The sequence below is a fragment of the Papio anubis genome, chromosome 4, assembly GCF_008728515.1.
Source record: "Papio anubis isolate 15944 chromosome 4, Panubis1.0, whole genome shotgun sequence".
NCBI classification, from domain to species: Eukaryota; Metazoa; Chordata; class Mammalia; order Primates; family Cercopithecidae; genus Papio; species Papio anubis.
In genome coordinates, this window is record NC_044979.1 from 35023613 (window position 1) to 35167791 (window position 144179).

The following is a 144179-nucleotide window of genomic DNA, read 5'->3' on the forward strand; positions in this document are numbered from 1 at the left end:
ACTGGGAATCCAAAAAATTTGTTTGACTCACTTTAGGGTGACACGCATTTTATTGAACTGATCTGGAACCAAACCTGCAATCTCTTTGAGGTATGCCTGCATGCACAGATAAATTTTACATACCATTTTAACAGCTGGCTCATTTATGGAGGCCAAGGGTTAAAGGCTCCAGGTTAATCATCCTGTTGTATTCACAGCTTATCACTCTAGGCTTCTCTTCTGGCACTTTTCCTACTCCCAAAGCACAAAACTCCAGGAATATTGAACTATCTTAAAAAACATACACCACTGTTTATACCACAGAGTCTAAACTCATTATGTAACTTTAACTCAATCTTGATGAAGTCTAATTTATCTATTTCTTTTTCTTTTGTTGCTTATGTCTTTAGTATTATGTCTAAGAAACCACAGCCTAGCCCAAGATCATAAAGATTTACTCTTCAGTAAATCTTTCTTAGAATTTTTATTCTAAGAGTTTTATTGTTTTAGCTCTTACATTTAGACTTGTGCTGCGTTTTGAGTTACATTTCTTATGGTGTGAGGTAGTGGGCCCAGCTTCATTTTTTGCGTGTGGCTATCCAGTTGTCCCAGCACTAACTGTTGAAAAGACTGCTTCCCACTGAATTATCTTCAGACTTTATTGAAAATCAATTGACCATAAATGTTGAGGTTTATTTTGAGACTCTAAATTTTATTGTATTAAGCTGAATGTCTATCACTATGCCACACTATGTTGATAAACGTAGCTTTGTGGTATGTTTTGAGATAGGGAAGTATGAGTCTTTCAACTTTGTTCTTTTTCAAGTTTGTTTTGGCAATTTTGGATCCTGCACATTTCCATATGAATTTTAAGACCAACTTATAAATTTCTGCAAAAAGGAAGCTGGGATTTTGATAGGAATTGTGATGAAATGCTACGTCAACTTGAATATTGCCATCTGAGCAATATTGACTTCAAATCAGTAAATAAGAAATGTCTATTTATTTAGATCTTTAATATTTCCAACAATATTTAATATCTTTCAGTGTACAAGTGTTACATTTATTTTGTTAGTTTATTTCTTTTTGATGCCATGGTAAATAGAATTGTTTTCTCTATTTTCAGATTATTCATTGCTATAATAGACTAAAACATATTTTTGTATATTGATTGCTATGGACTATGTCCTCCAAATTTCATATATTACAGCTCTAACTCTCAATAAAATGGTATTTGGAGATGGAATCTTTGGGAGATAATTAGTTTTAGATGAGGTCATGATGGTAACAGTGGCCTTATAAAAAGGGACACCAGAGATCTCGCACTCCACCCTGACCCAACCCCAAGCACACACTAAAAGAGGTAAATATGAGTATACCGTGAGAGGGTAACCAGCATAAGTCAAGAGAAAAGGCCTCAGAATGAAATCTGTCTTGCTGGCTTTGATCTTAAACTTATCAGCCTTCAGAACTGTGAGAAATAAATTTCTGTTGTTTAAGCCACCTCTTCCATAGTATTTTTGTTATGGCAGCCTGAGCTGACCCTGATGGATCATGTATAATGTAACCTTGTTGAAGTTGCTTTAATTGTATGTATGTGTGTATTCCTTGATAATCCTACATAAAAGATTATGCAACTGTGAATAGAGATAGTTTTACTTTTTCTTATCTATTCTGGATAACTTTTATTCACTTTATTTTCTTGCCTAATTCCCCTGGCTAACATTTCCAATATATTGTTGAACAGAAGTGCTGAGAGTGGAAAAATCTTTGTCTTGTGAATGATCTTAGAAGAAAAGAATTGTCTTTCACTCTTAAGTATGATGTTAGCTGTGGGGTTTTTCTAAGCATCTTTATCAGGTTGAATAATTTCTCTTCTTTTCCCAGCTTGTTTATCACAAAAGCATGTTGAAATTTGTCAAATGCTTTTTCTGCGTCTATTAAAATTATCATATAATTTTTGTCCTGTATTCAATGGTACATTAGATTAATTGATTTGGGGATGTTAAACCAACTTTGTATTCTTGAAATAAATATCATTTATTCATGGTGTATAATATTTTTTTCATACGCTACTGAATTTGGTTTGGTAGTACTTTTCTGAGTATTTTGTGTTTATTAACAAGGGATATTGGCCTGAAGTTTTCTTTTCTTTTTTCTTTTTTTTTTTTTTTTTGTGAGACAGAGTCTTGCTCTGTCACCCAGGCTGGAGTGCAATGGCCCAATCTCGGCTCACTGCCACTACTGCCTCCTGAGTTTGAGTGATTCTCCTGTCTCAGCCTCCCGAGTAGGTGGGAGTACAGGCATGCACCACCAGGCCTGGCTAATTTTTGTACTTTTAGTAGAGACAGGGTTTTGCCATGTTGACCTGGCTGGTCTCGATCCCTTGACCTCAGGTGATCCTTTCGCCTCAGCTTCCCAAAGTGCTGGGATTACAGGCATGAGCCACTGTGCCTGGCCGAAGTTTTCTTTTCTTGTTGATTTCTTTGGTTGGAATCAGAGTAATACTTGCCTTATAGAAATAGTTGTAAATTGTTTCCTCCTCTTCTATATTTTGGAATAGTTTCTGAAGGGTTATTCTTTAATTGTTCAGTGGAATTTACCAGTGAAGCCATCAGGACCTGTGCTTTTCCTTCTGGATAGGTTTTTTTTCTTGCTAATTCAATTTATTTAATTGTGTTAGATCTAGTCAGATTTTTTTTTTAATGTCTTCTTGAGTTGATTTAGTTCGTTTGTGTTTTTCTAGGAATCTGGCCATTTTATCTATCTTTTTTAGCATAGTTGTTCATAGTATTCCTTCTTATTCCTGTTTATTTCAGTAAGGCTGTTAGTGATGGTTCTTTTATTCTTGCTTGTATTGAATCTTCTCTCTTTTTTTTTCTTAGTTTCACTAAAGGTTTGCCAATTTTGTTGATCTTTTTAGAGAACCAAGTCCTGGTTTCATTGATTTTCTTTATTGATATTCTGTCTCTTTCTTTTCCAATCTTTATCATTTCCTCTCTTCGGTTTGCTTTTGTTTTAGCTTTCTTTTTTTCTAGTCTCATGCCTCTAATGAAAGGCCTCATCTCTTCCAACTCATTCTCTTCAATTGTTGCCAAAATTGTTTGTGTATCTGAAACACAAATTTGATGGTGTCACTTAGAAGCTTAAGTCTTCTCATTGTTCCCATTCCTTAAAAAATAAAATTCAAATTTTGTAGAATGGCAAACAACACCTTTCATGATCTTAACCAGTTTACCTTAACAATCAAACCCACCTTTCCAATCACATAAAATCACCTGGAATTTATAGATACATTGTTTAACCTCTTTCCCTTTGTACTTGTGTTTTCTTAATTTGTTCTTTTCACCTACTGACTTTTTAGAAAATACCTTCTTTAACTCCAGTCACCCACACTTTTTATTTATTTCCTTTTCCCTGGTACCATTACACTTTGCACCAACTTCTTTTAGTTACCAAATTATTTATTAATACACGCCTCCTTCATTATTCTTTGAATTCCAGGATGTACAATCCCATTTTAGAAATTATATCCCAGTAACTGACACATAGTGAGTGGTCAGTGTTTGTGGAGATAGGAAAAAGTGGTATGGTCTGATATCACTTCAACTGAAAAAAATGAGAAAAAGGATGATGTACTTCAGCCAGTGAAATCGAAAAGAGTGATGGAAAATGACCACACACTCCATATGGCTTTGGTTCGTAAGACACAGAATACTGATATCCTTGTGCGAAGAACTAACTTGCTGCTGAGAGGTCAATTCAGAGGATGCTCAAGCTCCGTTATCACCTTCATTTTACTAAACTGAGAGAGGAAAGTTGAGGAATGCATCAACAGTTAAGCAGAGTGCAGGTTCCTACAGCGACTGGAGTTTTTTGGTAGTTAGGAATGTTTCCCTCAATCTTGGGGCAAGCCGTCAGCAGTGGCAGGAACAGGAGCAGACACACCTGAGAAACCCTTTCTTTCCCCAATCGTATTCTGCCTTAGCTTTAGGCTTGCATGCCCATCACGCATGCGTCAATTTTTCGCTTTTAGGATGGGCGGGGCAGAGTCTTTGCTCCTTTGGAGATCCTGAGGGGGTGGAGCTAAGCTGTTTCCAGGGTGACAGAGTGGCGACCTCGGTGGTCGATTGAGCAGGTCTGAGAATTGTTCCCAAAGGGCTGTGCGTCATCGACTCGTCGGAGCTGTCATGGCGGGTGTGCTGAAGAAGGTGAGACGAATGGAGGTCACTGTTGGAATTTAGACTGTTGGGGTAGACTCAGTCCGATAGCCCTAATTCCCGCGGGTGTTGACCCTAACTGTCGTGGGTTCGGTGGTGCTTTTCGGGGACTCGTTCTGCATGCCCTACCTGGTAGGGCCGGTTAGTGGTTCCGCTCGGAGAGTCAGAAAAAAAGCTCCAAACAAGCGGGACTGAGAGACCAGTAGCTGGCTTTAGACCAGTTTTAGCCGGGGGATTCGTGGTTTTGTATTTCCTTAGCGTGCTGGACGTATGGAAACCGTAGTAAACAGCATGAATCGTGTTTTGTTTTTGAACAGACCACTGGCCTTGTGGGATTGGCTGTGTGCAGTACTCCACACGAGGTATGTACCTTTGTTCTTTCTTCATTCCTGAATTCCCAAAGAAGACTAAATTCCTGTCACTTTGCTTATTGCAGGGTTAACGGGATACTGATATTTCAAGCCCTTAATTACAACCCGCGTGAGCTCTTGAGTTACGGGCGCTGTCCACCTACTTCGTTGATCCGATGTCGCATTTTTATTTATTTATTTCTGCCATGACCCCTTTATTAAGCCAGTTTTCTTGTTGACTTTTTCCTTGACATTTTCGTGGCTTCACTTGTACGTGCTTCTGTCAGCGCCATCTCAAATTTATATCTCCATTTTCCATCTTTTCTCCCCGCCTCACCGTTTATGCTTAGGTGAGTTGGATTACATATATTTAAGCTTACTGAAGGTACTGCCCGCTTTTCCTTCTATAGGTCTTTTCCATTTGTATTCACGAATGTTTTCATCAGAAAAACCCACAAAATTTTTTTATCCTTCTCCCTTCTATAATCGCACCATTTCTCTGCTTCTCTTTACAGATAACTCAAAAGAGTTATCTCTATTTTCTCCAATTTCTTTTTTATTCACCTTGAATGCACTCAGTCACCCTTGGCGTTTTTCAGGTTCCCCAGTTATCTCCGTGCTGCCAAATCCAATGGTCAGCTCATCTTTCTCACCTTCATTGACCTAATAGCAGCGTTTTTTGACACATTTGACACTTTCTCCATCATGCGCTTTCTTTACTGGGCTTCAGGACTCCCCCAGTCTCCTGATGTTTCCCCCCCTACTCTTTGGCTTTCTCTTTTTCTGGTTATTTCTCTTATGCCCACTTTTAAAATTTGACTTACTCAGAATTTAGCTCTTGGACCTTTTCTTTTCCACCTGTACTCAGTCACTGAGAGAGCAAATCCAAATAGAGAACAGTTTTAAATACCACCTCTACACTGGTAACAGATTTCCATGTAAAGCACTGACTTCTTCCTTTATGAAAGTCTTGAATATTTAATTGCTTAGTGGGCATTTCCACTTGTATATGTCAGACAGGCAGCCCAAACTTAACGTGTCCGAAATGGGATTCCTGATATTCTGCCTAAAACCTGCTCTTCTCTCAGGCTTGCTCATCTCAATTAATGGCAGCTCAATTATTTTGACTCAGGTCAGAAACTTGAAATCATCTTTGATTCCTTCCCTTCTCTTACACTCCACATTTGTTATTTCAGTAAATCCTCTAGGTTCCACCTTCAAAATATATCTTGATTTTGACAACATCTCACTACCTCCTCTGCTGCTACCGTCTTCCTCAGTCACCATCATCACTGATGTGGATAATTGCATTCACTTCCTAACTGCCTCTCAATGCTTGTCACAGCCTCCATTTGGTCTTTTTTTCCAGCCAGGCTACTAGAGTTAGTCTGTTAAAATATAAGGTAAGGTCAGATCTCTCCTTTCCTTAAAAGTAGTGGCTTTCCATTTCACTCTAAATAAATAAAGACAAGGTTCTTATTGTGACCCTCTGGTTCACTATTCTACTGTTTTATTTTGTTATCTCTCTACTAGAATGTAGGTTTAAGGAAGGCAGGGATTTTTAATTGTTTCACTGCTAGAACTCTGTCACATAGTATGTGCTCAGTAAATAGTGTTAGTTGAATGAGTGTCTTGCACTTACTATGATTTCATAATAACTTTATTGTCATTGTAAAGAACTGAACTCATGGTTTTTCCCTTCTAAATATATTTGATTTCGTAATAACTTTATTGTCATTGTTGTAAAGAACTGAACTCATGGTTTTTCCCTTCTAAATATATTTCTTCCTCTGTGGGCTGTATTTTTCTTGATAGTTTCATATCTTTCTGCTCCCTAGGCTAGGAATTTGGACATCATAGTTGTTATTTCTTTTGTACTCTCGTATTCATTTCAATGATGATTTTTATTATTATTATTTTTTTTGCTGATCCTTTTCTATAACAGCTCTCCAGTCTGACTCCTGTTTACTATTTCTGTTGTTACTACCACAGTTCAGGTCCTTGTTCTTGTTTAGAGAATTGCAACAACCTCCTTACTGGCCTTTCTGCCTTGTTTCTCTTTCAGTCCTTTTAACTCAATACAACAAAGCTAATTTTCCTAATCTAATCATATGACTCTTCTAAATCTTTTAATTGTCCACAGAATAAAGCCCGAATGCTTTAACTTGCAATGCAGAACCGCTTATAATCTGACATTTTCTCCAACTTTATCTCCTATGTATTTACTTATGTGTCCTGTACAGCAATACATTCCAAAATCCCCAGTGGATGTCTGAAAACCACATATAGTACCAAACTCTATGTATGCTATGTTTTTTCATACCTACCCATAATAAAATTTAATTTATAAATTAGGCACAATAAGAGATAAGCAGGCTGGACATGCTGGCTCATGCCTGTAATCCCAACACTTTGGGAGGCTGAGCTGGGTGGATTGCTTGAGCCCAGGAGTTTAAGACTAGCCTGAGCAACATGGCAAAACCCCGTCTCTACAAAAAATGCGGAAATTAGTCAGGTGTGGTGGTGTGCACCTATAGTCCCAGCTACTCGGGAGGTAGAGGCAGGAGGATTGCTTGAGCCCCAGAGGTTGAGGCTAAGTGAGCTGTGATGATGCCACTGCACTCCAGCCTGGGTGATGGACTGAGACCCTGTCTAAAAAAAAAAAAAAAGATAGAGATAACAACTAATAAAATAGAACAATTACAACAATATACTGTAATAAAAGTTATGTGAATGTGGTCTGTTTCTCTTCAAAATATCTTATTGTAATGTACTACTCTCTTGTGCTGAAGAAAGGACAGAGTGGGATGGTGTGAGATTTCATCACACTACTTTAAATGGCACGTAGTTTAAAACTTATAAATTGTTTATTTCTGGAATTTTTCATTTAATATTTTCTGACTGAGATTAACTATTAGTAACTGAAACCTTGGAAAATGAAACCACAGATGGGTAAAGGGGAGCTACTGTATTCTAACCAAGTGCTGTCCAATAAAAATATAATGCGAGCCTTAAATGTAAGCCATGTTTGTATGTAATTTATAATTTTCTAGGACTAATTTTTTAATGAAGAAAAAGGTAAAATTTAATTATTTTATTTACCCTAACACATCTAAAATATTGCCATTTCAGTATATAATAAAAAAAATTAACAATATTTTATAGTGGTTTTTTTTCCATACTAAATTTTCAAAATTCGGTGTGTATTTATACTTATACCACATCTCAGTTTGGACTAGCCACATATCAAGTGCTCAATAGCCATATTTAGCTAGCATCTACTCTTTTGGACAGCACAGTTCAAGAAAAGAGAACTGTATACCACTTCCTTATGTTCGCTGTATTTTCTGCCATTCAGTTCTATGTATTCTCTATGTAATTGCCTTTTCCAATATCTTCAAGTTTCTATGATCTACCATCCGTCTGGGTCTATCTTAGATGCTACCTTTTCGAAATATGAACCCTTCTCTGGTCTCAGCTGAAGTGAATTCTTCTGCTATAGAAAAATAATGCTAATACTTAGTGAAACTTAATGTGTACCAGCTACTGTTCTAAGTTATATATACCCTATGAAGCAGTATTATTCCCATCTTACAGATGAGGAAAGGAGGCACAGAGATGGAAATAACTTGTTCAGTGCACCTAAGGAGTGGAGCCAGTGTAAACTCAAGCAGTTAGGTTCTGGTTAGCACACCCTTAACCATTGCTGAGTATTATAATATCTCTTTGATCTACGTATTTCCCCATCCCTGCCAAACACACACTTATTTTTTCTTTTTATCATTTTTATTATTATTCCTCTTCTATATCTTACCCTGTGATATGGTTTAGCTCTGTCCCCATCCAAATCTCATCTTGAATTGTAGCTCCCATAATCCCCATGTGTCGTGGGAGAGGGACCTGGTGGGAGGTAATTGAATCTTGGGGTGGGTTTTTCCCATGCTGTTCTTTTGATAGTGAAGAAGTCTCATGAGATCTGATGGTTTTATAAAGGGCAGTTCTCCTGCACAGGCTCTCTTGCTTCCTGCCATGTAAGACGTGCCTTTGACCCTCTTTCACCTTCTGCCATGATTGTGAGGCTTCTTCAGCCATGTGGAGCTGTGAGTTCATTAAACTTCTTTTCCTTTATAAATCACCCAGTCTTGGGAATGTCTCTATTAGCAGCATGAGAACAGATAAGTACACTCTATAGTACCTTAAACATATTGGAGTGTGATCCGTGTCCAGTCTATCTTCATACGCAAACAGTGTGGTATTGTACATGGGAGTACTGAGTATATTTTGCCATGGGTGGCGACTGTCTGGGGCTGGTGTTGCGTGGTGGTAAAAATAATTTACCAAGACATTTGAGGTAAAGAAAGGCAGATTTATTAGAGAAAGTATGAAAATACATTGCAAGAAAGCTATTGACAAGTCAGCAGAAGAGGAGCTGACCGCAAGTAGCAAAGGCTTGCTGGGGATCTTAAAGGATGGTGCTTGTGCTGTGTGCTGAAGAGAGCTTTGTGCAGTACTGATAACACCTAGGTTGCAGTGAGCTATCAGGGGAGGGTCTGGTGATAGCTGGGCACAGGAAGATTGTGAGTTATTTGTGCAGGAGGACTATGTGTCCTGGACCATGAAGAAAGGCAGACTTACAGCTTACCTGCTTTTTATTTTTGCTTTACCCTGTTGCCGCACACAATTTTTTTTTTTTTTTTTTTTAGTTATACTTTAAGTTCTGGGATACACGTGCAGAATGTGCAGGTTTGTTACATAGGTATACACATGCCATGGTGGTTTGCTGCACCCATCAACCCGTCATCTACATTAGGTATTTCTCCTAATGCTATCCCTCCCCTAGCCCCCCCCACCCACTGACAGGCACTGGTGTGTCATGTTCCCCTCCCTGTGTCCATTTGTTCTCATTGTTCAGCTCTCACTTATAAGTGAGAACATGTGGTGTTTGGTTTTCTGTTCTTGTGTTAGTTTGCTGAGAATGATGGTTTCCAGCTTCATCCATTTCCCTGCAAAGGACATGAACTCATCCTTTTTTATGGCTGCATAGTATTCCATGGTGTATATGTGCCATATTTTCTTTACCCAGTCTATCATTGGTCATTTGGGTTGGTTCCAAGTCTTTGCTATTGTCAATAGTGAGGACTGCACACATTTTTTTTTTTTTAAAGGTTGCTCTTGAGGAGAAGCGTTTATATACTTGTAATTATTGAGATTTGCTCCTGGAGTGATCATGTCTTGTTTGTTTCACCTAATCTGGTTTATACCTGTGGTTTGGCATAATGATTAATAGGTATCTTTTCACTGTCATAAGTGTCCAAGTTTGGATGATAAATTAAATTTCCATCCTATTCATAACATTTTTTTCTTTTCTTCTATATTAATCATCCCATTTTCATCTGCATTTCTCTAGAAACTGATATATTTTTGCCATGAAAGATGAAAATTTTAAACCTGCATTTTAGATCAGATTAAAACTTAATTAAAATGCTGTATTAAAAACTAATATATGCATTATATATTTAAATTGGAGAGGATCAACTTCTTACTAAGTGATTTCTATACTGAAGTTTAAGTTCAGTATGCTTCAATACATGCTATGCATTGACTCAGTTCTCTTGCTACTTTTTCTGTTGAGCCTTTTATGCAGACTTTATGTCATAACTCATTCGTAATCAGAAGTGAGAACACTGAAGTATTATGACTATATTTAGTTAAATTTGATCATACAGATGTAATGCTTATATGTGTTTATTTCTACAGAAATTCAAATAAGAAACATTGAAAAAAAAGAAAAAAGAATTTGCAGGGCTTAGGACTTCACTTTGAAAAATACTGATTCAGGCTAGGTGGGCTCATGCCTGTAATCCCCGCACTTTGGGAGGCCGAGGTGGGCACATCACCTGAGGTCAGGAGTTTGAGACCATCCTGGCCAACATGGCAAAACCCTGTCTCTCCTAAAAATACAAAAAGTAGTCAGGCGTCGTGGCGGGCACCTGTAATCCAGCTACTTGGGAGGCAGAGGCAGGAGAATCACTTGCCCCAGGAGGTGGAGGTTGTAGTGAGCCGAGATCACGCCATTGTACTCCAGCCTGGTCTATAAGAGCAAAACTCTGTCTCAGGGGAAAAAAAAAAAAAAAAGGAAAGAAAGAAAACTACTGATTTAGTAAATGACTTGATTTCCAAAAAGGTCATTAGCAATAAGTTAGTTTTGTTTCTGATTAGCCTGGTCAACATGGCAGAACCCCAACTCTACTAAAAATACAAAAATTAGCCAAGTGTGGTGGCGGCCACCTGTAATCCCAGCTACTTTGGAGGCAGAGGCAGGAGAATTGCTTGAACCCGGGAAATGGAGGTTGCAATGAGCCGACATCATGCCATTGTACAATGAGTGAAACTTCATCTCAAAAAAAAAAGAAAGAAAGGAAGGAAGAAAAATACAGATTTGGTAAATGATTTGATTTCCAAAAAGGTCATTAGTTAGTTTTGTTTCTACTTGTTATCATACCTTTCACTTATCTAGAACTTGTTATACATGGAAAATACAGAATGTTCCCACATTTATATACAGGTTTTTCCTAGGTTGTAAAGGGTGTAGATAGGGCACAGACATAAAGAAGTCACAGCAAAGAAGAACTAAAAAAAAAAAAAAACAGATGTGAGTTTTGTTTGTTTTGTCTATGAGACTTTTTAAAGTCTTATAAAGACTTTTTAAAGACTTACAAAAGTCTTTGGTAATATTTTAACCTATGGAAATTTGTATGGTTTGTCTTTTCAGAGGCTAAGTGTATTGTACACAAAGATTCTTGATGTTCTTGCGGAAATCCCTAAAAATGCAGCATATAGAAAGTATACAGAACAGATTACAAATGAGAAGCTGGCTATGGTTAAAGCGGTAAGTAGCTAAATCAGTTTTGTTTTCTTGGATTTGTGGTATCATTTAACCGAAAAGTTTAGTTCCTTATTTTTTATATATCCTACACATTTTTCTTCTATTCTCCTTCCTTCAGTGCTCTTTTCCCATTCCTCCCTTTTATTCGGCAAACTCTTGTTTATTGAGTGTTTTCTATATGCAGGGCTCTGTTATATACTGGAGTTTGAGAGTAGGATCAGATCCTTCCTTGAAGTAACATTGTAGCTGTTCCTTTTACCTCTCTTCCCTATTTAGTCCTTTATTGATCTTTTGTTTTTTGTCTATGGATATATCAGTCTTGATCTCCTTTTTCTAATCTTAGAGAACAATAAAAGAAAAACAAAAAAAGGGCATTTTTTTTTTTCCAAAGAAACCTATCAAAAAGACTAGACTGCTATTAGCAGTTAAAGTATACAAGAGGATGTGAACAGGTTATATGCAAATACTATGCCATTTTATATAAGGGACTTGAGCATCCTTGTATTTTGGCATCTATAGGAATCCTGGAACCAATCTTTCATGGATACTTATTAACTGCTATTAAATAGCAGTTAATAAAAGTCTAGACTGCTGATTCATACCAAACTGTATTGCACTATTGTTAAATTTTCACACTAGCAATCATTAAATGGACTCTATGTAATTATCTACAGTAGTGCTTAAAAACTCTGAAGGAAATTTATATACATGCATAAGTGATCCTAGGCACACATATTTCTTCTTATTAGATTACCAGACTATATAGTTCAAAGAGAATTCCTATCTTTTGTTAGGTATGCAACAAAACATGTGGTTTGTTTTATATTGTTTTTTGTATTGTATTATATGATGGGTCTCACTCTGTTACCCAGTCTAGAGTGCAGTGGCATGATCACAGCTCACTATAGCCTTGACCTGCCAGTCTCAAGCAATCCTCCTACCTCAGTCTCCCAAGGAGCTGGGACCACAGGCACTCACCGTCATGCCCAGCTAATTTTTAAAATTTTTTGTAGAGGTGGAGTTTCACTGTGTTGCCCTAGCTGATGTCAAACTCTTTGGAAGGTCAAGTGACCTTCCTGCCTTGACCTTCCAAAGTGCTGGGATCATAGGTATGAGCCACCTGCACCCGGTGCCTCTCCCATTTTATCATCATCTTTCAAATAGCCTCAAATATTTTTAGCTTGTTCCTATCTTAAAATAAAAAAAACCTATATGCTTATATTTTTCTTTACTTATTGCCCTATTTTTCTGTTTTCTCCCATAGCCAGTTTCAACCAAAGAAGGGTTTACTCTCATACTTCTTTACTTACTGGTTCTAAAATCCTTTTCTCTGCTATTTAAACCGCTTTATAACTAATTGATCTGTTTGTACTTCCATTATACTTCATTACATGCTCTACCATATAGCCAATAATAGAGTGATTTTTTTTTTCAATATGTAAATCTTGTGATGGTACAGTTGTCCCTTGGTATCCATGAAAGATTGGTTCCAGGGTTGCCATGGATGCCAAAATACAAGGATGCTCAAGTCCCTTATATAAAATGGGATAGTATTTGCATATAACCTGTTCACATCCTCTTGTATACTTTACATCATCTCTAGTTTACTTATAATACCTACTACAATGTAATGCTATGTAAATAGTTATACTGTATTTTAAAAATTGCTGTATTGTTATTTTTATTGTGTGTTTTTTTTTAATGTTTTCCATCTGTGGTTGGTTGAATCCATTCTCAGTTGAATCCACAGATATGGATCCTGAGGGCCAACTGTACTGTCTTGCTTAACATCTTACTGTGGTTTTCTGTTCAGTGTTTCTCAAAGGCTGAGTTTAAGGATATATGTTGAACTGGTTGTATGAAACTTACTTAGCTACCTTTATCTGCATGATTTTGATGTATGGCTATGTTTGGGAACCATTGGCCTAACAGGGTAAAGTCCTTAACATGGTATAGAAGACCTTCTAAGTTCTGGCTCTTGGTTATTTTCTCAATCATATGCTGTTGCTTCTTGTTTATACTCTATTCTTAAGCAATACCAAACTGCTGGCAGTTCTGTGGATTCCTTGCATTTTTATTTTTGTGTTCATTTATATTTTCTCATTTCCTGGAATGCCTTTACCTTGTCCGATAGTTCTTACTTTTTCTTTATAAATCATCACTTCTTCTGTGAAACCTTTTCTTACTTTCTTAAGTAGAGTTTGACAACTTCGTTACCTCCTTTCCGTTTTACTGGTCATAACTGTATTATGTCTCCACCAGCCATAAGCTACTTGTTAATGATATTGGATTCAACTTTGTATCCTTAGACTCTAGCATAGTACCTGAAACACAAGGTTCCTTAGAAATGTTTCTTTATCCAAAAGGCTAGATATAACCCCAAACACTTAACAGTTGTATCTCTGATTCCTGTTTTTGGTAAAATTGTCACAGATTTTTAATCCTGCATAGAGCCACACACAAAATCTTCAGTGAATATTGCCATGATTATACAATATCTATTTACTAAGCCTAAAGTAGAAATAAAAGTAACTTTTTTCTTTTTTCAGATTATTACTAGGGAGATAGTAATATTTTGGTGAAAAGCATTGGTTTGTGTCCCTGTCCAAGATTTTCATCTTAGTTCTAATACTTATTTGTGGAGTGACTTGGCATATTGCTAATGTTCTGTCTCAATTTCATCATTTATAACTTGGGTATAATAATACCCACCTTGAACACTTTTTGTTAGAACTGAATGAGGTAATGTATGTAAAAGCTTAACATAGTCCCAAGTATATAGTGAGCATTCAGTACATGGTACCTTATCAAGTTTAATGGTATTATGCCATTGGTGACTAAAAATCACATTATTCACTATCAGTAAGACAAATTTTGAATTGTTCACCTAACACTGGCTTTTTCTGAACTGAAAGTGTTGTTGAACATTCCTTGCCTTCTTTACCTTCACTCTCCCGAGTCTCTTAAAACAGTGACCAGCTTCCCTGTTTTGTTTTTGATTTTTGGTCTCATATATGAGTTAATTCCCTGTAAATAATCTGTCTCAAACATGCTCATTACTTTTTCCTCTTTTTCCCCCCTTTTCCACTGTTTTTTTTGTATTCACTTCTTTCACCAAGAAACATTTATTGAATGACTGCTACATGCCATGTGTGGTTCTAGCATGGAAACTTGTGCTTAGTTGGCACAAAACAGATTAAAAATCCTTGCCTTCTTGGAGATTATGTGTTAGTGATGGGAGACCAAAAGAAAAAAAAAAGTAAAAAGTGAGTAAAGAAGTACATAGTGTGTTAGAAAATAGTAAGTGCAGTGAAGGAAAATAAAACAAGGAAAATGTGTACCATTGTGGGGATGGGGGATGTTACACTGTGTATTACTTTACTATGGCTGCTGTAATATTCCCACAAACTTTGTGGCTTAAAACAATATAAGTTTATTTTATTAGATTTCTGGAGGCAAGAAGTTGGAAATCAACATCAGGGACCCAAATCAAGGTGGTGGTGTCAGGGCTGTGCTTGCTTTGGAGAATATGGGGTAGAATCTGTTCTTGCCTCTTTCAGCTTCTGGTGGCTTTTGGCATTCATTGGCTTGTGGTCTCATCACTGCAGTTTCTGCCTTTGTGGTTACATTACTTTTTCCTTTTCTGTGTGTAATATCCCTCCCTCTCTCTTATAAGGACACTTATAATTGCAGTTAGGGACTATATGGATAATTCAGGAAAATCTCCCTATGTCAGCATCCTTAACTTGATCATATATGTGAAGTCTTTGCTGTATAAAGTAACAGTCACAGTTTCTAGAAGTTAATACATGTATATCTTTTGTGGTGTTATTCAGCCTGTCACAATGTAAATTATCAGTAGTTATCAATAAGAAGATGTTATTTGAGCAAAGATTTGAAAGGTGGTGAAGGAACAAGTGATGCAGATACCCTGGGCCATCCAGCAGATACTCTGAGGCAGTAACACATCAAGTCTTGTGTTGAAAAACAAAATGTCCTATTTTGTCCCTCTTTATTCCATTTATTGGCCAGAAAAACACCCTGAAATGACAAAGCCTTATTTACGTATGTGGGTATATTTACAGATTTCTGACTCAAAAAGCTCAGTTTACTAGAAAATAACTAAATGTCGTTGAATGTTCTAGGTACTATATTAACATTTTGTTTTTAAAAACTTTTATTCAAGAATTATATACATTACAAATGTGTAGAAAAAAAGGACTTTTCCAGAACAACCAAACCCTTGCCTCTTCCCCTTCAGTTTACTACTTGTAAAGCTAATCTCTATTTGGACTTCTTTTTGCCCATTTTTGAATTTTATATAAGTGAAATCATTAGTATGTACTGTCTTGTACGTACTATACTCTGGCTTTTGCTTAATACTGTGGTTAAGAGAATCATCTATATTATTGCATACAGTTTATTCATTTTCATTGCTGTGAAGTATTATATCCAAATATTATAATTAATTGATCCATTCTATTACAGATGGTCATTTGGGTTATTTCTAGTTTGGGGCTGTAATTTGTGCTGCTGTGAATATTCTCAAACATGTTTTTTAAAAAATATATTATGCGGCCAGGCAGGGTGGCTCACGCCTGTAATCCCAGCACTTTGGGAGGCCGAGGTGGGTGGATCACGAGGTCAGGAGATCAAGACCATCCTGGCTAACACAGTGAAACCCCATCTCTACTAAAAATGGAAAAAAATTAGCTGAGCGTGGTGGCGGGCGCCTGTAGTCCCAGCTACTTGGGAGGCTGAGGCAGGAGAATGGCTTGAATCTGGGAGGCAGAGCTTGCAGTGAGCAGAGATTGTGCCACAGCACTCCAGCCTGGACAGAGCGAGACTCATCTCAAAAAAAAATAAATAAATAAATAAAAATAAAATAAAAAAATAAAAATAAAACATACACACACACACACATACACACATATGTGTATATGTATATGTGTGTATATATATATGCATATACAGACACATATGTGTGTGTATATATATATTACGCATTTCTGTTTGGCGTTATGCCTAGGAGTGTAATTTCTGGGTCATAGGGTAGCATTTATTTTTAATTCTAATGCTCTCAGAGGAAATACAGGAAATACTAAGAAAGCAAAGTCATATTTTAAAATCTGTTTTAGAAAGACAGAATTTGACATTGTATTTCTGTCCCTTGATCAGCTTGTCAGTAAACATTTAGCACTTTTCAATATTAAGACAGAAAAGCAATAAAATAGCAGAGGTGAAATGAATTTTCACCAAATATTTAGTAAAAAGAGTATGATGCATGAAAAGTTGTATTTTTAAGTGTTTTTATATAGGAATTTTAAAATACGGGATATTGAAACTTTCAGAGAGTATGCTTCTTTAATTTTTCTTTTTCTCCCTGAAATTATAGGAACCAGATGTTAAAAAATTAGAAGACCAACTTCAAGGTGGTCAATTAGAAGAGGTGATTCTTCAGGTAAAGAAAAAGTTGACTATTTAGGTGTTTGGTTTCATAGACACACACAACTGACATTCCAGAATGAAAGGAAAACTAAATTTCCTTATTTATATCAACTCATCAAATATGTAAGACTAATCACATATAGAAAATGTGGTGCTTCTCATGTATATGTTGATTATAGTATTTATTGTTGATTATAGCATGAATTTGTGAGACTTCTGTTAGAAGCCTGGAGTTTGACACTCTTAATTTAATCAGCATGTTCTCCTTGGCCTAACCTTAGTTTAAATTGGTAACGCAATATTACTGTTGTTTTAATAGTTGTATCTTATTTTAAGAGTGTGGCATATTTTTAGTAGGGAAAAATACAGACATTTTGAATTATAAAATTAAAATATACTTTTGTTTTTATTTTTGGTTCTTGAGCATTTGAGCAAGTTAAAAAACAATTGCATAGTATATTTGAGAGCTTAATTCTGCATCACTTCCCAAATACTAACCCTGACATATAATATTGAGTAGTAAAATGTAAGCATGATTAGGAAGAGATTGAGATTAGAAAAGTTATTAACATTATTAATTACATTTAGACTATTTTAAATCTTATTCTATTGGGAAATTTTCTTCTCCTCTCACTATACCTGCTACTTAGACAAGAGAACAAACACTACAGTTTAGTTTTGTTTAATCTGAATTTTAATTCTTTTCCTTTGGTCATAGGTAGGTTATAGAAATAGATAGGTTACTGATGTAAATAGGCTGGAAATATACTATTTTGAATATTCCATAGTTAGTTTTTTAAAGCATCTATGGGAAAAGAATGATGCCTCTTTTTTTTTTTTTTTTAAGTTTTGCGTCTTTTTTCTCCAATTGCTAGTAAGGTTAAGCTTTAAAAATATGTTCTTATATTTTATAAATTATATCATTAATATTTTTACTCTGTCATTTAGTCTTTGTGTCATTTATCCATATGAGTGTCTTTTTATAATAAAAGATATTAACCTTAAACTTTTGTGACATTGTCTGCACGTACTTTTTTTAGCCTGCTTATGCCTCTCAAATGGGTTTTTTTCCCTCACATGTATAGGTTTTCAATTTTTTTGTTTGTTTGTTTGAGACGGAGTTTTGCTCTTGTTGCCCAGTCTGAAGTGCAGTGGCACGATCTTGGCTCACCGCAACCTCCGCCTCCTGAGTTCAAGCAATTCTCCTGCCTCAGCCTCCTGAGTGGCTGGGATTACAGGCATGTGCCACCATGCCCAGCTAATTTTGTATTTTCAGTAGAGACGGGGTTTCTCCATGTTGGTCAGGCTGGTCTCGAACTCCCGACCTCAGGTGATCTGCCCGCCTTGGCCTCCCAAAGTGCTGGGATTATAGACGTGGCCACCTTTCCCAGCTCAGATTTTTTTTTATTTGGTGAAATTTTGTTGTTCCACACCCCTGCAACCCCCATATTATAGGTTTAGAATGTCTTTGTCTTACAAGCATCTGATAAATACTCAATTCTGTTTTATTTAATTGTTATTTTCTTGTATCTTTTTTCAAATGTAACCCTTTCTAATGTTTTCTTACTGTTGATTGAAGGACAGATAAAAGGAAATATTGGGTACTATTGGAGATTAGGGAGGTATATCACCAACAGACATGATATACCAAATCAAAAGAATTGTTAGATGGCCCTGGAAAAAGAGGAGTATAGCATTTAGACAGCTTTCTGTGAATGTAGACTTTCAGTTATTCAAAGGCCTATTTTCCTGGCCTTTATATTCATTTGTCAGGTAGGCTATGGTACTAGATACAGTGTTATAGGAACTTGCCGCAAACCTTATACTGTTGTCCTATACCTATTTCTCTTTTCTGTACCACCTGATTTCACTTTGATCATGACTTTATCTAGTTGAGATATTAATTTTTCATGGAATTGAGTTTAAGGCATATTAAGTATTTTTAAGTCAGCGGTGCAGTTCCCCATGTTTTCATGGTCAGTATTAAGGGTAAATTAGTTTTAGTAATTTTTTTTTTAACTCAGTATATGTAGTGTATTATTTAAACATATCATAAAAATATTGAGATATTTTACATTCTTTTTTATATGAAGTCATCAAACTCTGGTATGCATTTTACTCTCTGCAGCACATCTGAATTTGGCCTAGCTGCATTTCAAATCCCCAATAGCTATGTATGGGTAGTGGCTAACATATTAGACAGTCTCATTTCTAGATGGGTGGTATGACAGTGTGTCAGAAGCCAGAGAAGAAGGAGGAAATAGGCATCAGGGGCCAGGTGCAGCTGGATTCAGGTTCCTGAGATAGGGCTGATTCTCAAGGATGAATGAGGGCTGGGTGCCCTCCTCATGCCCTATATATAATGCCTGGGGGAGATTGAGAAAGCACTGGATGTTCAAGAGACCCAGGGCAACCTTAGGAAATATTTCATCAGTATTTAAATTATTTTCTCCTTTTGGCATTAGTAATACCTCTACCCCTGATTTCCATTCATCTGCTCTTTAACTCATTGTTTTTTACAGTTGCTTGTAAACATAGATTGACTTTTGGGACCGCTGGCACAAATGGGGTATTATCTTTTAACTGTATAATAATAATTACCTTTAATATAATCCAAGCACTTATTCTGTGTTTGAATTTCTTTTGTAACATCCTGACAGGTGTTTAATAATATTCATCTTACAGGTTGGCTGGAGTTGTCATAAATATTTTTTTGTTGTAGAAAAAATATGAAATTAAAAGCTACCTAAAATGCATTTGTTAAATATAAGTTGTGTTTGAAAGGAAAAATTAAATGAAACATAACTTAAGGAATTTATTCAGTTAGTAAATATTTTTTATACACTTATTGTGTTCTACATTCCACAGATCACTGTTTTATAAATTCTGGATCTCAAGTGACTATGGGTGATGGAATCAGTTAGATAGTGATTAGCATTAAAAAAACACAATAGAAAAAAGAACGTATCACTGCTAGTAAAGATAATGATTAAAAAATTTTAGTTATATGTTTATATTGTGGCACCTACAATAAAACATATTTTCTTACTGTGGGCCATGGTAAAATAAAGTTTGAAAGTCACTGACATAGATGTAAAGACATACTTCTGATTCTCAAAAAACTTGTGAAATATTATTAAGATAAAAAATCTCACCAACTAAACTTTTAAACATTGTAGCCAATTTCAATCAAATAGAAGACATCAAAAGATATTCTTTCTTCTGATTGTGTAGCTGTGAGAATTAAGGTAATTTAATTACTTAATATTCAACATTTGATGGTAGAATAGATTATGAGATATTAAATGAAAGTAGTATCCAGTAGTTAAATATCAGTTGTTAGTTCTCATAAATATCTGTTGAATAGTAAAATCCAATGATCTTTTAAAAAATTTGTATTCACAGGCTGAACATGAACTAATTCTGGCAAGAAAAATGAGGGACTGGAAACCATGGGAGCCATTAGTGGAAGAGCCTCCTGCCGATCAGTGGAAATGGCCAATATAATTATTAAGTGACTTTGATGTGTTGATGGGAAACTGATGTAATTAAATATACTGTTATATTAAGAGTGTTTTCATCTTACTGACATTTTATAATCAAGAAAAGTGATATAGAAAATATCTAGGAGACTGTTAAAATTGGTGATTATGGTAATACGGTCATGTGAATCCATTTTTGATTTATAAAGTATTCACACAAATTATTGCAAAGATGATATTTCTATGAACAGAGAGGTCATGGGAAGATTTGAAAATTATTAAAGAAAAATTCCTACAGATCTTCAATGCAGAGACTATAATTAAAAAGTAAAGTTTCTTCAGTAGTCTGTTCAATACGTCATTTAATTTTTTTAAGTTATCCTGAAGAAGAAAAGGTCCTTAATATAGTCTAAACAAATTTATAGATCACTGTTTGAAGTAAATAATACGAGTGAGTATTTTCAAATGTGATAAAATGGCACAAGTGACTGGTGATAAAATTTGAAATTATGGTTAACCTCCTTAGCTGTGATCTTATGTATGTAAAATAAAACTTAAATATATAATTATAATGTTGGATTACAAAATCCATAATGTCATTTTATTTTAGTCATTATTTTTTGAATTATATCATTTACTCTGTTTTCTTATAGTCTTTATTATATTTTGTTGTTACTATGTTATATTTGAAAACCATCAAATTCAAATACATTGTACAGTTGAAGAAATTGACTTAGTACTTAAAAGAAAGATTTCCCATTTCATAGAGGTTATTGGAGAAACTTTTCCTTTTGTTGCATTTGTGGAAGTTAGTTTTCTGGCCCATGGCCTTTAATTTTCTTAATCAACCTAATTACATCAGGATAGAGGTAGAGTTTCTGTAAAAGAAGAGACATTAAGAGTTCCTGAAATTTGTATCTGGCATACGGATAGGCTTATATTCAAAACATCTTAGTCATGTGACTAAATTCAAAGTGGAATCACTAAATAGTTTGCAGTACGTTTCTAATATAACTGTAGGTGGGTATCAAAACAAGACAAATGCTGTTCAGGGAAAGAAGTTGGCAAGCTTAAGGTTAAAAATAAAATTACATGTATTTTCGCCTTTTCTTCCTAGCTCCCTGTCATTTCTAAATACTTGGTTAAATTTAACTTGGTATCTCTTTCCTTCATAGATAATATTATACTCTTGTGGGGTTTTGTGTATACGTGTGTGTGTGCGCGCACATACGTGCACATTTGCTCAGAATGAGAAAAAAATGGTATTTTTCCTTCTTTCCAGTATATTTCTCCCCTCATAGAGCTGTAACATGAATACTAAATAAATATTAAATAAGATGGATTCTTAGAGGTTAGAGTGCAAGAAGTCTCCTTCTCGTGGGGAAGTGTTAGAGGGGGAGTTAGAAGGTTTCTCATTCTCATGATTCTAGTATTGTTAATGAGTACATTGAGGCAAGTTTGGCCTGTTCTTAGAATGGCCTATTTCTAATGCTGTAAAAGAAGTAGAATATGATTTATAACAACACTTTCAGTTCTAAACATTTCTTGAATATATAATATATTTATTAAAACATGATCCTAAAAATGTGTTTGCCTGGGTACTTTCAAGGTAATTTTCTAGCCAACCATTTTTTTTTTCAGGTCCTTTGGAACAAAGATGGCTTGTTGTGTTTTTGTCATACTTTCAGTCCTATTTCTGCCATGATTCTTGGGCATCTTTTATGTCACCAACAGTGTTACTGAACTTTTTTGCTAAAAGGGGACCTTCCTGGTGTTTGCATTAGAAATGCTAATTGTAGAATAATAGTCATTGTAAAAATAATATTATAACAATAATAGCTAATGTTTATTGAGACTTTAATATGAATGTCAGACACTATCATAAGTACCTGACTAATTTCACTCATTAACCTGCACTGCAACCCTAAGAGTGATACTGCAAATTATCTTCATTTTCCAGATAAGAAACCAGAACCCTACATGAGTAGTTTTCCCCTGCGATTATGCAACTTGGGGCCCTGGGGACACTGAAACCAAGAGATGATTAATAACAAATCCAAGGTCACATAGCTAGTAAGATGGGAAGCTAAAGTTTGAACCCAGGCAGTCTGGTTCTAGAACTGATGCTCCTGTTATATTATTATTTATGAATATGCTTGGGATGTTGTGACTCCTTCCTGTGCTGTATGGGCTGTACCAAGCGAACCTAGATCCTGCTGCTTGACTTTTTCTGTCAAAATATCTGTAAAGAACAAATATGAGCAGAAGTAGTAAACTGGATTTCATTTTCTGCAAAGAGCTGCATATTGGTTATAGGCAGATTATGTTAATGGGATAGGTATCTAAAAGGTATTGCAATTTGGTTCTTAATTCTTTCTCCTGTCTCAGTTGCTCACACAACTTTACACCTGATCATTTTTACTCCTTCAGTCTTTTCCCAGTTGCTTCCTATAAACATCCAGGTTAAGTCTCCTGCTCACTTTGCAAATGATTCTTTTATTCAAAGATCTTCAGTGTTTTGAGTGGCCAAACTAATTTGAATAATTTTCAGAATGGCCTATTTCAGTTCTCCTATGGGTTTCATTCTAGTTAATCACCATACTCCAGATACTTCAAAAGAAAGAGAAACTAATCAATCTGAGCTTTGCTAAGAAAGAAGAAATGGCAACAAAGTTGATGCCCTCTTTCTCCCACACTGGGACTTAGTGCAGACAATTCCAGTTTCTTGGCATGCTTTCCTTTGGGATGAAAATGGCTTATATTTAGGATAACTATAGGATAATCTTATTCCACCTGGAGTGATTTTGAGTGAAAATAACTACATAAGGATAACAGCTGTACACCATGACTGTCCTGGGCAAACAGTATATAGGGGGCACACTCTACTGGAGTAAGGCTCAGGTCTCAAGGTTGCCATCTTTCCCACACCAGTAGGATCAAGTAGTCTGTCATTGGAATAGAATGAATTGATGCCAGCAGTAGCAGTCATCATGTGCAATCAGGCCTCAGGTTTTATTGTGTCCTTTCACTCTCTCTCATTCTCCCCTCCCCATGCCTTTCCCTCAGACTTAGGGGATGGAAAAAAAGGGAGCTTATATTTTATTGTCAATTTTCCAATCCCAGTCAGAGGAGCGAAGCTAATTACGCCAGTAACAATGTTTATGAATGTATCTTTTTTAAAAGGAAGATAACAATATATAGGAAAATTCCCACATGTAGGCTAATAGCAGCTTTTTCTTTTTCCTCCCATCCTCTTATGATTGTGTAAACAAACAGAAGTTAACACCCTACGCAAGTGTGTTGTGGGGTATAGGATTAAGTACCAAATTGCTGAACATACCACGAGTATTTTGGATTTGCTGAGTGCTGCCTTCCCATTAAAACTAAGTGGTCAGCGGGGAAGCGAGGTGGCTCAAGCCTGTAATCCCAGCACTTTGGGAGGCCGAGGTGGGCGGATCACTTGAGGTCAAAAGTTCGAGACCAGCCTGGCCAATATGGCAAAACCCCGTCTCTACTAAAAACAAAAACAAAAAACCAAAAACTGTTCAGTGAGATTGCAGCCTATGCAACAACAATAGTAATGCCAATTATTTTAGAGAAAAGTAAAGGAAAGGCTACCAGTTGGGTTTAGAGGAGGTTGACGTTTTATTTTAGACAAAATTCACAGGAAATCACAGTGGGAATGTGATAAGGGGTTTGAATGATTGATGGGGACAGGAATAATTCATTTGAGAGACTAGAGTTGAGCCAGTATTCTAGATAGTGAAGTAAAATAGTAATGTAGTGATTTAGCATGGGTTATCCTTAAATCCCAGTGTCTTAACATAAGTGTATTTTTTATTCATACTGCATGTCTATGGAGGGTTCGCAAGGAATGCTCATAGACATACAAGGAATCCAGGCTCAGCGTGGCACCATCAACCCATATTTCCATGAACATAGTGTTGCTGGGGAATTGCAACATGGTAAATTACACATAGGAACAACAACAAAAAAAACAACCAAGGTTAATTTTTTTTTTGACTGCGCCACAAAATGTATGAATTGAACTTGCCATGCATCACTAATAATTTTCAAATTGACCTTTAGGTTTATATTAGCAGCTAATTTTTTGTGGTACACTTAAATGTAATTTATGATTGGCTTCTGTATATAATTAAATGAAAAGCATTACAAATATTTTTATTTTGGTATTTCTCATGATCCTCAAGGTTTTTTTTTTAGGTGAATCTATTAGCTTTTCTAAAGATAACTATTACTATTATTTATTTATTTATTTTTTACAAAATATTGGCATTTTAATCTCTCTATAACTGGAGGGTGAATTCTTTTTCAAAAGAGTAAAACAGATCCACAATCCCTTATCTAAATTCCTAGTTTCAAAAATTTCTGAAAACAAAGTTTTTTCATAACTCAATTTGGCAACAAACTCCACCTGAATTATATGAGGCTATTTGTGGTATTTATCCCACTTTAATGTGAATATGAATATATTTTGCCATAGATAATATATTTGATTATAAACTGCTTCCTCAGACCCTCTGAATGTTTTACATAATGTAAAGTATATGCCCATATTTCCTTTCAAAAATCTGAGAAATTCTGAATATCAAACACATCTGTCCCAAAAGGTTTCAGAAAAGGGACTATGGACCTATATTTCCATTCTCTTAAGTTCAGAAAGTGATATTATGATCCAAATTTAATATACATAATTTCCAAAACAAAAATTTTCAGGTCCTTAGTTTTCTAAATTATTTTAATATTTAAAATATTCATTATTCATTTTAACCTTGAGTAACAACGGGAAATACTTTGAAATGCTTGATTTTATCATACCACTAGGTGGCATCTTTGTAAAGTAAAAGCACATCAAAAGAAATGTTTATCACATAAATAAATGCTGAGATGAATAAACGTAGATGTGACATGAGAAATACAAAGTCATTTGGTGGAATAAATCCTGAGAACATGCATAGATTTATCATGAAAAGGGAAATGGAAAATGGTATTGTAAAATTACTCTTTCACTTTGGGAATTGAGAAGCTTTTTTCTATTGGTTGTTTTCATTCAGTTTGAATATACATTTATTATGTAACCAAACTACATTTGTGTGTATGTGTGTGTTTATGTGCGTAGACAGGATTTTGACATGCTAATAACCTTTCCGTGCTCCACAGACTACCCAAGGAAGCCTAACTATTAAGTTAGGTTCCTATTTAAGATTAAATTGTATAAAGTCATCCTCACAGCAAATTACAAAAAAATATGAATAGTGGATATCAAGTCACATTTAACACTGCGAGACCCTTAAGTTCTCTCCTACCAGCTTTTCTTCCCCCATCTTCTGACTCTATTCCTAAACCTACTGTTTGCATACTGTCTCTAACATTGAGAACAGTGAATGATAAATTTTAAAGAGGAGACCCAGAAAAGTGAATGTTTAAAGCCAGTGGAATTTTTATTAGTAGCAGAATGTAAGATGAATTATGATTTTGGAGATGGGAGTGTATGAGTGTTTGTAAAATCTTATCTGCACACCTCCACACCTGGTCTACCCATCCAAGAAAGCCTAATTCTAGTGGTTACCTCTATGCCCATTTTTCCCCTTTACTTTTCATGAATGTGTGGAAATGATTAAAATGCATTTCCTTTTACTGATCATTATTAAAGCCAATTTTATCTGAGAATATATATTTCACTATTCTAGTAAAAATATATTTTAAAATGAGATGACTAAAAAAATGGCATTGGACATTACAAAGTTATTGGGGAGATGAGAGTGCTATTTCAGCAGAACAGTATAAAGAAATAAATGAAGACAATGAACATTTATGAATAAGGGAATGAACCTGTACTAATTTTATTAATCCTTTTAAAATATCAAATCAAATTAAACTACCGTAATAGTGATTAAAAATCTGGGACCTGGAGTTAGATTGCTTGGGTTTAATCCTAGTTCCTTCATTAAACTTTGTGTGCCTTAGTTTTCTCATTTACAAAATGGATCTAATAGCAGTTTCTCCCTAATAAAATCGTAAGGATTAAATTAGAAATCTATGTACGATGCCTCATGACAATTAATACTTCATAAATGTTAGCTGCTATTACGAGATAGTAATAGTTTGTTACTAAATTTCTAAGAAGAACATACTTGACCTGACCTCCAATACCATCCTGTGCTTCTTTAAAAGTTTTCGTATTTATTGATAGGCCGGGCACCGTGGCTCACATTGCTTGAGGCTAGGAGTTCCACATCAGCCAGGCCAACATGGTGAAACCCCATCTCTACTAAAAATACCAAAATTAGCCAGGCTTGGTGGCGGGCGCCTGTAATCTCAGCTACTCAGGAGGATGAGGCAGGAGAATCGCGGGAACCCAGGAGGCGGAGGTTGCAGTGAGCCGAGATCGAACCACTGCACTTCAGCCTGGGCGACAGAGCAAGACTCTGTATACACTTAAAAAAAGGGGAAGAAAAAGAATTCATTGATAGACAAAATTTAGTTTATTAACTAATTTAGTGATTAACAAAAGTTCTGCTTCTCTTATAAGGAGAATTATTTGATAGCTACTGTCTCCCATTTCTCTTTGGCTGCCAGGAAGCTGAGAGGCAAGTTGTTAAGAAAACCAAGTAGGCATCTGACAGTTTCCCGCCTCTGACTTCAAACTGATGATTTCTCTGACTCTGATTTTTTATATCTGTAAGATTAAATTGCTGTGTTTGGTTCAGAGAGCTGTGCCCTTTCACAAGTGTAAAAGATCTTGGAGAGAGGTTACTGTCCTGATTCACTTTTGGATCTAGGTAACCACTTGGTAACAGCCTCCGCCTCTGGCTCCTCCCCTTCCCCCTGCCGTGTCCCTCCTTCCCTCCCCCTCGCCTCTGGCCCCGCCCCTTCTCCCTGCCGCTTCCCTCCTCCCCGCCCCCTCGCCTCTGGCTCCTCCCCCTTTTCCCTGTCGCGTACCTCCTGTGCAGCCCCCGACCCTCTCCTCTAGCTCCTCCTCTTCTTCCCTACCGCGATCCTCCTTCCGGACCCCAGACCCCAGCCCACCTCTGGCTCCTTCCCGTCTTTCCTGCCGCGCTCCACCTTCTCGACACCGCCCCTCCGCCTCTAGCTCCTCCCGTTCTCTCCTGCTGCACTTCTCCTTCACGACCCCGCCTTCCGGCCTCTGGCTCCTCCCCTTCTCTCCTGCGGCGCTCCTCCTTTCTGACCCCGCCCCCCGCCTTTGGCTCCTCCCCCAGTCCTGCCTCGCTCCTCCTTCCCGGCTCCGCCCCCTGCCCGCCTCTGGCTCCTACCCCGTCCCGCCTCTTGCTCCTCCCCTTCCCCCCTGTCCGGCCCTGGCAGGAAGAGGTGGTGCCAGGGTCGTTGCTAGGATACGACCAGTAACTGAGAATGCGGCGAGTATTGAAGCTGCTTCTTAGGAGCCTGGGAAAGCACTTCGACGAGAATAGTTGCGTTTCGTACACAGGTAGGAAGACAAGTTTTGACTGCGGCTTCCTGGCCCGACGCTTAGACCCAGCCTAGAACCGGTAACAGCCGCGCTGAACTCTGAGTTCTGTGTGCGGAGCAGTGATTCCCGCCTGAGCTCCTGGGGCTGCCTGGTCGGTAGGGAATGTTCCGCCTTTACTTAAAAAACCGTGCGAAGTATTCCATCTTTCTGGGCTCCTTTTCTGGCTCATTCTCTCTGGTTTGGGACTTGAATCAGCAGCATCAAGCTAGGAGGTACACCTCACCTCACACCCCGAGTGCTTTTCACGGTAATTGCATAGAAGAAGTGTGTATAACCCAAACTTGGCACTAGAAACTCAGCCTTCCGTGTCAACCAGTCTCTTATTAAGTCGAGGGATTTTAGACTTTCCTCAACTGGCACTCTCACTCCTTCCTCTCCACCCGTGGTCTTTGCCTCTTAACAAACTTAAAAATTCAACAGACCTATTTGGTAGAAAGCAATACTGGATCCTTGCCTTACTAATTATACTACATTCTAAATGTATTAAGCTTTAAATGATAGGGAATGAAATGTAGGTGAAAAGGGAGACTTTTTTTGTATGCAAACATGATAGAGGTTGCTCTTTTAAACAATAAGATTAAAACATTTACATTCGAATAGATAATACATAAAAAACAGTACGAATAGTAAAAAGAATGAAGAGTGAAAATCCACCATCTACCCATTTCTCCCCATCTCCAGGCCACCTTCCAGAGGTGCTTTAGACGTGTGCAAATAGGTAGGTACACCTGTAACATTGTGCATACTATTCTGTGATTGGCTTTTACACTTAAGACTGTATGTCCAGTTGTTTTCTATCAGTATTTACAGATCTGTCTCATGTATTTATGGATGAATTTATGTATTTATGTTTCATTGTGAGAAGGTGTTTCGAAGCATATCAGGAAATTTGGAAACTCTCATAAGCAAAAAGATTGATAAATGTCACTACCTAACAATCTAAAACATTTGTATAGTAAGAGAAAACAAACAACATCAAACATACAATGGGAAATATAAGTGCAACACACAACAAAGGGATATTTAATTATTAGGACTCATAAAACAATCAGGATGTAAGGAAACAGTCAAGGGGAACTTCTCGGGGCTGTAAAAGAAAACAGTGATGGAATTTAACAAAATTAAGATCTGTATGCCCTTTGACTTGTCCCTTCTAATTCTAGGAACTCATTTTCAGTATACTTACACATATATACAGAGATAGATGTATAAGATGTTTGTTGCAGCGCAATTTTTAATAGTAAAAAACTAGAGACAGCTTAAATGTGCATCAGTGAGCAACAGTTGACTACAATGTGACTTAGCCTTGCAAACAAATTACTGTGAAGTTGTTGAAAAGAATGTGGCAGAATCATATTTTACGTAAAAATAAATGTTAAGCACATATTATAAGTCGTAAAACAGTGTTAAAGTTTAAAAATAAACAGAAATATAGTTTATAAAAGACATAGATATGATCCTAAACAAATTTAAGTGTATATATATTATATAATTGTAGCTTTATAGACAATTCCTGGAAAGATAAACTGCCTAACAATGAGAAATAAAATTAGCATGTCTGGAATACTTTTACTTCTTATTTTATCCCCTTTTGTTCTGTTAGATTTTTTTTCTAGTAAGCACATATTACTCTCTTAAAAACAGCCAAATGAACAATAACAATAATGAAAAAACAATTTTGAAAAGTCTTTTCCAACTGTAGCTTTCCAAACTGGGTTGAAATTTCACATTTTACATTTCACACCTTAATATGTGTGTTTTGTTATTTACGTTTAATATTTGCTGCAGTGAGAGTTTACACATATTTATGTATGCAAGTAGAGCATATTAATATATACATATGAAGGGGTATTAGGAACCAATAAAATTAGCTCCTTGTTCTAGATGGGTGAAAAAAAATCTGCTGAATATTTTCTACTCTATTTTAAATAATAGTCATGTTTCTTACTTAAGAATAAAAGACATTCTCTGATAATGTATCTGATGACAAAATCGTTAGTTAAATTCTGGATCTGACCACCACTAACCTCCCATGAGGCATTCCTGGGCCTTAGCTTTTTCATCTGCAGGGAGATCAATTTCTAGACTTTTTCTTAATCACCAGGACCCCTTTTCTGTTCTCTCCCCAACTCCCCATGGACTCCTATACTGAGATACAGCACAGTTTAGTGGTTAAAGGCATGGGTTCTGGATCCAGACTGCCTGGATTTGGATCCCAGATATACAGCTTACTAGCTCTGTGTTCTTGAAAATATTACTTAACCTCTCTGTGCTAATTTCTTTATCTGTAAAATGGGCGTAATAATATCATCTGTGAGAAATAATTTAGTGTAAGTATTTGCTAATATGCTTTATTTTTAAAGTATTTTTTCTCCTACTTTATAAAATGAGTAATTATGTAATACCTAGGAGACATTATTAAGTTATAATTATCACTAGCCATTTGGAAATTTTAGAAATAGTTCATTACTAATTAGCCAACATTTATTATGTACTTATTGTGTGCCAGGCACTGTTTACTAAGTACTGTATATACACAATTTTATTTAATTCTTGGAAGAACCTTTGATGTTGAAACTACTAATATACCATTTCACAAGTGAGGAAAACAAGACTTAGGTTAAGACACATCTGTATCTCAAAGTCATATAGCTAGTAAGTATCAGGAACTCTGAGGGGTCTGGTGTTTTACCCTACATACAAACTAATAAGTTAGTCACTGTTTCTTGGATGCTGGGTCAAAGGGCACATAGCAAAAGAAGTAGCCAGTGCTTCAAGTTTGTGCCAATTTCCCAAGCCCCCCAAGTCCAACAGGGGAAACACAAGTGAGTCTACATGGATGCCTGCACATGGGGAATTTACTGCTTTTATAGTAAACCAAAGAAAGCCTGCTCTTTGTTTCAGGGGGAAGAGTTTATCTCAACCTTTGCAGTTTCTCAGTGCAAACACAACCCTGAGAAATGGTCTGGGTAAACAGTGGTCATGGCCTTGCATTTTTGTCACACCCCACAAGAACATGTAGGGACACTCAAGACCCATGGCCGATTGCTTCTTTCTGCAGGAAGCTGTTAAGTCTGGATTCAAACTCAGGTGGGCTGGCTCCACAGTCAGCCCTCCTGAAATTCCACTTTAGGAAATCAAAGCTGAGAATCACTGTACTGCATGGCAATGAAGTCATGACTTAGAAACCTTGACACTTCTTGTTTTTAGGTTGAGTAAATGCTTGTCACTGCTAACCATCATAAACACAGTTGCTAATCACCCTCTTTATCAACAACTAACATCTTGAAAACATGTAATTATTTGGGTCATTTATTCATATCATTAATTAAGGACCTTCTATGAACCTTAGGCACTACTATACATACAATCTACAGGTAACAGAACTATGATCTGTGTGTGTGTGTGTGTGTGTGTGTGTGTGTGTGTGTTTATTTAGACAGGGTCTTACTCCGTGTCTCTGGCTGGAGGGCAGTGGTGACATCTTGGCTCACTATAATCTCCACCTCCCTGGCTGAAGCGATCCTCCCACCTCAGCCTCCCAAATAATTAGAATTACACGTGCATGCCACAATACAATGCCCAGTTAATCTTTGTATTTTTTGTAGAGACAGGGTCTCACTATGTTGCCCAGGCTGGTATTGAATTTCTAGGCTCAAGGGATCTGACCACCTCGGCCTCCCAAAGTGCTGGGATTACAGGTGTGAGTTACTGTGCCCAGCCCTCATCTTGTTTATAAGGAGATAGATTGCTTCGAGGGGAACAATCTAGGACACCTAATGTACTAAAATTAGGGTGAAATGAATATAAGCATTAGGAACCATAGCAACTAGGAAATGGAGACAGACACATTGAGGAGGAAGGTGGAGGGGTATGAATTTATGCAGTACCTGTCAAAGGAACTTTATAGTATGTGGCTTCTGTTTCTGACTGCATTGATTGCACATGTCTCATGGCTTTAAATACCATAGACTTGTGACTTTCCAATTTCCAGGCCAGCATCTTCTCAGAACTTCAAACTGCTAACCCCATGTCCAATGGGCATCTCAAACTCATATGGCCCAAATCAGACTGATCTAACTTACATCCATACTCAGGTCTCCTTTATTTGAAGTTTTCCTTATTTCTGTAAATGTAGCTTTATCCTTCTGGTTACTTGGGCTAAAAATGTTAGCAGTATCCTTGATTCCTCTCTTTATCTCATAGCTCACATCTAATTCATCGCTAAATCCTTTCAGCTCTATTTTAACGCCTGTAATCTCAGCACTTTGGGAGGATCACAAGGTCAGGAGATCGAGACCATCCTGGCTAACACGTTGAAACCTCGTCTCTGCTAAAAAAATACAAAAAACTAGCCAGGTGAGGTGGTGGGCGCCTGTAGTCCCAGCTACTCGGGAGGCTGAGGCAGGAGAATGGCCTGAACTCGGGAGGCGGAGCTTGCAGTGAGCTGAGATCCGGCCACTGCACTCCAGCCTGGGAGACAGAGCGAGACTCCATCTCAAAAAAAAAAAAAAAAAAAATATATATATATATATATATATATCCAGAATCCAGTCAGCACTTCTCACCATCTCCTTTACTGTCACCCAGGTCCATTTCACCTCATGTCAAGGTTACTACAATAGATTCCAGTAGACTCCTAATGTCCTGCCAGCTTCCCACTCCCCTACGTTCCACGATCTAATGCCCTCTCCCCACAACCTCCTCTCTGGCTTTATTTTCTATTGCTCTTTTCTTAACTCACTGCTCTCTAGCCACATAAGTTGATTAGCTAGTTATTCCTCAGATATGTGATGCTTCTCACTTCTTCATTTGTCCTCATGGCTTGCTTATTTTCTCAGTTCAGCCTCCTGTTCAGATGTCATTTTAACCGGAGAGGCATTCCTTCCCCACCACATATACTTAGCAAAACTTGCCCCTCTACTCTGCCATACTCTCTCCTGATAGTCTCATACTTCCTAGCCACCTTCTTTGCTTAATATTTTGCTACCTCTTATCTTTATCTGATCCATGTCTATTTTACTAATTTAGTTATTACTTGTCCATTTTCCTCACTAGAATATCAGCTTTTTTTTTTTTTTTTTTTTTTTACTGCAGATCAAAATCTCTGCAGTAAAAACTGCAAACTACCAACCAGATCAAAATCCCTGCAGTAAAAAAAATGTATATTCTAGTGAGGAAAATGGGCAAGTAACAACTAAATTAGTAAAATATATACTGGGTCAGATAAAGATACGTACCAAATATCACACGTGTCCAATAAATATGTACAATAATTATGTATCAACAAAAATTTAAACATTTTTGAAAAGCCTTGTCCATGGCTGTGTGTAGAGACATAGAAGTGTCTCTACATACAGCTAAAAGGGGGACTGGTTATGAGTAGGTACCCAGTAAAAATTAGTTGAAAGCATGAATGAATTCAGCCATGGCCAATGCTTTTCAAAAATTAAAAAATTTTTGTTTATACATAATTATTGTACATATTTATTGGGCAACTATGATATTTGATACATGCATACAATTTGTAATAATCAAAGTAATTAGGATATCCATTACCTTATCATTTTTTTGTTCTGGGAATATTCTAAAACTTTTCTTCTAGCTGTTTTGAAATATAAAATATTGTTAACTATAGTCACTCTACAGTGCTATCACACACAGAACTTACTCCTTCTATGTAAATGTATTTTTAAACCCCTTAACCAACCTTACTTCATCCCTGCTCCCCCCTGCCCTTCTCAGCTTCTGGTAACCATCATTCTGCTCTCTACCTTTGTGAAATCAACTTTTTAAGCTCCTACTTATGAATGAGAACATGTGATATTTGTCTTTCTATGCCTTGCTTATTTTACTTAACATAATGTCCCCTAGTTTCACCCATGTTGTTGCAAATGACAGAATTTCATTGTTTTTTATGGCTTAATAGTATTTCATTTTGTGTATATATGCCACATTTTCTTTCTTCATTCGGTGGTAGACACTTAGGTTGATTGGCCATTGTGGATAGTACTGCAGTAAACATGGGAGTGCAGATATCTCTTCAATATGCTGATTTCCTTTCTTTTGGATATATATCCAGCAGTGGAATTGCTGGATTATGTGGTAGAACTATTTTTAGTTTTTTGAGGAACCTTCCTGCTGTTTTCTACAATGGCTGTAGTAATTTACATTTCCCACTAACAGTGTACTACCATTCCCCTTTCTTTGCATCCTTGCCAGCATCTGTTATTTTCTTTTTGACAATAGTCATTTTAACTGGGGTGAGATGATGTCTTATTGTGGTTTTGATTTGCATTTCTCTGATTATTACTGATGTTGAGTATTTTTTCATATACCTGTTGGCTATTTTTATGTCTTCTTTTGAGAAATGTACAGTGATTATATTGATGAAAAAAAAATTAGTGGGTAGTTGAGGTATGATTAGGGAGGCCTCCCTGGAAACTGAGACATGGAAGATGAGGAATTAGTCATAAAGATTTGTAGTAACAGGCCAGGTGCAGTGGCTCACGCCTGTAATCCCAGCACTTTGGGAGGCTGAGGTGGGCAGATCACGAGGTCAGGAGTTCGAGAGGTCAGGAGTATGAGACCAGCCTGGCCAACATAGTGAAACCGTATCTCTACTAAAAATACAAAAATTAGCCAAGCATGGTGGTGGGTGCCTGTAATCCCAGCTATTTGGGAGGCTGAGGCAGGAGAATTGCTTGAACTGGGAGGGGAAGGTTGCAGTGCGCTGAGATCGCATCACTGTACTGTAGCCTGGGTGACACAGCCAGACTCTATCTCAAAAAAAAAGTTTGTAGTAACACATTTTTGACAGAGGAAACTTAAAATGCAAAAGCCCCAAGAGGGAGATCAGCCCTAGATATGATAAAAGGTGGGGTTGGTTAGAAGATGAGGTCAGAGAGGCAGGGGCTAGATCATTTAGGACCTTGAAGGCCATGGTGAGTAGTTTGGATTTTATTCTGGAAAGCATTTTATTTTAGAGGTGTTTTAGTAAGTATGAGAGGGGCATGGTATGATTTTCTTTAAAAATATTTTTCTGGCTGCTGTGAAAATAATAGAATTTTTTGGCAGGGATTGGTGGGGTGGGAGTTTCAAGAATGAAATTAAGGTAACCAGCTGAGACTGTTGCAGTAGTACTTTCAAAATATTACAGGATGACAGACAAAAGTAGACTGACACTAAATTTTCAGGTCAGTATTGACAGTGCTTTTTGAGTGGCTGGATAATAGGTGAGCAAAAGAAAAAAAATAAAGGATTACTCTAAAAGTAGACCTTCCTTGGTTGTGTTATATTATTGTTTTATTGTACTTTTAGATATAATTTATTCCTGTTACAGTTATGAAATTTATTATCTTAGGCCTATTGGATCAACTTTCATATGGGCATTCAAGCTGGTTTAATCCTTTTCCACCTTATTAGATAGATATAGGCATGGCTTGCCCTTTAGGTGTTATACCTTGGGAGTACTTTTAAATGTTGTGTCTATTAAATGGGGCCTTATTCACACTGGGTAGTGTCAGATGGAACCTAACCAAGTTTCAGAGCATAGGTGAGCAAGCATTGTTCTTGCTGGCTGTAGGAAAGACAATATAATTGCTGTTGTGAAATGATCATTCTTACTAGACAGCTGTGAGAATAATCACTAGATGCTGACTCTCAGAGGCTTTTTTGATGTTGTCCATGGATGGTTCTTATTCCTCATGGAAGACGGTTCCCCATGGTTCTCTAGAATTTCTGCTTAAGAGACACTGACAGCTTTGTTTTGAATTTTCTTTTCAAGGATATTTGTATAGTGAACAGTCTTAAAAGATATAGGGTCTCTTTCTAAAGCAGAGGTCAGATTTATCTGTCTAGTATAATAACAATGGTATCTTCCTCCAAGGCAGAGGTTGGGCATATTTGCTTGCAGTGCATTATAAAGGATTGGAGTTTCTAAGCTTGGGGTTTCTTAGCTGTCATGCAAACCTTCTGTGTCTATAGCATCTAATTGGGCATTCCACATTGTTCCTCTGGGATTTGGGGGCACAGGGATCCTGTGGGAATATAAAGCTCATGCTATCTGCTGTGCCATGAGTAATAAAGTCCTTTGTTTCCAACCCAGGAGTCCTATTTATTCTGATAGCATTCATGAAACTATGGCAGGCTAAATTGTTAGGTTGTAGGTAGGATAAAATCTCAGACCTGTCACAATTCTTAGTTCCTATTCCTAAAGAGGCTTTAGCACACTTGATCACATACTCTCCCAGCCACCTTGTGTTTTCCCTACTTTACTAAACCTATGATGTCTTATCTAATATTTTAAACAGGTAATACATTTACATTGTTTAAAAATAAAAATATTAAAAGTAATACATTGAGAATTGTGGAGCCCACCCTTGTTCTGGCTACTTCCTACTCACCTTGCCCCCCATCAGATAACTAGTTTTCTTAGTTTCTTTCATACTTTTCTGAGTGTTTCTTTGTCCAGGTAGAAACAAACACAAATATATATTCTTATTTCACCTTCTTTCTTTTTCTCACTCGGTATATCTTGGAGTGTGACTTTTGTCAACATATAGAGTACTTCATCCTCTTCTTCCTCTTCTTTTTTATTTAGCTTCTTTATTAAGTATAGCACAAAATCAGAAAGCTATATAAAACACATATACAGATTAATGAATTATGATAAGGTAAATGCCATTTTTATCATTTTCACCCCCACAACAGATATGCCATATGATTGTTTTGTATTTCTATGTGTGTATGACTTTATGATATTATTATTATTTTTTTATTATACTTTAAGTTCTAGGGTACATGTGCACATCATGCAGGTTTGTTACATATGTATACATGTGCCATGTTGGTGTGCTGCACCCATTAACTCGTCATTTACATTAGGTATATCTCCTAATGCTATCCCTCCTGCCCCTGCTCCCCACAATGGGACCCAGTGTGTGATGATCCCCTTCCAGTGTCCAAGTGATCTCATAGTTCAATTCCCACCTATGAGTGAGAATATGCGGTGTTTGGTTTTCTGTTCTTGTGATAGTTTGCTCAGAATGATGGTTTCCAGCTGCATCCATGTCCCTACAAAGGACATGAACTCATCCTTTTTTATGGCTGCATAGTATTCCATGGTGTATATGTGCCACATTTTCTTAATCCAGTCTGTCACTGATGGACATTTGGGTTGATTCCAAGTCTTTGCTATTGTGAATAGTGCTGCAATAAACATATGTGTACATGTGTCTTTATAGCAGCATGGCTTATAATCCTTTGGGTATATCCCCAGTAATGAGATGGCTGGGTCAAATGGTATTTCTAGTTCTAGATCCTTGAGGAATCGCCACACTGTTTTCCACAATGGTTGAACTAGTTTACAGTCCCACCAACAGTGTAAAAGTGTTCCTATTTCTCCACATCCTCTCCAGCACCTGTTGTTTCCTGAATTTTTAATGATTGTCATTCTAACTGGTGTGAGATGGTATCTCATTGTGGTTTTGATTTGCATTTCTCTGATGGTGAGTGATGATGAGCATTTTTTCATGTGTCTGTTGGCTGTATGAATGTCTTCTTTTGAGAAGTATCTGTTCATATCCTTTGCCCACTTTTTGATGGGGTTGTTTGTTTTTTTTCTTGTAAATTTGATTGAGTTCTTCGTAGATTCTGGATATTAGCCCTTTGTCAGATGAGTAGATTGTAAAAATTTTCTCCCATTCTGTATGTTGCCTGTTCACTCTGATGGTAGTTTCTTTTGCTGTGCAGAAGCTCTTTAGTTTAATTAGATCCCATTTGTCGATTTTGACTTTTGTTGCCATTGCTTTTGGTATTTTAGACATGAAGTCCTTGCCGATGCCTATGTCGTGAATGGTATTACCTAGGTTTTCTTCTAGGGATTTTATGGTTTTAGGTCTAACATTTAAGTCTCTAATCCATCTTGAATTAATTTTCGTATAAGGAGTAAGGAAAGGATCCAGTTTCAGCTTTCTACTTATGGCTAGCGAATTTTCCCAGCACCATTTATTAAATAGGGAATCCTTTCCCCATCTCTTGTTTTTGTCAGGTTTGTCAAATATCAGATGGCTGTAGATGTGTGATATTATTTCTGACTGCTGTGTTCTGTTCCATTGGTCAATATCTCTGTTTTGGTACCAGTACCATGCTGTTTTGGCTACTGTAGCCTTGTATAGTTTGAAGTCAGGTAGCGTGATGCCTCCAGCTTTGTTCTTTTGACTTAGGATTGTCTTGGCAATGTGGGGTCTTTTTTGGTTCCATATGAACTTTAAAGCAGTTTTTTCCAATTCTTTGAAGAAACTCATTGGTAGCTTAATGGGGATGGCATTGAATCTATAAATTACCTTGGGCAGTATGGCCATTTTCACAATATTGATTCTTCCTATCCATGAGCATGGTATGTTCTTCCATTTGTTTGTGTCCTCTTTGATTTCACTGAGCAGTGGTTTGTAGTTCTCCTTGAAGAGGTCCTTTACATCCCTTGTAAGTTGGATTCCTAGGTATTTTATTCTCTTTGAAGCTATTGTGAATGGGAGTTCTTTCATGATTTGACTCTCTGTTTGTCTGTTACTGGTGTATAAGAATGCTTGTTGGCTAACACGGTGAAACCCCGTCTCTACTAAAAAATACAAAAAACTAGCCGGGCGAGGTGGCAGACGCCTGTAGTCCCAGCTACTCAGGAGGCTGAGGCAGGAGAATGGCGTGAACCTGGGAGGCGGAGCTTGCAGTGAGCTGAGATCCGGCCACTACACTCCAGCCTGAGACTCCGTCTCAAAAAAAAAAAAAAAGAAAAAAAAGAATGCTTGTGATTTTTGCACATTGATTTTGTATCCTGAGACTTTGCTGAAGTTGCTTATCGGCTTAAGGAGATTTTGGGTTGAGACAGTGGGGTTTTCTAAATATACAATCTTGTCATCTGCAAACAGGGACAATTTGACTTCTTCTTTTCCTAACTGAATACCCTTTATCTCTTTCTCTTGCCTGATTACCCTAGCCAGAACTTCCACCACTATGTTGAATAGGAGTGGTGAGAGAGGGCATCCCTGTCTTTTGCCGGAATGCTTCCAGTTTTTGCCCATTCAGTATGATATTGTCTGTGGGTTTGTTATAAATAGCTCTTATTTTTTTGAGATATGTTCCATCAATACCAAATTTATTGTGAGATTTTAGCATGAAGGGCTGTTGAATTTTGTCAAAGGAATTTTCTGCATCTATTGAGATAATCATGTGGTTTTTGTCTTTGGTTCTGTTTATATGCTGGATTACGTTTATTGATTTGCATATGTTGAACAAGCCTTGCATCCCAGGGATGACGCCCACTTGATCATGGTGGATAAGCTTTTTGATGTGCTACTGGAATTGGTTTGCCAGTATTTTATTGAGGATTTTTGCATCGATGTTCATCAGGGATATTGGTCTAAAATTCTCTTTTTTTGTTGTGTCTCTGCCAGGCTTTGGTATCAGGATGATGTTGGCCATGTAGAATGAGTTAGGGAGGATTCCCTCTTTTTCTATTGATTGGAATAGTTTCAGAAGGAATGGTACCAACTCCTCCTTGTACCTCTGGTAGAATTCGGCTGTGAATCCGTCCGGTCCTGGACTTTTTTTGGTTGGTAGGCTATTAATTATTGCCTCAATTTCAGAGCCTGCTATTGGTCTATTCAGCGATTCAGCTTCTTCCTGGTTTAATCTTGGGAGAGTGTAAGTGTCCAGGAAATTATCCATTTCTTCTAGGTTTTCTAGTTTATTTGCATAGAGGTGTTTATAGTATTCTCTGATGGTAGTTTGTATTTCTGTGGGGTCGATGGTGATATCCCCTTTATCACTTTTTATTGCATCTATTTGATTCTTCTCTCTTTTCTTCTTTATTAGTCTTGCTAGTGGTCTATCAATTTTGTTGATCTTTTCAAAAAACCAACTCCTGGATTCACTGATTTTTTTGAGGGTTTTTTGCGTCTCTATCTCCTTCAGTTCTGCTCTGATCTTAGTTATTTCTTACCTTCTGGTAGCTTTTAAATGTGTTTTCTCTTGCTTTTCTAGTTCTTTTAATTGTGATGTTAGGGTGTCGATTTTAGATCTTTCCTACTTTCCCTTGTGGGCATTTAGTGCTATAAATTTCCCTCTACACACTGCTTTAAATGTGTCCCAGAGATAGTGGTATGTTGTATCTTTGTTCTCATTGGTTTCAAAGAACATCTTTATTTCTGCCTTCATATCGTTATGTACCCAGTAGTCATTCAGGAGCAGGTTGTTCAATTTCCATGTAGTTGAACGGTTTTGATTGAGTTTCTTAGTCCTGAGTTCTAGTTTGATTGCACTATAGTCTGAGAGACAGTTTGTTATAATTTCTGTTCTTTCACATTTGCTGAGGAATGCTTTACTTGCAACTATGTAGTCAGTTTTGGAATAAGTGCGATGTGGTGCTGAGAAGAATGTATATTCTGTTGCTTTGGGGTAGGGAGTTCTGCAGATGTCTATTAGGTCCGCTTGGTGCAGAGTTGAGTTCAAGTCCTGGATATCCTTGTTAGCTTTCTGTCTCGTTAATGTGTCTAATGTTGACAGTGGGGTGTTAAAGTCTCCCATTATTATTGTATGGGAGTCTAAGTCTCTTTATAAGTCTCTAAGGACTGATTTATGAATCTGGATGCTCCTGTATAGTGTGCATATATATTTAGGATAGTTAGCTCTTCCTGATGAATTGATCCCTTTACCATTATGTAATGGCTTTCTTTGTCTCATTTGATCTTTGATGGTTTAAAGTCTGTTTTATCAGAGACTAGGATTGCAACCGCTGCTTTTTTTTGTTTTCCATTTGCTTCGTAGATCTTCATCCATCCCTTTATTTTGAGCCTGTATGTGTCTCTGCATGTGAGATGGGTCTCCTGAATACAACAAACTAATGGGTCTTGACTCTTTATCCAGTTTGCCAGTTTGTGTCTTTTAGTTGGACCATTTAGTTCATTTACATTTAAGGTTAATATTGTTATGTGTGAACTTGATCCTGTCATTATGATATTAGCTGGTTATTTTACTCACTAATTGATGCAGTTTCTTCCTTGCATCGATGGACTTTACATTTTGGCATGTTTTTGCAATGGCTGGTACCTGTTGTTCCTTTACAACTTTAGTACTTGTTTCAGGATCTCTTGTAGGGCAGGCCTGGTGGTGACAAAATCTCTAAGCATTTGCTTGTCTGTAAAGGATTTTATTTCTCCTTCACTGATGAAACTTAGTTTGGCTGGATATGAAATTCTGGGTTGAAAATTCTTTTCTTTAAGAATGTTGAATATTGGCCTCCACTCTCTTCTGGCTTGGAGAGTTTCTGCCGAGAGATCTGCTGTTAGTCTGGTGGCCTTTTCTTTGTGTGTAACCCGACCTTTCTCTCTGGCTGCCCTTAACATTTTTTCCTTCATTTCAACTTTGGTGAATCTGACAATTATGTGTCTTAGAGTTGCTCTTCTCGAGGAGCATCTTTGTGGCATTCTCTGTATTTCCTGAATTTGAATGTTGGCCTGCCTTCCTAGGTTGGGAAAGTTCTCCTGGATGATATCCTGCGGAGTGTTTTCCAACTTGGGTCCATTTTCCCCATCACTTTCAGACACACCAATCAGACGTAGATTTGGTCTTTTCACATAATCCCATATTTCTTGGAGTCTTTGTTCATTTCTTTTTACTCTTTTTTCTCTACACTTCTCTTCTTGCTTCATTTCATTCATTTGATCTTCAGTCGCTGATACTCTTTTTTTCCAGTTGATCGAGTTGGTTACTGAAGCTTGTGCATTTGTCACGTAGTTCTCATGTTGTGGTTTTCATGTCTATCATTTCTTTTAAGGTCTTCTCTACATTGGCTATTCTAGTTATCCATTCATCCATTCTTTTTTCAAGGTTTTTAGTTTCTTTGTGCTGGTTACGTAGTTCCTCCTTTAGCTCTGAGAAGTTTGATCGATTGAAGCCTTCTTCTCTCAACTGGTCAAAGTCATTATCCGTCCAGCTTTGTTCTGTTGCTGGCGATGAGTTGCGTTGCTTTGGAGGGGGAGATGCGCTTTGATTTTTTGAATTTCCAGCTTTTCTGCCCTGCTTTTTCCCTGTCTTTGTGGTTTTATCTGCCTTTGGTCTTTGATGATGGTGACGTACTGATGGGGTTTTGGTGTGGGTGTCCTTTCTTTTTGTTAATTTTCCAACAGTCAGGACCCTCAGCTGCAGGTCTGTTGGAGTTTGCTTGAGGTCCACTCCAGACACTGTTTGCCTGGGTATCAACAGAGGAGGCTGCAGAAGATAGAATATTGCTGAACAACGAGTGTTGCTGTCTGATTCTTGCTCTGGAAGCTTCGTCTCAGGGGTGTACCGGCCATGTGAGGTGTGAGGTGTCGGTCTGCACCTAGTGTGGGATGTCTCCCAGTTAGGCTACTCAGTGGTCAGGGACCCCCTTGAGCAGGCAATCTGTCTGTTCTCAGATCTCAACCTCCTTGCTGGGAGATCCACTGCTCTCTTCAAAGCTGTCAGACGGGGGCATTTACCTCTGCCGAGGTTTCTGCTGCTTTTGTTTAGCTATGCCCTGTCCCCAGAGGAGGAGTCTATAGAGGCAGGCAGGCCTCCTTGAGCTGTGGTGGGCTCCACCCAATTCGAGCTTCCCAGTGACTTTGTTTACCTACTTAAGCCTCAGCAATGGCGGGCGCCCCTCCCACAGCCTTGCTGCTGCCTTGCAGTTAGATCTCAGACTGCTGTGCTATCAATGACGGAAGCTCCGTGAGCGTGGGACCCTCCGGGCCAGGTGTGGGATATAATCTTCTGGTGTGCCATTTGCCAAGACCCTTGGTAAAGTGCAGTATTAGGGTGGGAGTTACCCGATTTTCCAGGTGTTGTGTGTCTCACTTTCCTTTGACTAGGAAAAGGAATTCCCTTCCCCCTTGCACTTCACAGGTGAGGTGATGCCTAGCCCTGCTTCCACTCTCACTGGTCAGGCTGCACCCGGGGACCAGCGCCAAGTGTCCCTGTCCGACACGCCCCAGTGAGATGAACCCAGTACCTCAGTTGAAAGTGCAGAAATCACCTGTCTTCTGTGTCGCTCATGCTGGGAGCTGGAGGCTGGAGCTGTTCCTATTTGGCCATCTTGGGCGCGCCCCAACTTATTTTTATACAGCCAAAGTGCATTTATATTTACCCATATGTTTTCACTTTCTTTGCTGTTTATCATTTCCTGTACCACTGACCTTACATCTGGAATCAGTTGTTTTTCCCTGCCATGTCGATTTTCAAAAATTCTTATTGTTATTGAAATTCCTTTTGTCTTAGTCTTAATAGCACACTTTTTTTTTTCTTCCTCCTGAAAGGAGCATTCGTTGCTTTTACTTTTTGTTATATCTTTCTAGTAAGGGATAATCTAGACACAATAAAATTTACCCTCTTTAGTCTGGAGTGCTATACGTTTTAATAAACACATATAGTTTGCATAACCACTACCACAATTGAGATTTTGAGTGTTTCCATCACATAAAAAATCCCCACATCCTTCTGTAATCAACTCTTACCTTTACCCTTAGGCTTTGGTATATTTTCTAACTCTAGGATTTGTCATATAAATTGAGTCAATACTACACAGCCTTAGTAGAGCTGGCTTCTTCACTGAGCATAATTTGTTTGAGTTTCATCCATGTTGTTGTGTGTACCAGTTGTCTTTATATGCACTCACTAGCACTTGCTATTAGAGAGCTTTAAAAATATTATTTTAATTATTCTAATAGGTACGTAGTGCTATCTCATTGTGATTTGAAGTTCCATTTTTACAATGAGTAATGATATTGAGCTTTATTTTATGTGTTTGTTCTCAGGGTTGAGACTGGGATGACCCAAATGATGCACCTAGGCCCAACATTTTAGGAGTCATTCATTTTCAGACACGAGTACAAGTGTAGAGTAGTGCAGGTGCTTCACTTGCCTCAACCTAGGCCTGCCCCTGCTTAATTGCCTTCTATATGTATTCTGTGGTGAAGTGTCTGTTGAAATCTTTTACCCTTTTTAAATATTATTTTTTCATATTATTCTCTATATAGTCTGGATATAAGTCATTTATCAGATATGCATTTTGTGAAAATTATCTTCCAGTCTATGATTTGTCTTTTTTTTCTCCCAGTTGTGTTTTCTGAAGAGCAGAAGTTCTTGATTTTGTTGCTATTGCTGTTTTTAGAAGATACCATCTTGGCCGGTTTGGATTTTGTTGCTATTGCTGTTTTTAGAAGATACCATCTTGGCCAGTCTGGCCAGGATGACCCCTCAGATAGAAGCAAAAGCATTACCTCAGATTCTTCAAAGAGGGCAGATGAATATGTTGCTAGGAGTTAGGGCTTTGTTATGATATCCTCTTTCTAATTGGGCCATTAAGCTGTGTTACAGGAGAAAATAATCAAAATGGTGTTTTTTGTGTGTGTGTGTGTGTTTATTTTTTGTTTTTTTGTGGGTGAGAGACTGAAAAGGTTTCTTGACCTTTTTTAAAATTGAGCTTTGTTCAGGTTTTTCTCATTCCACTTCTTTCCCTCTTGATTGTTTTGAAATTTAAAAACTAATTTTCTGTTTTTTATTGCTTGTAGTGAGATTTAACTATGCATATTTAAGTAACGAAGTCTAGGGTTAAGAATATGTCCCCCTTGGAATGGGAGGCATAATTTTAAGTGAAATAACTCAGAAACAGAAAGTGGAATACTGCATATTCTCACTTGTAAGTGGGAGTGAAATAACATCTACACATGAACACAGAGAGTGGAATAATAGACATTGGAGATTTGAAAGAAAGGGAGCATGGGAAGGGTGTGAGGGATGAGAACTTACTCAGTGGGTACTATGTATACTATTTGGGTGATGGTCACAATAAAAGCCCAGACTTCAAACTGTGCTGTACTTGTACTCCCTAAATCTATACAAATAAAAAAAATTATAAATAGTATAAGGATTTGAGAGTTTGGTCTGGTTTTTCCCTTCCCAATTTTGTATTATTGTCTAATATTTCAATTTACTATTATTTTGTATTAACAGTATTTATTTGGATTTATCCATATGTTTATGATTTTTCACATTTACCTTTCCGAGTTGCACTTCAGACATCCCTTGAAATCATTTTCCTCCTTTGAGTATATTCCTTAGAAGTTCCTTTAGAGCAAATATCTTGGTTGTAACTTAGTAACTAACTTGTAAATACTTCTGTTTTCTTTCTTGCGAGGTAATTTTGCTGGGTGCACAATTCTAGGTTGATAGTTATCTTCTGTCAGTTAGCCTATTGTTGCATTGGCTACTATTTTTCTGATAAGTCTGCAGTGATTTTCCTTTTCTTTGTATTAATGTCAGCAAATTAATATGATTCAAAACAGTAGCTGTTATGTTCTTTATCATTGTACTTTCAGGACCTTCTGTTTGTCTTTGATATTCTGTAATTTCATTACAATGTATATGGCTATTCATTATTTTTATTTAACCTGTTTGTTATATATTTATGTTATGCTTCCTGGATCTGAGGATCCATATTCTTTTATCAGTTTTGAAAAGTTCTCGGCTATTACCTTTTGAAATATTTTTCCTGGCCAGGCATCATGGCTCATACCTGTAATCGCAGAGCTTTGGGAGGCTGAGGCAGATTTATCACTTGAGGCCAGGAGTTTTAGACCAGCCTGGCCAACATGGCAAAACCCCGTCTACTAAAAATACAAAAATAAGCTAGGTGTAGTAGCACATGCCTGTAGTTCCAGTTACTCAGGAGGCTAAGGCAGGAGAATCACTTGAAACTGGGAGGCGGAGGTTGCAGTGAGCTGGAATTGGACCACTGTACTCTAGCCTGGGTGACAGAGAAAGATTTTATCTCAAAAAGAATAAATAACACATAAAAATATTTTTTCTCTTCTATCTTTCTATTTTTCCTTCTGGGACTCCATTTTGACATATGTTAGTTCAGAAGCTGGCAAACATTTTATGAAAAGGACTTCACAGGTCTTTTTTAGACTGCAGGGACTATATGTAGTCTCCAATGCATCTTCTTTGTTGTTTTTTGGTTTCACAGTACAAAATCATTCTTAGCTCACAACAAAATATATGCTTAGCAAAAACATGCTAGACTTTCTTTTCCATCGCTTTTAGTCTCATATTTTTTGTATCTTATCTTTTTGCATCATTCTATATAAAATCATTTTATCTTCCAGTTTACTAATTCTCTCTTCAACTGTCTCTAATCTTGTATAGCTTATTCACTGAGATCAACAATTATATATTTTTATTGCAGATGTTTCCATTTTTTAAAATTTATAATCGAGTATCCAGAGAATTCCACTGGCTGTGGGTGAATTTATTTTCTCCATAAAGATTTGTACTCAAAGCAGAAGCCCCAGAGAGAGCTTTTCCACCTCACTACTGTTCCAAGGTTTCATATTACCCTTGTCTTTGCCATAGAAATCTGGTCTGGGGCTACGTTCCCTGTTTTCCCTTCCTGACTTCCATAGGTGAGCTCCCTGCTATATTGGACATTCGTTTCTCCAGTTTAGCTCCTGCATCTGCAGCCCGGCTCTGGGATGCCCTGGACTATCCCGGTCCAATCTTTCAAATGCTGTCGTCTTGTCTTCCAAACCCAAGCTCTTGGCTGCTATAGCTGTGGGTCTAGATAGCATCAAGCTCAACCAATATTTGTTGTTAATAGGTTTATTTGGGGGAGCAGAGGTCATTGCAGACCTCTGCTACAATTTGTAAGAGCAGAGCTACTACAAAAAGTATATTCTGTTCAGGGTACACTTGCTATAGAGATGGCTGGTTCCTTGGAGCTTCTAATCATTTGTAATGCTAGAGGCATCCATATATCAGTTTTGTATTCAGAAAAAAGAAATTCAGAAAGTCTTTTCATGAGGCATTCTTCATTAAATAAGGAAGTCTCAAAAATATGAGACTAAAATAAGGAACAAATAAGGAAGAAATGACAAGATATTTAAAAATATTTTTCCATATATTCTTTGCAGAGTATTGCCAAATTTATTGTTTTGAGGTTCTTTTTTTTTTTAACTTGATGCCATTAGTAAGATAAACATTTTTTTAAATGAGCAACACTTTAGTTGAATATTATGAATGTTACTCTGTACTAGCAATGAATTTGATTTTTGGTGTAGAAACTTTGTGTAGTAAATGTGTTTATTTTTCTTAATTCAGGAAAATGTCTAATCAGCCCAAGAAGTATGAAGCTCAGAATATAGCCAATTCAACAGAAGAAAGTGATGCTTTTGACATTGTTACTATTCCAGTTCCCTCAGAAGAGCCTCAAGAGTCAGATCAAACTGAAGAGCATGAATCTGGGATAGAGCAATTCAGTGAGAGCCATGCAATACATGTTGAGGAGCAGAGTGACCGAAGCTTTTCAAGCCTGGAACCAGACAATGAACAACTCATGAAAGAGGTTATATCACCAAGACAAGTTTCATATACTCCACAACATCATGAAAAGCAATATGCAATGCAGAGTCCAAATGATGATAGTTTGGCATTTCTGGATAAAATAAAGGCTATAAAGGAGTCTTTGCAAGAATCAATGGAAGATTCTCTAGCAACAGGTGCTACCTAAGGAAGATAGGCTATTTCATTTTCTCATTTTGAAGAATGATTGTGTTTTCTTGTTGGCTTATTTTCACTTAAAGATTTGTTTTATATTTGATATTCCTTTCCCTTTCCCTCATCCACCAAACTTCCAGAGTTACTTTGCTTGAATCTCTTAACTATTTGTGAAAGCTTCTGTATTCTGCATTATCTATTTTTCATCAATGAATGATCTTCATTAAATTAAAAAATTGATATTTATATATTTTTTCAAAGAAAGTAGGTTTTAAAAATGTTTATGACCTTTAAAAATGATGGAGAAATTGTTGACTAAAATGGGAATTATTTTACATGCCAATTTGGAATTAATTGTTGTATCTAAATAGCAAGAGGTGGATAGGTGGATGGGAACTTGACAATAGATTTTCTAGTTTCATATCCAGTGCTTGCTTATTCTACATATTATGTTGCTTTTCCGTATTTCTGTAGTCTGCTTAGTGTTAGCTTATATTTTCCTTCAGAAAAATCATTGTTTTTCATTGTAGGTTAATTTTAAAGACATAAAATAATGCTGATATCATATAATAGTTATTATTACATTCTTAATAACAGCAGAGTGGCAGCAGCAATAAGGTGGTTACACAGAGAACCATTCTACTTGCATGGTTAACTGACTGCTCCTTTTCCATCTTGTGAATGAGTTGTGAGAGAGTTTCTGCCTACAGAGTGGAGAACATGAACCATGATTTAACAACAATAATAACAGCAGCTTAGTTTGGCTGGTAAAATGTAGCTTTTGAATCTAGTGGGGTAGTTTACCCTTGTGTGATGTGTCCATATAAGTAAAGAATGAAAAGAAGGAGAGAAAACTACTGAAGCCTGATTATACCTGACTGAAGCAGGTGTCTCTCAATTTTAGTATTTAATGTAAATTTGGGTTTCATTTTTGGGTATTTCTGTCATTCCCTGATATAACTTACAGCAAACACATGGTGATTTTTTAAAAAAAAAGTTGTCTTGGTCCTGTACCTCGTGAGCTTCACAAATCCCTTGACACATTTCCCCTTCCCAAAGCTTAAGAAGTCACTATTGTGAAAGCTTTAAAATTGATTATAGTTTTTTGCACTGAGAAGACAATTAAAATAACCTTCTCATGGTTTGCCATCTGAGAAAGTATTCTCTTTGTTGATAGAGAATTGTGAAAACAAGTTTTAACAAGCTTAAAGAACCTTAGCATTACCAGTGCCTACTTAAATTTTGTCACGTTATTGATAAATGTCTTATTTTTAGCTTTATGAAAACTGTAATTTCAGGAAAGGAATGTACAAAACTTTTTTGACCCACAGTCTTTATTCTATACTCCATCTTTTTACATCTTCTCTATTAAAATTTGAAGTCTGTAGATGTAAAACAGTTTACCCATATTAATTACTTTTTACATACCGTATTTCCCTCCTGTATTTGTGAACAGATAATCATTTTATAATAATATTTAAAAAATTTTTAATATGTAAGAATCTTGATTCTCTTTTTTCTAGAGGGGATTGAGCCATATAATGTCCCTCTTTGTGAAAAGTAGTTATAGTGCATTTCTAACTTCTGGGACATTGTCTGTCTCAGGTCTCTCCTAAATTCACTATGCCAAAATGCCTAATTTCCTGGGATGTTTCCTATGCTTATATCTGAACAATACATACCAGGTATTGAACATTAGAGCTAATTTTTGAGATTATGGATTGATTTTCAAAGCAACTAAATGTTGGCCACTTCTCCTTATAGAAAATTAAAAGTAACTGTTATCATTGGGGCGCAGCAGGGAAACACTAGCAAGAACAACTTGCATTTTATATAATTAAAAATTAACACATAATTCTGTATCTGTTTGTGGACTGTAGTTTGCTGACCTTTGCTGTATTTAACTATAATTCTTTCTTTTCTCTTTTAATTTACAGTAAAAGTTGTACTTATTCCAGTGGGCCAGGAAATTGTAATATCTTTTAAGGTTGATACCGTTCTTAAATATCTCAAGGACTATTTTTCACACTTATTAGGTATCCCACTTTCTGTACTGCAGATAAGATACTCAGGTAAGTTTGGAGGCTAATAAAACATATCAGGACTTTTCTAGTTTTAAGATGTAAACAATCAAGATCTTTGATTTTAAAAAGTAAATACCTTGATACTAATTGAACATTGTGGGTTATGCATTCACTCTTTCAACACATATTTAGTAAGGACATACTTTGTTCTAGATACTTTGCTAAGAAATGAAGATACAGAGAAATGCGAAATAAGATTCCTGTTCTAAAATTGTTTACAGACTAGTAAGGAAGAAGATGCATGCAGTAGCTACCATGTAATGTGTAAACGCTTTCATGGAAATATGCACAAAAAGCTGTGGGAACAGGGGAAGGAACTTGGTCGATTCTAGAAAGTTTCATTTAATAAAAGTGATAATAATTGTGCCAAGTAACAAGGAGGTGAGAAAATGTGGAAGTTTCGGGAAGTGTTAAGAAGTGTTCAGTGGCTGGAAGTAGATTATATATGGGTAGCGGGAGGAGATGAGATTGAAAAAATGGATGATAAAAGAGAATGTGTAGAACAGGAAGAGGACTGAAAATGATTTACGAGTGTTCTGTACATTAAGGTCAATTCACATTTCCATGATGATAGGTATATTTATATTTTGTGGATGATATTGAACAGCCCACTGAAGTTATATAATCTTGTGTCATGAGAGGACATAGTGTTTATTAACTGTTACAGTTTATCAGACTAACCTACCTAAATATATGTTTTTATAGAATATGTCTGAACAGATCCTAATATTTTAAATAGTTTTGATATTGACTTATAATGATGCCATAAAAAGGTTCCAGAGAAAAACTATTTAATTTCCAAATTATTTAAAAAAATGTATTATAGTAAATGTACTCCAAAAGTAAGATGTTCATGTGTTCAGATAAGTGATTGTTAAAACTTGATTTGGTATACGAAAGCTAAAATTTAAATAATTATTAGTAATAATGATTATGACCATATTGTTGGTGTTGGTGACTAATTTATTGACCATATGCTGTGTGCTAGCGCTTCCAAAAAATGTTTTGCCTACCTTATAATTTAGTCAACACAGTAGCCTTTTGATGTAGGAATTACTAGTAACTCTTTTTTCAGGAGAAGGAAACTGAAACTCAGGAAACTTATGCAAAGTCATAAAACTTGTAAGTGGCAGAGTCTGAACTTAAATGTAGGTATGACTTCAGAGGGAATTTGAAACTACTGTGCATTAATTATAAGGTGAAGTTCAAAATTGGATGAGAGAGCACTTTGAGATTGTAGTAACCAGCTAGTGGTACTTAAGGATTTCTCTGTTCTTTGTACTTCATGACCTTTCTTCTTTAAGTACCAGGCATCACCACTGGGTAACAGGCTTATGCCAGCAGCAATTACAAAAGAGCTTGATTCTATGCCAGCCATCCTCTAAAGTGCTTTCTGCTAGTACTAGAACTTGAGCTCCAGTTTGGTGGGATTAAACCCATTACAGAAATAAGTAGAGAAATAAAGGGGGCTCTGGGGACCCTGTATTAGTTTCCTATGGCTGTTCTAACAGTCACAAATTTAGTGGCTTAAAGCAGCACATATATTTGGCTTATAGTTCTGGAGGCAGAAAATCCAAAATTAATTTCATTGAGATTAAGTCAAGGTGTCTACAAGGCTGCTGTCCCTCTGGAGGCTCCAGAAGAGAATCTAATTCCTTGCCCTTCCAGCTTCTAGAGTTGCATTCCTTGTATTTCTTGGCTTATTAGCCCCTTCCTCCTTTTTAAAAGCCAGAACTGTAGCATCTTCAAATCTCTCTCTGCTTCTGTCATATGGCCTTCTCCTCTGTCATCAAATCTTCCTCTTCCTCTAATAAGGGGACTCGTGATTACATTTATAGCCCAACCAGATAATCCAGGAAAATCTTTCCAACTCAAAATTCTCAATAAAATCTGCAAAGCCACTTTTGCCGTATAAGGTAATATTCATAGGTCTGGGAGATTAGAATGTAGACATACTTGGGGCAGTTATTCAACCTATCATAAAGTCCATATGACATTCATGTTAATTTTATTTTTTTTTGAGATGGAGTCTCACTCTGTTGTCCAGGCTGGAGTCAGTGGCATGATCTTGCTCACTGCAACCTCCACCTCCTGGGTTCAAGTGATTCTCCTGCCTCAGCCTCCCAAGTAGCTGGGACCACAGGCACACGTCACCATACCAGCTAATTTTTACATTTTTAGTAGAGACGAGTTTCACCATATTGGCCACGCTGGTCTTGAACTCCTGACCTCGTGATCCACCCGCCTCGCAAATTGCTAGGATTACAGGTGTGAGCCACCACACCCAGCCCTCATATTAATTTTTTAACTGAAGAATTTAGGGTGTGAAGAAGAAACTCAAAGGTCTTAGAATGTGCTTTCTTGAACATAGCCAAAATAGACTACAGATGCTCATCAACTTATGATTGGGTTATGCCCCAGTAAACTTATCATAAATTGAAAACATCATGTGTCAAAAATGCATTTAGTAAGCCTACCCTACCAAATCTCAGCTTAGCCTAGCCTTCCTTAAATGTGCTCAGAATAGTTACATTAGCCTACAGGTGGGCAAAATCATTTAATACAAGGACTCTTTTATAAGTGTTGAATATCTCATGTAATTTATTGCATACTGCACTGAAAGTGAAAAACAGTGATTGTGTGGGTAGTCGAAGTATGGTTTCTACTAAATGTGTATGGCTTTTGCATCATCATAAAGTCAGAAAATTGTAAGTTGAACCATTATCATTGTAAGTTGGATTATGTAGTGGTGGTGTCTGATGGATTTCTAAGCATAAGTAAACCTTTTGCAGTGTTCACATTTCTAACTGCAATTTAGAAGGACCATAAATTTTGAAGATTAATATAGACTCCATCAATGAAGTTTCCATGACACAAAACAGCAGCCAGTCACATAATTACACTTTTGTATGCCTTAAAATAGAGAAAGAAAATTAGTCAATTTGCTGAATACACCAGTGGCTGGTTAGATGCGGGAGGAGTGGGTAGAAATTAAAACAATAACATCATAAAAATTAAGCAATGTATACTTTTTCTAGCACAAAACTGAGGCTTACCTCTACCATGGCATGAATTAATTTATATGAGTTTCTGATTATGAAAAGAGAGAAAGTAAGGGATTCTGCATATATGCTTCTCTATACTGGGGGTGATATGGTTTAGATTTGTGTCCCCACCCAAATCTTATGTTGAATTGTATTCCCCAGTGCTGGAGAAGGGACCCTGTGGGAGGTAATTGGATCATGGGGGCAGATTTCCCCCTTGTTGTTCTTGTGATAGTGAGTTATTATGACATCTGGTTGTTTAAAAGTGTTCAGCACCTCTCCCTTTTCTCTCTTCCCCCTACTCCAGCCATGTAAAACATGCCTCCTTCTTCTTCACCTTTTGCCATGATTGTAAGTTTCCTGAGGCCTCCCCAACCATGCTTCCTATACAGCCCATGGAGCTGTGAGCCAATTAAAACTCTTTTCTTTATAAATTACCCAATCTTAAGTAGTTCTTTATAGCAATGTGAGAAAGAACTAATACAGAAAGTTCGTACCAAGAAGTTGGGCATTACTGTAAAGGTATCTGAAAATATGGAAGCAGCTTTGGAACTGGGTAATGGGCAGAGGTTGGAACAGTTTGGAGGCCTTTGGAGAAGACAGGAAGATGGGGAAAAGTTTGGAACTTCCTAGAGAGTTGTTAAATTGTTGTGACCAAAATGATGATAGTGATATGGACAATGGAGACCAGGCTGAGGTAGTCTCAGATGGAAATGAGGAACTCATTGGGAACTGGAATAAAGGTCACATGTGCTATGTTTTAGCAAAGACACTGGCAGCACTGTGTTCTTGCTCTAGGGATCTGTGGAACTTTGAACTTGAAAGTGATGATTTAGGGTATCTGGTAGAAGAAGTTTCTAAGCAGGAAAGCATTCAAGATGTGGCCTAGCTGGTTCTAACAGTATATGGTCATGTGTGAGCAAGGAGATGATCTGAAACTGGAGCTTACATTTAAAAAGGAAGCAGAGCATAAAAGTTTAGAAAATTTGTAGCCTGACCATTTGGTAGAAAAGAAAAACCCTATTTCAAGGGAGGAATTAAAGCAGGCTGCAAAATTTGTATAATAAAAAGGAGCCAAATGTTAATGGCCAAGACAATGGGGAAAATGCCTCAAAGTCATTTCAGAGACCTTCACGGCAGCTCCTCTTGTCACAGGCCTGGAGGTCTAGGAGGGAAAATTGGTTTTGTGGGCTAGGTGCAGGACCATTCAGGACACTTCTGCCTGTGTCCCAGCTGCTCCAGCTCCTGCTTTGGCTAAAAGAGCTCCAGATATGTCTCAGGCCATTGCTCCAGAGGGTGGAAACCATAAGCCTTAGTGGCTTCCATGTGGTATTAAGCCTATGGGTGCACAGAGGGCAAGAATTGAGGCTCGGGAGCCTCTGCCTAGATTTCAGAGGATGTATGGAAATGTCTGGATGTCCAGGCAGAAGTTGGCTGCAGGAGCAGAGCCCTCATGGAGAACCTCTACTAGGGTGGTGCAGAGGGGAAATATGTGATTGGAGACCCCACAGAGTCCCCACTGTGGCACTGCCTAGTGGAGCTGTGAGAAGAGGGCCACAGTATTCCAGACTCCAGAATGGTAGATCCATTAGCAGCTTGTACTGTGCACCTGGCAAAGCCACAGGCGCTTAGTGCCAGCTCTTGAGAGCAGCCATGTGATCTGAGCCCTCCAGAGCCACAGGGGCAGAGCTTCCCAAAGCCCTGGGAGCCCACCCCTTGCATCAGTGTGGCCTGTATGTGAAACGTGGAATCAAAGGAGATTATTTGAAATTTTAAGATTCAATAACTGCCCTGCTGGGTTTTGAACTTGCATGGGACCTGTAGCCCCTTTGTTTTGGCTGATTTCTCCTTTTTGGAATGGGTATATTTACCCAATGCCTATATCTCCATTGTATCTTGGAAGTAACTAACTTGTTTTTTATTTCATAGGCTCGTAGGTGGAAGGGACTTGCCTTGTCTCAGATGAGACTTTGATCTGTGGACTTTTGAGTTAATGCTGAAATGAGTTAAGACTTGGGGGACTGTTGAGAAGGGATGATTGTATTTTGCAATGGGAAGACATGAGATTTGAGGATTTGAGAGGGGCCAAGGGCAGAATATATGGTTTGGCCTTGTGTCCTCCCCCAAATCTCTTGTCAAATTGTAATCCTCAGTGTTGGAGGAGGGGTCTGGTGGGAGGCGAATGGATCATGGGGGCGGATTTCCCCCTTGCTTTCTTCTTGATAGTGAGTGAGTTCTCATGAGATCTGATTGTTTAAAAGTGTGTAGCATCTCCTCCTTCACTCTGTTTCTCCTCCTCCGGCCACGTAAGATATGCCTCCTTCCCCTTTACCTTCTGCCACATTTTCCTGAGGCCTCCCCAGCCATGATCCTGTACAGCCTGTGGAATATTGAGCCAGTTAAACCTATTTTATTATTTTTTTCAATACATAGTTTTGCTGTCTTGCTCAAGCTTGAGTTCAGTGGCGTGATCTTGGCTCACTGCAACCTCTTCCTCCCAGGTTTAAGTAATTTTCTTGCCTCAGCCTCCCGAGTAGCTGGGATTACAGGAGTGTGCCACCACAGCCTGGCTCAGTTTTGTATTTTTAGTAGAGACTGGGTTTTCCCATGTTGGACAGGCTGGTCATGAACTGGCCATAGTGATCTGCCCACCTCAGCCTCCCAAAGTGCTGGTATTATAGGCGTCAACTACCATGTGTGGCCTAAATGTCTTTTATTTATAAATTATTCAATCTTGGGTAGTTTTTTATAGCAATGTGAGAAAGAACTAATATGAGGGGTAGGATGGGTTTTAAAATAATTATCCTTCCTCTTGATGTGGGTATGTCCTGTACTTACGTTTAACGCATTGCGTTTTTGTTGTTTTTTTAGTAGAATGAACGTTTAGTATATTATTTTGCTCATACCATAGAATGTCTTTATTTTTTAAATGTTTGTGGAGTTTCATGGTTATCATATATTCCTGATAAACTGAGAGTAATACAGTGTTATTTATAATGCCAAATTCCTGCTCAAAAATGCCACTAAAACTTACTATTATGGAGTTGTCTGTACTAACATCAGAGCAAGAAGTAGAAACTATTAATAGAAACTATTAATACTATATTTAATAATTAAATAATATGTGTTCCTATGAGTAAATATATTAATACTATATTTAATAATTAAATATGTGTTCAAAGTTTCAAAGTTCACCTTTGATATTTTCCATCTCCTTAAAATGAGAATGTGCAATTAGCCATTTCTAGAAATGGTGACTATAGTTAATAATAATATATTACATATTTGAAAATTTCTGAGAGAATAGATATTAAGTGTTCTTACCACAAAATGATAAGTATATGAGGTAATGGACATGTTAATAGCTGTATTAAGCTACTTCACAATGTATACATAGTTCAAAACATGTTGTACATGATATATACAATTTTTAATTTGTCAATTAAAAAACAAAAAATAAAATCAATGAATAGCCATTTCTTTGTCATAAAACTTTAAAAATTTTATTTCAATTTTTAGGAAAAATTCTTAGAAATAATGAGACTCTAGTACAACATGGAGTTAAGCCACAGGAGATTATACAAGTGGAAATCTTTTCTACAAATCCAGATCTGTATCCAGTCAAAAGAATAGATGGATTAACTGATGTCTCTCAAATCATAACTGTCACTGTCCAAACTGGTTTGTTATTTGATGTCTTTTAGAGAAAGTATTTTTGAATCCCTTCTTGGTTGAACTTTCATTGAATCTTGGTTTTATCTCTCAGGCCTTGATCGGTACCAGCAGGTAGCTGTTGAGATTGTCAAATCTGACTTTCACAAACCATTTCTTGGTGGATTCAGACATAAAGTAACAGGAGTAGAGTATCACCATGCTGGAACACAAACTGTACCTAAAAAGATTCCCGAAAGACTCAGTGTATTTTGTAGGGATACACAGGTAATGTTTTCATTTTTCCCTTTAGGTTTTTGAAGGTATAGACTCAATAATTGTACTGTATGACTCTCTCAAATTTCTCTTAAGTAATTATATGGCAATTAATAAAAGAAAATTAACTTACATATGTAGAAAAACTCACTTATGTGTGTATATGGGGATACTTATTTAAATTTTTAATGTTTTTCTTTTAGACAGTTTTTCAGAAAAAAAATCTCCAACAAACTACAAATACAACGTCCACACAGATGACTAACATTGGTGTATATGTATCAAATATGACTGATAAACTGGTAACACCAGGAAAGTATTTTTCAGCAGCAGAATACCATGCTCAAAGACTAAAGGCGGTGAGATAACTTTTATTGTGGATGAATACTAAAAATTGGATACATAAGCCAGTTGTTCTGAGTGTGTCTGTTCCTCCAAGCCACATTTGCTTGAGAAAGAATGCTCATGAGTATGGGTCATGTTTCACTGCTAACAAAGCAGTCTTTATCTCCATGTAAAGAACCGGAATCCTAAATGCTCCTAATCCTTCCTTTCCTCTTAGGGAAACCCAGCTTCTTTGTGTATTGCCTTTGGCCATTATTAGCTTTCTTAACACTGCTGTCCCTTGGCCTGAACGCTTGTCACAGTGGAATCACCAAGGAAACTTTCCAGACTAATTGAAACCAAATAGGACAGTAGTCGATTTTCTCTAATATTAACGTAGTCACTCCAACTCTGTTTTATTTTTTTGCATGGTCTATCATTTTTCATTCTTTTACTTTCAACCTATTTGATCTACCTCCTACCATCAATTTACTGTGAGTAAAAATGACCAGAAAGCAGTGACTTTAAGAGATTTTGATTTTCAAATGACAGGAAATCTGGGGCTAGGCTATTCAGCCCGATATCTTTAGAGACAAACTTGTAGTGAAAAAAAGTTAAATCTGTTGACTTAATTGCCCTGAAGGAAACAGTGTACCAGGGGAACCATGGGGCTAACTTTACAGCAGGGTTTGTCAGTGCCAGTTATTCCAGCCTGATAATTTTTTACTTTTTCAGTCCAAACTAATTTTCACCAAATAAAGGAATATGTGAAGTTATTATATCATTTGGGGAAAAGTGAAGTTTGAGTGGGATTTAAGGGAAGCAGTATCCTGATAGTCTCAATGCAAAACAAGGGTGTGTATAAATGGGCCAATATTAGGTCTGGACTGTGAAGTAGACCAAGGCCACCTTCCTTTGGAAACAAAGTTAAAGGAGATGGGAAATGTTTCTTTGAAGTTCTCTGAAGTTCAGCACCTTGGTTGCAAATTGAGGCTGCTTCTCTCTGTCAAAGTGATGTACAACCTCTAGGCAAGAGTGGAATGTTTCTTTCTTACTGGTCTAATTTCAAACAGGAAAGTTTCTGATAATTTACGAATTTAGAGAACAAAGTTTCTCAGTGAGTAAGAAAATAGCAGTCACTCAAAGAAGGGGATTGTTAAAATATTTTATAGTTGTAGAGTGTCCTTGGGAGAAATATTGTTTTTGTTAATTTTGTAGCTGACCTTATTAGTGCCTGTTATTCCAGCCTGACAATTTTTTACTTTCTCAGTCTAAATTAAATTTTACTTTCTTACTATACTGGGCATGGGTGGTGACTATGATGTTATCAGAATCATAAACTGCTTTCATCTTTCTACTCCATTAAGCTCATCATGAGCTTGTTACTGTATGAAGATAAAATGGTTGACTAATTTTCATCATGCCTGCATTCCATGTGAGAAGAAGGGAAAAGTCAAGGCAGCATGTTCCATGAATGCCACCTTCAAGGATTTCCCCAGAAAGCCCCACCCAGTGACTTCTACTTGCATCCCACTGACTTGAATTATGTCATGTGACCATCCCTACTGCAAAAGTGTGTGATAAATGAATTTTTAAAGTAGCATATCATTGCTCCTCAATGAGATTGAGATCTTCTTAGTAAGAGAAAGTAGAGGAGAATGGATATTAGGTAAGAAAATGGAAATTGCTGTCATTTTCCATACTCCAAAAAATGATATTGAAAGAATAAAAGTATAAATATACAAGGACAAAGAATACGTAAGAAGAGTAAATGTCAGTTGTGGTTTTTTTTTTTAAGTTTTAAAGCAGATTGAGAAGTGTTAACTTGACTTACCAGAACAGAGGGAGTGAAAATCTAAATGCCTGCCAACGAGGATGGCATCAAGAACCAAATAGATTTGCCCCATAGAGTCTTGCAAGGTGAATTGGAGGTTCTGTGGGAGGTGGAAGTGAGGTGTGACCTGTAAACAGAGGGATTTGTTAAAAGCTGATATAGGGAGTACATTTCCATTAAATAAGTTCTTTTAACTTTGATTCCTTTCTACTTGGGTCATGTTTATTTTTTTAACAGGTTTTGAGTTCACTATTTACTATTTTAAATCTTTCTTGTTTCAAGAAAGATGTTATGTGTGACTACTGATATTTTTGGGCTCATTCTTGCTATTTCATTTTGTTTTATTTACTAATTATTCTTATTTGTTTATGCTTTTTTAGCCTTTTCTTTTTGTTGGTTTGATTAAATGTTTCTTTTTTTGTTCTTTTGTAGTTCAGAAATAAGTATTTTATTTTTTCTAGTGGTTATGTTACAAAAAAGGGGTCCCGATCTAGATCCCAAGATAGGGTTCTTGGATCTCCCACAAGAACTAATTCAGGGCAAGTCTGTAGAATAAAGTAAAAGCAAGTTTATTAAGAAAGTAAAGGAACAAAAGAATGGCTACTCCACAGATAGAGCAGACCTGAGGGTTGCCCAGTGCCGGTTGCCCATTTTTATGGTTATTTCTTCATGATATGCTAAACAAGGAGTGAATTATTCATGCCTCCCGTTTTTAGACCATATAGGGTAACTTCCTGATGTTGCCATGGCAGTTGTAAACCATCTTGGCGCTGGTGGGAGTGTAGTAGTGAGGATGACAGGAGGTCACTCTCGTCGCCATGTTGGTTTTGGTGGGATTTAGCCAGCTTCTTTACTGCAACCTGTTTTATTAGCAAGGTCTTTATGACCTGTATCTTGTACTGACCTCTTATCTCATCCTGTGGCTTACAATGCCTAGCAGTCTGGAATGCAGCCCAGTAAGTTTCAGCCTCATTTTACCCAGCTCCTATTCAAGATGGAGTTGCTCTGGTTCACACGCCTCTGACAGTTACTCATACATATTTTTTAACATAACTAAATTTTTTATATCAAGTGCATATATAATCAGGCTATATATTGTTTCCATGAATAAGTCAAGAACCTTATTAGGCTTTTCTTCATTTCCTGCCCCCTCCTTTCATTGTTTCCTCTTTCTAGAAGCTGTCAGGATTTTCACTTTATCCTTGGTATTTGGCAAACTTATTGTAATATGCTTGAGACTTGATGATGGACCCTGTCTGAGAGTCCATGTCTTGCTGTGGGAAATATTCCTCTATTATGTTTTTATGAATTTCTGTAATCAACTTTCCTCATTTTGTCTGGAACTTAGAAATATTTTTGAATGAGGCCAGATGCCGAGACTCAGGCTTGTAATCCCAGTACTTTGGGAGGCTGAGGTAGGCAGATCACTTGAGGCCAGAAGTTGGAGACCAAGCTCGGCAACATGGTGAAACCCTGTCTCTACTAAAAATAGAAGAATTAGCCAGGCATAGTGGCACGTGCCTGTGGTCCCAACTGCTCAGGAGGGGAAACATGAGAATCACTTGAACCCAGGAGGCGGAGGCTGCAGTGAGCTGAGATCACGCCACTGTACTCCAGCCTGGGTGAGAGTGAGACTTTGCCTAAAAAGAAAAAAAAAAAAAAAAAAAAAAATTAAAAAAAAAAAAGAAACATTTTGGAATGCTGGGATTTATCTTTCATGTCTCTTATTTTTCATTCATTCATTTAAATTTTTATGAACCTTTGTCCTGCATGCTAAAAGATTTTCTCACCTAATTTTCTTGCCTACTTATTATTCTTATGTTCTGCACATTCTGCAGATCAGCTTACAAGAAACTACTAGTTCTCTGTCAATACCCATTTTTCCCTTCTCCTATTGTAGTAGAGCTTTATCTGAGCATGTGGCTGCTCCACTGATGACCACATTTCATCACCTCCCTTGTATATCAGTGAGGCCATATAACTAAGACCTGGACAGTGAGATGTGAGGGACAATGTGAGCCACTTACAGTTATCATTCTTAAAATGCTCTTTGCTCCTTTTCCCTCTGTTTACTGATTGGAAGCTGGTAAGTGGACCAGCCATCTGGGACATATAAGTAGGAACCAATTGTTAAATATGACAGAGCTTTCCTACCAGCCCTAAACTGCTGTGCTGATCTGTGGATTGTCACGTGAAAGGGAAAAAACTTCTGTGTTTAAACAAATGTGTTTTGGTGTTTTAGATAAGTTTAACAAGTTCAGTAGCACTCAGGCTAATCCGTATTCTATTAATTTTTTAAATTTCAAAAATAAAAATTTTGCCAGTCTTTTTTCTTGGCTCATTATATTATTTTATACTGATAGCCTTTCCTTTCTCTGTGAAAATATTAACTATATTTAGTCTGCTCTTGTATTTTCTTTTGTTTTGATTTACTCTAGTAGTTCTAAAACTTTATTATAAGCATCATCTGGAGGGCTCATGAATATATAGAATCCTGTGCTGCCCCAGGAGTTTCTGATCAATAGCTCTGGGGTGGGGCCTGAAAATTTGCATTTCTAATAATTTTCTAGATGCTGCTGATGTGTTTGAGATTCTTAATGTCCAGTGTGCCAATAGCATATCGGTTCACCCAGTCTGACCCCATGATTTTAGGGGACATGTAAAGCTTGATTATGGGAGAAAGCTAGTTTTCCAGATGGGGGCTTTTTTTTTTTTTTTCCATTCTGGGTATCACCTGGGACACTCACCACTCTTGCCTAGGGACGAATATCTCTGTTGCTCCTTGCCTAACTCTTTTACAGGAACTTATCCTTTTTGCATTTTTTAAACAGTCACCTGGTTAGTGGCCATTCTGCTCAGACCATCCATCAGTTTTGGGCTTAGAGCAGTCCTAGAGCCCCTTTTGTATTTTCTGACTTGCTTCTCCAGTGCATGATTAGGTTACAGACTCTTTCTTCAATTAATTCTACCAGCCTCTTTTGTTGAAGGGATTCTTCAAAGTTTCTCTTCTTTTGGGGGACCCCTTCAGATTGATCCAGTATCTTTGTTGATATCTGCTTTACATAGTTTTTCTATAATTATTAGGCATTAGGATGAGAGTAAGGGATGCATCAGCATAGGCTCTATCATCTGACCTCTTCACATTTTATTTTTATTTATGAGTTTAATAAAATTATAAACTCTCAGAAAAAAATGATAAACTCTCTCAGCTATATCATAGACTTTTTGAGGGTTTAGTACTATGGTGTACTTCCAAACATATTCATGTTTGATACAATTTAATAAATATTTGTTTGCTTCAGTCTCCATTTTATCTGACCTGCCTTTGATGGTTTCAACACATACCTACCTAATGTGCATTTAGGAAATACAGTTTTGTTATAACCATGAGCCTAAGCTAGTGGCATTTAAGATAAGATGGAGATAATTAATATTTATAACAATAATAGTATTGAGGACTCATGATGTATCAGGCTTGGGTTAAGCACTTTATATGTATACTCTTACTATCACTGTTTTACACATGAGGGTACTAAAGCATAGAGATGGCAAGTAACTTATCCAAAATCAAACAACTAGTGAGTAGCAGAAGGAAGATTCAAACTAAGTTTTACTCCAGAGTCTATTCTGTTAAGGACTGTACAAACATCTTTCTGTGAAAGTGTATTTGGGAGAATTCAAAGTCAAATACCAGTGACATGCATTATACATGTTTTTTATGTTAGTGTTTGTGAAAATATCTATTTAGTCTAGGGCTAAAACTAGACTCAGTATTTTCTTATGGAATTGGAATTTAAATAATCATCATTGCCTTTAATATCTGATCAAAAAGTTGATGATAGACACTTTCTATTTCCTTTTAACTATAGGTGATAGTGATACAGACTTACTACAGGCAATGGCATGCTAAAATCTTCGTAGAGGATTTAAGAAGACAGAAAAGCTTAAGGTTGGAATGGGAAACACAGCAAGAACTAAGGAAGATAAGAGAAAAAGAAGAATGGATAAAATTGGACTATCACCGGAGGCATAATCCTAAAACAAATGAAGATTTTGAATTTCTTTATAATGCATTAGAATGTAAGTTTGACAAGGCTTTGCAAAAAATATTTTTAAATTTTTCATTAATAGGAAAAATAGATTTACTGCAGACAAAAGGAAGGTTATTATTTTAGGGAGATGTCTTGGAGATTTGCACTAGAGAATTTTGAAAGATGAATACCACTTTATATTTGGAATAAGAATTAAGGCTGAAATGAAATTAGAAATGCTTTTATATTAACAATTAAAATGTACATACTGCTTTGTGAATTATGCAGTTTTAGTATATTATTTCATTTGGTCCTCATTCATGTGAGATAAAGAGAGAAAGTACTGTGTAATCTGGTTTTCTTGTGGTTTGGGAATTTGTGAACTCAAAGTTGAGTTGTTCTTTAATCCCTCAATCCAGTATCCTGTCTGATTTTGCTCTTTAGAGAAGGGGCTTGGCAATATTTTAAAAATTCCCCCTTATTAATAATACTATATAAATGTATATTCTCTACACCTTGACTTTTATACCTTATTTCTTCTACAGTGTATGTGCTAGTCGTGGATAAATTAAAAGTTTCAATTATTTGAATAAGCCAGGCACTCTTTACTCAGGCAGTAGATACACCATTCCCCTTCTTGGAAGTGTTTCTCCATTGCCCACCTTTGGATCTCAGGTTAAATGTCACCTCCTTAAAGGTTTTTGTGAATGACAACATAAGTTGGATATCGTTTTGTCATTTTATGGTCTTCATTGCACCTGAAACTTTTCATTTATATCACCACAGTTGGTAATACTACGTCTTTTTTTCAGTCTCAGTTATTTCTTTAGTAATAATACATCTTTTGTTTAACATTTATTTATGCCATGAGGGAATAATTCATTTATTTTTTGATGAGCTGTCTTTTACTGTGCTTAGCTTGTATGCCCAACAAATGTTTGTAAAATGAATGAATGAATGAATAAAAGGAAGAAACCCAGGGTTGTACTAATGCAACTATCTCTAGCTTCTGCTTTGCCAGCGGTACCTGGTAAGGTGGAAATAACTGAAGCAGAAGAGTTATGTAATACACCAGATATCTGAGAGTGGAGAAATTAGACTCTTATGAAGACATGGAAAAATTTAAAACCTAGAAGTAGCCTCAATTGACTTTTGTAGTTGAATGGGATATTTTAGTCCAAGGAAATAAGTTTTTGACTTCTCTCTGATTATTTATAACACTAAGCAAATTTTCTTCCATTCGTTTGTTTCATTGCATACTATTTTTCTTTTTGTAGATGTTATATGTTCTGTTCCTGAAGTTGCAGTTTCCTTTCTAATTGGATACATTTTTAAGCATCAGATATTGAGTCTGTTTTTATAGCTATAATATTCTATTTACTGAAAATAATATAATTAAACATTAGGGCTAATAAACAATATTAATAAATTCATTTTCCTGGTAACATAAAAATTGAGTGGCTTTAGGAATATTTACAGCTTATGGTAAACATTTACAACTACTATGGTAGTTTTTGAGGTAACTGTTAAGCCTGTTCCCTAGAATTGTGTGTCTGCTTTCCCTTTTATCCTAATCATCATCCTCTGAAAATACTGCTTATTTTACTTTAAACTTCACTTCTACTTCCATTTTTTCTATTAGAAAATAACAAAGATTATTAAGTGTCAGTAGTTCAATAGAGAACATCATTAGCCAGGTATCTATGAAAGGTCTTATTGACAAGTTTAAAACTAACATTCTGTTAGAGCAGAGCTCTATTAAAATAATATTCTAAATTCATATGTGACTAAAGGATACTTGTGTGGTTAACAGACAACTGTGCAAAATAATAGGAAATATGTTGAATGAGCTTCTGCCTTTTCTAATTATTAGTGGTGTTAATTAGAACAAGTTACTCACTTCTCCCAAACCTCAATTTCTTCATCTATAAAAGGGAATTAATAATTTTTGGCATGTCTACTTCAGAGGGCTTAATAGAGTAAAAAGGATGAAATACTACATTTGTGAAAGTATTTTAAAAAGTTCAAGGACCTATACATATGTGAGCTATTGTTCTATGGCAAATGATTTTATACAGAATTTTCATACTAAAGTAAAACAGATATATTTTATATAAGTCCACATATGATTTATATATGGAGGAAAATGAAATATGTGAAGTTTCTTATATAAAAGAGACGTCTTTCGGGTTTTTTCTAGTCCTAAAATTCTATATTAAAAGCCTTGGAATAATAATTTTTAAGTTCTGTTAAAAAATCTGTGGTTCACAAACTCAATAATTTATATTGCTCTTCTGTAATTTCATTTCCTATTCATAACTCCATTCCTTGGAACTGCTGCCCTCTTGTGGCTCATAATGATAATTGTATACTTTGAGCTATAATTCATAATATGAAACTTAACTTTTTCTCAAGGTAACTTGTTTTTCAGTAATAAAAGCAAAATGATATCAATTTAAGAAAATAAACTTAGCTGTATAAGGTAATATGTCAAAGATGAAGCTATCTCCAGGCAATAATATTTGATTTTTATGTCTTTTTATAGCAATATGTTAAAGGTGATCTCTTTTATCGTTCTGAATTGTCACTAGGGCCATTACTTGGAAAAAAAGGTGCTAAGTATCCCATATTCTAAATAGAATAATTGGGGTTGTTTTGTCTATTTAAAAATTTTATATAGGTACAATTATGCAGAATAGAATTTTTTGCATTTGTTTTTCAAAATTCAGTGTTGTGTCATGAGACCGATCCTTTTATTGTGAGTAGTTGCCCTTTGTTTATTCTCGTTTCTGGATAGTGTGCCATTGCATGGATGAGCCATAAATTATGTATCCATTTTACTGTGGATTTGGTCCTTCCCACCCCGCCCCCCACAACTAGTTTTTGGCAAATATAAGTAGTATACTTTGGTGAGTGTATATATATATATATTCACCAACAGCTGTTTGTAGTAGTACTACTTGTGTATATGTACACACACACACATGCACACACACACACATTTCTCTCAGGGTGTTAACCTAGCAGTGGAATTGCCGGATCATAGGATATACATAATTCAGCTTTAGCGAATCTCACCAGATAGTTTTTTAGAGGTTGTATCATTTTAAACTCCTATGGAAGAGTATGAGAGTTTTAATTGCCCTGTCGTCCACTCCAACATTGGACGCTTCTGTCTTTTTCATTGTAGCCTTTCTGGAGGGTGCTATCAAGCTGCCTTATTTTTGACTGAGGCTCCAATAGGTGAGATATCAAGATACCAGAGTCAATGAGAGTCAATCTCTCTCTCCCTCATAAAGAATTTACAAAGAAAGTAAAATAGGACCTATTTATTGGTTCATGGGTCACTTAACAAAATAAAAGGTATAAGAAGGGCTAGGAGAGATTTGAAGAGGTTAGTAAGGTAGGTTTTTTTGGAGAGAGCCATTGCTCTCCATTTGGGGAGAGCCATTGCTAGTGAGAGGAGCTTCAAGGGAGTACTCTTGGTGAGCTTTGAAATATTCCCTGTCTTTGGGGAACAACAAGGATTGTTGCCTGAACCTTGACCAGGATGGTAGACTGGGGTCTGACTCTAAACAAGGAAACCCAGAGAACTAGAGGAGGGCTTTCAGACTTCTTTGATATTGGAGAGTGCAGCTGCATTATTTATAGCACTCCCAGGATTTTTAAAACAGAGATGTATCTTTGTTTTCTATCAAAAGGGGACTATACAGTAGAGAAAACAAGAGAGAATGAGCATGCAGCAGGGTAATTTGAGGTGCTCTTGGTCCTGTTTAATAGGGCCAGCTATAGAAATGAAGGGATCTTGTCAGAAAGAAGCTTGAAGTGAACAGCTAGTTTATCCCTAAGTGGCTACCTGGAGTGCAAATACATCTGTCTTGGGCCAGGGGAGTTGCGGTTCAGCTCAAGAGCCTCAGGATGGTGAGTTTGAATCATCTGACAGGCCTGGAGAGTGGGGGTTTATCCAGCCAAGTAAGAACTGCCCCTTCCCATTCACTCATCTCCCAAAGGAGTACAGGGGAGAAACAGCAGCTAGTGGTGAGGAAAGGAAGTGAGAGGTGAGGGTGTGTTCAGAGGATCTACTCTTTTCCCACAGTCTTCAGGCAGGTTTCCATTCTTTCAGTCTTTGGCATGTCTTTTCATTCTTTCAACAGTGTATTTCTTAGAGCAAAAGGTTTTAATTTCAATAAGTCCTATTAGTTTCTTCTCATGTGAATCATGCTTTTGGTGTTATATCTAAAAACTCATCACCAAATTTAAGGTCCCACAGCTTTTCTCCTATGTGTTCTGGAAGTTTTATATTATATTTTGAATTTAGGTATGTTATCCAGTTTGAAATAAACTTTGCATGAAATGTGAGATATGTGTTGAGATGAATTTTTAAATTTTTTGCTTTTGAACATCCAGTTTTCCTTTAGCATTTGTCGAAAACACTGTCATTTCTCCATTGTATTGCCTTTGCATCTTTAAGATCGTAGTCTATTCGGGCTACTATAACAAAATGCCATAGACATAAATAACAGAAATTTATTCTTTAGAGTTCTCAAGTTTGGAAACTCCAAGGTCAGGGCACCAGCCGACTCCGTGTCTCGGGATGGTTTGTTTCCTGGTTCGTAGATAGTGCCTTCTCACTGTGATCTCACATAGCGGAAGGGATGAAGAGCTTTCTTGGGTCTATTTAATAAGGGCAATAATCCCATTCATGAGGGTTCCACCGTCATTATCTGATCACATCCCCAAAGGCCCCACATCCTGTTATTGCCTTATCTTTATATACTGTCAAACTTGATTTGCCAAAATTTTGTTTTAGAATTTTTGCATCTACATTCCTAAGGGATATTGGTTTGTGACTTTTTTTCCTTGTTATGTTACTCTCTGGTTTTAGTATTTGGATAATGCGAATCTCCTCTGTGCTCTTCAATTGTCTAAAACAGTTTGTGTAAAATTAGTAGGATTTCTTCATAAAATGTTAGGAATTCAACAGTGATACCAACTAGGTCTGGAGTTTTCTTTGTGGGAAGGTTTAAACTATAAATTCAATTTCTTTAATAAGTATAGGGGTATTCATGTGACTTATTTATCATTGAGTAAGCTTTGATAGTTACTGTCTTTAAAGGAATTGGTAATTTTATCTGAGTTGTTGAATTTATTGGCATAAAAATGTTAATAATGTTCCATGTTATCCTTTTAATACCTATCAGATCTATAGTGATGTTACCTCAATTCCTGGTAATTTTGTGTCTCCTCCTTTTTTTCCTGATCAGTCTGCCTAGGGATTTATCAGTTTTATTACTCTTCCCCTGATTTTTCCCAGTTCTTTTTCTCTGTTCCATTTAATTTCTATTAATTTTAATTGTTAATTTCTATTGTTATTTATTTCCTTCATTATGCTTACCTTTGGTTCAGTTTACTCCTCTTCCAGTCCTGTGGTGGAAGCTGAGGTCATTTGATTTGAGAACTTTCTTCTTTCCTAATTATAGGTGTTTGGTGCTGTAAATTTTCCCTTAAGTATTGCTTCAGCTGCATCCTCACATTTTGATACGTTGAGTTGACATTTTCTTTCAGTTCAAAATACTTTGTAATTATCCTTTTGATTATTTCTTGACCCATGGAATATTTAGAAGTAGGTTATTTAATTGCTAAATACTTGGGGATTTTTCAGATATCTTTCTGTTACTGATTTCTAATTTTATTGTAATGGGAGAATGTAAGTTTGTATAATTTGAGTTTTGTTTTTTGTTTTTTTTTCCTTCTGAGACGGTGTTTTGCTCTTGTTGCCCAGGCTGGAATGCAATGGCATGATCTTGGCTCACCACAAACTCTGACTCCCAGGTTCAGTGATTCTCCTGCCTCAGCCCCCTGAGTAGCTGGGATTACAGGCATGCGCCATTACACTGGGCTAATTTTGTATTTTCAGTAGAGATGGGGTTTCTCCATGTTGGTAAGGCTGGTCGTAAACTCCCGATCTCAGGTGATCTGCCCACTTCTGCCTTCCAAAGTGCTGGGATTACAAGCGTGAGCCACCGTGCCTCACCAATTTGAGTTCTTTTAAATTTATTGAGACTTATTTTAACAACTAGAATACAAATGACATTGGAGAATATTCTGTGTGCATGTAGGAAGAATTTACTTTCCATTGTGTTTGGGTGTAGTAATCAATAAATGGCAATTAGATCAAGTTGGTTGATAATGTTGTTTAGATTTTCTATATTTTTACAAATTTCCCATTTATTTATTGAAGCTAAAGCTATGTAAACCTCTATGGATGGAAAAGAAGCCAACTGTCTATGGGGAGGAATCCATGAGCATCCTGCTCGTGGAAGTGCAAGGACAGAATTTATTCTGCAAATTCAAAACCAGGGTTGCTGCATGTGAGAGGTGCAGTAAACAAGGAGAACTATAAATGTGGCACATACGTATTTTTAGGAATAGTTCAGAAAATCCGAAAAAATGTGGAATGAACTGAAACTTATGATACATGCCAATGACTAAAGTGACTTTGGGAATATTTGTTCAGAATAATGAGCAGTGGGCTGCAGTTTCAACCTGTTTTGCTTTCATGTCTATGCAGAGCATAGCACAAACATGGCTTAAGTGAGTTTGGGTTCCCAGTCCAGATGTATATTCCAAGGTAGCAGAGTAATGATCAAAACTGTTCTCAGTAAACTTTAGTCATGAAGAATGGGCGAAGTGCCCAGAAGACATGATCTATCAGAGAAGACTTATGGTTGATTATTACAAACATTACAGCTTTTTATAAATCCCTCCTCCTTTTGACAGGTACATGACTGACATTTGAGGATTATTTATACCAAATTTCCCCAAGTTTACCTTGCTGAAATTTTTGTTGCATCCTATGCATTTTGACATGTAGCGTTTTTAAATTAATATTGTTATGCTTTTTACTTTTCTTTGATTAAATTGTTATTTTTGATGATATTTCTTCAATTAACAAGCAATTGGAATATTTCTATTTAAACTTTTGTTATTCTAGTTTAATTGTTCTGTGGCAAAAATGTAGTTTGTAACATTTCTAATTTCTACTACAATATGATATATCTATATAAATGGTTTATTGAACTTGGAAAATGAGGTTACATATTCAGCTTTTGGTGTTCAGAGCTTGATGTATGACAATTTAATTTTTAAAAATCGTTGTTCAAATATCACATGCTTTTAATTTTTTTTACTTGGCTTTGTCATAGATTAATGCATTTGTATTTTATCTATTTTTTAATTATATAAAATATACTCCCCAACATTGTATTGATAATTGATAGAATTTTTAAAAACATACTTGATGGTATATGATTTCCTATATAAACATTCATGACAGTCAGATGTTTCATCATAAAATCACCTTCTACCTAAAAGACCTGAATTTTGAGGTTCTCCCCCCAGTTTTATGTTTTAATATTGCTACTTCTACTTTCTTTTTTGTTCATATCTGCTAACCTTTTTTTCTTTTTTTATACTTTAAGTTCTAGGGTACATGTGCACAACGTGCAGGTTTGTTACATATGTGTACATGTGCCATGTTGGTGTGCTGCACCCATTAACTAGTCATTTACATTAGGTATATCTCCTAATGCTATCCCTCCCCACTCCCCGCTCCCCACAATAGGACCTGGTATGTGATGTTCCCCTTCCTGTGTCCAAGTGATCTCATTGTTCAGTTCCTACCTATGAGTGAGAACATGTGGTATTTGGTTTTCTGTTCTTGCGATAGTTTGCTCAGAACGATGGTTTCTCACCTGTATCCATATCCCTACAAAGGACACGAACTCATCCTTTTTTATGGCTGCATAGTATTCCATGGTGTATATGTGCCACAGTTTCTTAATCCAGTCTGTCACTGATGGACGTTTGGGTTGATTCCAAGTCTTTGCTATTGTGAATAGTGCCAAAATAAACATACGTGTGCACGTGTCTTTATAGCAGCATGACTTATAATCCTTTGGTATATACCCAGTAATGGGATGGCTGGGTCATACGGTATTTCTAGTTCTAGATCCTTGAGGAATTGCCACACTGTTTTCCACAATGGTTGAACTAGTTTACAATCCCACCAACAGTGTAAAAGTGTTCCTATTTCTCCACATCCTCTCCAGCACCTATTGTTTCCTGATTTTTTAATGATTGCCATTCTAACTGGTGTGAGATGGTGTCTCATCGTGGTTTTGATTTGCATTTCTCTGATGGTGAGTGATGATGAGCATTTTTTCATGTGTCTGTTGGCTGTATGAATGTCTTCTTTTGAGAAGTATCTGTTCATATCCTTTGCCCACTTTTTGATGGGGTTGTTTGTTTTTTTCTTGTAAATTTGTTTGAGTTCTTTGTAGGTTCTGGATATTAGCCCTTTGTCTGATGAGTAGATTGCAAAAATTTTCTCCCATTCTGTCGGTTGCCTGTTCACTCTGATGGTAGTTTCTTTTGAAGCTCTTTAGTTTAATTAGATCCCATTTATCAATTTTGGCTTTTGTTGCCATTGCTTTTGGTGTTTTAGACATGAAGAAGTCCTTGCCCATGCCTATGTCCTGAATGGTATTACCTAGGTTTTCTTCTAAGGATTTTATGGTTTTTGGTCTAACATTTAAGTCTCTAATCCATCTTGAATTAATTTTCATATAAGGAGTAAGGAAAGGATCCAGTTTCAGCTTTCTACTTATGGCTAGCCAATTTTCCCAGCACCATTTATTAAATAGGAAATCCTTTCCCCATTTCTTGTTTTTATCAGGTTTGTCAAAGATCAGATGGCTGTAGATGTGTTATTATTTCTGAGTGCTCTGTTCTGTTCCATTGGTCTATATCTCTGTTTTGGTACCAGTACCATGCTGTTTTGGTTACTGTAGCCTTGTAGTATAGTTTGAAGTCAGGTAGCATGATGCCTCCAGCTTTGTTCTTTTGGCTTAGGATTGTCTTGGCAATGTGGGGTCTTTTTTGGTTCCATATGAACTTTAAAGCAGTTTTTTCCAATTCTGTGAAGAAAGTCATTGGTAGCTTAATGGGGATGGCATTGAATCTATAAATTACCTTGGGCAGTATGGCCATTTTCACAATATTGATTCTTCCTATCCATGAGCACAGTATGTTCTTCCATTTGTTTGTGTCCTCTTTTATTTCACTGAGCAGTGGTTTGTAGTTCTCCTTGAAGAGGTCCCTTACATCCCTTGTAAGTTGGATTCCTAGATATTTTATTCTCTTTGAAGTTATTGTGAATGGGAGTTCATTCATGATTTGACTCTCTGTTTGTCTGTTACTTGTATATAAGAATGCTTGTGATTTTTGCACATTGATTTTGTATCCTGATACTTTGCTGAAGTTGCTTATCAGTTTATGGAGATTTTGGGCTGAGACAATGGGGTTTTCTAAATATACAATCATGTAATCTGCAAACAGGGACAATTTGACTTCTTCTTTTCCTAACTGAATACCCTTGATTTCTTTCTCTTGCCTGATTACCCTAGCCAGAACTTCCAACACTGTGTTGAATAGGAGTGGTGAGAGAGGGCATCCCTATCTTGTGCCAGTTTTCAAAGGGAATGCTTCCAGTTTTTGCCCATTCAGTATGATATTGGCTGTGGGTTTGTTATAAATAACTCTTATTATTTTGATTTACTTTCCATCAAAACCGAATTAATTGCGAGATTTTTAGCATGAAGGGCTGTTGAATTTTGTCAAAGGCATTTTCTGCATCTATTGAGATGATCATGTGGTTTTTGTCTTTGGTTCTGTTTATATGCTGGATTACGTTTATTGATTTGCATATGTTGAACCAGCCTTGCATCCCAGGGATGACGCCCACTTGATCATGGTGGATAAGCTTTTTGATGTGCTGCTGGATTCGGTTTGCCAGTATTTTATTGAGGATTTTTGCATCGATGTTCATCAGGGTTATTGGTCTAAAATTCTCTTTTTTTGTTGTGTCTCTGCCAGGGTTTGGTATCAGGATGATGTTGGCCATGTAGAATGAGTTAGGGAGGATTCCCTCTTTTTCTATTGATTGGAATATTTTCAGAAGGAATGGTACCAACTTCTCCTTGTACCTCTGGTGGAATTCGGCTGTGAATCCGTCCGGTCCTGGACTTTTTTTGGTTGGTAGGCTATTAATTATTGCCTCAATTTCAGAGCCTGCTGTTGGTCTGTTCAGGGATTCAACTTCTTCCTGGTTTAATCTTGGGAGAGTGTAAGTGTCCAGGAAATTATCCATTTCTTCTAGGTTTTCTAGTTTATTTGCATAGAGGCGTTTATAGTATTCTCTGATGGTAGTTTGTATTTCTGTGGGGTCGATGGTGATATCCCCTTTATCATTTTTTATTGCATCTGTTTGATTCTTCTCTCTTTTCTTCTTTATTAGTCTTGCTAGCGGTCTATCAAATTTGTTGATCTTTTCAAAAACCAGCCCCTTGATTTATCGATTTTTTTGAGGGTTTTTTGCGTCTCTATCTCCTTCAGTTCTGCTCTGATCTTAGTTATTTCTTGCTTTCTGCTACCTTTTGAATGTGTTTGCTCTTGCTTCTCTAGTTCTTTTAATTGTGGTGTTAGGGTGTCAGTTTTAGATCTTTCCTACTTTCTCTTGTGGGCATTTGGTGCTATAAATTTCCCTCCACACACTGCTTTAAATGTGTCCCAGAGATTGTGGTATGTTGTATCTTTGTTCTCATTGGTTTCAAAGAACATCTTTATTTCTGCCTTCATATCGTTATGTACCCAGTAGTCATTCAGGAGCAGTTTGTTCAATTTCCATGTAGTTGAGCGGTTTTGATTGAGTTTCTTAGTCCTGAGTTCTAGTTTGACTGCACTGTGGTCTGAGAGACAGTTTGTTAAAATTTCTGTTCTTTCACATTTGCTGAGGAATGCTTTACTTGCAACTATGTGGTCAATTTTGGAATAAGTGCCATGTGGTGCTGAGAAGAATGTATATTCTCTTGATTTGGGGTGGGGAGTTCTGTAGATGTCTATTAGGTCCACTTGGTGCAGAGTTGAGTTCAAGTCCTGGATATCCTTGTTAACTTTCTGTCATGTTGATGTGTCTAATGTTGACAGTGGGGTGTTAAAGTCTCCCATTATTATTGTATGGGAGTCTAAGTCTCTTTATAAGTCTCTGAGGACTTGCTTTATGAATCTGGATGCTCCTTTATTGTGTGCGTATATATTTAGGATAGTTAGCTCTTCCTGATGAATTGATCCCTTTACCATTATGTAATGGCTTTCTTTGTCTCGTTTGATCTTTGATGGTTTAAAGTCTGTTTTATCAGAGACTAGGATTGCAACCGCTGCTTTTTTTAAATTTTCCATTTGCCTTGTAGATCTTCCTCCATCCCTTTATTTTGAGCCTATATGTGTCTCTTCATGTGAGATGGGTCTCCTGAATACAGCAAACTAATGAGTCTTGACTCTTTATCCAATTTGCCAGTTTGTGTCTTTTAATTGAACCATTTAGTCCATTTACATTTAAGGTTTATATTGTTATGTGTGAACTTGATCCTGTCATTATGATATTAGCTGGTTATTTTGCTCGTTAGTTGATGCAGTTTCTTCCTAGCATCAATGATCCTTACATTTTGGCATGTTTTTGCAATGGGTGGTACTGGTTGTTCCTTTACAACTTTAGTGCTTGCTTCAGGATCTCCTGTAGGGCAGGCCTGGTGGTGACAAAATCTCTAAGCATTTGCTTGTCTGTAAAGGGTTTTATTTCTCCTTCACTTATGAAACTTAGTTTGGCTGGATATGAAATTCTGGGTTGAAAATTCTTTTCTTTAAGAATGTTGAATATTGGCCTCCACTCTCTTCTGGCTTGGAGAGTTTCTGCCGAGAGATCTCCTGTTAGTCTGGTGGCCTTTTCTTTGTGTGTAACCTGACCTTTCTCTCTGGCTGCCCTTAAGATTTTTTCCTTCATTTCAACTTTGGTGTATCAACTTTGGTGAATTTGAAATTCACCATTTCAAATTTGGTCAATTTCAGTTTGGTGAATTGTCACACAAGACAATTATGTGTCTTGGAGTTGCTGTTCTCGAGGAGTATCTTTGTGGCATTCTCTGTATTTCCTGAATTTGAACGTTGGCCTGCCTTACTAGATTGGGGAAGTTCTCCTGGATGATATCCTGTGGAGTGTTTTCCAACTTGGTTCCCTTTTTCCCCTAACTTTCAGGCACACCAATCAGATGTAGATTTGGTCTTTTCATATAATCCCATATTTCTTGGAGGCTTTGTTCATTTCTTTTTACTCTTTTTCCTCTACACTTCTCTTCTTGCTTCATTTCATTCATTTGATCTTCAATCGCTGATACTCTTTTTTCCAGTTGATCGAGTCAGTTACTGAAGCTTGTGCATTTGTCACGTAGTTCTCATGTTATGGTTTTCATGTCTATCAGTTCTTTTAAGGTCTTCTCTACATTGGTTATTCTAGTTATCCATTCATCCATTCTTTTTTCGAGTTTTTTAGTTTCTTTGTGCTGGTTATGTAGTTCCTCCTTTAGCTCTGAGAAGTTTGATCGACTGAAGCCTTCTTTCAACTGGTCAAAGTCATTCTCCGTCCAGCTTTGTTCTGTTGCTGGCGATGAGTTGCGTTGCTTTGGAGGGGGAGATGCACTCTGATTTTTTGAATTTCCAGCTTTTCTGCCCTGCTTTTTCCCCCATCTTTGTGATTTTATCTGCCTTTAGTCTTTGATGATGGTGACGTACTGATGGGGTTTTGGTGTGGGTGTCCTTTCTGTTTGTTAGTTTTCCTTCTAACAGTCAGGACCCTCAGCTGCAGGTCTGTTGGAGTTTGCTTGAGGTCCACTCCAGACCCTGTTTGCCTGGGTATCAGCAGCAGAGGCTGCAGAAGATAGAATATTGCTGAACAGCAAGTGTTGCTGTCTGATTCTTGCTCTGGAAGCTTCGTCTCAGGGGTGTACCCAGCTGTGTGAGGTGTGAGGTATTAGTCTGCACCTAGTGGGGGATGTCTCCCAGTTAGGCTACTCAGTGCACTGTCAGGGACTCACTTGAGCAGGCAGTCTGTCCGTTCTCAGATCTCAACCTTCGTGCTGGGGGATCCACTGGTCTTTTCAAAGCTGTCAGACAGGGACATTTACCTCCTCTGAAGTTTCTGCTGCTTTTTGTTTAGCTATGCCCTGTCCCCATAGGAGGAGTCTATAGAGGCAGGCAGGCCTCCTTGAGCTGTGGTGGGCTCCCCCCAATTCGAACTTCTCAGCAGCTTTGTTTACCTACTTAAGCCTCAGCAATGCCAGGCGCCCCTCCCCCAGGCTCGCTGCCACTTTGCAGTTAGATCTCAGACTGCTGTGCTAGCAATGAGGGAGGCTCTATGGGCGTGGGACCCTCCAGGCCAGGTGTGGGATATAATCTGGTGTGCTATTTGCTAAGACCCTTGGTAAAGCGCAGTATTAGGGTGGGAGTTACCCGATTTTCCAGGTGTTGTGTGTCTCACTTTCCTTTGGCTAGGAAAAGGAATTCCCTTTGCCCTTGTGCTCCCCAGGTAAGGCGATGCCTCGCCCTGCTTCAGCTCTCGCTGGTCGGGCTGCACCCGGGGACCAGCGCCAACTGTCCGACATGCCCCAGTTAGATGAACCCGGTACCTCAGTTGAAAATGCCTGTCTTCTGTGTTGCTCACGCTGGGAGCTGGAGGCTGGAGCTGTTCCTCTTTGGTCATCTTGGGCGTGCCCCCTCTGCTAACCTTTTAAATTTCACCTTTGGTGTCAGTTTTTTTCAAGTGTCCCCTCTGAAAACATCATGTCCCTAGAATTTTGCAAAATTATCTTATTTTCAACAGAAAAATATCTGTATAATCATTTCATATTTTAAACATAACTATTATGCTTTTTTTTTTTTTTGCTTTTCTCTTCTTGCTTTCTGTACTATTTAAAATATTTTTCTTTTTTTTTGCATAAGCTCATAGTTGTTATTATCTTCTGCAGTGACTTGAAATGTTAGGCATTCTTCTGAAAGTTTCTCAAAGACTTTCTTAAAGCATGGTAAACTGTCAAATAGCTTGATAAGCTGCTCTTTTCTCTAGTTCCGAGTTGCTTAAGTTGGGGTTTCCCATCTTCTGCTACGATGTTCACTTTCTGAAATGAGAAAGCAGAAGTTTGGATAACAACATTTATGTGCTTTTTTGACAGTCTTTCATTTATTTGGTAGTATCTGCACTATATCTTTTCGAAATTCCCCAGGGTTTCTTACATAGGGATAAATTCCTTTCTACTGATTCAGGTCTCTCTCATTTCTCCTGTCTTTCATATTTCTTTTATCATTTTAGCAGTGACATAGGAGAAGGGAGGTAGAAGTTTGTGTAGAAGCTTCTATCTTGTCAGAAATTTGGTATGCCATATTTTAAGAGGTACTATGATAAATCAGAGGAGCTTGACTTACATGGACAGAAAATGAGTCAAATGATGCACAATTGAAGAAATAGAAATATTTATGTCTAGAGAAGATAAAACATAAATGAGGGGTGATTGCTCTCTTCACATACCTAAAGGAGTACCATGTGGCCCAAGAAACAACCTGACGCAGTGTTGCCTCACAAGCTAGTATTAGAACCAGGGTGGGCCAATTAAACCTGTTCAAGCTGTTCCGAGAAGGATCCTTTCTTAAACGTGGGGTTGAACAATTTAATTTCTCAAGTTCTTTCCAACCCTATTCTTTTGTTAATATAAATAAGGTTGACATTTTTGAATTGTGGGATACAAAAGAGTTTTCTTCTCCAAATTTAGTATATGTAAAAATTAAATGAAAACTTGGTAAAATGCATGCATCTGAGCTCAGAAATTTTGATTTATTTAAGTTTGGGCAGCACATTTTTTATTGATAGTATCCAGGGCTTTAAAATATCATAAATATTATGATAACATAATGCATTAGTTTGAGTAAACAGTAAATGCAATTACTTTATAACATTTGTGACTATAATTTAGAGTTTTGTAAATAAATGGAAAATGGCGCCTAAGTGAATGAAGGAAATGACTGATATCAACAGTTCTACATAAAACTATATCAGCTTGGGTCCTTGGGGAAGCAGACACCAGGATGTAATTAGAAGTGAAAGATAAAGAGGAAAGGGAGCAGAGGAAGGAAAAGGAAATCTTCAGTTTGAGATGAGATTTGACACCTCATCAATTGAGAGAGGGAAGGAAAGAAGATGGGGTATAGAGAGTCTTAACTCTAAGGAAGGCTAAGCCCGCCCAACAATTGGCTCATATATGATTGACCACAGAAAAGTCCATTGTTGGGCAGATACAGCCTGGTTCTGACTCCCACATGGTGCCTGGTCATTGATGAGAACTTTGTAGGCAGAATGTGACCTCAGCTTCAACAAGGCAGCAGATCTGAAATGCTGTAGTTGGAACTGTCAATTACCTTTACCCTTTGTGACGGGTACTCTCTTGAAGGGAGATGTGAGCAGTGCACGCTCATGGCTGCCACAAAATCCAAGTCATATTTTTGTCAATGCTAAGCAGTATGAATGCTCACTTGGAGACATAATTTGACATCATCTGTACTGTTTCCCTTTGGCTTCTGTTTGTTTGATTCTACTTTTATTAAGTCTCTCAGCTTCCATTTTGTCACTTTTTTTTGCGCATCAGGTATACAATATAAATGATTCTATTGGAGTATACTTTTGTTTAAATTGATGTAAAAATAAAATACTCCTCGTCAGGATGTGATCATAAAAAAGTGGGATTTTAAAAACTCAAGAGTCTATTGTGTTATTCCTCTAGTCTGGCGGCAAGAAGAACTTAAACGTATTAACCAATCTTTCACTGGAGCTGAAAGGAAAGCTGCTCTGTGTGAACTTCTGGAAAAAGAGACTCAGATAATTGCTTCTATTGGGAGACATAGATACATTGCTTATACGGCGAATGAGGAAGCAGCAATACAAGCTTTTTTGGATAAGGTTAGTGAAGTAACTACTGTTTAAATATGAATGTATTCTGAATTTAAAAATGTAGAATAATGTACCAGACGAAAGACTTAGATTACAAGAATTTACATGAATTTTGTTTAGGATTTTGATGACATATTTCTTAAAATGTGATATATATTTTTTTCTGGTATAGCTTTAGATTTTAATAGCAGCCTAGGGTAAAAATTGATAGGTAATATGACATCCATACATTCTTAATTAAGGAGATTGGCCATGAAGCAAAAGACGGAGAGACATTTCTTGTGACTCTGTTCATTTGGATTTAGATTGGCTATATAAATTAGATAAATTGTATACCATGATAAAATGCAGAGTATTAAAGTCACAAAACATCTAGGTCTGGGGTGCTCTGATGGTAAGCAACCTGGGAGAAATAGCTATAGACTAGTATTTTTGCTTTGGCTCACATCATTAACTGACTTCAAATTTCTGACAAAGAATATACGATTATTGAAAACCACGAAAACATATAATTAAGGAAAAAACTAAAGTAATTACCACTTTTGTGGTCAAACTGCCTGTTTGATATTGAATAGCCTGTTTCCATAGTGACCAATTTTCTTTTATAAACCTGGTCTTTCCAAACAATTTAAAGCCAATTCAGCTACAGAAGAAAAGGGGTGTATTTCTCTAAGATGTTAGCCTGTAGTGCTTCTATTTCTATGGTTCTTATTATTTGAGGACATTTGTTCTTAAAAACCATAGTTTTGATATTCTAAATGCCCTCTTCTCATCTTATTCACTCCTTTGTTTGATCTCAGTTTATCTATACCTTTAACTACTACCTGCATCCCAGAACTCCCTATAGGTCCATGCCAGATCTCTTTAAGGAGCTTCCACATCATATATCCAATGGCCTACTGTCACTGCTCTTTGGATATCCCAAGATTACACTTCAGGGAGACATGATGAACCCTAAGTCATATCACCTTACTATCCCTTGCCCCCTCGCCTGTAAATTAATCTTGTTCTGCATCATATAACCTATCTGTATGAAATTTCATCATCTACTCAGTTGCTCCAGACAGAAACCTGGGTGTTATTTTTGACTTCTCCATCTAGCCACCAACCTGTTTATTCTATTGTTTAATACCTCCTTAATTCTTTTTTTAATCCTTGGTCAATTATTTAATAGTGATTTTGAGCACTTACTAAGTACTCTGCTTTAGCATACATTGTTCCTTTTTTTTATTATACTTTAAGTTCTAGGGTACATGTGCACAACGTGCAGGTTTGATACATAGGTATACATGTGCCAGGTTGGTTTGCTGCACCTATTAACTCGTCATTTACATTAGGTATTTCTCCTAATGCTATCCCTCCCCCTGCTTCCCACCTCATGGCAGGCCCCTGTGTGTGATGTTCCCCACCCTCTGTCCAAGTGTTCTCCTTGTTCAGTTCCCACCTGTAAGTGAGAACTTGCAGTGTTTGGTTTTCTGTCCTTGTGATAGTTTGCTCAGAATAATGGTTTCCAGCTTCATCCCTGCAAAGGACATGAACTCATCCTTTTTTTATGGCTGCATAGTATTCCATGGTGTATATATGCCACATTTTCTTAATCCAGTCTATCATTGATGGACATAATGGGTTGGTTCCAAGTTTTTGCTATTGTGAAGAGTGCCGCAATAAACATACATGTGCATGTGTCTTTATAGTAGCATGATTTATAATCCTTTGGGTATATACCCAGTGATGGGATCGCTAAGTCAAATGGTATTTCTAGTTCTAGATCCTTGAGGAATCGCCACACTGTCTTCCATGATGGTTGAACTTGTTTACACTCCCACCAACAGTGTAAAAGCGTTCCTATTTCTCCATATCCTCTCCAGCATCTGTTGTTTCCTGACTTTTTAATGATCGCCATTTTAACTGGTGTGAGATGGTATCTCATTGTGGTTTTGATTTGCATTTCTCTGATCACCAGTGATGATGAGCATTGTTTCATGTGTCTGTTGACTGCATAAATGTCTTCTTTTGAGAAGTGTCTGTTCACGTCCTTCACCCACTTTTTGATGGAGTTGTTTTTTTCTTGTAAATTTGTTTAAGTTCTTTGTAGATTGTGGATATTAACCCTTTGTCAAATGGGTACATTGCAAAAATTTTCTTCCATACTGTAGGTTGCCTGTTTACTCTGATGGTAGTTTCTTTTGCTGTATAGAAGCTCTTTAGTTTAATTAGATCCCATTTGCCTATTTTGACTTTTATTGCCATTGCTTTTGGTGTTTTAGTCATGAAGTCCGTGCCCATGCCTATGTCCTGAATGCTCTTGCCTAGGTTTTCTTTTAGGGTTTTTATGGTATTAGGTCTAACATTTAAGTCTTTAATCCATCTTGAATTAATTTTTCCATAAAGTGTGTAAGGAAGGGATTCAGATTCAGCTTTCTACATATGGCTAGCCAGTTTTCCCAGCACCACTTATTAAATAGGGAATCCTTTTCCTATTTCTTGTTTTTGTCAGGTTTGTCAAAGATCAAATGGTTTTAGATTTATGGTGTTATTTCTGAGGCCTCTGTTCTGTTCCATTGGTCTATATCTCTGTTTTGGTACCAGTAGCATGCTGTTTTGGTTACTGTAGCTTTGTAGTATAGTTTGAAGTCAGGTAGCATGATGCTTCCAGCTTTATTCTCTTTGCTTAGGATTGTCTTGGTAATGCAGGCTATTTTTTGGTTCCATATGAACTTTAAAGCAGTTTTTTCCAATTCTGTGAAGAAAGTTATTGGTAACTTGATGGGGATAGCATTGAATCTATAAATTAAGTATGGCCATTTTCACAATATTGATTCTTCCTATCCATGAGCATGGCATGTTCTTCTATTTGTTTGTGTTCTCTTTTATTTCATTGAGCAGTGGTTTGTAGTTCTCCTTGAAGAGGTCCTTCACACCCCTTGTAAGTTGGATTCCTAATACCTCTTTAATTCTTTAGTTCTTCCTTTCCAAACCCACTACCATTGCCTGTAGGGAAAAGGCTCTGCCCTGGTGTCCTGATGACCCTGCATATATCAAATAGGCCTTCCTATCTCCCCTGGGAGGATGTCATGAGACAGGTCTTGCCTTATCTTGTGTGCATGAGCTTGACCCTGACTTAACTGAATCTGGATTTTCTTCTCATCTGGATTCCTTTATGTTTCCAAATTGAGCTGCTGCCTTCAGTTTCACTTCTCATTTCTCTCCTCCATTATCTGCATCACTGCCAACGTGGCCTCACTAAACACAACTCTGACCCTGTCCTTCCTCACTGCCCTTAGGGAACAAGGATTTTTGTGTTTGCAAACCTCACTTATCTCACTGTTGCATCACCGCCATTTCTCCCTGCATACTGTACCCATACTGCTTCAGCCATGCTCAATTACTTGCATATCCCCAGAAAGACCAGGTGCTCTCGATCCTTTTGCATTGGGTGCCTTTACATGGAACATCCTTTCCTTCCTTCCTTAGTAGCTAGCTATTGACCCTGTAAAACAAGCTCAGATGCTTCTTCTTTCAGAAAGCAAATGCTGGTCCACCTACTTTAGCCTGTAGTATATGCTCTCATGAGACTGTCTCATCTCTGTCTTTGTACATAGTGTGCAGTCTTTATTGTATCTACATGCCTGAATCCTTTCTAGATTTTGAATCTTTAAAGGAAAGAGTTGTCATTTATCTCTGTATCCTCATATCTTAGCACAGTTCTTACTACAGTGTCAATAAATGTTTGTGGAAGAAGGTAGGGAGGAAGAATAAGGGACACAAATAGTGGTTGTATAATTTTGTATTCCAACTATCATCAAGAAATTATGTAATGTGGATACTGTCATTTAAAATGCTTAAATATCTTAATTCTAGGAAAGATGAATTTATTTTAGGAAAGCTATAATATTCATACTTCTCCAGAGTCATCTTTCGAAATAAACTTATTTATTTAGCAAGTTGCTTTATCTGCATCCTGCTTTATCACTGGGATACCTAATTGTTAACCTCACCAGAGAAGAGAGTATGAGCCCAGGGCAACACGAATGTTCGAAGGAGATGGAAGCCTCTGAGTGTCCGTGGACAAGGAAGATGGGTGTCACCTTTCTTTACTTGATGCTGAGCCTTCTGCAGAATTTTCCCACTAGTGCCATCATACTTTCCTGCAAACTATTTAAAATTCTATTGTTGTATATACTTACCCAATGTCTATTCTTCTTTATGTCCAGAACATTCCCTACCCCAGGCCCCATGTCTAGCATTGTCTGTAAACATTTAACTAAGCTTTTTGAAATTATGGAGTATCCATAAATGGATCAAGACCCAACATAGGAAAGTGATTCCAGAGTCAGTAGATGACCACTACCCTTTCTCATGAGGTGTGGCACTCTAAGAAGGTTTTCATGTAAACCTCACCAAAAAGAAAAAAAAAAAAAGTGAAATGGAGAAATTTTAAAATTCTGTTTACCAGAATTCCTAGGAGGAAGGAAGACCTATTTTTTGCCTTTGTTTTTTTGTAAATACTTTGATAAGCTATGGGGGTGGAATTTGAGACCCTGAAGGATCCTGAGTACAGGAAGAATTGTTCTATTCCAGGAAAATGGAGGTTTTCAAGAGTTGTCCTAGAGGGAAATAGATAAGGTAAAGTGAGGAGGCAGTTGGAAGGCAGTGGGTGTACAGTGTGACTTTTTGTGACTTCTTTAGTTATATGACTAAATAAAGGAAATATTAAATGCAACATAATTTTATTTTCGGAAAGGGAGAGGAAACCAGATAAATAAGCTGGGCTCCGTGTCCAGATGGATACAGGGTAACACACAAAGGTGAAAGGCAGAGAATTGAGGGAAGGATGAAGTTAGCCACAAGAATTTGTAGAAATCAAGGCAAAGGTGTTTTGTAGGTGACATGGTTTAGAATTGGAGATCTAAACCCACAGTTACCCCAGCTGATAAACCAGTTAATCTCATCAATCTCCAGGCTAAATTTGAAGGAAACTGACATTTTAGTTGATACAATGGGATTTTCTTTCAGTTTTGACTAAAGACTTGTATTAGAACAGGAAAACACACCACAATATGGATCAGTTACACTTGATGACAACTCCCAGTCAGTTCACATAGCCTAATTAGTCCAGTGTTTAAAAATATTGACTAACAGTGACTTCTGACCTGCTTTTAGCCTGCTATAGTAAATCAAAAACTCACTGCTACTCTAATTCAGAATCATTTAAATCACCTTTTTGTATGTGATGCTATACTAAGAAGACAAGATAAATTTTATTCTTCTGATGTGAATAATTATAAAATGTCTGTTTTTCTCTATGCTTGTCAACCTCCCCCACTCTAAGCCTAGTATTCTCTCTAATATTCAGGAGGAGTCAGTGTTGATTTCTTAAAACTTGAATGAAGTAACTTATTATTCTGAAGTTTTTGATTTTTTTTTAAATACTTTAAGTTCTAGGGTACGTGTGCATAACGTGCAGGTTTGTTACATATGTATACTTGTGCCATGTTGCTGTGCTGCACCCATCAACTCGTCAGCACCCATCAACTCGTCATTTACATCAGGTATAACTCCCAATGCAATCCCTCCCCACTTCCTCCTCCCTGTGATAGGCCCCGGTGTGTGATGTTCCCCTTCCCGAGTCCAAGTGATCTCATTGTTCAGTTCCCACCTATGAGTGAGAACATGCGGTGTTTGGTTTTCTGTTCTTGCAATAGTTTGCTGAGAATGATGGTTTCCAGCTGCATCCATGTCCCTACAAAGGACACGAACTCATCTTTTTTTTATGGCTGCATAGTATTCCATGGTGTATATGTGCCACATTTTCTTAATCCAGTCTGTCACTGATGGACATTTGGGTTGATTCCAAGTCTTTGCTATTGTGAATAGTGTCACAATAAACATACGTGTGCATGTGTCTTTATAGCAGCATGGTTTATAATCCTTTGGGTATATCCCCAGTAATGGGATGGCTGGGTCAAATGGTACTTCTAGTTCTAGATCCTTGAGGAATCGCCATACTGTTTTCCATGATGGTTGAACTAGTTTACACTCCCACCAACAGTGTAAAAGTGTTCCTATTTCTCCACATCCTCTCCAGCACCTGCTGTTTCCTGACTTTTTAATGATTGCCATTCTAACTGGTGTGAGATGGGTATCTCATTGTGGTTTTGATTTGCATTTCTCTGATGGCCAGTGATGATGAGCATTTTTTCATGTGTCTGTTGGCTGTATGAATGTCCTCTTTTGAGAAATGTCTGTTCATGTCCTTTGCCCACTTTTTGATGGGGTTGTTTGTTTTTTTCTTGTAAATTTGTTTGAGTTCTTTGTAGGTTCTGGATATTAGCCCTTTGTCAGATGAGTAGATTGCAAAAATTTTCTCCCATTCTGTAGGTTGCCTGTTCACTCTGATGGTAGTTTCTTTTGCTGTGCAGAAGCTCTTTAGTTTAATTAGATCCCATTTATCAATTTTGGCTTTTGTTGCCATTGCTTTTGGTGTTTTAGACATGAAGTCCTTGCCCATGCCTATGTCCTGAATGGTATTACCTAGGTTTTCTTCTAGGGTTTTTATGGTATTAGGTCTAACATTTAAGTCTCTAATCCATCTTGAATTAATTTTCGTATAAGGAGTAAGGAAAGGATCCAGTTTCAGCTTTCTGCTTATGGCTAGCCAATTTTCCCAGCACCATTTATTAAATAGGGAATCCTTTCCCCATTTCTTGTTTTTATCAGGTTTATCAAAGATCAGATGGCTGTAGATGTGTGGTATTATTTCTGAGGACTCTGTTCTGTTCCATTGGTCTATATCTCTGTTTTGGTACCAGTACCATGCTGTTTTGGTTACTGTAGCCTTGTAGTATAGTTTGAAGTCAGGTAGCGTGATGCCTCCAGCTTTGTTCTTTTGACTTAGGATTGTCTTGGAGATGCGGGCTCTTTTTTGGTTCCATATGAACTTTAAAGCAGTTTTTTCCAATTCTTTGAAGAAACTTATTGGTAGCTTGATGGGGATGGCATTGAATCTATAAATTACCTTGGGCAGTATGGCCAAAGTTTTTGATTTTTAAGAAAAGATAGCTTATAATTAATCCCTGAAAGTAGACAAGGTCAGAGTTTTTTCGCATGTCAAAATTAACAAACAGCGAGTGCCATATGTGAATTTGAAGATCTACATTTAACACCACAATATGCAGATACATCCAGAGAAACATTTACTTTCCTTTAATTTGGAAATAACTTTGGAGAATACAATTTTATATTTTACTTTCAGTTTCACTTTTTTGAGTCCTAATACTGTGTGGTTTATTGAACCAATATTTTATCTTTAATTCTTTTGTCCTGAACATAGAATGTCTCTGAATAATGAGTGACACAGTCTTAAATTTGTCCAGTCAAAGCATTGAACTAATAGATTATAATAGACTGTATACTAAGTCCTCATTCATAATAAAAGGCTAACTCTAAAGATTTTTAAAAGCATTATATAATTAGTAATTTTAACCCACCAAGCATTGACTTCCATAGGGTATCAAATATTAAAAACTTGACCGGGCATGGTGGCTCGCGCCTGTAATCCCAAAACTTTGGGAGGCCGAGGCAAGTGGATCACAAGGTCAGGAGTTTGAGACCAGCCCAACCAACATGGTGAAACCACGTCTCTACTAAAACTACAAAAAAAAAAAAAAATACCCAGGCGTTGTGGTGGGTGCCTGTAATCCCAGCTACTTGGGAGGCTGAGGCAGGAGAATCACTTGAACCTGGGAGGTGGAAGCTACAGTGAGCCGAGATTGCACCATTGCACTCCAGCCTGGGCAACAGAGTGAGACTCCGTCAGAAAAGCAAAAAACGAAAAAACAAAAAAACTCAGAGAGCTTGACAGAGGTGAAGAAATTCAGGTTAAGAAGTTTGAATCAAAAATCATCAGCTGGTTTCTAGTATATCTTTGAGTGTTATTTACCCAAACTGTGTAAACAGACCATTTGAATTTCTGTAAGATATTTTTCCTTGAGTCAAGGCCATTTATTTATTTGATGCCCGTTGATTTGTACACTATTCACAATCACAGGCTTAAAAAACTGCAATCCACATTAGCTGTGTCTTTTCAATGGTTTTTCTCCATACCCAGGTAGCTAACAGTTAGTGGGGCAGGAAAATGCCACTGCCTCTTTCTGAACACTGCATGAAGTAAGGGCGCTGCTATAGCTGAGCAAAACCCCTGTGCTGTGTAAAAGAAAAGTTGATCACTATACAGTAGCTTCTGTGGGGAGTTAGGGCTATTCTTAATTTGTGTCCTTAGAGGCTTGAGAATCAATTTAGGAGGAAGAAAATACCTACTCTCCTAGTGCAGTCATTTCTTCTTTTCTGTGGAAGCCTGCTGCTCTCAAGGTTCTTGTTATTTCTTCACCTTCCTTTCCCTGAAATGTGTCTTCCTGCTGTTCTTCTGTTCCTCTCTTCCAGGCTCTGTGCTGTCTCATTTGTTGGCAGCTAAATGGAATTTATTATACTCCTATTTTCTGAAGCAATTTAAGCACATGATTGTTGGATATCTCTTATCACAGCCAAAGCTTTCAAAGAAAAAAGGAAATAGGGAAGAGAAATAAGCAAAGTTGACATTTTTCCTGTGTCAGAGTAGAAAACACCTTAAACCCTGAAATCAAAAAAGCCTAGCCTTGAAGATCAAGTTATCTGTGTTGGCAGAAATACATCTAAGTATAAAAACAGCGTTGCTGAACAGATTTTTAAATATCTTTTCAGTGCCAACTCTAGGGAACTTGAACTTCAAATCTAGGATTCTTTGATTGTATCACTCAGTTCCCCTTAATCTGGCTAACTCCTAGTTATTCTTCAGATTCCATCTTAGATACTTTCTTTTTACCAGTTAAGTGCTTCATAGCAACCCACAGATACCTATTTATCTACAGTCATCAAGCGTACTCATCTTTTTTTTCTAATTACTTATTTTCCTACCCTTCCATCCCATGAGATTTGAGAATTCTTGAAACCAGAGTAGTATTTTTTCTACTCAGTGCCTAATACATTGATTAATATATAGTAAACACAGTAAGTATTTGTTGAATGAATGAGAGTACTGTAGACACTGTGAGATATATAGAACTACATGAGAAATTTCTTTCCTCTCTCCCTCCCTCTCTCTCTCCTTCCTTCCTTCCTTCCTTCTTTCTTCTTTCCTTTCTTTCTTTCCTTTCTGTCTTTCCTGCCTTTCCTTTCCTTGCCTTTGCCTTTGCCTTTGCCCTTGCTCTTGCCCTTGCCCTTGCCCTTGCCCTTGCGCTTGCCCTTTCCTTTCCTTCATTCTTTCTGGGTCTTGCACTGTTGCCCAGGCTGGAGTGCAGTGGCGCAATCTTGGCTCACTCCAACTTCCACCTTCTGGGTTGAAGCAATTCTCCTGCCTCAGCCTCACAAGTAGCTGGGATTACAGGTGAGTGCCACTGCACTCTGCTAAATTTTGTGTTTTTAGTAGAGATGGGTTATCACCATGTTGGCCAGGCTGGTCCCGAACTCCTGACCTCAAGTAATCTGCCCACTTTGGCCTCCCAAAGTGTTGAAATTACATGTGTGAGCCACCGTGCCCGGCTGAGAAATTTATTTTTCATACTCTTTTGGGAGAAATGGAATTAGCAAACATAAAACAATTATAAAGCAATTTGGATCCAAATTTCACTGCCTCTAGTCACTAAAATGGAGACAATGTATACTTCTGTTTGTGTGTTTTTATAAGTACAATAGGATTTCATGTACAAGTGATATAATTGTTTCAAACCATAGTAGTTAGAGGAATCTTTACGGAAGAGGTAGGGTTTAAGTGCAAAATTGAAAAGTGGAAAGGACTTAGATGAAGAATATATTTGGAAACCAAGATCTAACCACATTATGCTATATTTGTTAGGGCTACAAACCTGGGGGGAAGGTAGAGTTAAGTCCGTCTATCAACTGAAAAATACAATGTGATAGGTAAAGTAGGCGTTTCATAGAAAGGTCATTATATTTGAATTATTACAAATGAAATAATTTACCACCCTGCAGATCAAAAGGTGTTGTCCAAATTACTGGAAGAAAAGGAATTGCATTTAGTAGAGCAAACCTGAGGAAAATTATATGCAAAGATTAAGACATTGGTTAGACTTTCGAATATTACAACATGAAACTTAGACCTAGCCTTTAAAAACTTTTTAAAAAGAGCTTTAAATAAGCATCAAACTTCAATAACACTCTGAGGCCTACCCAAAATAAGGCTAAATGCATTTAAAAATTATTTTATTTCTAAGTGATAATAACTGAATGATATAATATTTTATTATTGAGCTATTTTCCTTATAAGCTTTTAATCAATCTTAATTATATCAGTCTGATAATAATACATTATTTAATATTAAATTTATGCTGTAACAATATAAATTAATTATAGGGCTGCAACTTCTCATTTACTGGATTAAAACTAGAGCTGAGAATCTAAAGTTTCTAATGAAGATTCCTACCTCTGAATAACATTTTGGCTTTGCTCTGAATATGATGCCATTGCTTTGAGAATATATCAAATATAGTTGTTTTTACCAGGTAGCTTTGCAGTTCTCAATGTGATTTAGCTAATGTGAATGTAAAAAATTAGATGTAAATTGATGTTACAACTAAAATTTCCTCCTGATGCTGTCATTTTAATACAGTTTTATATAATGTCTCTATTTGGTTAGTCCACATTCCTGATGATCTGTTCCAATACATAGAGCTTCCATTTAAACCTTATGTTAGATCACATCTAAGATTTAAATGGTTGCAAGTACGGCATAAATTGGGCTACAAGGACACCAGAGCAACTACAGTTAACTTACAAAAACATCCAACATTTGAAGAGTTGTCATGATCAACATAGTCTTGTTTCTGAAAATTTATCATTAGGGAAAGAAACTGAGCAGCTTTGTACCCTAAAGTAGAGGAGCTAATAGAGAGTAAGTTTTCACTGTGAAATTTCTGGGTGAATGCATCTCCTCTGAATGTCCCTGTCAGAGGGAACAGAAGCAGTGGCAAACACAGAGGTACCATCATTAAAGATTATCCTGTGTTTCCTGAGTCGATAGAGGACTAATTTCACCTCCTGTCTCTAATCTCTGAATTCTTAGCCTGGGAGTCCTCAGATGAGCTTCAGGGCAAGTGAACTTCATTTTTGGCCCTTCATTTAGGAGGTGGGCTAGGTTGGGAGACACTAAGCTAGATTTGGAAATAGGAAGTGAGAATCTTAGCCAGCATCAGGGAGGCAGGAACCACAGCCCAGCACTGCTAATATAGCAATATAGCTCTTTCACTATGGACATCTGCTTTGAGAAGAATTTTGAACTTGTTATAGAAGTATTTTTATAGGACATTAAACCATAACTCACAGAGTCCCTTTTTGGTATATCTTTAGGTCTAAATATATTGAGGATTGTCATAATTACTCTACAAAAGTTATCTTCAATTGGCAAGGCAGGATCAAGACATTTATATACACTCAATATAATTGAACCAAGCAGATAATTGTCCTCAGGGGGTTAAGGAGTAATTCCATACATCTCTCAAACAATTCAACATAAAGACTAGTAGCAAATCCTGAATATTGTAGAAGTGTATGAACTTCTACACACTGAATAACTCTTTCATATTTGTTTTTTTTCTAAAATATTTTACTTTTGCCTGATCTATAAATTCTTAAATTAATTTTCTTAAGCTTTAGTGATACTCTAGTTATAAAGCACATGATATTAAGGTAGACTTTTAGTAGAAGGAGCAAAATTGTTATTTGTAGTTTCTAATTAACTGATAGTTATAAACATAATATTATTTTTAAGTGTTCAGCTCCAAAGATATGGAGAACCCCTAATGGCAAAACAATTGAGATGGATACGCAGTTCACCATCAGAGCCAGAGAGCTGCAAAATATCTATAAGTGCATCATGCTGAAAAATATCTCTCAAGATGAGAGGCTGGATGTGCTCTTAACTCTTAAACACACGGTAAAGGTATGTTAACTTTCTCTTAGTTTGGGGGTAGAGTTCACTATCAATAAAAAAAATTAACAAAATACTAAAACAAGTAAAGTGTTTTACATTAAGAATTGTTTTGGTATAATTTGGGAAGGTTGTGGTTTATTCATTAATATTTACCTAAAAGTTCTCGAAATATGTTATAATATATAATAAATGTAAATATAGTGTAATGAATGTAAATATATCTTTATGCAATGAATGAAAATATATGCAGTATAGCATGAGATTAATAATTACATAAACAGCAATTATTTACATATTTTGACATTTTTCAGTGAAAAATTGATTTTTAGCAGTTTTAAAGCAGCTCCATTGTATTTTTATCTTTTTTCTCGTCAGTTATTGATTTTCTGTGTTCTTAATCCTACTTTTAATGAAAACAAGGTTAGTGGATGTCACAGATCAAATTTTCCCAAGAAACAAGAAACAAACTCAGAGATGGGTTTTATATTTAGGAAGTTTGTTGGAGAGTGCTATCAGGGATAATTCCTGTGAGGCAGTAGAGAAATCAGAATTGGCAGGATAGAGAAATTAAATTGTGGTGGATTCTCAACAATGACTTCAACCAGTGTCACGGGGAATTCTGAAACTTTAAAGGCCATCCAGAGTTGTCCTGAATTGAGGCAGGACAGTTTACTCCCACTTTGACCATTTATTGGATGGGCTGCCACCAGAAGGGCATGACTTTGGATGAGATAACTTTCTTTATTAGAGAGCAATTCTCAGAAAGAGCCTCACTTGAGAGTTGTCAGCCAACAATCTACCAGGATGGGGAGAATACACATACTGTTGCCTGGATCCACTTCATGTTGTAGGTTTTAGGATTAGCTCCTCCGGATTTAGCTAGGCCCCAAAGCAAGGTTAATAAGAAAAACTGCAGCCCCTAGTGTAGTCATTGGCTTTAAGGCCACAGGAGATGCTCACTGTTTCCTTCCTCTACTATCTATTTTAGATTTCCTTCTCCCTGAACTAGCACCTTGACAGGTCCAGTTGGTCTACTTTTTGGAGTGACTTGCAGCTTGAGAGGTCTGAACCACAGGTCACTCTGCTTTTCTCAGGCTGAGGCTACCAGACTTCCATTTACTGTCAAAATCAGGCAAAGATATACCAAGAAATGCCCACTACCTGGGTGCCAAACATATTCTTCTCTGTCCCTATTGGGTAATAACTGCACCATTGCTTTTGAAGATCAGAGTCAGTTACCTCTATAACTAAGGAAACACTTGCCTTGCCCACAGGTCTCTTGGCCTGCAGAGCTTAGGCATTAGTTGTAGCTCGGAGTTTAATAGGACTTGCACTATGTCTTACATTAGAAGAATTTTTCCTCCAGGAATTAGGACCTGTAAACTTAAAGAGTCCAGAGTTACGGCAGGAAGCAAAAATTTCCCAAGTAGTAAGTGGGGCCATTTTTACTTTCACCTCCTCTGTTCCCAGGCTAGGGCAGTTTCAGGGGCTTCCACTTGGTTTTCCTCATCATGATAGCTCTTACTCCACAGGTCAAGAAATCAAGGGTAGTGAGGCTGTGCCAACTACCAAGTATTCTATTCCAGTTATATATTCAAGGACTAGGGAAATGAATACTGGGTGGCCCTTTGAACCCAGTAGATCCGTTATGAGCTGGACCTGGGCGAAGACTTGATTTAGTTTTTGTTTTCACATACCCCAGACTCTCACAGGATCATGGGTCTCTATACTGCCACAGCAATTAGTCATTTGATTCACGATGTCCCTGAGAAGAAATATGACCTTAGATGAGGCAGTTTGTTTTCAGCTGATGGTAACTGTCTATCTTTAGGCCATATGGCTCTCTTCAGCACAGGGAATTCTCAGAGAGAGGCTCAGTGGAGGGCTGTCAGCTACCACAACTTGCCGTTGAGAGTCTCCTTCAGTGCTGAAGTAGGGCTGATCTGGGCAACACACTCGAACTTTCATTACAATGAATATGTTTTCTATATTTCTAATTAAAGGGGGAAACTCTACTGTTATTAGGACCATTGGTATAGCTCTTGCATTTTATAGCCCAAATTAAATAATTTACATTATTTTATTTAATTTATCCTGACCATAATGTAAGCTCAATATTTAATGTAAGCTTATGTAATAAGTGGGCAATACAGGTAAAAAGTATTTGGGTTCTGAAATGTGCTTTTGAGTTCTCAAGTTAATAAAACACTTGGCAGATGCTTGTTCAGTATAGCACAGAAATATAGGTTGTTTCTGAGTGATCATCTGTATTAATTAAAGTTTATACATAAGCAATGGATTAGATAACTGCATGGTCAGTCTGTTTTGGTCATCAATATGGCCCAGATTGCCAGAACATACAGGCATAGATATTGTAGTGAAAATCAGTGGTTCACTATATGTAACAACTGAAAACTGTCAGCCATATTTAGGTCCATCTAAGTGAGCTACATGATTACAAACCTGAGAATTTCATAAGCATAACATTTTGATATTCTGTATAGGTTTCTGTACTCCTAACTGTAAAGAACACTCTTTCTGTTGATGAGTTTATGTGTCTGTCCCCCAAGGCACACAAAACTCTTAAAACACATTAAATAATTGGGTAAATGGTTCTTCCTGGGAGATCTCCATAGATATCTTGCATTTCTTACCAGCAGAGGCATTGACTGCCTTTTTTTCTGGACTACCTTTTCAAAGATGTTTGTATAGTGACCAACCTTGAAAGATAAGAGATAGGTAGGGAGGGAGAAGCAATAGGTCCAGAGGTAGGAAATAAACATGATACTTACAGAGGGCAGTAAAAAGACCAGATTGGCAAAAAGAGAGTGCATAGGGAATATAATATAAATCCTGACATAATTAGGACCAGTAATAAAAAGGCCAAAGGATGGACTCATAAAAGGCAAATCATGCATATCTTACTATGTTTAGTATGAAATATTCATGTATACATTTACTTGAAAATATTTTGATGGAGGGTTAAAGTCTTTAAGCACAACTCAAATTCTGACTCTTCATTTATGGGTGCACAACCTTAAAATAAGTTAATATTTCTTATGAAAATCAGTTTTGTCATTTGTAAAATTAGTTACTTTGAGAATATGTATGTGTGTATCTACATGTATGTGTATATATATATACACACATATATAAATATAAAAACTTAATATAGTGCCTTACAAAGAGGGGGGCCTCAATAAATAATAGGTGTTATTTTGATAGTAGTTACTAATACAGACCAGTGAATTTTAAACCTCAGTGCATATTAGAATCACCTGGAGAGCCTGCAAGAGGGACAGCATGAATGAATATGAGCATAAATGAGTATAAATCTAGGCCCCACTTTAGAGCAGTTAAATTAGCTCCTCAGGTATGAGGACAATATTAAAATTTTTTTAAATCTCCCTGAGGTCCTTCTAAAGTGCCTCCAGGGTAAAGGACCACTGATGCAGACTCTCATATTAGCCTTACCAACCATGTAGTACAAAGTACAGAAGAGCGTTATTTTACAATGAATGACTTTATCTTCTGACTCCTTCATTCAAGCTGTGTATCTTCCAGTTTTCCCTTGGGCAATTGGAGGACCTAATAAATACTTCTACATTAATCACTTTATTACTTGTGGCTTTTTCATCGAACCACACTCATTTATATTACTTTATAAAAAGTATTGTGACCTATAATAAATAGGAAGAAAAGTGAATAAAATATATACGTACAGTTTAACAAATATTAAACAGGATGTTGTCAATGTTTCTGGTGTCCTCTTTTCCAATTCCTCCTGTCATCTCCTAGAAGTAACTATCATACTGACTTTCGTGGTAGTCATTTTCTTGATTTTTCTTCATAGTTTTACCACCTCTGTATAAATATGTAAATAATATGATTTAGTGTTGCTTATTCTTGAATTTTATTTGACAGAATTGTACTATATCTGTTATTTTATACTTGCAGTATTTTGCTTAAAATTAATTTGTAATATTTAAGTTTTTGTTGTTTATAGCTATATATACAACAAAAAATGAACTATAGCTATAGTTCATTTATTTCCATATATTAATTTATTGTGTAAATAAGCTGTAATTTATTAATGTAATCTATTTATGGACTATTGGCTGTTTCTAATTTTCAGTTAATATGAACAGTAGAGCTCTACATGCACATTTCTTTAAAGCACTTAAGAGTAGAATTCCTGGGTCATAGATTTGGCATATATTTAACTCTAGTGTGTCGGATATACCGATTTTTTTCCAAATTAGTTTTGCCAATTTATATTCCTATTGGCAATGTTTCATTTCTTTTGGAATGTAGATTTTGGTTTGTTTCGGTGGCAATTTGAAAATGAACTTAGTGATTTGTAAAATTTTATACCATATATTTTTGTGTTTTGTGTAGGAACATGAATGTAAACTAACTCAGGAAATTCTAGAATTGATTGACAGAGAGGTTGACCTTATGATGAGAGGAGTCAAACATCATAACCTTGAAGGACTCAGAAAAAGAATTGCGACACTCTTTTTTCATTATATCAAAACACCTCTGTTTAATCCTGAAGTTGCAAAATACCTTAAGGTATTCTACTTCTTTATATTCCATTTTCAAAATCCTAAGATGTGGTATAGTAAATTGAAGTATATTCAAGTTTTGCTTTAACACTTTCCTTGGAGTCTATGTGGAATACCATCTTATTGGTGGTATCTCCTTTGAATGATTATTTTGTATGTTGGTAAACTACACTTACTCACTTGACTTCTGAGTATTTCCAACTTTCAATTATTTCCTAATATCTTCACCAACTTTCCAACTACATATTGCATTATGTTGAATGTATTATGATTTCTCACACCTCCATGGCTTTGTACATACTGTTGGTTTCCCCTGGAACCATTCACTATTTACCCAGCCAATTCCTCTTCATTTTCTAAGACTCAACTCTCATCTCTTCTCCTTCATGAGGCGTCACAGGGAGTTAAATTGTTTTTTTCTGAGATTCTGTTATACCTTGTCTGTGTTCCTTAAAACACTTATCACATAGTTATAGTTATTACTGAACAGATCCATATGGATCTTCTGAGAGAACTTCAAATGTAATGTATTTGAATTACACTATCTTCTCCAACTCCAACGTCGTTAGGCTTCTGTGGGAATTTTCATTGCCTTCTTACTGTGCAGAGCTATTTAAAACACTATTAGTAAAACTCTTGGGGTGGAGAATGTTGTCAGAGAATTATAGTTTTATTTCAATGATTATATTCAGTTAAAATTTACTTAAAAAGCTAACTAAACATCTTTAGCTTTTTTGAAAAAACAAAATCTCATATTTAGTCAAGACTTCTAGAAGAATAAATACTGTTTAATTTTTATATTTTTCAAATTGATTTTTTAAAACCTGATTGTATTGCAAAAATATTAAAATATAACAAAAGTCCAAGAGAAAAAGTTCCCATTATATTATTTCTTATTCAAACCAGTATTTCATTTGTCTGAGCCACCTTCTTTCTCTGTAGACTTATTCGGTTTATATTTGGAGTAATACAATTGATAGAGTTTCTACAACTTTACATAATGTTATATAGTTTTATTTATTTTTAAATTTTACCTTTGGTAAAATGTACTCTTTTTGGTAAGTTCTGAAAAATGTATAGAGTCATATAACCAGTAGCACAGTCAAAATAAGAAATGGTCCTATCATCCCCCAGAATTCTCTCATGCTGCCACTTTGTAGTCAGCCCTTTCCCTAACTTCCCGATCCTTGGCAAACACTGATATGTATTTTATTTTTATAGTTTTATCTATTTCAGAAGGTCATATAAATGGATTCATACTATATGTAGTCTTTTGAGACTGACTTCTTTCACTTAGCATATTGCATTTGAGATTCACCCATGTTTTTGAGTGTGTCAGTGGTTTGTTTTTATAGCCGAAAAATATTCTAATATATGGATATACAAGAAGTCTTTAAAAATCCATTCACAGTTGTAGGACATTTGGATTGTTTAGAGTTTTGGTCTTTTATGAATAAAGTCATTATAAGTACTAGATACGAGTTTTTGGGTAAATTGATTGTTTTGGGGTAAATTCCTAGAAAGTGGCATATTGAATCACATGGTAAATGCATGTTTACTTTAAAAAGAGACTACTAAACATTATTTTTCCAAACTGACTGCGCCATGTTGCGTTTCTGCCTGCGGTATGTGATAAATATATTAATTAAGATAAAGGGTTTAAAGTTTGTTCTTGAATCTAGGACACACCTATGGATTATCCTGTACTTCTTTTTTGGGGGGAATATACTCTTTAATATCTTAAACTACTGGCTGGATTTAAACGTTACTGGCTTTAAAAAGGAATGGCTCATTTGCACATTTTTAGTTTGCATAGTGGGAGAAGAATTTGAAGGAACACCACTACCTCCACAACCACTTTTTGGGAGTAGGCCAACATGAAGTACCCAGTGTACTCTGGAGAATGCATAGTGTTAAATTCTGCAGCTTAAATGGAGCCCTCTGTCATCATAATAATAATGAGAATGAGTTTTTTTTTTTTCTTGCACAATTTCAGATGGGTAGAGAATATCTTTCCATGGCATTATAATAAATGCTCCGTCTATAATGGAGAGGTGTGCTAACGTGTTTTCATGAGGTTGACTGATGTATTTGCTAATTTAATGCATAGGAGGCATGAAGATAAAATAATCATTTAAGATAAACAAAATGTGTAAATCTCAGAATAAGAAAATAAACCAGATAAGTTGTCTTCTGGATCTTTGATCCATATACCCCAGATCACTCTTCTTTTCTCTCGAAGAATTGACTACCTTTTAAATTTACATATTGTCTTATCTCCCAAAATTACAAGACAAGGGACAATGAAGTTTTTAAAGAATATTACCCTTCAGGAAGATGGAGCATTTAGGAAAAGTAAGGCAGAGTAGAAGGGAAGGTGCAGAAAGGTAACAGATGTTCAGAACAAAGTAAAACATTGGAAGGGATTATAATGGTAAATATTTTAAATCTACATTGAGTAAGAGAAAAAATTTATAGATTTATAGAACATTGATGTCTATTTCCTTCTTTATAAAAATATTTTTGGAAAGTCTTATATATCACATGCAAACTCTGTTGCTGCTTGATCTTTACTTTCATGGAAGCCAGAGGTACTGATGTACCATAAATTAGGAAAGACTGGCTTATATACATCTTGATTCAGTTTGTGTTGAGATGTTCACAGTTCACTCATTCATTCATGCCCATAGTGAATAGTGAATTTTTAGCCCATAGTGAATGATTGGATTGATTATTTTGTTGATAGAATTACTCTCTGTCTATTGTTTTAGACATAGAATTTCAAACTTTGAAAATTAATCATTTGAACTAATCCAAATTTATTTTGAAGATAAATTAAACGAGAAGAACAATTGGTTTAGTGGGTTTTTACTTATATGTGAATCTAGCTATTGCCTATAGGAATAACTAATGTAGAACTGAAAAAAATCTAAACTTTTCTTAACAATAAAAAGCCTCTTCCTACTATTTTTTTCAGTCAATTAATTTTCTAAGTGATTTTACAACGAATATCTAAGAATTGATGAATAACAGATTTTCAGTATTTTGGCAGGATGAATAAATACTGCTTGAAATTTAGATTTTCTATAGAATAAGAAGTTAAGGGAAAATATAATTTTGGAAATTAGCCAACTGTTTTTTTTTAATCTCATTCTAAGATAAGTTAGCCCTTGATGCTTCTATTGGTTAGGATCATATTTGGCCTGGCCTGGCTTATTTATTTATTTATTTTTTTACTATTTAGGTCCCTCAAGACCCATTGAAATTTTATAAAAAGATTTACTTTTGCCACAGTTGCCAGCTTTATTTGCCTTCTACAGAGTTTTCTATATCATCCACCTCACGCCGCATATACCGGTGTCGTAACTGCATTAGCCTTGAGAATGAGGCTCAAAAACGAGAATCATTTTTGAAGTACAAATGTTTACTTCAACAGCTCTACTTTACAGAAGCTGATTATGAAGATGATTCTAAAATTGCTTTCTTGATGCAGGTATGGTCAATAAGGGGTGCCAATTATAGCTGAAGCCTGTCAAGGAGGCTGTCTTGCAATCTTATGCGTGTTTGTGTGTGTGTGTGTGATTGTTTAATGACTCTCTATTCCACTAGACTGTAAGCTCTGTAAGGGCAGGAGTATGCTTTTTATTCCTCCTGCTTACCATTATACCTCTATAACCTAATACAGTACCAAGTTTTTATTTAAGGCCCTCAATATTTGTTGAATGAATGAATGACTTTTACAGAAACTGATGTTACATATACACATACTAGTGTTTATGAATAACAGTACTAATTAGTGTAAACCAAATGTGACCATAATGGTAAATAACACCAAAAGTGAAAGCTAAGGCTTATAGAAAGTTTAAAAAAAAAAAAAAAAAAACCTTAGGGAAAGACTTTGATACTTGTCTATGTAAAGTGTTGGTATGATACCACACAACTGGAAAATTTCTGGCCAGAGTTCTTTTGGATGAATCATTGCATTGGATCATTGACCCTATCCGCAATCTGCTTCTCTTAAGAACTTCTCCTAGCTCTGTGAGAGGGTGGAGCCTGTGAGATCAAGAACTCTGACCTGAATTCCTAACTTAACCACTACTTTGGTCTCTTTGGTTATTCCATGACTTCTATTGGGTTGTTTAGGTCAGAGGATAGTCTGTGTCTCTACAAAATAAAAACAAATTCCTGACACTGTTTGGACTTATGTAAGGGAGTGAGAAAAGAGAAGGACTTACTTGTTGTTGATATGACTACCCAACATGAGCCACTTATTAATAAAAGTATGTTATAGTGCACTATTCACCTCATTAATGATATTTGTGTTCACAGACTGTCAAATAAGGGCAAATTTTCTGTAAATTAAAGTTATTAATTAAAATGAACTAAACTGTGTTTAATACCAAATAGGAAAATAGGCACTACTATGAATAGAAAACTTTATAGAGATTTAAAAACAGGTACCAAATGTGATGTGCTTTGTTAAAAAATTCTTCTAAATCAGTAGCTTTCAAACTCTTAAATCTCAATCTACAGTAAAAATGTATTTTTATGACAACCTGATATAGGCATGCATAATTCTCAATACTCAGTACCTATATGGCTTTACATACTTTATTGAGTTAATCAGCACAAAATTCCCATCAAAATAGCCTTATTTCTATTCTGCAGATGAGGAAAGTGAAGCACTGAGCAGTTAACAAACTTGTCCAAGTTTACACTACTAAGTACCAGCACCAAGATTGAAAACTAGGCAGTTTGAGTCCCAGAATCCATACATGTAAACACATGCTGTTCTGCCTCAGAAATAAGAGTTTCCAAAATAATGTTTATCTTTACCCCTATGGATGCACTCTGATGTTTTCTATTCAGTCTCAGTCTACTTATTCTAATTTCCATTTGGAAAACTTTGGTATCACCCAAGAGGTAGCAACCCACAGTTTGAAAAACACAAATTAAAATGATTACATATTTTGTCCAATAGAATGAATATTTTATTAATAAATTTGATGTTTATATCAGCTTAAATTCTTATTTGCTACTTTTATTCAGGAATTGTTGACATGACAGATGTATATTTCCTTGTAGAGAATCTTATATGTACTAGGGCTTTAATATAAGTCACCAACAAGTGCTGCCTCAATATTCCATGTTGTATTAGTCAGATTTCTCCTGAGAAACAGAACCAATAGGAAATTTTATACATATATGCTATATATATATATACATATAAGGAGATTTGTTACAAGGAATTTGCTCACATAATTATGGAGGCTGGTAAATCTAAAACCTAAACAGCTGATGGCCCAGTTCAAGTCTGACGACCAGCAGGCTGCTATAGAACCAGGAGGAGCCAATGTCTCAATTCAATGGCCATTAGGCAAGAACAGTCTTCCTTACTTGGGGGCAGGGTCAACTCTTTGTTCTATTCAGGCCTTCAACTGATTGAATAAAGCCCACTCACATTATGGAAGACAATCTGCTTTACTCAGTTTATTGACTTAAATGTTAATCTCATCCAAAACTACCCTCACATAAACACCAGAATACCATATGACCAAATATCTGGGTATCCTGTGGCCTCATCAAGTTGATGTAAAATCAACCATTACACATATTGAATGAAAAAATTCTAGGGGAGCATTGTAACCTTTCAGATAAGGATAATCTCCATTAGATGTGATTTAATTTCAATACTGTATCTGTGTAGGGTTTTGGTCTCTTATATTACTTTTCCAATGTCTAGGATTAGCAGACAAATATGAGTTTCCAGTAACTTCCCCCCTTGTAATTGGTGTAATTTTGATTAATATTTATTTCAGTAATAGTATTTGAGGCATAATTTGAATATTTGAACATTCTCATAAACAGTAAATCTGGGGAACAACAGCAAAGATTAGCATATATTAAATGTGAACATGATGTCATATAAAATGAAAAGGTGAAAGCTAATATATACAAAAAGTAAACATTCTGCTTAGACAAGAGATTTGAGTGTTGTACTAGTCACCTCATTTATCTGTAATGCATACAAATACTGCCTAATAGGCAATAGTATTGCTGTATTACTGCAAAAATTTCAAGTACAATGACTACTTGAAAGGTAGAAAGCTCTTAGAGACTGCCAATCACACTTATCATGTGCATATTTGACATTTACATGCAAATAAACATGTTATTCTGTATGATACAATTTCAAAATTATTAGTACAGTTGAGCAAGTAAATTTAAAAAAAGTAAACAAGATGCATTTTGAATGTAAGTAAAATATATAAAACATTGAATTTTAAAAGTCTATAAATTTATTTTTCATAGCAGCTGTGTACAGAGTATTGTCTTTTTTAGCATTAAGTAAAAGCTAGAATGCATTAGTTGAGCTTAATATATTGAATTATCAATTTATGAAATACTGTCATAGCTGATGATTACAGGTTCTTTTTGTTTTTTACTTTGGCAAATTGTTATGTTTTGTCTACTCATTTTACAGAAAATATTTCTGCTCTCACAGTTTTTCACAGAAGCTTTTAAAAAAAAATGTTCTTTTTACATGCTTATACTTTGTTGAGTTTGTCCCTCTCTGGCAATTCTTAATTTATAATGCAGACCCCATGATAAAAAGTCATTCCAAGAGTTTTAGCTAATAAAGTTTACATTTTTAAAAAAGTTTTAAACAACAATTTCATTACCCCTCTTTTTTATTGAAACAACCAAGTCTTTTAATTAACACTAAGTGAATTACTTATCTTTATTAAATCTCAACTTCCTGTGTTCGCTTCAGCAGCCCATATACTGAAACTGAAACCATACAGTGAAGATTAGCATGGCCCTTGGACAAGGATGACATGCAAACTTGTGAAGTGTTCCATATAAAAAAAACTCAACTTCCTCATTTGTAAAATGGCAGTAAAAGGTTTTAAAAGGTCTCAACAATGGTCCTGAAATTAAGATGGTACTTACTAATGAGTTTTTAAAAATCATTGAATACCATATGTTTATTATGGTAACATTACAGTATTATTAAGATTATATTAAGATAAAATTAGCATACTGAAATAAATTTATACTGCTTACTCTGGTTTAGAGATAGGGACGCAACTGTGAGACTGATAATGTAGTTTAGGCAAAATGAACAGAAGTTTAGTGAAAAATAAGGGGCTATGTGTCATTGAAACCTAGTGAATAATATTTCACTTAAAAACTCTATAACTTAATTATTTGCTCAAGTAATATAATAATCTTAAACAAATTTAAACTACATTGTTTTTAAAACTTGCTTTGACATGCAGCTACAAGACATTCAGTACCTGACAGAGAACATCTGGGCGTCCCAGTCCGTCCTCAGTGCCTGGGACGATCTCAGTGATCTGGTCATGGTCAGGTGGAATAAATCCCTGGAGTGGTCCCCCTGGAACTGTATTCTTCTTACCAAAGATGAAGCGGCTGCTCATCTCAACCTAACAAGTATTGAAGAGGTAAGAAAGGTGAATTTTATTTGTGAAGTTAATTTAATCATTGGAATTATTAGAGCTAACTGGACTGCCTTCTAATATATTCCATGCTTAAATACTTCCATCAGATTAAGAAACAGAACTTACGGATTAACAGCAAAAAAATATATGAATGGCATATATGGCACAGATTAAATAAAAGGTATATATAAGAGATTTGAACATATTACAAGTCCTATACATCATACCAGTCTCTCCTAATAGCAAGTTTAAGCATATTCCACAGTAAATTCCATGAAGGCAGCGATTTTGTTCAGCTTATTTACATCTATTTCTCTGATACCTACAATACTGACTGTTGCAGAGTGGAGTTTCTAAGTATTTGTTGAATGAATAAATGTGCATTACCACCAGATAGGTATTATGGAACCCAGAATCTGTCCTTCTTTGATTAATTATCATGAGTATGCTTAGAAACACCCAACTCTCAAATTTTTTTCATAATTTTGTGCTCTAAATGGCAATCATACTGATGGAGTGTAGTTCTGATGCTCCATTTTTCATTTGCTTCCAACTTGCCAGGAGCGGAGCAAGCACTATAAACATTAAATGCCATTTACTGTAATTTTAGTAACTTACATGATGCAATCTGTAAAACATTTTGATGGGTAAATTGAGGGGCTCCTGAAGAGTTCCTAGAGAGTTCCAGTTACACTAAGTTCAGGATCCCAATAATTAATACTGATTCTCTGCATTCTTTAATTCTATGCAAGATGTCAGCTAAGTAAAGTAAAGAAATTACAAAATACAATAGTCATTTAAAATAGTGTGATTCCCTGTTTGTTTTTTTCATGGAACAAGGGGTGATTAATATAAAGATAAGAAACTAGCTAAGGTTTTAGTTTTTAAATATTTTTTTAGTTTTAGGAAGCAAGGCTAAGGAAAATTTCACTCTAGGGATTGAAAGAAAAGGTAGCAATAAGTTGAAGCTGTGTTAAATGTTATATTTAGTAAACTAAGCTGCCTCATAAATATTTAACCACAGGAAGCATAGTAAATACTAGCAATATCATTTCATCTAGGACCCATGATGAGATTGAGGTTCATTCCCAAAGCTGATATTCCAGTGCTTCTTCAATTAATCCACACAACTCCCTTTGTGCATTTAATCAAATTACTGCAGTATCAAATTAAATGTTCTATTCACATGCATTTCTAATTTCAGAATGCCAGTCTTACCGAATTTCTATAAAGGGCACCAAGATTTGCAACCAGACAAACTGGAAGAACATTTGCCTTTTTTATGATTTTGGGCTGATACAGTCTTTTAACTATTAAATTTCAGCCCAGTTAAAGAGTAGTTTGTGTCTTGCAGAAAGATGGAACATTTTCAGAATTTTCTTAATGTTCAGAGATATTTGCTTTCTTAAGAAGTTAAAAAATGCTTTAAAGTTAATATGAAACAGGTATAGGAAATGTGGAAAAACACTTTTCGTTAATGTGAACTTTAAGTGGAGCAGATTGATCTCTCCTTGTGTGCACATTGGCCAAAGTAGGAACAATCGTGGACTTAAAATCAGTAATCCTGACCCATTTACTCAAATCTCTGTCACTGACAACTTTACATTAAAACCTGCCCTCTTTGCTTCATAGATTTTTAGAAAGATTAGCTAAATAAGTGGAATCAGTAAAGAGGATAAAAGCAGCCCTGGCTGTGAATTCTAGCTTTACCATTCATGAGTTGGGAGAAATTGGACAAATTTGTGAATGTCTCAATGACCCAGTTTCTTGTCTATAAAAAAGAGATAATGGTATCTCATCATAGGGAAGCTTTGAGTAGACCATTATTTAAAGCTTTCCACATAGTTTTTTTTGGCATGAATAAACTTACGTAGTAACTATGAAAGCGCTTTAAAAATTTTCGATGCATTTTTAATTTTCATAAAAGCAATATATTATTGGCTTAGAATCTGAACATAGTAAAAAATGTAATGTAGAAAGTAAAAGTCTCAGAGGTTGAGGGAATAGGAAGATATTTGTTAAGGATAACACAAATTATAGCTAGATAGGAGGAGTGAGTTCTAGTACTGTTCTGTGCCGCTGTAGGTTGTCTATAGTTAATTACAATATATAGTTCCAAATAGCTAGAAGCAGCATATCAAAAGTTCCCAGCACAAAGAAATAATAAATATTTGAGATGAATATGCTAATTACTCTGATCATGATATGTGTATCATCCCATCACGATGTACCCCATAAATATGTACAATTATTATCAATTTAAACATTTTAAAAATAATTGAATGAATAAAGGAAGGCAAATAAACAAATCTCCCATGTAGAATTCCAAATAATTTATGTATATACTCTCCACTCTTAAGGAGTTGGAGAATAGCTCTCCACCCTTTAAGTGTGGGCTGTGCATAACTCCTTTCCAAAGAGTATATTATGGATGGAAGAGGAGGAACTTCACAGTAGAGAAACCTGACAAGCACTACCTCAGCCAGGTAATCAAGATTAACAGCAGGAGTGGTGTCATGTTGACGGTATGTACCCTTGATATGATGTGAGGAGAAGGGCACTTCACCCCTGTGGTCTTCCTCCCCAAACCCATCCCTTCAGTCTAATAATGAAGAAAACATAGGACAAACCCAGATTGAGAAACATTCAGGAAAATGTGGGTGTGGGGTATATGGGACTTTTCTGTAATATTCTTAGAACTATTTGTACACCCAAAGAATTTGTGGACATAGTTTAAAACCATCACATGGCTATTTCAAGAGAATGGACCTTATTTCAATGGGAAAAAAGGTCTCTTGATGTCCACGCATCCCTATCTCCATGTTACAATGATAACTACTATTTCTTATATATATAATAATCTATTGAAATCCTTCTGGAAATTTTCTATGTGTATGTAAGTATATACACTTTTACTGTAGCAGGAATTTCATATTAAATGACTCTGAGAGTGTCTTTGCTTTACTTAACAATATAAATAATATAATATGGAAATATATTCAATTATTTAAGAGTTACTTATTAGTGCCTTGAACACATATATCATAATTCATCTTTACTAATTTATAGTTCTGTAAAGGCACTTTGAAAACCTGTAAAGTTCTGTACATGTGTAAGTTAATATAGCATAATAAAGTGTGTTTTTCTTGAATGAAATATGGGCTATGAAGTGGTAGAAACAGAGTTAGATTAGCTCAAAAGATGAATATTCTAACCTAGTAAATTTTTCTGTTAAGAAGAAATTTTAATAAGCCCAGGATACTCCTATATAATGCTTTCTTCTCCTTTGGTCCTTTCACCCAGGACTTTCTTTTATCTTTGATTTGACCTTTTTAATAAAGGGAATGTCTTATTCTCAGAAAATAAATTTTAGGAAGAAGTGTGGGTAGTATTTGTGATTTGACTGAAAAGAGAGCCAATTAAGATTAATAGGTAATAGATTATATTTATTAATTTAACCAGAATTTACTTTTGAATGTGCCAAATACTGTACTAAGTAATTACAGAGAAACAAGAAAATTTAATGAATATAACTTTTTGTTGTCTCAGCTGCATTTGGGTTCAACTACAAGAAGAAAAAATCAATTTATAATGATTTAATCAAATGTGAGTTTACTTTTCTTATGTAACAAGAAAGTTCAAATGTTGGCAGTTTGGGGCTATTATGGTGGCTCACCTCATTCTCAGAAATTCAGGCTATCTCACTTTTTCCTCAGCCATATTTAATCTTCAGCTTTCTCTCTCACGCTTGATGGACTCTTAGTGATAGGAGAGCTAGTTCATCTACTTCATTACATGTACCTCTCAGTAATGGCAAAAGGCTAGAGGTGCTTAATAGGCGAGTCTTCCCACTCTTAAAAGTCCCTTTAGAAGTCTTTATTCAGTTATATATATAAATAATTATATAAGATTATATATATTGTGTATAATAATCTTGGAAGACATTTAGTTGTCATGTCTCCTTAGATGCTTCTTGGTGGTGACAGTTTCTCAGACTTTCCTTGTTTTGTTTTTTTATTTTTGTTTTTTCTGACCTCAATATCTATAACATTAATAATATATATATATATATTCTAACTAGACACCCCCAGTTAGAATAAAGACTAAGAAAGCTAGACATAACACACCCTGTACAAAATCAGGCCTCTGGCTCAAATGGAAGAGAGAATGAATACTGAGTTGGTAACTAGCAGCGATTTAAACTTAGAGAAGTCAGAGGGAGAGTTGGGGAAAACGTCCAGGTTAAAGTATCATAGGAACTGAGTCGTGAATGATGATAGACAATGTGAGAAAAATAAATGTAATCTGGGATGAAAGAATTGACAAGCAAAGGCACCGAGGCATGACAGTATTTTTATCTGGCAAAATATATCTGCAATATTTACTAGGATTTGATTTTTTTCTTTGCAGGGATATGAACGCTCGTTTATTCACAAGATCAAACACAAGCATATCCTGGCTAAGAACTATTTTTCTCAGATTCCAGTGCTGGCTTCATTTATACTTGATGATGCTGAAATTGATGAGATCAGATGGAAACATCACTCAGACACAACACCTAAGATTATAGAATCCCAGAGACCTCCTCCTTAGGTGATCCAGGAATATGCGTTTGATGATCGGCATTTTGTTCACTGCTTATAGGGTAATACAGAGGTCACAGAGTATGGAAATGGAATTTAATCTGTTTATTGATTTTATTTTTTGTGTTTCATAAGTATTTTGAGTTATATAAAGAGAAAACATTTCTATATAAGTATATTGTTGTTAGGAAGTTAGTGCTAAATTGAAATGCAGTTTTGTTACTGAAATTAATATTTTGGAGTAAAGAAAACATTTTAAAATGTGTTTTCACATTAAATTTTTTAAAAAATTTCAAGTATATTAGAGTTAAAATCTAACAACCAAATAAAAACTAGACAACTTTCAAGTTATTTGTTTTAGATAAAATGTAGTTATAGGAAGCTAATCAGTATGTGGAGGGGAGGAAACATTATAAAATGCTCTTTCTTGAAAATTTCTGTAAGCAGGATAAAAAAATTCATATTTTAGTATAGGCATTTGAATCTTTGCAGTTTATTGTCTGCTTTCACCTTCCATCCTTCTCATAATCCCAATAAAACAATTGACACTATAAATAAATAAAAAACCTTAATTCTGGGTAAACAATGGAGCCATTAGCATACGCAAGAAAAACTCCCCGTGGACCATGGTGAAACTGTAAGAAGAATAAACTTGGTTAAATAAACCATAACAACCCCCTTCTCCAATAAACCAAAGAAGTGACCTTGACCACATATACATTAGGGACCTGCGGTGATGAGTAATGGTTTGCCAGTCAGTCTTAACAGGAAATGGATGGCACACTCGAAATAGCTTAAGCCAAGGAGAGTTCATTTACAAAGGGCCTTATTGTAAGGTGTGGGTAGTGGGTAGGGAAACTAAAAGAATAGTAAAGGAACACAGGGCCAGTATCAGACAGGCTGTCTCTCCCTCTAGTCTCAAATGAATTTGGGGAGAAAGTCTGAGAACCCAGGAAGAGTGTAAAGAAGATAACTGAGAGGATCAAGTTATCTTGATCATGATAACATGACCAGTTGTGAAGGGAGCAGCCAGGCATAAGGGAATCTCATGAACTAGAGAAATATACAATTTCATACTTCTTCCTTCCTCCAGTATCCTGCTTGGGTTTCCCACTGGCCAAACCCAAAAGGAAAGCAGAAGGGGTAGGAGTCAGTTTCTAATTTTTAGGGCTTCAAGGCAAAGAGCAGAGTATGTAAGGGGAAGAGTAGATCTGAAGGGCTAAATAGAAAGTATCCAAATGGAGAAAGAATTAAAAGTGAAAATCTATAATCAAATAGCAGTATTTTACTCACTATCACACACAACATAGTTATATATACATAAGACATATGATTTTTCTCCTAATTCTAGTCAGCAATTAATGAGACTTTTCTCTCAAGTTTAATGATCAAGAAGTTAAATATTTGTTCTATGTAAATATTTGACAACATTTCAGCCACACATTTTGTAGGATATCTAAAATTTTTTACAGCACATGGCAGTTGTTAAGAAAGTATATCAAGGAGGAAATTGCCATAATGTAGTCATTTTCAAGGTCTCATAGACAATTCAGGGAACTCTCTAAACAATAAATTACAGGTGGGACTAGATTGGGGACCATTCTGATTACTGATAAACTGGCAGCAATTTAATACAGACAAATGCAGGTTTACACTGGAATGTAAATGGTTAGATGTTTTGTAAGACACTTTAGGAGAATCCCATAGCTCAGAGAAGAAAGGGTTGGGGAGGCAGGCAGTGAGAAGAAAATAGCCAGAGAGGAAGAAATAAAGGACTTTAGAATTCCCCTGTTGACCCAGGGGTGGAACAACTGGAATGGAAGACTTACGGAGAAAAATGGAGAGAGGATAGGAAATTTGAAGTCTGAAAGAAAGAGGTGAGGGTATGTATTCCCTTGGTTTCTCCTATCTGTTTTTTTGATCTGTTGTCAGTGGCTGCAATTCTCTACATCAAACCACAGCTCTGGTTGGGTGGTAATCCCTCTTGCACCATGACTCTTTCTGAATTTTGAGAGTCATCTTTCCTTTTCCTCTTTTAGCTTAAGCATGAAAATGGCTTCCTTTTGTGTAGCTAGGTTAAGATGCTTTATTTTTTGTATTGATTTTGTTAGGGTCCTCTGCATTGTAAAAAATTCTTTTTTTTTTTTTTTTTTGAGACGGAGTCTCGCTTTGTAGCCCAGGCTGGAGTGCAGTGGCCGGATCTCAGCTCACTACAAGCTCCGCCTCCCGGGTTCACGCCATTCTCCGGCCTCAGCCTCCCGAGTAGCTGGGACTACAGGCGCCGGCCACCTCGCCCGGCTATTTTTTGTATTTCTTAGTAGAGACGGGGTTTCACCGTGTTAGCGAGGATGGTCTCGATCTCCTGACCTCGTGATCCGCCCATCTCGGCCTCCCAAAGTGCTGGGATTACAGGCTTGAGCCACCGCGCCGGGCCTAAAAAATTCTTTTATTAAATACTTCTTTAACAGTTCGAGTGAGCCAACAGATTTCTGCTGGACCTTGGCCCAAGCAGTAATTGGTACCAGAAATGATCTCAGGAAACTGAGCTTAAAATGGAATCCTAGCCGGTCACGGTGGCTCACGCCTGTAATCCCAGCACTTTGGGAGGCCGAGATGAGCGGATCACGAGGTCAGGAGATCGAGACCATCCTGGCTAACATGGTGAAACCCCGTCTCTACTAAAAATACAAAAAATTAGCCGGGCTTGGTGGCGGGCACCTGTAGTCCCAGCTACTCGGGAGGCTGAGGCAGGAGAATGGCGTGAACCGTGAGGCGGAGCTTGCAGTGAGCCGAGATCGCGCCACTGCTCTCCAGCCTGGGCGACAGAGCGAGACTCCGTCTAAAGAAAAAAAAAAAAAAGGAATTCTAGGGTTGGGTTACTCCCACATTTGAACAGCATATGGATAACCTTGCCAGGTAAATGGAATAATGGCAATCTGCAGCAAGTTACGGTAGCATCATGATTACTCACATTATCACCAGTGGTGGCATAGAATAGAATGGGGTGCAGATGGGGGGTAAAGCATATGGAGATCCAGTGGCTGAGGCAATTTATCCCTTTGATGACAAAAATTGTGGGATAAGATAGTTGTATTTTACACTAGAGAGGGTCCATAGAGAAAGGGATAAATTGAAAGTCTCGAATGTCCAACTCAAGGCCCAGATAGATATTCAGAAATTCTTTGTGACAAAATTACTTATCTCCTGTATATACTGTACAATATTGTGCCTATAGTTAACAATGCTGTATTTTATACTTAAAAATATGTTTAAAGGGCACATGTGATGAGGATTAAGTCTGGAGGCTAATTAAACTTTGCAGAGCTGTACTGTCAATTAAATGTCAACTCTTATTAGATCTTTTGCTAAGGTAAGGATACTAGTGAGGAAGAAAAAAGTGTGTTCTGGTATGAGTTAGCTTGAACACTGGAAGACCTGCAGGATCTTGCATTATTTTATAAAGAGCCAGGGGAGCATGCGTAAGAGCATAGTGTAAGGGTATTAGGTGATTTAAAAGGATAAAGATTATATCAACGCAAATTTGTGTTTCTGCCTAAAATTCAGGATTTAATGTGTTGCTTTAAAGTGTTGAGAATTGCTAGATGTGTTAACTGATGCCTGGACTCAAAAGTGGCCTATACCAATCAGTTTGAAATGCCAGCACTTCCCTGGAAAACATTACTCAGGATGATGGGTTGTTGGAATAGATCTACTTATTATATGCCACCTTCTCAGACACCTCCTACAAATACCTACAACCCATAGGAGAGAAAAATCCCTAGAAGCCCTAGGGACAAAATAACAAATCACAACAAACGATGGTGGGATTGTGGAGAAATTGGAACACTTGAACACTGTTGGTGAAAATGCAAAATGGTGCAGCTACTGTAGAAAACAGTTGTATGGCCGGGTGTGGTGGCTCATGCCTGTGATCCCAGAACTTTGGGAGGCCAAGGTGGGCGGATCACGAGGTCAAGAGATCGAGACCATCCTGGCCAACATGATGAAACCCCGTCTCTACTAAAAAAAAAAAAAAATCCTGGGTGTGCTGGCACACACCTGTAGTCCCAGCAACTCGGGAGGCTGAGGCAGGAGGATCGCTTGACTCTGGGAGGTGGAGGTTGCAGTGAGCCGAGATCGCACCACTGCACTCCAGCCTGGTGACAGAGCGAGACTCCATCTCAAAAAAAAAAGAAAAAAAAAATTGTATGGAAGTTCCTCAAAAATTACAAGGTAGAATTACCATATGATCCAGCAATTCTATTTCTGGGTATTTATCCAAAAGAATTGAAATAAAGATCACAAAGAGGTACCAGCACTGCCATGCTTATTGCAGCACTATTCACAATTGCCAAAATGTGGGGGAAAAACCTGAATGTTCACCAGTGGATGGATAAAACAAATGATATATGCAATATACATGCAATGGAGTACTTGCAGTGGAATATTTTTCAGCCCTAAGCAAAAAGGAAATCCTGTAATATTTGACAATATACATGAACCTGAAAGATGTTATACTAAGTGATATCAGCCTGTCAGAAAGAACAAACACTGTGTGATTCCGTTCATATAAAGTATCTAAAATAGTTAAACTCATGGAAGCAAAGAATGAAATTGTGATTGTCCAGGGCTGGGAGCAGGGTAGGGCGAAATAGGAGTTGCTGTTATCAATGGATGTAATATTTCAGTTATGCATGATGAATACATTCTAGAGCTCTACTGTGCAATATTGTGCTTATAGATAACAATGTTGTATTTCACACTTAAAAATATGTTAAAAGGGTCGATCTCAAGCTAAATGCTCTTACCACAATAACATTTTAAAAGAAACAAGTCACTATGGATAGAGTGGTTTGACCCTGCAGGGATTTGTAGCAGCTATTAATTGATCATCATATCCACAGGAATGAAATGGGCAGTTGTAGTAGCTTAGTAGGACCGTCATAAAATTGCCACGAACTGGGTGTCTTAAAACAACAGAAATGTGGCCAGGCACAGTGGCTTATGCCTGTAATCCCAGCACTCTGGGAGCCCGAGGCAGGTGTGCCACTTGAGGTCAGGAGTTCGAGACCAGCCTGGCCAACATGGTGAAAACCCATCTCTACTAAAAATACAAAAATTGGCCAGGCGTGGTGGCAGGTGCCTGTCACCCCAGCTACTTGGGAGACTGAGGCATGAGAATTGCTTGAACTCGGGAGGCAGAGGCTGCAGTGAGATGCAGAGGTTGGAGACTGAGATGGCACCACTGCCCTCTAGCCTGAGTGAAAGAGCAAGACTGTCTCAAAACAAACAAACAAACAAAAAAATCCCAGAAATGTATTGTCTTACAGTATTGGAGGCAAGAAGTCTGAAATCAAGGTGTCAGCAGAGCTGCACTTTCTCTGGAATCTTTATGGGAAAATACTTCTTTGTCTCTTTCAGCTTCTGGTGGCTTCCAGCATTTATTGGCTTCCTTGACCATATCACTCTAATATCTGCTTCTGTGGTCACATTGCCTTCTTGTCATATGTCTGTGTCTTCTGTCTCTCATAAGAACACTTGGCATTGGACTTAGGGCCACTGGCTAATAATACAGGATGATTTAAGACCCTCAATTTCTTTATAACTGCAAATACCCTTTGTCCAAAGTAAGGTTACATTCACAGGTGCCAGGTATTGGGACATGGACGTATCTAAAAAGAGGCCACCATTCAACCTCCTACAGCAGCCTACTATGGTTCTGTATGACGTATGTGAGCAGAGAAATTTCAACTCTGGAGGACAGAAAAAATTTTACTCAAGGTGCTGTAATGGGGAATATTTTATAGAGAGTGTGTGTGTGTGTGTGTGTGTGTGTGTGTGTGTTTTATAGAGTTCTCAGACTTGAGCCATTTCACAGACCTAGAGCCTCTTGATGGAAGAAGCGGCTGGCTGCCTTTAAGGAATGACCCCCCTCTACACGCTTACAAATGGTTACCATGAATATTTCTCTAAGCCATCTATAGTGGGACCTGGGCCATTTATCAGGGGACAGTAACCTGGGGAGAAGCAAACACCCAGACCTTCCAAGGGTTCTTAGATACTGGCTTTCTAATGACTCAGGTCCAGAGATTCAAAACATCACTGGAGCCCACTGATCAAAGTGGGAGTCTTTGATGACTAGGTATTTGATTCCTGACCTAAATTTATCCAGTAATGAGTGCATTGCAATAGACTCATTATGTTCATTTGTCCAATCCCAGTATATAAAGAGGGATATCTATATACTTAGTAACTGGCAGTATTCCTACATAGGTTTTCTGATCTATGCAGTGAGGATTATTATAGTAGGAAAAGTCAAATGAAAGCCCCTGAAACTGTACTCCAATCCTTTCCTTCCCCAGAAAGAATAACAACAATACTGTATCCATAAGAGAACTGATGTCATCAAATACTGGAAAGATAATGATTCTTACCATGTTTCCATTTAATTACCCTTTAGGCTGGTGCAAATTTTATTCAAGTTGTAAAGCTGCTGTGGATTATCATAAAGTTAATCACAGGATGATAGCAATTGTAGCTGTGGTTACAGATGTCTTGTCTTTATTGGAGAAAGTCCGTGTATCTCCACCTCTTTGCATATACCTATTGACCTATTCAATGTTTTCAACTCCCACTAGGAAAATATATAATATGTATTTAGTCTTAATGAGTCAGGGACAGCAGTAAGTCTTCACTGTCTTACCTCAAGTCTCTGTCAACATTTCTAGTCTCCCTCATAATGCAGCAGGGTCTTGACTATCTTGATATCCCACAGAATATCATGCTTCTCCATTACATGGTTGATATTTCCAAATTGGACCTGGCAAGCCTGAAGTAGCAAGCATCCTTTGTGCCTTAGTAACACCTCTGCATGCCAGAGGGTGGGAGACGAATCCTGTGAAAGTTTAGGAATCTGCCACTACTAGCTGGTGTGATTAATCCCAATTACTAAGGAGAAATCATGGTGATGCTATACAATGGGGGCCAAGGAGAACTATGTTTGGAATCCAGAGGATTCTCTGGGGGTCTTTTAATACTTGTTTTCTTAATAGAAAAAGTCAATGGAGAACTACAGCAACCAAATAATACATGACTGTGAACTCAGACACTTCAGTGATAAAGATTTTGGTTTCATCCCCATAAAGAATCCTGACCAGCTGGTGTTGTCTGAGGGCACAGGTAATATAGAATAGGCAGTGGAAAAAGGAAATCATAGATAGCCACTAAGGCCTTTTGACCAGTTATAGAAATGAGGGCTGTAGTAGCTTTGTGTATTGTTTCTTTATTTATTATATGTAGGTTTTTATCTGCATATGCCAATTAGTTTCCTTTTTCCCATTACAATTTTATATATAAGTTATTTCAGGTTACATTTAAAATTTATCCTTTAGATGACAGGATTCAGTCAGATTGTAACTGAATTTTAGAAAGAAATAATAAAACTCGTGATAGAGTAACAGTTGGGACCGAGTCTCCTAATTTGGAAGAAACGGTAAGAAAGTCATCTTTTCTTTGAAGGATAGCTTATCTTGATAGGTGGAGGCATAGGAAGTTCAAATGGGGGTAGAAGGTTGTATATAGGAGCCAAGAAGCTAGAAGAGTCAGCTGTGCCAGTTCTTATTTGTATTGCCTGTCAGCTCCAGTGATGTACTTCTTTGCCCTGCTTGCAATACTGAAGCTGAATCCTGTAAATGTTTCTCCTTTGCCAGTTGGACCATGTTAAGTATTGCTACTGGAGGGAAATGTAAGGATAATTTAGTGAGGGGCTTATTTTCTTGGTTCCCATGTGCTTTTTTGAATCCTTATTCCATGTGGTGGGAAGCAGTGGGCAGAACCCCCAGTGGCACCCACCCTCCAGTGAATGGTGCCAGCACTTCTGCATGTGGCTGAAATACCCAGTGGTGGTGTTCACTCTCCCATGAGTTTTGTCAACACCCCAGTGATTAGTTCCCCAGTGAATCTTGCCAGCAATCTGATGAGCAGTTTCCTGCTTGTCAACCCTGGCTTGTGGCATTACAACACACTTCTCTGCCACATCTACACCTTCTCCATCAAGGTCTGGTTCTCAGCTTTGGGTAGGGCGTGCTTGCAAACTTGCTTCTTCTTTAGGTGATCTGCCTCTACCTTAAAGGTGGACAGATCCCTGCATCCACTGTTCCTGTATTCTTAAGAGGTCTCTCAGTAGTAGTTAATCGCTTGTTACTAGCCAATAATTCTTTAAATTAAAATTTCCCAGTTCAAATTACAGTGTTGCTTTTAATCTCTTGACTGGACCTTGACAGATACAGGAGAGAATGTTCAGATTTCCTCTCTAAAGTAAGAAACCATTTGCTGTACTTTGTATTACCCACTGTTAAAAAGAGGCATAATACTTAGTAAGCTTCTTAGATTCTGGGGGCAACATAAGCCACATTTGGATATGGGACTTTTAACTATTTATTGAATAAACCTTAAAACAGCAGTTTTAAGTGAAATAAAGGCACCTCTGCTTGGGCCATGTGACTTAGCAAACCCTGTACCTATAGTATAGGAAATATGCTCTTTTCTGCCAAGTGTTCTGATCTCCTTTTGGGTCATGGTGGAAACTGAATTACCCAGTCATGATTCACTAAATGACTGTATTACTCAAAATGCCCATAATAAACTGTGAGTTATCAGATCCACACAATAATAGAGTTGACCATGCACAGCATCATTCCTATAAAGTAGAGATTATATGAGAATATATTTTAAGGTCTGGAAGTTACAAGTAAACTTCATGAGGTAGATAGTTCAAACTCCCATGATATATTCTCCTTCTGCTTTTCTATTAACCCCTCAACTAACAACTGTGGATTCTGGCTGGGTGTGGTGGCTCATGCCTGTAATCCCAGCACTTTGGGAGGCCGAGGTGGGTGCATCACTTGAGGTCAGGAGTTTGAGACCAGCCTGGCCAACATGGTGAAACCTTGTCTCTACTAAAAATACAAAAATTAGCAGGGCGTGGTGGCGGGTGCCTGTCCCAGCTACTTGAGTGGCTGAGGCAGGAGAATCACTTGAACCCCGGAGGCAGAGGTTGCAGTGAAGGGAGATCACACCACTGCACTCCAGCCTGGGCGACAGAGACAGACTCTGTCTCAAAACAATAACAACAACAACAACAAACAACTATGGATTCACGAAGAGTTCCCTATTACCACTTAAATGAAAGAAAAAATGAACCAGTTTATAGAAGGATCCATACACTATGGTGTCAGAACATGATCTGGTTGAGAGATACGCGTGCCCTCATGCTGGACACTGTATTACAACTCCACTTGAGATGGTCATGGGAGACAGTGATACAGATAATTCGATCAGAAGGAAAAATTTCAGGTGGTACATGTTTGTGGGATGAGAAATGGATGCTAGTATAGATCTACAAAGATCCATAGGAAGCAACCAAAAAGAGACTTGGGAAGAATATAAAAGAGACTTGGGAAGAATAATAACTAGAAAATTGGTGATAAGGAATTCTGGGGAAACTGCATGTGGATAGGCATGTCCTAGGTAAGTGTGTTCCAGGTGGCATTCACTGCAGAGGAAGCTGTCAGTATCCAAATGGGCAAGATGAGTCCTCCTGTGGATGTCAGTCAGCTGCTTTTGTTATCCTTTCTGGTGCTTACTCAATGGGTCCATTTACAAAGTGACTGTGACAGTATAGATGGAGCTTATTCATGGGCTTAACCACAGAGATTTTTTTTTTTTTTTTTTCCACAAAGGCTGCTTTGGCTACCACCACTGCTGGGTGTCCAACTTACCAACAGCACAGGCCAATAAAAAGCCACAAAACAATGTTATTCCCCAGGAAATCTATCTGGCCATCTGGTGACTGGTTGATTATGTTGGATCCTTTCTGTTACGGAGTGGGCAGACTTGTTTTTTTCTCATGAATATAGATATTTAATAGGCATATGGATTTTCTTTTCTTTTTTTTTTTGAGACGGAGTCTCCCTCTGTGGCCCAGGCTGGAGTGCAGTGGCGCCATCTCAGCTCACTGCAAGCTCCGCCTCTCGGGTTCACGCCATTCTCCCGCCTCAGCCTCCCAAGTAGCCGGGACTACAGGCGCCTGCCACCACACCCGGCTAATTTTTTGTATTTTTAGTAGAGGCAGGGTTTCACTGTGCTAGCCAGGATGGTTTTGATCTCCTGACCTCATGATCTGCCTGCCTCGGCCTCCCAAAGTGCTGGGATTACAGGTGTGAGCCCCTGTGTCCGGCCAACATATGGATTTTTTTCTATGTTTACAATATTTCTGTCCACACAATCATTTACGTATGTACAGAAAGCCTTACTCATCACTATGGTATCACATATTACATTGCCTTTAATGAAGGAACTCATTTTACAGAAAGGAAGTGAGACAATGTATTCATGCTCACAGAATTCACTGGTTTTACCATGTCTCTGTCATGTACGTATATATGCCTTGATAAAATGAAATGAAATAGCCTACTAAATGGTGAGTTATGGCACTGTCTGGGTGACAACACCCTACGAGGTTAGAGTGCTTTCTGACAGGATGCAGTGTATGCCTAAAATATTTGGCTATATGCGGTGCTGTCTCCTTCACAGCATGGGTAGAGCTGGCTAATCATGGGTTGGGAAATCATCGGTAGAGCTGGCTAATAAATACTGCTGTCTCTCCTATTTTCAGAATGCATGGAACTGGGGACAAAAGCATAAAGCAGAGAGTGACCTCTTTCACTATTGTACCATATAACCTACATAAAGAATTATCATTTCCTGTCCCTCAGTCTTGGACTCAATAAACTTGGAGGTCTTAATGTCCAAGGGAGGAATTTCTCCTGGGAACACAGTAATATTTCCACCAAATCAGAATTTGAGACTCACAGAGCAATTCTTCAGAGATTCCAAATAGTGTGTCTTCCTAAATGAACAGGCTAGAATTTCTACTTTCCATAGGTTGAAAGCTACAATGTCAACCAACAGCTGGTTGAAAACAGCATTTTCATATTTTTTTGTTATAAGAGTATTTTATTCTCATCAATTTTCTAAGTTATAGTCCCTGGCAACTCCAAGTGATATTTCAGGAATGTACCATGGTGCCCTATTAGATGTGATACACCATATTGCTTTACTGAATCCAAGAGCTGCCTATGGGGATAATAATATATCATTACATAATGAGCATCATAAAACATCATTTTGGATTCCAAAAACTAACACACACTATATTTTGTAGACAAGTAATATATATTTCAAAGTGAGACTGTTTCAGAGGGAGACGTAAAAAATAATTGAATCAAGAAAATAGTATGTTAGAGGCTCTTGGCTGGGAGAGAGTTCTGATAATCCTTTTTACCAAATTAAATTTAATGCATGGCAGATAAAAAAAACCCCAATTCTTATATTACATACCTCTAATACACATACAAGACAGATCAAAAAATTATTAATGAATTTAAATTTTAAAACATACCTATACTAAATTTTTGCTCTTGATAATTCAGAAGGAAATTTTCCTATTAATATTATGCATTTGTATAATCAGGAAAGGAAAATACATACTAAACTATGAACCTTTCAAATATGAATAATTTGTAATAATGACAGAATCAATGTCTGCTTTTCATAGCAACTTGTCAGCAGCGGTTATGCTTGTGAAACAAACGGAATTTTAATTTCTTCACTTGGACATACAATGCAGAATAAATTCCAACATATGCATGCTGTAAGTGATTGTTCTCAGATTCTAGAGAGTTGACATTTTTATATCATGTCAAAACAAATTAAGAACATATCAAAACTGAATTCAGAAATGTCTAATTATTGCTGACTCAAGTCACTTAGTGTGAAGATGACTATGAGGGATGCAGAAACAAATAGATCTTGAACAGAGTATAAAAGTTTCTGCACCCGTCAGAAGTTTATATTTTTCTGACTCTGACAAAGTAATTTACTGGAGTTGGGTTTTTCATGTCAGTATTGGATTTGTGAATTGAGTTAGGTGCAGGCACAAGTAATGAAAGAAGGAGATTGGATTATTTCTTCCTAATAGCTTTTCAAATGATTGTTATCATCTATACTTATAAGCCTCTCTCTTTGGTAATATGCATTTCCACGTGCTGGGTTCCCCCTCCCACCCCACTCCCCTGGTATTTTTTTCTACTTTCATTTCCCTGCTTCTGCTTTTTCCAATCTTACGCATTTTTCAAGATCAGCCCAATTGTACCTCATTCATTCATTTCCTTATTTCTTCCAAAACATATTTATTGAGTTTAATATGGGCTGGTTGTTACGCCTTGGAGCTACAATGTCAAGTAAGATATTATCCATACCCTTAAGGAACCCATGTAGACAGGCTGACAGTTTCTGTTCCTCTGTCTATAAAGTGAGGTTGGCAATACTTCAGCAGCAGGATTGTTAAGAATTAGAGTGTATTTCTGAAAACATACGGGACACAGGGAATGTGTAATGTCTCTTAAATGAATAACATTTGCTCATTTACATTGTCTTGTAAGACAACTTTTTTTTTTGTTTCTTTTATTTTATATGAAGTATATATATGTGGGATGAAAACAGGCAGAATTAGGTTTGCCTTCTAATGATTGGTCATTTCTCTTAGTGGCATATGTAGTTATAAACCCTAGAACAGTGACATGACACTGTGGAAATTTGCCCAACAGCCCTTGTAGCCTAATTCCAGCTTAGTGTCATCCCTTATCCTTACTATTTCCTTTTGATATATATGAAAATTGTTGAAAAGAGACAGACCTCTGCTTTATAAAGGTGAAGGTTCCAGTGTATAAAGTGGGAACAGCTACTGCTGATACTCTGCAGCTATGAATTGCAAGAGTTTATTACAAGCTTTCTGTGGCACTTCCTCAGAAAAACCTCCCCACCTTCACAAGAGCTTTATCTGTAAATGGATTGTGCAGTTTCTCTCCTCCCCCTCAGCTTGGCTTCTGTTTGGCAGCTTCCAGTGATCTTTCTAACCTGCATTTATCTTTCCCAAATTAGAGGCAGCTGGGCAATTTTAGGGAGACAACAATTCAGTAATTCTCTCTTTTCTAATTTGTAAAGCCAGTAATTCTCTCAAACTTCAGGAGACTGATTGGCTTGGAAACAAAGAACCGTAATGTGATCTTAAACTTTTCAGGCTTAATTGTTTTACAAATACTCTATAACAATGTGAAAGTTAAAAAAAATCAGTTATTATAATAAATAAACATTACATATTGTGATAGGTCTATTGTCTTTACCTGTTTTTAACCTGATATGAATAGAATCAACTGGAGTTGATTTCCCATTGTAAGTAAGAAACTAGTATTTAATTTCTATTATGCACAGCAAGTAGCCAGGAATGGGACTGTTGAGTTGAACAAGTACATTTTAAAAAGTTGCTTTAGAATAAAGAATAAGAAATTATCACCTGCCAAACGAAACTCCAGTTGTTTTGTATTTATATTACAAAGTACATTTTTATAATTGTTTTTTTTTTTTTGGAAAAAATTCCGGAGATTATTTTTTAAAACAAATTTGATGTCTGCTGTTTTTCCTCTGCTTTTAAATTACATTATTATTTGACCTACCACATCTTGAGCTGCCTTTTAAACCATCTTTTCCACACTCCTTTGGAATAATTCTTACAAGTAGACTTCATTCTGTAAACAATAATGTCACATATTGGTTAGGCTTTCTCCATGAAGTGTGGAGTGTGAGGGAAAGCAGGCTTGTGTATTTGATAAGTCATAGCAATACTTTGTTTTAACAACATTAATGCACTAACATAAATGCTATGCAAAAATAAAATAGCAAAGTGTTATTGTTTTATTGAAAACACAAATTTGACAACCTATGACAAGACACTCATGAAGAGGATCCCAAATTCTCTGTTAGAATGTTTTATTTTCAAGTCTTTTGCCCATTCTTTATTTGGGTCGTTTGTCTTATTATTGAGGTATAAACGACCTTTATATATGCTGGTTACAGGTATTTCATCAGGTACATGTATTATAGATACTGTCTCTTGCAATCTGTGGCTTTCTGTTTAACTTTATTAGTCATGTTTTTCAGGAGTCGCAGTTTTCAATTTGTTAAACCCCAGTTGATAAATTATTTCTTTCATAGTCAATGCATCTTATATCCTCTTTAGGAAAATTTTGCCTTCTCCAGGGTTGAGCAGATATTGTGTATATACAGAATTTCTACTGATACAACCTCCTTTATTTCTGATATTGGTAATTTGTGTTTTTTCCTCTTTTGTTGAGCAAGGAGTGTATCTTGCTGGGGGTTTATCTATTATTATTATTATTATTATTATTATTTTACTTCACAAAAAACAAGCTTCTGATTTGAGTTTTTTCTGTTATTTGTTGTCTATCTCATAGATTTATTCTCTTATTTTTAATAATTCCTTGATTCTACTTTCTTTGGTTAATTTGCTTATCTTTTTCTAGTTTCTTCAAGTCAAAACTTACATAATTGATTTGAAATCTTTTTCTTTTCTCATAGAAACATTTCATGCTATAAATTTTCTTATAAGCAGTGATTTAGCTATATTCAACAAACCTATATATTGTATATTCAATATATTTTATTTTGTAAAAAATGCAAAGTAGTCAAGTGCTATTATTTTAGTGAAAGCAATATTTTCCAAGAAAAATACTTAGTCTCATATTTTTTATTTATTTGATGCTGTATATTATGTTCCCAGATTCACATATAAACTAAAGGCACATTTTTTGAGAATGAAAGTTTGAGGCAGGTTTTTATTTATATGTAACTATATATGTAATGCAAATTTAACTTTGGGCATAAAAATGACTTTCTCTAAAATAATTTATAAAGGCATCACATCAGATGAATGTATTAGATTTTAAAAACTATTCAATCTAAGAAATGAGAGTGTTTACTCAAGGCAAATTTATTTTATTAATAATAGTTTGCCCATCTATAAAATCCAGATGATAAATGTTTTTAAATTTTAATATTAAAACACTCTAAGATTGGTGTCTTCTCCCCACTGCCCTCACCATTCTCTGAATTGTTCTGATGCTGCATTGTGGGAGAGGCTAAATATGTCTCAGAAAAATCTATACCTGTTGGGAAAGATCAACTCTGCCTGGGAAGGTAGTTCCAACCAGGAAACAAAGTAACACCCTCTGTGCAATGATCTGTATTTTCACTTTCCAGCATTACTCAGAAAGGCAAATGCAGTCACACTTGAACTAGAAGGAATGCCCTAGAAGGAATGCCAATTAGCATTTCTGACTTTAGCATACATTACCCACTATATGTTCATCTCATATACAAATACATTGTCTAGAGTAATGTGGCTAACCTCACAGGTGGCACAGGAAATCAAACAAGGTTTTATAGTGTTCTCGTACATGTTTAGGCAGGAATATATATGCACATCATAAGCTAAAAACCAGAAGGTGTTACTGAAAAATACTGAGGTACATTTGAGGAGGCTTGAGTTTTAATCCTCACGTTGTGATTTTGGATAAGTAACCTAATGTCTTCATGCGTACAATGAACCATTCGGCCCAGATAATCTCCATGGTGCTTTGCATCACTAGAACTTTAGGTCTACAATAACCATGAACCACATAGGAATTTCAATAGGTTCAGGAGGATAACATCAGAAACATTTTGTCAGTGCTCTTCAGTTTGATTCAATTTAGTAAACCACAGTTGATCACAGATCATGTGCCTAGTACTGCTTGTACCAGCTGGGCTCTGGGAGCAGAATATTTTTGATTTACATATATCTTTAAAATGATATTGAGTAACTTAATTTTTTATTGGTTTCTTTTCACCTTCTGCTCTCAAGTTTTCCGGAATTATATAAATACCATTAATTTTATAGTGTCAATGAATTGCGTTTTAATATTTTTGTTGGTATTCATACCAAAAGTAAAATGTCATAGGCTGTCAGTGCATGATTTTTCCTTCTTGAACAAAAGAAAGTCTTTCTTTTACTAAACTTTACCTTGGACATGACAGTTTCTATGATTGCCAGTCTCTCAGCTATCATTTACCTTTTTAAAAGCTGTAAGAAATTGACTTTGGTCTCTCAGCCTTTGGCAACTGTAATCCCTGTTCCTCCATCATTGGTGGCCATGACCCTGTTCTGGGGCTTTACATAGTAAAATTTGTCAGTTAAAAATCTGTATTTAGATACCAGATTAAAAGTAATAATAATTATTCAACAGATCAGTTTTCTCTTCTAATTTTAAGAAGTGTTTCAGATTAAAATTATTTTGTATATTTAATTCTGAGTATAATCATAGACCTAGGTAATAATGAAATAACAAAGCCATCTATAAATGAATTCAGGTATGTATCTTATAGTACATATTTCTCTTTATCCTGGAAAAAATTAAAGTTCTTGAGTCTTTCCTGAGAGAGCTATGCATAGCCGTTGGTTTGCTATACACTGGAAGCTACACACCCATAACAAAAATAATTTGTGTCCCCTGATTTACAAATAGTGAGCACTTGAATTGGATCCTCCTGATGGATTTTGTTCTATATATTTCTAAAATCATAAGAATTCTGAAAATAAAATGAATATTATAGTATAGCTAGTTTACCCAGCACCATCAATTTATGGAGATTGAAAACAAAAGGTTAAATGGCATCTTGGTGACGTGAGGTATTGGTTGTGACCTGTAATTCAGATTTTCTGTCTCCTACTCCAGTGCTTGTTATTGTTGTTTTCATAGGCAAATGTTTATTGAGAACTTATATGCTAGGCATTGATAAACATTGATACACACTGGGCAATACAATAATTAGTAAAACAAGTTCTCTGCTTTCCTGGAGATTGCATTCTAGGGGAAGTGATAATGCAGCCAGGAAAATGGCAATGCTGAGATTAGAATCTAGGAAGGCAAATTCTATACTGCCTCTCAGCTCATCTGGATTCCCTGAGTTTATTTTTAACTTTTTTTTTCAAGTTAATTTCAGACTTGCAAAAGAGTTGTAAAGATCTACACCAAGTTTGCATGTGCCCTTCCTCCAGCTTGTCCAGTATTAACATCTTAAATAACCATGATACACTCATCCAAACTAAGAAATTAACATGGTTACATATAATACTATTAACTAAACTATAGACTTCATTTCAATTTTGTTACTTTTTCCATTAATGTCTTTTTTTCTGTTCCAAAAGCCAGTCCAGACTTCCGCATTACTTTTAGTGGTCATGTTTCCATAGCCTCCTCCAATCTTAAATAATTTCTCAGACTTTCCTTGTCTTTCATGACTGTTTACACTTTTGCAGAGTATTGCTCATACACTATTTATTAGAAGCAAGATACAAAGTCCACACCACACATGGAGAGGAGAATTAAGCTCCACCTTCTGGGGAAGTATCAGATAATTTATGGAATATGTTAAAACTACCACAATAATTAATAAGTTTGAGTGGAGAGGAGATACTTGGAAGCTATGCAAATACTCTGTTTCTTCTTAAACTTTGACCCACTAATGTTAGCATTCATTGGTGGATCTTGCCTGTAGCAATTATTATTGATGTTCTAATGATGATTTTCTATTTCTTCTTTCCTTCTACATTTTTTGATTAAAATTCTTCTGGAGGAGAGAGTTTTGTTCTTCTCCCCCATTTGCTTGTTCATTCGGTCATTTATTTTTATAAGTATGAACTCATAAATACATTTTATTGTTATTTGTTGGCTCAGATTATTTTTGGCTCAGATTATTCTAGCTTACCTAGTGGGAGCCCCTTTTGACATGCATATGATCTCTTCTCTCTCTCCCTGTCATTACATTCTTACTTTTTGACACTTTAAAATGCTCCAGACTCATATTTTCTGTACCTCAGCTTCAGAATCAGCCAATTCTCTAAGAAGCTCTGATTCCTTTTGCGAATAAGAGTATTTATAAACCAAGATCTGAGTGCTAGGAATGCTTGTTGATGTTCGTCACTGCCTCTAGGCCCTCACATACAACAGAGCTAGAAAATATATGTATGTATGAATCCACGTACACACTTCTAAATTTCTAAATATATCATCCTATATATTAAAGTAAAGCTGACTTTACACTGATATTTTAGATTTCAGCCCAGTATCACAGTGTTCCTTTTACCATTCTTTATTTGCTTATTTGTAACTTCTTTTTCTGATGCATGTCTGTCTCTCGTTATCTGTAACATATTTACAGTGATACATTGCTTAACCATGGGGATTTCATCATTGTACAAGCATCGTAGAGTATACTTCCACAAATGTAGATGGCTCAGCCTACTACATACCTGGGCTATACAATATAGTGTATTGTTCCTAGACTACAAACCTGTACAATATGTTACTGTACTGAGTACTGTAGACAATTATAACACAATGGTAAGTATTTGTGTATCTAAACATACCTAAAAATATGAAAGGTACAGTAAAACTGTGGTATAAAAGATTTTTAAAAGGCACACCAGTATAGGGCACTTCCCATGAATGGAGCTTGCAGGACTGGAAGTTGCTCTGGGTTAGTCGATGAGTGAGTGGTGAGTGAATGAGAAGGTGTAAGGTATCACTATATATACACTGCCGTAGACTTTATAGACACTGTACACTTAGGCTAAACTAAATTTATGTAAAATTTATTTCTTCAGTAATGAATTAACCTTAGCTTATGTAACTTTTTTATTTTATAAACTTATTTATTTATTTATTTATTTATTTTGAGACGGAGTCTCGCTGTGTCGCCCAGGCTGGAGTGCAGTGGCCGGATCTCGGCTCACTGCAAGCTCCGCCTCCTGGGCTTACGCCATTCTCCTGCCTCAGCCTCCCGAGTAACTGGGACTACAGGCGCCCGCCACCTCGTCCGGCTAGTTTTTTTGTATTTTTTTTAGTAGAGACGGGGTTTCACTGTGTTAGCCAGGATGTTCTCGATCTCCTGACCTCGTGATCCACCCGTCTTGGCCTCCCAAAGTGCTGAGATTACAGGCTTGAGCCACCATGCCCGGCCTATAAACTTATTTTTTAAAACCTTTGGACTCATAATAACCTTTAGCTTAAAACACAAACACATTGTACAGCTGTACAAAAATATTTTCTTTATGTCTTTGTTTTATAAGTTTTTTTCTATTTTAAATATTTTTATTTTTTACTAAAAATTTTTTTAGTTAAAAACTGAGAAACACACACACACATTAGCCTAGGCCTACACAGGGTTGAGAATTTCAGTATCAGTCTTCCACTTCCACATCTCATCTGGCAATCTATCTATCTATCTATCTATCTATCTATCTATCTATCTATCAATCATCAGCATCTATCATCTATATCTCTAGGTACCTATCTATAAACACACACACACACACACACACAGAGACTAATACAATTTCTGGTACCAGGAGTAGGGTGTTATTTCTCACCTATATCTAATTTAGATAAGACTTAGACTTTAGAGTTGATGCTGGGATGAGTTAAGACCTTTGGGAGTGTTGTAATGGAATGAATGTCCTTTGCATGTAATAAAGATATGAATTTTGAGGGACCAGGGGTGGAATGCTGCAGACTGATTTGTACCCATACCTACTAATTTGTTATGTGAATCCCTAACCCCTAAAGTGACTATATTTGAAGGTAAGGCCTATAAGGAAGTAGTTAAGGTTAAATGAGGTCATAAGCCTGGAGCCCTATTATAGTAGTGTTGATGCCCTTATAAGAGGAGGAAGAGAGACAAGAGCTTTTTCTCTTCACCATGTAAAAACGCAGGGAGAAAGTGGCTGTCTGAAAACTGGGAAGGTAACGCTCACCAGGAATTGAATTAGCTGGCATCTTGATCTTAAACTTCTTAGTCTCTAGAACTGTGAGCTGTGTGAAAATTAATTTCTGTTATTTGAGCCACCTAATCTATGATATATTTTTACAGTAGCCCTATCACTATATATGTGTGTGTATATAAGTGTGTGTGTGTATGTCTGTATATATGTGTATACATACATACACATATGAATGCTTATATATGTATGCATAATATACTATAACATTATATTACATATATATCAAATACTTAACTGAGAGTGTGTGTGTATATACACACACACTTAAGTATTTTTTATTTTGTTTTAAAATTCTGTATTTTCTGAGATTGTTGGATTTGTGGTTTGATATCTGTCATTCATTTTGGAAAATTCTTGCCATTACTTTTGTTCATTTTTTATTCTTCTTGGTCTTTGTTGGATTGGTTTAATTTGAAAGCCTTGTATTAGAGCCCTGAAGTTCTTTCTTCTACTTGTTCGATTTTATTGCTGAGACTTTCCAGTGCATTTTTGCATTGCTCTGTGTCCTTCATTTCCAGGAGTTGTTGAATGCCTTTTATTTATGCTGTCTAGTTCACCAGAGACTTTTCCATTTATATCCTGTATCATTTTTAAAAAATTTATTTGAGTTGGATTTCACCTTTCTCAGGTGTCTCCTTGATTAGCTTAATAATCAATCTTCTGAATTGTTTTCCTGGCAATTCAGAGATTTTGTCTTGGTTTGGATCCATTGCTGGTGAGCTAGTGTGATCTTTTGGAGGTGTTAAAGAACCTTGTTTTGTCATATTATCAGAATTGTTTTTCTGCTTCCTTCTCATTTGGGTAGACTATGGCAGAAGAAAGATCTGGGATTTGAGGGCTGCTGTTCTGATTCTTTTGTTCCATAGGGTGCCCCCTTGATGTGGTATCCTCCACCTTTCCCTAAGGATGGGGGTTCCTAAAAGCCAAACTGCAGTGATTGTTATTTCTCTTCTGGATCTAGCCACCCAGCTGAGCTACTGGTCTCTGAGCTGGTACTGGGGAGTGTCTGCAAAGAGTCCTGTGATGTGAACCATCTTCAGGTCTCTCAACTGTTGATACCAGCACCTGATCTGGTGAAAGTAACAGGGGAGTGAAATGGAATCTGTGAGGGTCCTTGGTTGTATTTTTGTTTAGTGTGCTGGTTTTGTGTTGGTTGGCCTCCAGCCAGGAGGTGTCACCTTCAAGAGCACATCAGCCATGGTTGTATAGGAAGGATACAAGCTTGCCCTAGGGTTGCCTTTGGATAAGTATTCAGGTTTCTCAGGCAGTGGGAAGGGCCAGAGAGCTCCCAGGAGATTATGTCCTTTGTCTTCGACTACCAGGATGGGTAGAGAAAGAACACCAGGTTAGGGGAGGGATAGGCTGTCTGAGCTCAGAATTAGCCATGTTGCCTAGGCTGGTCTCACACTCTTGAGCTCAAGCAATCCATCTGCCTCAGCCTCTCAAAGTGTTGGGATTATAGGTGTGAGCCACCATGCCTGGTTGAAGGCATTCTTTATCTCTGTTACTGTGTTTTTGATTTCTAGCATTTCCATTTGATTATTTCTTAAAGTTTTGATTTCCCTTCTGAAATTATATATCTGATCTTGCATATTGTCTACCTTTTAATTAGTGCCTTTAGTATATGAATCATAGCTATTTTAAATTCCTTGTCTGATAGTTCCAACATCTGTGTCTTATTCTGATTACAATTCTTACCCCTTCTTTTGAGGGTGTGTTTTGTTTGGCTTTTCATTCACCTCATAATATTTTGATTGAAGCTGGACATCTTGTTTAGGATAAATACTGAGGTAAATATTATCACACTTAGAAATAAGGGTGTCTTGGCTGGGCGTGGTCGCTCACACCTGTAATCCCAGCACTTTGGGAGGCTGAGGTGGGAGGATCACAAGGTCAGGAGATCGAGACCATCCTGGCTGACACAGTGAAACCCCGTCTCTACTAAAAATACAAAAAAATTAGCTGGGCGTGGTGGCAAGTGCCTGTAGTCCCAGCTACTCGGGAGGCTGAGGCAGGAGAATCGCGTGAACCCAGGAGGCGGAGCTTGCAGTGAGCCGAGATCGTGCCACTGCACTCCAGCCTGGGTGACAGAGAGAGACTCCATCTCAAAATAATAATAATAATAATGATAATAATAATAATAATAACCCAGAAATAAGGGTGTCTTTCGTTCTGCTAGACGTTTGTTTGGTAAGTTTCGTTAATGTAATCAGGAATTGGGCTGTGTTTGGGGTCTGTTGCTATGGCTACCTTTAGTGTACCATATGCTTCAAGTTCCTCTAGCGGTTAATAGCTTCGAGGCCATTTTCTCAATATCTGCTCCTCCTAGGCTTTGGATTTTCCCTTTTCTTTGCACCTGTTATACAGTATATCTCTTACAGCTATCCTAGCTGTATGCAACTGTAACAAGAAAAATCTTAAAAAAAATAAATAAATAAGGTCAAATGAGCAAGTTTTCTTTAAGCAATCAGAAAACTGAGGGCAGGTTAACACTTGTTAACCTGGTGGTGGGAAATGAGAAGGCTGTGTTCTGATTAAGCAACAATTTCTGATAATGACTGTGGCTTTTGTTTTCAGGAATGTGGCTTTCCAAAGTATTCCTGCCCCTTCTCCAGCAGTCTGGCTGGGTCTACCAGGTATTCCTGTGTGTACCAAAAAGGTGGAACTATCTGCTCCATGTTCCATTCCTCCAGCTACAATAGGTTTTCCTACATGTTCTAAGGTGAAATTTTTGTTTTTATTGTTGTTTTTCTTTTCCCTATAGATGATGGGGACACCAGAGAGATAGGTCTGGGTGGCATTTCAGCAGTGGCCAAACAGCAACCCAAACAGCACCCCTAGGGAGATTTTTCTGGATTTGTGTCAATCATTTCTGTATCTCTTGGGTTCATGGAGAAAAGGCTACAAGAGATTAGGAAGCCTCATATATCCGTGGCCCTCAGGAACTTCACGTTGTTAGACTACGCTACACTCATCCTTTTGTAATTCATTAAAAATTTTTAGCTGACCCTTTTACTGGCCCTGTGGCATTTTTTTTTCTTTTTTTTTTTTTTTTAGATGGAGTCTAGCTCTGTCACCCAGGCTGGAGTGCAGTGGCACAATCTAAGCTCACTGCAAGTTCCACCTTCCGGGTTCACGCCATTTTCCTGCCTCAGCCTCCTGAGTAGCGGGGACTAGAGGTGCCCACCACCACGCCTGGCTAATTTTTTTTGTATTTTTAGTAGAGATGGGGTTTCACCATGTTAGCCAGGATGATCTCGATCTCCTGACCTGTGATCCACCTGCCTCGGCCTCCCAAAGTGTTGGGATTACAGGCGTGAGCCACCATGCCCGGCCCCTGTGGTATCTTATAGCACCTGTTGTAGATAAGCAAACGGTTCTCCCTTCAGGCACCTGTCTCATTCCAAGATTTTAGGTTAGTTCTTTGCCTTGTGCCCTTGGTTGTCTGACTGGTTAAAGGAAATTTGTTAATTTCACATTTTTGTTTTAGATTTTTCATTTTGCAAGAGTGAGATAAATGCTCCTTCCAGTTCTCTAAATCTCCAAGTCAAAACTGATATACTAGTGATTTAATATTCTTCATCATCAGCTTAACCAAATACCTTTTCAGTAGTATGATGTGTACATGATGTACTTTCTCAATTCTACTTTATTCACAGAATTTTATACTACTATAGTGTACATTTATGCTTGAAAGTCTTTTATTTATCACATATCAAATTTCTCTGCAACAAAACATTCATATAAACTGGAATTTCAAGTTTTTGGCTATGTCACTTAATTCCTTAAATGCTTGAATCGTATCCCAGAATCATATAGTGTTCTAGTTTCCAAAAATTATTTTAATTTAAACATCAGCTGATGACTCAATTAGGTTCTTCTTTCATTTTTTTTTTAAGGCAAAGAATGGAAAACTCACAACAGGATTCATTATTCAGTCATTATAATAATTTATTTTCCTAATCCTGATAATTAATAAGACTTGTCAAATGACTGTTAATTGCAACTATTAGTTTTTCACTTGGAGACACCTTTTTAATCCAATGTACCCAGAAAAGTCTGTGAAAATAAAATATTATTCATTTACGAAGGGCTTTGCCAATACAATATTTTGGTTAAGAATGCTTTTATCTTACCACATATTTTAAATACATTGTTTTCTAAAAAAATAAAACTATAAGATTACAGATTTAACTCATTCAGTTTTCCACAGCTATGGAACATGCCTCTCAGATCTCTTGGTGTCGGAAGCAGACTAGACTGATAGTCCCAGCTAGTACTCTTTGGATCCACCACTGGGTTTGCATGGAGGCTTTACTTCCCTTGAGTTGCTCCCAACCAGTGATGGGTATAATAATGCTGGCTCATTCCTGAGGGTATGGGATTCCTCTAAGAGGAAACATTAGCTCAGGGGTTTCCTTTGACCTAGCCAAGACTTTCACAGAATTACATTGCTGCCTGAGACTCTTTCTATCCTATAGTTCTTTACCACTCATTTTTCACATGTCAGACCTACATTGTGGTCTGCAGGCTGTGCTGACATATCTTGCTCCTTCCCTTTTATTCTCTGTAGGATTTTCCCCTCAAATTAGTCACTTGTGCATCTAACCATGTCTTGGCACATGCTTCATGGAAGACCTGAACTAATACAAATTTATGCAAAATTTCTACCATATAATGTAATTATCAAAGCCAGTTCTCTCAGTCAACACACTCCACCAAACTAGACTTCATTTCTATCAGAAACATCTGACTTCCTCTTCCAATTTTCATAAACCTGTTAATGTAACTTTTTAAAATGTAGTAAAATGCCTAAGATAAATTATTATATCTCATAAAAGTTTACTGCAAATAGTCAATTCAAGATTAAAATGATGTAGGAACTAACATAATTAATACTGATGTAACTGTGATTTGTGTCTTTGGAAGGTTATAAGAACAATAAATTTATGTTCTTATTCATTACTTAATTTTTAGTAATGTATGAGCAGCTGAAATTATAATTTATTTATGAGGCAGAGAGCATGCTAAAAGTCGTTGTATTCCTTGAGTAAATAAGTATCCATGCTTATATTAGACTGTGATGCTCTGATTTGGGGAATGATTAAAAAATAATTGTGTATGAAAAGTCAGAACTAACTCCATGATATGGTTTGACTCTGTGCTGTGACCCAAATCTCACCTTGAATTGTATTATAATAATCTCCACGTGTTAAGAGCAGGACCAGGTGTAGATAATTGAATCATGGCAGGGACCTTTCCACTGTGCTATTCTTGTGATCGTAAGTTCTCACGAGAGCTGATGGTTTTGTAAGGGGCTTCCCCCCTTTGCTCGGGACTCATTCTCTGTCCTGCTGCCCTATAAAAAAGTTCCTTCTGCCATGGCTGTAAGTTTCATGAGGACTCCCCAGTAATGTGGAACTGTCAGTCAATTAAACCTCTTTCCTTTGTAAATTACCCAGTCTCAGGTATTTCTTTATTAGCAGCATAAGAACAAACTAATAAGGTAAATTGGTACCGGTAGAGTTGGGTGCTGCTATAAGTATACCCAAAAATTTGGAACTGGGTAACAGGCAGAGGAGGTTGGAACAGTTTGGAGGGCTTAGAAGAAGATAGGAAGACATGAGAAAGTTTGGAACTTCCTAGAGACTTGGAGGGCTCAGAAGACAGGAAGATGTGGGAAAGTTTGCAACTTCCTAGAGACTTGTTGAATGGCTTCGACCAAAATGCTGATAGTGATATGGACAATGAAATTCAGGCTGAGGTGTTCTCAGATGGAGATGAGGAACTTGTTGGAAACTGGCATAAAGTTCACTTTGTTATGCTTTATCAAAGAGACTCTTGGCATTTTGCCCCTGCCCTAGAGATCTGTGAAACTTTAAACTTGAGAGAGCTGATTTAGGATATCTGACAGAAGAAATGTCTGAGCAGCAAAGCATTCAAGAGTTGACAGAACATAAAAATTAGGAAAATTTGCAGGCTGATGATGTAATAGAAAAGAAAACCCCATTTCCTGGGGAGAAATTCAAACCGGGTGCAGAAATTTGCATAAATAACATGGAGCTAATTAGCAAATGCTAATCACCAAGTCAATGGGGAAAATGCCTCCAGGGCATCTCAGAGACCTTCAGCAGCAGGCCCTCCCATCACAGGCCTGAAAGCCTGGGAGGGAAAAATGGTTTCCAGGGCAGGGTCCAGGGCTCCCCTGCTGTGTGCGCTGTATCCCAGTGCTCTAGCCATGGCTAAAAGGGGCCAAGATATAGCTTAGGTCATTGCTTTAGAGAGTACAAGCCCCAAGCTCTGGCAGCGTCCACGTGATTTAGGTTCTGTTGGTGCATAGAAGATAAAAATTGAGGTTTGGGAACCTCCACTTGGATATCAAAGGATGTATGGAAATGCTTAGATGTCCAGGCAGAATTTTACCGCAGGGATGGAGCCCTCATGGAGGCCCACTGCTAAGGCTGTGCTGAAAGGAAATGTGGGGTCAGAGCATTCACACAGAGTCCCTACTGAGGCACTGCCTAATGGAGCTGTGAGAAGAGGGTAATCATCCTCCAGACCCCAGAATGATAGATCCACTGACAGCTTGTACCATGTTCCTGGAAAAGTTGCTGGCACTCAGTGTCAGCTGTGAAACAGCTGGAGTGGGGCTGTACCCTGCAAAGCTGCAGAGACAGAGTTTTTCATGGCCTTGGGAGCCCACCTCTTGCATCAGTGTGACCTGGACATGAGACACAGAGTCAAAGGAGATCATTTCAGACTTACAATGGGGTGCAGGTATTGGGTAAATATACCCATTCCAAATGGGAGAAATTGTTCAAAACAAAGAGTGCTTTGGGAGGTTGAGGTGGTCAGACAACCTGAGGTCAGGAGTCCTAGACCAGCCTGGCCATCATGGTGAAACCCTGTCTCTACTAAAAATACGAAAAAATTTAGCTGGGCATGGTGGCAGGTGCCTGTAGTCCCAGCTACTCGGGAGGCTGAGACAGGAGAATGGCATAAACCCAAGAGGCGGAGCTTACAGTGAGCCAAGATCGTGCCACTATACTCCAGCCTGACCAACAGAGCAAGACTATATCTCAAAAAAATATATTAGCTGGGTGTGGTGGCTCATGCCCACAATTCCAGCTACTCAGGAGGCTGAGACAGAAGAATCGCTTGAACCCAGGAGGCAGAGGTTGCAGTGAGCAGAGATCGCATGCCATTGCACTCCAACCTGGGTGACAAGAGTGAAACTCCATCTCAAAAAAAAAAAAAAGATGAAATAAGAATGAATATAGTTGGAATAAGCCTTCATTACATATACATCATATAAAATATATATTTCATTATACATTTTGGATAACACATTAATTGTATTATCTTTTATATACTTTAATAATAGAAAATGTAAATGATTTCACATTACATTTGCATCTGCAGGTTTTATTTGTTCTAGTTAGAATGTTGTGGTACTTCTTGTTCTTTGGTTGTTTGGAGGTGCTTTTCATTCTAGATAATTACTCCTGATGATGAATGCTGAGAAAAATGGAAAATAAAATGCTCACATTTAAGTAAAAAAAATCCATTTAAGTCTTTATATATTTTTTGCATTACTACTTGCTTTGCTTACCCCTTCCTGAGCAATTACTTCTTTGCTAATATTTTAAGGATTGAGGGTTCAAAATTATAAAGGTAAAATCACCACTTCTTTTGGTCATGGGTCTACAATACATCTGACTTTTGGCCATCCTAAGAAGCTCCAAAATAAACCAAATTCTTCATTCTTACCTCAAATTGATACAAAACTGAAGGCAGGCAAATTAAATGGGGTTAAATTGCTGTTATTACTCAGTAAAAAAGGTTTCCCAATAGCAGTATTTGTAATTTATCCTTAGCTATTTACCTTGAAAGTTGTTACTCCCTGGAGAAATGTACTATAGTGAAATTCCTAATGGCTAAAGGTATGACTTTTATTAGGAGAACGATATTGTGAAAAGGGAGATGGATTGTAGAATCTACTTGATGCTAGAAAAGAATGCTGAGAGTATGGAAAATTGATTCTTTTAAAACTATTAGTATCCTTGCATTTCTTGAAAGTACTGCCATGCCCACTGTAAACCAGGGCCATGCATTCTTCAGGTTGAAGATTGCTGACTTTGCTGTTTTTCCTTGTACTGTTTCTGGCCTTTAGCTCCTCTTGTATAAAAGTTCTGGAGTCAACATTGGCCTAACTTTTGTAGACACTTTAGTTTGTAAATCCATAATATATTCAGAGGAAGCAGGAGAGAAAGAAAGGAGAAACGAGATAAAGACAGGGAAAAAAAGAAAAAGAAAAGTATAAGATCATATTATCAGCAAACAGAGATAGTTTGACTTCCTCTTTTTCAATTTGGATTCCCTTTATTTTTTTCTCCTTCCTGATTGCTGTGGGTAGACTTCCTGTTTTTCATTTTTGATATATATGTTAGGATGAGTTATAACTTCCCTTTGAAATTATCAGTTGAACTAGTTGTTCCCAAGTAAGAGTCCATTAGAATCACTAAAAGAACTTTAAAAAAGGTAGAGTCAAGCCATTTTTTTAATGTCTACTGAATTAAAATCTCTGAGTGTAAAATCCTGGAATATCTAGAGTTACTTGAACAACCTGTTTTTTGTGTGCCTTATTGCACCCTTATTAGATACCTTCAAGGTCCAGGAAATGGGAATACAATGTAGTGACAACGGAAGAGGATGACAGAGAAAGGAAGAAATACAAAAATTGTCAGGAGTTTAAAAATGAACAAACAATGATAGAACTTACTTTCTTGAGCATATATGAGAAAGACAACCAAAAAAAGACCACTATGAAAGTAGACCTCCCATAATTTGTGAATTTTGAGGGATTTAGATGAGACAGACTTAAATAGGTGTGCAAGGGTGCTGGGGGGTTGGGGCCTGGCTGACCAGGGAGCCGTGCACAGCAGCCTGAAATCGTAGCAATCAGAATGAGAGAGGGAACTTGGAGGTGAGCTGAGCTACCAGAAAACTTTGTCTAAACATGCCCAGACCTAGACAGTCCTGCAAATTCTGCCTCTCCACTCTTCCAAGTCTCATCCCGGAGAACTGGGTCACCCAGGCCCAGCCCTCCCATTTCCCTCCAAGCTCTTACTTCTAGTGTCTTTCTCTCTTCTGTCCACTGCCTATCACCTCACAACCTTTCCCTTTTCCTTTCAGGTTTCTGTCTAATAGCATTCACCCACTGTGTCTGCACAGCTTTCTACTTCTACAGTGAGGCTTGTTTTTCTCACAGTTGTTGGAGGTGAAACTTCTCACCTGCCTCTTAATTGGGAAATAAGGTGGTTCCTGGAAGGAACATTGCAAATAGCCACTGGGCTAGTAACCAAGCGTATTTTCCTACTTTTCACTCTAAAAAACAAAATATAGCAAAAACAAAAGCTACTATGCTATGGGTGAATATAGATTCCAAAATGCTTTCACTAATAGAACCCCAATACCTTCACTTGTTAACCCTGTCCACTGCCTCCTCCCTGTTAGGAAATTTCTGAAATATAACTCTCCTCTCTCATGTTACAGACCAGGCCTGTGTCCTTCTGTTATGTTTTCAATGAAGATGGAGACCCATCTTTATCATTTTTTTGTAAAATATTCTCTCATTTAACGTGTAGAAATTTCAGTTAATTTTTTTTACCAGACATATATTTCTTATTTCCACAGATATTATTATAAAACATTTTGAAATTTCCTTATATAGGAACATGCCACAGAAATCTTGTTTCACCTTACTCCCTTTAACTCCAGCTTTATTATATGGGAGGTGCCATAGGAAAGTTTTCCCCAATGCCATGCCTGATCTCAGGTGACAAAACACAGGCCACTTGCTATTGGTATACGACTCATGCCTTGTATTCCATGCCTTGTATTGAGCCCAAGTCAAAATCAGTTCCTCTGTAAATCTCCCTCTTTGAAGCTAGATGTTCATAAAGGATACCTAAACTAATGTGAGGCTGAGTTTTTTTCAGCACAAGTAATTTCTTAAACCTCTTTTTCACTATTCTTTATTCCAGCTATTAAAATTCATAGCAGCAAACTCCATGAACACTGGATCTATGTGGGCTGGAGGTAAATTTAGGCCTTAATGGAGGATGTCACTCACAAGGCAAGATAATTTAGGGATGGTCTCTTTGCATTTGAATTTTAAAGCACTACACAGGAAGAAAGAAATGTTGCCAGTGTAAATTTATGTATGGATATGGCTTTTGAAAAGTATCTTTAGAATCAACATATGGATCACCAAACTCCTATAATAAGCTTGGATAATGAAAGATAGCTTATTTTTATTTCAGTTTATTTTTAAAGATAAGTTTATACATCTTAATATTCAAAAGAGCCAAAGTTATATTTTCATGGGAGAAAGACATGTATGATAATCCAAAAGCTTGAAGCCAATTATCTGCTGCCAAACTTAAAGTTACAGGACAATCTCAATTGACCCTCTGGGAATACTATATTAAATAGATAAATTCTAAGCAGTGGTCATGATCTGCAAAACTAATGGTTTTCCTCTAATTGTATACTATCTTCCAGATAGGATGACAATAATACTAAAAAGTTAATTTTGACACATTTAGGCATAAAGAAAAATGTTAATAAATATAGCAAAATGTTAAGGTCATTTATCTTTAGTAATGTGACCAAAAATTAATTTTTATTTATTTCCTTATATATTCTGGATTCTCCCCCATCCACCTTCCAAGAGTATGTATTAATTGAATTCCAAGGAATTTTCAATAACTTCCCATTTTGGACCTATCAGATGACAATGGCATATGATTCAAAGGAATACTATTTAAAACATCAACTGGTACAATAATTATCATTAGATTGTTATGATTAATACACAAATAAATAACAAAATAAAACATAGTGGCTTAAATGAGATAGATACTTATTTTTCCTTCATCTAACAATTCAGATAGGCAGTCTAGGATTGAAACGGTGGTTCAGCTCCAGAAAACCCTTTTGAATATGAACTCTGTACTGTGGCTCTTGTCTCAATGGCCCAAGATGGTAGCTAGAGAGCTAACCATCATGTCCCAGTTTCAGCTAGGGCAATAGAGATAGGGACAAAGAAGAAAGGGGCAAAGGGTAGTCAGCAGCTACCTTGTAAATAAGGTCTGTGTATATCGCTAAATATTTTCACTTTTGCTTTGTTAGCCAGAGCTTAGCCACAATGGCCAAAGCTAGATGCAAAGGAGCCTGAAAAGTATAACCTTTAATCTCAGTGATCAAGTGACCCACTAAAAATTGGGGGTCCTAAACTATGAAAGAAGGGGCAAATGGTTATTGGAAGACAATTGGTACTGCCTGCCATAAAGCTATAATTTCTTTTATTCTATAGTCTAATTTATGTACTACACTGCTCTTCAAGTGTCTCTACTCTGTGAAGGAATATTGAGTATTACAAAGCATTAGTACAAAAGGGTATCTTGAGGGAGACGAGGGATGATGGAACTGTTCTGCTATAAGGGTGATGGAATTTGTACTGGATACATGACTACAGAAAAAGCTACAGAGCTGCACACCACAGAGAGAGAATTTTACAGTATGTAAATAAAAGAGAATTTAATCAGGATATGGAGGAAATTCAAGATGGAAGGTAGAGTGTGACATTTTGCCGAAAATAGTATCATTTCAACTGTTTAAACATGATACAAAATTTTAGATTTCAACATAAAACTGTGCAAGAAGTACAAAGTTTTCAAAATTTTTTAGGAGGTATTTAAGTATAAACATTTGAAGTCTTGGCCTAGGTGAGTTTTCTTAACTGCCTTTAGCTCACTAAAAGCGCTAATTATGTCTTTAGTTAGACTATATGTTTATTTGAGTGGCTTAGGGTTGCTGTTAGAGATTATTTGAAGGGTCAGTGCAATCTTAAACCACACCTGGGCCCCAACTGTTGTACTAGGCAGGTAAATGAATGAGTGAAGTTGAGAGCAAATATAAAAATAACAACAATGCAAGTGTATTCGTTAATGGCGACTGGCACTAGGCCTCTGTCTCTGGGGGACAGTATGAGCTAAACTGGAATGCACATACTAGATCTAAAGAGGGCAACTGCTACCCAAGGCTTGGGATGGGGGTTGCGGTGGGGAACAAAGATCTGATTTCTCAAGAGAAGCCAGAATTCTATACAACTATGTGAATTCCCCCAGTTTTAAGTGTTGGAAAATAAAACATTTATAAAAATTGTACGGTTCAAATGAAACACATTTGCTTGTCTTTTTCGTCTTTCTTTTATCAAGTTTGTGTTCTTCTCTCTTATTCCTTTTTCTTTTCCATACATCCCTCTGTAGCCAACGTAGAACTGAAGTGTGGATATTTTAAATATTCATGTAATAATTTTATATGCTCCTGTTTTTACTTTCAAGAGCAATTCCTAAAGTTAAAAATACTAAACAAACCCAAACCATGGACATTTGGTTAAATTTTACTGGCAAATAATCTTCTAATAATCAAATGCATTGATTTAAAAAATTCACCATCTCTTTAGCAATAATAACTAATTGAATACTTTCTATGTGTGAAACACCACTTTGTATAGTATTATATAAATTAAATCATTTAATTCTCAAAGCAATCCTATGAGGCTTTATTAACTCATCTGTAGATGAGGAAACTGAGGCTTAATGAGATTAAATTATTTTCTAAGGTTACAGAGCTGTGTCTAGAGCCATGTTCTTAAGGATGTCCTATAAGCAAGAGACAGAGTTGCCAACAAACAAACAAAACAAACCAGAATGCCCAGTTAAATTTGAATATTCGTTTGCTGTATTTTTATTTACCAAACCTGACAACTCTACCATAAGGGTAATGCTTTGGCTTTTTTGTTCCAATTCATTTGGCAAAAGGTAGAGAATTGAAGAGAACTTTCACTAGATTGGAACCAGAAAATTTTTTTATATTATGCACATATTTTTTGTTTGCTTGATTTTGAGACAAGGTCTTGCTATGCTGCTCAGGCTGGTCTCAAACTCCTGGCCTCAAGCGATCCTCCCATGTTGGTCTCCCAAAGAGCTGGGATTATAGGCATAAACCACCATGCCTGGCCTATTATGCATATATTTTAATAAACTTTCTTACTCTCCCTTTTCTTTTCATTCTCAAAAGCTTTGAAGTGTAGTAGAACAAAACCATACAGAACATGGTAAAATTCATTAATGGTGTTTTAATTTTATTTCTCTAATGTCCTCTGTTAAGTGTCTTACACTTTGAATAAATTTATAAAACATATGCAAGTCCTGTTATCTAAGCAGCCAGGAAACCAAACTCTTAAAGGAAGGTTCATTGTCAAGGAGGACTTCAGGGATGTGTTTCGCATTTGTGTGGAATTTATATCTTGTTCTTGGCAAGGAACCAAGGAAAACAAGCTCAGCCTCCAAGGTTAGGGAGGGAGAAGGAGGGAATGAGAGAGAGTATGAGATGAGAAGTGAGGTCATCTAGAAGAAGTTATTTCAGAAGAAAAGCCTCAGTACATGCCAGGGAGCAGCTGTTTGAGCCATGCTGTTGCTTGTGCTGGCCAGGCTGACTTGGATTCCCAGCTCTTTCCTTTTTCTGATGTTAATGCTACTTGCCATGTCATCGTTCTAATTTTTATCCTCTCCGCCACCTTTTTTCCTTTGGAACTGATCACTTGTTCACTATATGTATCTCCAGGAGACTTCCCTGCAGTTATAATGGGTGACAGTGATTGGGAAGGGAGGATAGGCAGGGGATTTCACAGTTAGTCATTCAACCACAGTTCTGTGATATTTTTATCTTTAGCATATTTTATTCTTGCTACAGTATTTGGAAGCAAATGTCTTCTTTTTTAAAATTTTAGGCTCAAGTTTGATGTGAGTCTATGTAGAGTTTCCTCCTTGAAAATCTCATAAGTATACCAAAAGCATTTCCTATTTGATCTAAAACCCAAAATGGTTTGCCAAAGGGCCAATTCCAGGCAAATCAGAACCTGGAAAAGTGATCAAGGCTCCTCTTTACCTTCTCTTTGTATCCTTTCCTCCCCCACTCTCCTAGCACTTCTCTGACCTTAAATACCAGAGCCTGATATCCTAATACTGCATTCTGTTTTCCCACCACGGAACCCTGAGTCTTTACCTTTTTCTCCTACCCATTGATTCATCTGTTCATTCAATTATTTATTGGTTCATTTTGCAAGTAATTATTGAGTATCTACCATGTACCAGGTTGTTCTAGGTGCTGAGTTACAGCAGCAAATAAAGCAACAGGCTTGCCCCTTCATGTGTATGTGTAAGATAGGAGACAATGTATAGGTGTGTAGTATCAATGGATGGGTATGTAATATATAAGTATATAAAATATAAAAATACATATGTATAAGTATATAAAAATAGATAAATACCATTAAGAAAAGGCAATCAAGGTAAGAAGAGAGAAGCTCAGTTAGTTACAGTGATCAGAAAAGATCTTTTTGACGGGCTGAGATTTGAGCAGCAACCCAGCTGAAGCAGAGAAGCAAGCCAGATACCTGGGAGTGGAGAGTTCTGGGCAGAGGGAACAGCAAGAGTCACAACCTTAAAGTTGGAACAGCAAGAAAGCCAGTATGGGAGGAGATGAGGTCCAAGTGGTAGCCAGGAGCCAGATCACGTAGGGGCCTTGTAGGGACTTTGGGATTCCTTTGGTGTGAAGGGAAGTCATTGAGGGGTTTTGGATGCAAGAAAGTAACAAGGTGAAATGGATATTGTGAAAAACCTTTCAGTAATATTTCCCACAGAGAGTAGAATGATGGTTGCCAGAGGCTGGGGGCAGGAAAAGTGTGTGACAGAAAATGGGGAGATGTTTATCATAGGATACAAAGTTTCAGTTAGAATCAATAAGTTCTGGAGAGCTATGAATCTATTGCACAGCATGGTGACTATAATTAATAATAATGTATATATGAAAATTGCTGAGAGATCTTACATGTTCTCAATACACAAAAATAATGATAAGTATGTGAGGTGATAGATATATTAAAGAGCTTGATTTAATTATTTCACAGTATACACATATCAAAACATCACATTGTATACCGTAAATACATAAATATATATAATTAAAATACAGAAATGAGATTGAAAATAATTATCTTTTCCTACTATTTGCATTAAAAACTAAAGATCATTGTGTAAAAAAAAAAAAAAGAGAAAGAGAGAAATACCAGTTACTCTAGAGCCTTTCACACTGAAAGAAAATAGTATTTTGCAAACTTGTCATATTTTTTTTGTGCATCTGTGGCTTTGCACATACTGTGTCTTATGCCCTCTAATGTTCTCCCTCACTTCATCTTTATGTCCAATGGTATTTGGCATATACAGTATATCTGTTAGATCACATTATAATATGGCCTGAAGTTGCCGATGAGGCCATGATGTCCTTAGGCATTATCCACAGAAGTTAGAACAATGCATGTGGCCTATCCCTTATCAAACATCAAACTGCTGAATGGATGAATAAATGATTTATTTCATCTTCTTGTTTCACTAAGAAGTAAAGTTCCACATTAGAAAATTCCTTTGACTCTGAAGATTAGCTCAATTGCAAACCACATGAATTTTTCTGGTAAACTGAGTTTAAAAGCTAGTTGGAGTTAACTGCCTATTTATTATGTATCATTCTTTAAGAAATTTTTTTTTCTTGAAATGATGTAGTATTTTTACTAATGAGTATTTTTACTTGCATTAACCCAGAACTATTACGATACAAGCCTGTTTTAATGACATTACTTTTACCTCATTGTTTTCTTCTTAAAATCTGTACATATGCCAGGTACTGTCCACTAGCACTCAAACACAGCATGTTCCATGCTGTCTTTGTTTCCAGAAAGATTGAAACCACTTTCCTAGAATGTCTTGACTGTTGGCTTTTAGATAGGTGCCACCCGTGGGAGGTACTGAAGCAAAATTAGAAGGCAGGAGGAAGGGAGACACTTCTGCTTCTGGCTCTGGTAGTCGCAGGCAACTTCAGGTTTCTCAGTGGTAGCCTTGGCTCCAGCAGCTTCAGTGAGAGCTGAGGATATCATAGAGTTAGCACAGGGGTCTCCAGTAAAGGGATCAAGGGCAGCTTCTTCTTAGCTGCAATGGCTAAATTCCCAGCAGAGTCAGTGATGAATTTAGTCTCGTAGCTCTGTCCCAACAGTGGTAGTGGCTTCCTGATCTTGGGGTAATATCCTCTCTTTCGCTCAGTCAGCCTTTGTAACACATTTCTTACCAATTCCCTATGTTAAATCCCTTTGTTAGAAATACCTAGAATGGTTTATGTTTTCCTCATTGCATACTGACTGATAAGAAAAGGAGTAGACTGTATTTTTGCGTTCACAAGTATTCACCAAAACCTAGCCTTGCAGTCACATTCTTTGTCTACCTTTTGTTTCTCAGTATAATACTTCTGTCCTATGTCATTCAAAATGGTGCATTTTCAAACTGAGCAACATTCCTCCTGTGTCCAGATTTTTTTTTTTTTTTTACTTAAAAGAATATAAAATCTTATCTTTACTTCTGTTACCCCCAGAGCCTAGCATGGTGCTGAGTCAGAGTTACATATCCAAAAATGTACTTGTTGAATTGAAAGTGGATTAAAATACAAATGAAACTATAAGCCACAAAGCTAATAAAAATAAGAATGAATAATCTGAAATGTGTACTCCTGATCAATACAGAAAGTTGAGGGTCTAAGAAAGAATGGAGGTAACTTTGACTATCCTTACTTTAGCCTTATCTGTTGTCTATGGAAGGAAACAAAATGATTTGCAGATTTTCCCTGTTTTATTTATATAAATGTTCAGCTTCAGTAGGTGAGTGACTGCTTAGCGACCTTCAAACCTAAGAGCCTGGGTTTGTTAAAGAAGTTGGAATTTATAGAGTTGTAAGGATGTAGAAGGAAGATTGAGACTAAGTGCTTTAAATGCCCTTCTATTTCACAAGTTTCTAATACATTTTTAAATATTCTCTATTTAATAATAGAATCATCTGCTATTGGATTGGTTAGTCATGATTTTCTATGCTTTATTCAAGCTCACACTTCTTCATCTACTCTTAAGAGTGTACTGCACACAGTTTTAAGGAAGTTTTCCACCTGACAAAAGGAAGCTGAAAGCAAGTACAATAGATTTTATAAAATTCAGAAAGATATAACGAAGAGTGTTTATTTTAAAAAAGTAGAAAAGTCT

The 144179-nt window shown here is 36.9% G+C and overlaps 2 protein-coding genes and 1 non-coding gene across 7 annotated transcripts; all 3 read left to right on the forward strand.

Annotated features, from left to right (window-relative positions):
- The first annotated feature begins 3712 nt into the window (after nucleotides 1-3712).
- On the forward strand, nucleotides 3713-25469 carry NDUFA5 (NADH:ubiquinone oxidoreductase subunit A5). The gene is made up of 5 exons (XM_003896525.5): nucleotides 3713-4190; nucleotides 4517-4561; nucleotides 11322-11438; nucleotides 16831-16896; nucleotides 20289-25469. The coding sequence occupies exons 1-5, from the start codon at nucleotides 4170-4172 to the stop codon at nucleotides 20388-20390; spliced, it is 351 nt and encodes a 116-aa protein (XP_003896574.1). The 5' UTR covers nucleotides 3713-4169; the 3' UTR covers nucleotides 20391-25469.
- Nucleotides 25470-27248: 1779 nt separating this feature from the next.
- IQUB (IQ motif and ubiquitin domain containing) lies at nucleotides 27249-107758 on the forward strand. 5 transcript variants are annotated; one of them, XM_009203792.4, is made up of 14 exons: nucleotides 27255-27833; nucleotides 28557-28593; nucleotides 47049-47446; nucleotides 49382-49516; nucleotides 56092-56253; nucleotides 56339-56511; nucleotides 56703-56858; nucleotides 62527-62737; nucleotides 78408-78583; nucleotides 90397-90567; nucleotides 94957-95133; nucleotides 98371-98619; nucleotides 102410-102595; nucleotides 107003-107758. In XM_009203792.4, the coding sequence occupies exons 3-14, from the start codon at nucleotides 47053-47055 to the stop codon at nucleotides 107183-107185; spliced, it is 2373 nt and encodes a 790-aa protein (XP_009202056.2). In that variant the 5' UTR covers nucleotides 27255-27833; nucleotides 28557-28593; nucleotides 47049-47052; the 3' UTR covers nucleotides 107186-107758. The 5 variants fall into 5 exon arrangements, with proteins under 5 accessions (XP_003896573.2, XP_009202059.2, XP_009202056.2 ...); XM_003896524.5 differs by lacking the exon at nucleotides 28557-28593 and having other exon boundaries at nucleotides 27249-27833; XM_009203793.4 differs by lacking the exons at nucleotides 27255-27833; nucleotides 28557-28593 and adding an exon at nucleotides 27876-27970.
- LOC116274702 lies at nucleotides 101889-101995 on the forward strand. The gene has a single exon (XR_004183485.1). It is a non-coding gene; the product is annotated as a U6 spliceosomal RNA (small nuclear RNA).
- Nucleotides 107759-144179: the final 36421 nt, after the last annotated feature.

Excerpts from the sequence above, each read along its gene's own strand:
- NDUFA5 (XM_003896525.5), top strand. The coding sequence starts at position 4,170 with ATGGCGGGTGTGCTGAAGAAG. Across the intron at positions 4,562-11,321 it reads TGTGCAGTACTCCACACGAG|AGGCTAAGTGTATTGTACAC; the intron begins GTATGTACCTTT and ends TTGTCTTTTCAG. Across the intron at positions 16,897-20,288 it reads TAGAAGAGGTGATTCTTCAG|GCTGAACATGAACTAATTCT; the intron begins GTAAAGAAAAAG and ends TTGTATTCACAG.
- IQUB (XM_003896524.5), top strand. The coding sequence starts at position 47,053 with ATGTCTAATCAGCCCAAGAAGTATGAAGCTCAGAATATAGCCAATTCA. Across the intron at positions 49,517-56,091 it reads ACTGCAGATAAGATACTCAG|GAAAAATTCTTAGAAATAAT; the intron begins GTAAGTTTGGAG and ends TTCAATTTTTAG. Across the intron at positions 95,134-98,370 it reads AAGTTGCAAAATACCTTAAG|GTCCCTCAAGACCCATTGAA; the intron begins GTATTCTACTTC and ends TTTACTATTTAG.